The 144,179-nt window shown below is 39.8% G+C and overlaps 1 protein-coding gene across 2 annotated transcripts; it reads left to right on the plus strand.

Moving 5' to 3' along the window:
- Positions 1-1,992: 1,992 nt before the first annotated feature.
- pcdh1a (protocadherin 1a) lies at positions 1,993-115,376 on the plus strand. Of its 2 annotated transcripts, none has more exons than XM_049591090.1 (5): positions 1,993-2,532; positions 11,376-12,190; positions 13,163-15,349; positions 92,471-92,690; positions 113,143-115,376. In XM_049591090.1, exons 2-5 carry the CDS (start codon positions 11,396-11,398, stop codon positions 113,511-113,513), a joined length of 3,573 nt encoding a protein of 1,190 aa, XP_049447047.1. In that variant the 5' UTR covers positions 1,993-2,532; positions 11,376-11,395; the 3' UTR covers positions 113,514-115,376. The 2 variants fall into 2 exon arrangements, with proteins under 2 accessions (XP_049447047.1, XP_049447048.1); XM_049591091.1 differs by lacking the exon at positions 1,993-2,532 and adding an exon at positions 3,211-3,264.
- Positions 115,377-144,179: the final 28,803 nt, after the last annotated feature.

Raw genomic sequence — 144,179 nt, forward strand, 5'->3', positions numbered from 1 at the left:
AGATGGGTCTCATGAACATATTTTTTGAGGAATAACTTGCCAAAGGCTTAATTGATGCATGTTGAATGTGTTAAATCGACTCAGAGTATGAGGCTGTAATATTCAGGACACTGGCCACAGACAATGTACTGGCCAGATACTGCGTGGTCGGCAGACTCTTTTGGGGAATTTGGGAGAGTTTGAGGGCATTCTGTGCCTTTGTTCTGATGCACCGATTACCCTCGCCTTGTCCTCGTTTTACCTCTCTCACATTCAAATATGGCCACGAGGAAAAGGTGAGTGGGAATCAAACAGGCCTGTGCTCTTTAAACTGACTGGTGAAGACATCAAATGAAGCAGTTTTTCAGCCCACACTCAGTTACTACTTGAAACGGACAACACACTGTTGAAACGTGGCCTCAGTCTGTCTCTGCTGTTTGGTTCAAGAAATGCATGAATCTCAATAAGTGGATTCTGTGACTGCCACACACCTTTAACATCAGCAAGATGAGAATGCTTTTGGTTTTAGTTGAAGTGTACTTATCTGTAAACACAGCCTTAAATCCCCCCTTTTATGGTTAATTACAAAAAACAGCTTGAGAGAAAAAAATTAAATGGCAAAAGATCATTAAACTAAATTTCTGTTGATAGAGCAGAAACATGAATTTAAATAGTTTGCAATAACCTGATTGATGACTGGTCACTCACCATTGAAACCTTAACTCTAACTTTTCTACTGACATGTTTTTTTTTCTTTTATTCATAGAAATGTTAACTTCTGTTCCACTAACATTGTTTCCCCTGTCTTCCTATCAGCTCTCTTCTCAGGCGACTTATGGGCCACCTGTGAAAATACTTAAACGTTATTAGTATGGCTGGTGAAGAACAGCATAGCAGTGGCAGTGCGTGGGCGGGAGCTCTAATATGATTGGCTCAGGGACACTGTAAGCCTGAGTGGCAGCCCCTAATGGGAGCCCTGGAGAGGTAACCCAACAGCTGTGTGTTTGCAGCTAATGAGAGATGGGGGAGGAGTAAAGGATCACAGACTGGAAACACTCTGATAAACTCTTGCCTCAGAATGGCTGGGGAAGATAGGAAATCAAGTTTTCTCCGGAGGACATTGCTTAAGGCTTTTCCTTTGTCACCTAACTCCTCGTTTGACTCATTGCTCCTGGTCCATTGCTTATGTTTAAGCAGTTATGATCACGGGCATCAGTGTTGTGGAAGAAAGGAGGAGAATAACTGTGGCGTGGGATGGATTTCGCTCCCTGCTGAGCCATGCTGATTTATAGCCCACAGCAAGAGCATTGTTTTTTGTTTTTTTTTAATTACACTGCTGCAGTTTTAACAGATGATGTCAGACATAACTAGTGTATTCCAATGTACACCAATTTTCATTATCTTCACTGGCAGAAAAAAGGGAAAAAAGCATAATGTGCATTACTCCCAACATCAAGAGATGTTAACATTCAATTCCCTTAATTTCCCCAGCTGATGTAGAGGACTGTATTACTTCCCCTCCTTATTATAACCGCCTGAGGGTGGCGCCAAATGAATAAATAGTGGCCAGAGCAGCTTCTATTTTAGGCCATTCGTTTTGCTACATGGAATGCATATCAACAAGTAAACTGTCAGCGCAGGCTACCTGTTACATCAAATTTAGACAATTTGTACAATCAGAGCATTTTGTGTCGACAGAAGCAGCGGCCGTTTTGCAGCAGGAGCGCAACACATGCAGTGTGTGCTGCAGGAGGCGCACATTCTATAAGGTACATTTCCCCCCGTTTGAGGTGACCCAGTTTGATGAGATCTTCTTAAACTGTAGGAATCACACAATTTCCTGGTAGGCAGCCCGGGCATAATGTGATGTTGAGTGTGAAGTTGCTGTGTGCTGCGGTGGATGGGAGCCCCACCTCCTCCCACGCTCTGATGAGTAGAGAGAGGAAGAGAGAGGGAGAGAGAGGGGAGCAACTAACCTACCCACAGCATCTCACCACTTGCTCTCTGGAAATGCTTCAGATGGGCTTCTTGTTTAGGACCGGTTAGCTATTCCGTTTAACGTTGCAAAAATGACAATGATGTTGCAGTCGCTTGGACATCCAGTGCGTCCTTAGAGTGCGTTCCAGGCTACTTCCATCACGGGAAAGCGCTCGAGAAACTTGGACCAAAGGGATGCGCCAACGAGTGCATATCTTGGCAGGGATCAGTTATTGAGGACTGGAAATGGCACACAGTGGGCTATCCCTATGGAATGAGACTCTTCATTTTCCTGCTCTGTCATAAAAGAATCAAACAGCTCATAACTTCTGATATTTCCCCGGACTGAAATCTGCTCGAGACTGCCGGACGACGGAAGGCATCCAATCCTGCATTTTGATGCGGAAAGTTGCAAATGCTGTGAATGGATTTTGTGGCTGCTGAAGTTATTTTCATGTCAGCACTGTGACGGAGGTTTGAGGGTTAGACACCTGCCTCTGGGATCACCGGTGGACATATCAGCTGCGGACGGATTTGTCGACGCGATAAGCGCTCATAGAGAAGTCTCTGGCACAGGTACTGAAATTGCCGCAGAATTAACCGAGAAAGTTGTTTAGATCGGTTGATCTTGTTGGAGATTTGTGTTGCTGAAGTTTGAAAAGATTTCTGACTTAAAGTGGTGTCTAATAGCTCAGGGCCGAGCTCCAAAATAGACTGTTTATAGCCTACAACAAGTTGTCCGCGGTGCACTTAACAGAGAAGCCGATAGAGCTTGCTCGGCTCGGTGTTACAGGTTGATAGGACACAGTGATAGAAAGGTAACAGTGCAGATATGTCACCCGCGATAATGACGCGCTGCGTGATTGATAAGACGATGCATCGCAATTAAGACACATCCGAGTCGAGAGAGTGATGGCATTAAGTCGTTAAGTGTGCATATCAGTGCACTTCACCTACAATATAAGAGCATTCGCTTCAATGTGATGTATACTGACGATCGGCTAATTGCATCTTATTATACCATTATGATTCTGTGAAGCAGAAAATGTGATCCATTTGCATCATCCCTTCCTCGTCATTTCTTTTATACTAGCTGCAAACATCATACTAATTGCCTTCATTAGTGTATCTTTATTTAGAGCCTTTACTCACCATTTTTCTTTTCTTTTTTTTTTTTTTTTGTTGTTGCGCAAATAATTCTGACGTATAGCCTGCCATGTTCATAACTAATCGTCAGTTTTCCTGTGAGGAGATTTCGCGCATATAATTGGACGGAGGAAAAAATCTTTGATCAGCGCATCCGCACGGGTAATCTCCTCTGCTCTCAAGCGAGAGTCTGGGGTGTTGTTTCTCGCCACTCCACCGACCACCAGGCACATTTTAATAGTCTGCTTCACGTAGTGATGTCGGTCTAAGTTCCCACACATACTGTAGGCTACCAGGCCGTCAAAACACAGCACATCAAAACAGGCCTATAACCCATTTCTTCCCATATCTGACAAACTGTTTAGAAGACATAAAGCTGATGATTGTGTATCTATCTGTCTGTCTGTCTATTGAAGATGATGAATAAGGGGCAAAAGGGCAGGCTGTCAGTTCAGTTATTTTCATTCATTTGCCATGAAAAGAGGTATATTTGATCAATGGTGAACTTTACACATGCCCCCCACTCCCCTCTGAATGCTGTACAATAACATGCATTGTGTCATGTGATGGTGTTGCTGAAGGAAGGCTACCTGTTTGCCATTTGCTAAACATATCAAATCTTCAAACACTGGAGTGTGAGCCTGTGCAAAATAATACTTAATCTGGTTTTAGTTCCACATACAGACCAACAAGGAGTATAAAGTATATGACCTGTTTGTTCATATCTCCCCGTCTGAATGCAGCCTCTTTGATCTCAGTGGTATTTTTTTGTAATAGGAGTGACCCGCCGTCAGTGTTTTCGTGTGGATCAGACTGGAATAGCTAAACACTCCTGCCCCTAGCAAGTGTTTCTAACCAAAGGCCACTGTTCTCTCATCACCAGTGACCAGGGTTTACTGTCTGTAGAAGTGCAACATTTTGCAGTAAATTCTATTGGATGAGCTGTAAGGAGACCTTAGCTGTGATACTACCCATCATAAATCATGCTGGTGGGAGGGTAATGGGTTTTACCTGTTATACTAGCTAAAGGCGCAGAGTCAGCCAATATATCACATCACCTCAGTTGAGAAAATCATTAAATCAGCCGTTATCTTTCCCCACTCGAGCAAAGCAGGGAAGATCACATCTTATAGACGTTCATGAGCCTGATTTGTACCAAGTAACAGGTGAAAAATCTGCTTCTGCAGAGGAACAAGAGGACTGGTGGTGGTGCTGGATCCTGATCTTCATTCCTACACTCTAATGATCTTTTCTCCTCCCCAGACACAAAACTAACCCTCTGACATATTATTAATTTACAATTATGCCTCAGTTGGTTCTGGGCGTGAGTCATTTCTGCCGGACCTGTGGAGCGGCCAACTTAAAGAGCAAGTGTCACCCAGTCAGTCACTGAGTTGACTCAGTCAGTAGATAGTCTGTCTCTATGGTAACCAGGACATGCCCACATGCTCTGCAACACAATTATATTGTTCTTTTTTGACATACCTTTTCTTTAATTAAATATGACAACGCTTATGTATGAAGACACACTTATACTTCTTCTACTTAAAACCAAATATCTCATACATATTTCTTGACAAGCACCAGTTTTGATATCTTTCAGAACCTTTTAAAATAATAATTGCTAATTATCTTCCTTTACAAACAACTGGTGGATGGCCATGTCGTATACAGGAAGTAGATAATGATAGATTGATTGTTTGCTGGTCTTTATCGAAAGATATATATGTGATGGTAATTACATATTTTACACACTGTTACTATCTTTTATACTGCTATTGTTCTTTTCATATCTTTTTCAACTGTATCTCTTACACAGAATTTCTATTCAATGAAACTCAACCCTGTTATTTCTGTATTTTCCTCCCTTTTATAATTATTAACGTTACAAATTAGTATGATATCAAAATAGGATCTACTGGCCCAGACTTAAATGGCATGGTAACCGCACAGCCATTAAGATTCAATTAATATGGATGTGTTGTGCCCAACAAGTTGTTGTCTTCAAAATGAAAATCACAACACCTAGCTTAGACTGCACCAGTTAACCTTTTATTTTTCTTTCCTCCCAACTATGAAATGTCAACATTCCTGAAGACAGTTTGACAACTCCCTGTGGCGCAAAAGGTTTTTGGCAAAACACATGCAGAGCAGTTTTAGGATGATGGTTTCGAAGTCGGAGCGAATGAAAATGATCCTACCATAGGTGTGCATTTTCCACTGACCAGTATACAAACAAACTACAGGTGGTGGAGGTTTTCCGTGTTTGTAAGCAAATGTGGTAGCAGATTTTTTCAGAGGTCATTGTTATGGCCGGGTTCAGCACCCCTGGCCTCATTAAGGCAGAGAACTGCATCCCTCTTGGGAATGAGACCAACTGTGTAGGGTCAGTGATTGTAGACATGTAGGCGGTGAAATGTTCTCGTCAACTGTGGGGTCAGCTGGGTGGCACACCGTGTGAGGGCTCCAGGTGAGACTCAATCAGACCTCGCAGTTTGACTGATGTTTAGCTGCCAGAGAAGTCTTTCACCTTCTCCTTTGTGAGGAGCAGAGCAGCAGCACTGGGCGCTGAGTCTCTAGGGAGAGGTGGAGGGATAGAGGATTGTAGGCAGTCGCCAGGAGGAATTTGGGAGTTCGCTGCTGTCATTCAAAATGGCAATGGAGGAAATGGGTAGATCCATGAGGCGAGGGAGAGATCATAAGGAAGGGAGGCACAATGTGAACAGACATCCCCTTATGTCTGCATCCACTGGAGGGATTCAAGTTTTCTCTCTGTTCCTTTTGAAGTTGTTGCAGCTATTCCAATATTCTGATTGAGAATGCTTTTTGCTCCTTGCTTTGTCCTCTTTTGTATATTTAGTTTCTTAACAAAACAAATCCTCTTTGCTTTCATTATTAAAAGGCTACAGTTGCACAAACAAAAAAAATATTTATCCCTGCCCTTTTTTTAAATCATATTTTATAAGTGTTTGACTGTTTTCAGAACTTACATTTCACACAATATCATCTACATATACTTGTCTCTTTTTATTGACAATACCATCTCATGAACATATTTTATTTGCCTTTCGGTAGAACAGTCATGCAGGCATATGTCAAACACAACACCTCTATATTTCAGTGTAACTTCAACAGAGATGACAACAGACTCCCAGGTGACACAGTGGGCAGGAGTGAGAATCACTTCTCCTGCTCTCTTAGAGCTACTCTTATCTATAGAGGTCATTGGCTGGTGAAGGGGTATGCTTGGGTGACTTTCTCCTGCAGCTTGTGAGTCTGAGGGGCGATGGCCATGCTGAGAATGAGTCATGAAACACTGACTCTCTAGTCCAGTCTTGTACTTAGACTTGGCACCCCCGATGGTCTTAATAAGCTGGGTTTTGGCCAGGAAGTGTTCTTGCCGCGTAGCAGGTCGACTCTGTGATGTTCCTAGGGGTCTTAAACTCCATCGCTGAGCAGTTTTGCTTTGACTGCATTCTTGGTTGAAAAGTTTAACATCTTCACAGGAGATATAGCAAATTGCAGACCCGTCAGGCAGTTTGAGAGTGTCTTTGAAGGTCCACCTCCATACTGTGGTACAGGCTGCCTTCAGTTTTTCTCTATGCTGGAACCATCTGGACCATTGCATGATCACAGCATGAGGCAGTGTGCTGAATGCTGCTTCGCTGGTAGAGTTAAAGTTCTTTCCTCAGTAAGACAGTGGATGCCTTGATTGTATTTGGAGAGATATTTCTTCAGAATATTTGTCGCTCTTCCATGAGTGTCTGGCTCAGTGTGTTTGTTGGTTTGTCTATTTGTGCAGGATGCTTTTTGCAGCATACAGTGCTTGAGGAAATTATAGTATGAGCCCTTAAGGCTGTGCAGAGCCCTAATAGCTCTGTGTTAAGGAAGTACAGTGTGCACTACACCCATATAAGTTGTAGTACAGTAGGGGTCACCCAACCATTAGTCAGGTCTAAGTTGCCTGTGGTGTAGCTACCACAAAGTAGCTGCGGTTTTCTAGTTATAATGGGTAGTCAGTGCGCGAATGAAGCACATTTCCACAGTGGTGTCAGTTAGACACCACTGTGCTGCCACAGCTCTCGGGTTTTCGTCGGGTAAGTTTTAAAAGACAAAAGGATTTTGCTTTCTCAGCCTGTTGCACTTTCAGAAGATTTCAATGTTGCAATGCCTGATCCAGTTCTAGTATCTGCCCCAAACAATGCAATCCTTACAGAAGCAGTGGTTAGAGTGGTCGGCCAGGATGACAAACACATTTGAACACACTGGAAGAACTAACTTCTTGTTCCTTCCTTTGATTTTATGCTGAGTTATGTATCGCTATCTGCCTGAATCAGCTTGTAGTCTTGTGGGTCTACCACACCATCTGGGATGGCAGATGATAACCAAGTTTTTCACAGGCAAAAGCGCTGAGATGCAGGAAATGTCACTCCTAGTTGTGTTCAGCAGTTCTAATTCATCCATTTTGCTGCTCAGGTACTGAACATTGGTGAGACGTGCAGTAGTCCAGTGGTAAGAAATCTCAGCACAAGTTCCCTTTTCGCCACCACCTCAGAGAGCTTTGAGATGACAGGGAAAAGAAAAAAAAAACTGCATGCTGTCAGGCATTTGATAAAATATTTGTGAGATAGCTGAGAAATGTGAGATAGAAGCCCAAAGGCATGGTGTCAATAATATTCAACCGATAAGAGATTCTCACTGAGTGATGGCAAAACGCATATTTCACAAACAACACAAATTTTAATGTCAATGTAAACAAAGAAAAAAGAACACCAATTCGCTGTGGCTGCCAGGCACGGTGCCATCTGGAAGACAGGCATGAGGCCAACTGGAAGACATTAAGTCATGAGTGTCATCAACCATAACAATCATGTCACTATCAAAGCACGCCTATTCATTCTAGAAGTGGCTGTAATAGCAGGGGGACAGTTACAGCTAAACAGAACATTGTGACATTAATTACGGTTTTCATTTTGAAATGGCCATTTTGTAAATAAAAAAATTTAAAAAAAAATCTGCAAACTTTAATTCAATGGTAAATGTTAAGGAGAGAAAAAGTAAAGATGATCTAAGTGTCAAGAAGACTAAAGCATCATGTGATAAACATTCTGTGTGTCATATAAGGAGTCATTTTGAAAAGTATGAATAGGTTATTCAAATGACAATGCAAAAAAAAAAAAATAATAATTTCTTTATTTAACCTTTTCCCAAGCTAATGTGTTTAATGTAAGCAGAGACAGAAATATGAAACATTTAAAATTAGATTCAGAATGACCTTTACTCCATAATTATTTCACAAATTATGTTGTTTGGATGTTAACTGTCAGTTGTAGGTATATGAACTGTTCTGTATCCGCTGATTATGTTTTTACTCCTGCCTGCCTTTTATTCTCTGTACACATGAACACACTGAATGCACACTCACCGTTCACGCCACATTGACTAGAGGCTCCCCCTGCAAATGTAAAAAGGGACACGTCGATAACTGAGCAATTAGTGCATCAATAACCTGCACTTCCAATTTTAATGTATTCAAAAGGAATTGGATTTCTTCATTGGATTTCTGTATATTTGTGTTTTGCCGTCTCGCTTAATACACATTTGCTTTGCTCCTCTCTGGAAAATTGTTTCATGGGAGAAGATGCAGAATGCACTGTCTTTGACCATATTCATTTATATTTTTCATCCAAGGCTGTAGCCATTGAGTCAGCATAGGGGAGGGGGGAGGTTAACTGACGAGCGGTCTGGGGTAGAGCCCTGTGCGTACCTCCCTTCCTAATTCCACTCCCGCTGGATTTCTGACCATGTCCGATCACACCCGCCCTTTACAACAGGGTGTGTGTCAGCTCCTGCCTGCACCTGCAAACATTCTGACCATACATGTTTGCATAATTGATTGATTATCAGTAGATTGATTATCAATTGATTGTGCTATTTTACTGTGGTATTTAAAAAAAAAAGAAAAAAAAGAAGAAGTTGTGATGCTGATGTCTCTGGGATTTAGTGTTATTATTATTATCTCTAATATTCCCAAAAATTCCTCAAATGTCCAACTTGATCTCCAGGACCACCACGTTTTTTTGGTTGTTTTTTATTTGTTTGTTTGTTTCTTACCACCTGCTCCCACCAGCAGCAAAGATAAAACCATCCATTTCCATGAGATTTGTGTTGGGTCAAAACGCTTTCGATGCAGTCCTCTGGTCTGGGGGTCGTCTCTCACAGCCGCCACCACCTCCAAATCCCACCCCTAAAAAAATCCAATTTTTAAAAGTATTAGACTATATTACACCTATGATAAGCAAGTGCACTGATATGAACAACATGCTATATGAGAATGCAATAAATGACAGCTACTACTGCCTACATACATTACACCTGCAGCACAACATTAATGACTGACACTTTGCTCAGACATTACATGGGCTATCTGAAAGCTTTAACCCAATAAGACATTACTGTGAGTTGAAAATGTCTATGAGCACCATTGTTCAAGTTTCAAGCCTTTTATTTGCCATTTGCTTAAGGGCATCTGCAGAAGGGCATTGGCATTCTTGTGCGCATTGTTGGCTGCTGGGTGATTGTGTGGCTAATTAACTGCAGGTAATTAAGCAATGATAGCCGACAATAGTGATGGTTGATTGATTACTACTTGCAAATTGGACTGTTTTTGCCAAAAATGGGCAAACCACATACAGAACTACAGTATACCATAACAGTAGAACCAATAGTAATAATAATGCCAATATATTAGGTTTATTTGTGATTCTGATCACACTTGCTAATGATTATTTTTCAAAGGTGTGTGCAGTTACCTGTTGTAGTATAGCATTTTTTTTAAATTATATTTTTATCATTATATTGACATTTTAAGTGTATTTCAATATATCATTATGACTGCCTTGTTTCTGTCTTTCTCACAGCCACTCAAACTAAGGCTGCACTGATCTCACTTATCTCACCAATATTAAATCCAGTACCTGTACCCTTTTGTTTCTATTTAAGTTCTTTCATGCTTCAACTATGCATCACTTCTTAACTAAAGGTGGTGAAGCAGACACTCACAGATGCACCACACATACAAAACTGGCAAAATGTTGCCTTTAATAAGTTTTCCAGTGCACTGGACCTTGATATTTAGCTTCAACGTCTGTTCTTATTTCAATTACCAATCGCACTCCACACACACACACACACACACACACACACACACACACAGAGACGAAATAATTATAGTCTTAAATCATTGTAGCATGAAAAAAGCCAGAATTCTTTAGCTAGAGGGAATACAGATCAAAGAAGACACTAAAATAATGGGTCGTAATTACAGAGTTGAAAGGTTCAAAATCAAACACAATGATTACAGTGTTTGAGCTAGCCAGTAGCAATGGAGCGTGGATGGAAATTTCTGCATTCTGCATTGTTTCGAGCTGCATGTGATAATATCGGCCAAATTGCATAATGTGCACGAGAAGAAATGTCTTCATTGCCTCCGTAACCCTTAGTGTGCAAGCGCTTAATAGAAGCCTCTCTGGTAATGATATCGATCTGTTAGACATTGTCAATTGACACTATCTTGGCAGGTTCGTGAGGGTTTATGTTTGAGGGCATTTTTTTTTTTACTGCAGGTTACTTTTGAGCTACAATGCTTCACCACTCACTGTCTAGTAGTGTAATACCAACATAATGAGTCTCTTAGGCAATCTGATTTTGTATTACAGTTTTATTTGATTACGCAGCTGAAACAATCCAATCCACACTGGCCCTCAAGTTTGTTCTGTGTGTAAGCTCAAAAGATACAATTTCTTGTTCCTACATTAATTTCTACATGAAATTTGTAAAGCCAAGACATCCATAGAAGATATTGAAGCTCTGGGACAGAAAGGAAACCAAGCCAGGAAATAGTTATGATTGCACTTTTAAAATATGCCCCTTTTCCCTTTGTTGTTATTGTTGTCTAATTATATTTTGTGCTTCTAGGCTTGTTGTAGATTTTGGTACTACTTATTGACAGAAATAATTCATTTCACAGCGGTGGTGTTATAGCAGAACAATACACTGAAGACAGCTTTTTTCACTTGCTGCTGACTGCATGTATCACTCTGGTGTTAATGACTTTTTGATGTGAGTTCTGTGTTTTCACTTTATAATAAGAGTTAAGTAATTATTGCCTATGGGGGCTTGTACAGCTACCAGGCGTTTTATAGCTAAATCTTTAAACATGATTTCCAAAAGGAAACACAGTTTTGACATAAATACTCTCTGTCATTTTGCAGGCAGATCTTCTGATGATCTAATGGAACTGAATTTACGAGTAGTGCTGTTCTGGGTCCTGGTGCTGCACTGTGGCTCTGCTGAAGGCAGTATCCTGTACCGGGTCCAGGAGGAGCAGCCTCCCAACACTCTCATTGGTAGCCTGGCAGCAGACCAGGGTCTGCCGGACTCAGGTCATCTCTACAAGCTGGAGGTGGGTGCCCCTTACCTACGTGTGGATGGAAAGACGGGAGACATTTTCACCACAGAGATTCCCATAGACAGAGAGACCCTGAGGGACTGTCGATCCCTGGCTAAGGGTAAGCCCTGCTACCTGGAATTTGAAGTATCAGTGACCGATCTGATACAAAACCAGAGCCCACGACTCATTGAAGGACGCATTGAGGTACAGGACATCAATGACAACACTCCACAATTCCCCTCTTCTGTGCTCACCATCTCTGTCCCAGAGAACACGATCATGGGGGCTCTGTTCTCCATACCACTAGCTACAGACAGAGACTCAGACAGGAATGGAGTGGCGGATTATGCTCTGACTGCAGGGCCAGACGCGGCAACCCTATTTGGTTTACAGGTGGCTGACGACAGGGGAGGGAAGCTCCCACAGCTTATTGTCCTGGGCAACCTAGATCGCGAGTTAAAGGATTCCTATGACCTCACCATCAAGGCAGTGGATGGAGGAAACCCACAGCGCTACAGCAGTGCTCTGCTGAGAGTGGTAGTCACTGATGCCAATGACAACTCCCCCAAGTTTGAGAGGTCCACGTATGAGGCAGAAGTGTCAGAAAATAGTCCAGTGGGGCACTCCGTGTTGCAGGTAAGATTGTGATGCAAATATACTTGCTTCTAAGAACATACTTTAAATCAAATTGCAGTCTGAAGTGAATAGTTATAGTAAATTGCAGTGAAAATTGTTTGTGCTGCTTGATGTACTGTTTTGAATTTTATCTTCAACAGCTGAGAAACAAAGACTTAAAAAACCCCTCATCCAATTTATCAAGATGTTTTTGAAAAATGAGTGTGCGTCATGTTTTTGCAGTACTTATTCCTCAGATACAGCGTAATGTGTAAAACCAAATCAAAGGTGGATATTTTTACTCTGCTGTGTTAAAAATTTAACCTCTAATGCAGAACTCTTGGGAAACCAAGGCCACATTTGCTTTTTGTCAACTCACATATCTTCATCATAGTTAAGTTTTTAAACATTAATCATTTGTAACTTCACTCCTATTACTCTAATGTCCATGTTCAAGTAATACTATAGGTTCAAGAGCATTATGATATTATGCTTGTACAGGTAATTAAGCTGCTTATTGGTTTTGTTGTGCTATTATACTTGAAGAAATAGAATTAGAGATACACAATGTCAGAGTGTAGGAGTAAGATACTCTGCGTAGGATTTTCTCTGCATACTGCTATGAAATTGTACCGACTGTCGTATAAATAAATAAATAAATAAATAGCAGCTCTAATATTTTGTACATATGTTTTCATGTGAACCTTTTCTCTAGCTCATTTTGTGGAATAACAGAAAAGGGAGTGGGAGGGGGAAAAGAAAAAAAGGCTAGTGACATAACCATCAAAAGCAGAGAGGATGGCAATAATGAAATATGCCTAAATAAAGCTGTTCACTTGCTGTGCTTTGAAGTGATCAGACATCCGTTGATTAATTTATTCATTCATTCACTGACCAATGATAAGTAGAGAAAATCCTACACTGGCTTCCTTTATTTCTTACCTCAAGTCATTGTGCAAAAATCACACCTTTAACCAATTCCTTTCATTGTAGGTTAAAGCAAATGACTCTGACATGGGCCCTAATGGAGAAATTGAGTACACCCTTCACCAAGCTGTAGACCCAGTGCCGAAACTCTTACGGATTGATCGCTCCACAGGCATTATCTATGTCAAAGGACCCCTGGACAGGGAGGAAATCAGCAGCTTGTCCTTCTATGTGGTGGCGAGGGATAAGGGTCCTCAACCTAAAAGCTCCAAGACATTTGTAACCATTGAGGTGACTGATCAAAATGACAATGCTCCAGCCGTGGAGATTCGTGGAATTGGTCTTGTGACACACAGTGAAGGAGTGGCTAACATATCAGAGGACATGCCAGTTGGAACAGCTGTTGCTTTGGTGCAAGTGTCCGACAAGGATGAGGGAGAGAATGCTGTGGTTACTTGCGTGGTCGCAGGAGACGTACCCTTCCAGCTACGGCCTGCCAGCGACTCATCCAGTGACAACAAGAGGAAATACTTCCTACAGACCACCACTCCCCTCGACTACGAAAGGATTAGGGATTACCGAGTAGAGATTGTGGCTGTGGATTCTGGAAATCCAGCACTCTCTAGTACAAATTCTCTGAAGGTGCAGGTGACTGATGTGAACGACAACTCTCCAATATTCTCCCCAACCTTGTTTGAGGTAGATTTTGCCGAAGAAAACCAACCAGGGGAGAAAGTTTTGGATGTTACTGCTTCAGATGCTGACAGTGGCACTAATGCAGAACTCCTCTATAATATTGTGGCAGACTCATCCATCAAAGGTCTGTTTGAGATTGACCCAAATACTGGTGAAGTAAGAGCCCGAAGCCCACTTGACCGTGAGCATAAAGAACACTACGAGTTCCGGGTCACTGCAGCGGATAAAGGGTCACCTGTTCATAAAGGAACAGCAACTGTTGTAATAAAAGTCCTTGACCGCAATGACAACGACCCCAAGTTCATGCTTAGTGGCTACAGCTTTTCAGTTTTGGAAAATATGCCTCCCCTAAGTCCAGTTGGCATGGTGACAGTCCTGGATGTGGACAAAGGTGAGAACGCTCGTGTCCACCTCTCTGTAGAGCCTGATGGAGGGAAGTTTGTTGTCCAAAATGGAACAGGCACCATTCTGTCAAGCATCTCATTTGACAGGGAGAAAGAAAGCAGCTATACTTTCCGTCTCAAAGCAGTGGATGGAGGAGACCCACCTCGGTCTTCATATGTGGGCGTTACCATCAATGTCCTGGATGAAAATGACAACGACCCTGTGGTCACCAAGCCCTCCAATTCCTCCTTTAGGCTCTTATCACCTCTAGCCTCCCCAGATAGCCACGTTGAGGTAGTGGAAGCTGAAGACCTGGATAGTGGGCCTAACGCAGAGCTGGTCTTCAGTATTGCTGGTGGAAACCCTTACCAGTTATTTCGCATTTCCCCCTCCAGTGGGGAGATCACTCTAGCAAAAGAGATGACCCGTAAACATGGCGGACTGCATCGCCTAGTGGTGCGAGTGAGTGACAGGGGGAAGCCTGCACGTCATGCCACTGCCCTGGTCCACATCTATGTCAATGAAACCATTTCAAATGTCAGCTTAGTGGAAGCTCTAGTAGGACATAGTCTTTACACTCCACTGGACAGGGACATTGCTGGTGATCCTGACAATGGCTTTGCTGCGCAGCGTAGTAACATTTTGTTTGGAAGCCTTGCTGGTGTGGCAGGTGTTGTCATGTTGATCCTAGTGGTGGTATTTATTCGACACCGCATCCAGAGAGAGACTAAGAGTGGGTATCAGGCTGGCAAGAAGGAAACAAAGGACTTATACGCACCCAAACAGGCACCAAAGAATGCCAAAGGGAAACGTGGGAGAAAAGGGAAACCCCAGAAGTCCCCAAAACCACTCGGAGAAGACGAGGAAGTCAGCCTTCAAAAGAGTCTCAAGTTCAACCTTGATGGAGTCAATGATAGCCCCAGGATACACCTGCCCTTAACATATTCACCAGGAAGCCCTGATATAGGCAGACACTACCGCTCCAACTCCCCCTTACCCTCCATCCAGCTGCAGGCCCAGTCCCCTTCAGCCTCGCAGAAGCATCAGGCTGTCCAGGACCTTCCTGCCGCCAACACCTTTGTAGGAACGGGAGGAGATGACAACTCTACCGGCTCAGACCAGTACTCAGATTACAGCTACAAGACCAGCCAAATGAAGTACAGCAACAAACAGGTAAGGTCATGTCTTAAAAATCAAACTGCTGCGTAAATGGTCTGTTAGAGGAGTGGATGGTTGGTGTGTTGCATTGTTTGAGGGTATTGAAGAGGCATAAATCACTTTTTGGACTCATATGTATTATTCTTATTGTGTGCAACAGTTTTAAAACATCTGATAGAATGAACAACTCTTGTAGGAATATGTTGTCTACTTAAAAGACAATTCAATATAACATTTGAATAATTTGAATGGCTTTTATGATCATTGTGCCATCACTCTGAATTTTAAAAATGTTCAAATATAGGTATATATTGCAGATTTGTTAATGTCATTTCTCTCTTATTCAGAATTTAATTTTTTTAATGTTTGAGACAGCAGATTAAAGAGAGAAAAAATATCTTCTTCTGTTTGAAAAGCATATAACTTGCTTGGAATTGAATGACATGGTATTACCCTAAATTTGTTTTACCATTATAAAGTTTCTTTAGTTGCACGGACAATATTAATGTACTTTGGGGATAATGTAATTGTGATATTTACAGATTACAATTATTTCTGTAATTAAGTTTAAAGATATGCTGTATTACTATTTTATTTTGCTCCCATGCAACTTCCTTGGAGGGTGAAATTAAATACACAAAGAGTGTTCCTGCTAAAAACCCCAAGTTGTCTTTTTACCTCCAAGTGTATGATCAGACATGGCACTACTAAAAAAACTTAGACGGCCCATCATATTTTGTTTTTTTCCTGGGGTTGGCAGTGGAGTTGAACAGGGAAGGTCCATCTCGCAGTGACTTACTTCTGCTCTTCTGCCTGACCTCTAGTGCTCTGATCTCCGCAGGTCACTTGCTCTTATCTCCCTGCTCCTTATGCTCTTATCTCCTCTTATCTGTACAACATTTGGCAAGGCTCGAATCGCCATGGAAACAGAAATATTAATAGACTCAGAGGAGATTACGAAAGGGAAAAAATGTAGAGTCTGGGGATAGAAAGCTATTGTGTCTCTAGGTTTCTGTGTCATCTGCAAGTGTGTGAATGAATGTGTGTCTTGGACTCGACAGGCGTAGACATGTACTGTATTTGTGTGTGTGTGTATGCATGTGTTCAAAGGGGGAAAAGGCAGACTGCTATGAACATTAAATAATATAACATTCTTTATAGTACAGCAAAATATCCACATGTCAAGATCCCATCAGTGTATTAGGATCGCTATACACAGACTATTGAAATGTTTTTTCCAGTAATTGCCAGAGGTGTGGATTCGAATCACAAATGTGATGACTTAAGACTTAACTTGACAAAATAATATCAAACAGGCTAGCAAATCTACTTGGACTTTAGCACCAATGACTCTTTATTTGACTTGGACTTGACCGTTTGACTTGGAAGTACTTGATACCTTCCCTCAAGCCCACAGAATAAAAATAATGTTTTTTTTTTTTTTTTTAAAGTGTGTCATGAATCCGTTCGTTTTCCTTAATTTTTGCTAAATGTGCAGGTCAGAAATTATGGACAGAGAGGCAGCAACTTACAAAAAACCTGTTTAAACAGATTAGTACAAATTACAAAGAATATTCAAGATTATTGTAGATTTAATATATTGTTGCTCTGTTGTAAAAATGGCTTTACATTTGGTGAAGAGCGCAATGTGACTTGTTCAGGACTTGAAAGTCAAAGTTTAGGACTTGGGTGCAAAGTCTTAAGTCTTGCGTGTGACTTTCAAAATAATGATTTGGTCCCATCTCTGGTAAATACTGTACTAATCTTTCATTGTGTGAAGAAAATATCATCCAGAAGGTAGATACAGTATCACATAACTTCAAAGAGCACCCAAATCCAAAGACCACCCACGACAGGGGCATTCCTACTTAAACAAACGCAGTGCAACTGTGATCTGCAACCTAACATGAATGATAGTTCTCATCACATCTGAGTTGTAACTGATATATTTGTAAATCACACAGTAATGTCTAGTTCCAACAATGCATAATTCATGTTGCTACGCTGGTATTCAGAATCATTTTTTTTTATCAAAAACATTTGACATTGATGTAAGTAATTTATTTAGATCCAGGACAAGTTGACATCTGCTTTCAAGATGCTTCCATATATCAAATCACAGTATTATACATACAAACAGTGTGACATTCTCCAAGGCTTTGCAAAAGTTTGACACATGAAAATTAGCAAAAATAGAAGAGGAAAATATGCCGCTGAGTTCTGAACATGTGTAGGTGACACATTTTCAGTGGAGATATCTTCAGAGCCACTATCACAGTTGGCTGGTCGGTAGTTTCAGCAGATGCCAGCTGACAGCTTAGGTGATCACAAGCCTTTGTGGGTGGAGTCAGTTTAGAGAACAGTCACCACTGTCTCCTTGATGGACAGCATAAGGGACCAAAATGACTGCAAGCCACAGGGTGTGTCTGGGTATTTGTGTGTAGTGCCAATCTCTGTGTTTGTGTGTGGATTTGCTGCTCAGTGAAAGAGTGTTAATTGTAACTGTGGCACAGATGTAAGCTCACAGCACTTGACAGTGTTTGTGGTTTCTCAATGTGATAACATAAATGCGTATGAGACATGACTCAAGTGATTGACAGGCTGTGTAAAAACATGGACAGATGTTGAAGCTCATGTGACATACCTCAGCAGATGTTGTCTCATGTATGGCATCCCCTCTCACATCAGGAAGAACAGATTGACCAAAATATATAATTAAAGTAACTGCCAAGTGATGTGACAGATGCAGAGTGGTGGTGCCCTTGCTTTAATTAACTGTGCTACACTCGACAATGGCTTTTCACTGGGAATGTGGTCAGGTGTCTATGTTTGTACTAAACTTCCTGATGTCATGTCTGAAAGTTACAGCTTGCATGTTTACAAATTATGAGCACACAGAATATAATAAGCATTTTTAGATTTTTTTATTTATTTATTTTTTTACATTTCTGTTAGAGTTTTGCTCTGCAACCATCTGCTGCATTGTCATTCTTTTTCACCAATTTCCTAAACACCAATCTATCATTGAGCTAAATCTGAGTGAATGTTCAACAACATAAAGCAGTCTGATCTGGAAACTGTGAAAAAAGTGGGTGTACCTCTTGTGCTTATGTCTTTGTGAGCACTAGTTTGAATCTAAAGTCCCCATCAAATGAAAAAATACATTTTCCCAGTTTTAATCCTGTGTCCCTGTATTAATTGATCATCGATCTCTTATATGCCAAATATATGTCAAAAAAATCACTATCAAAGTATTTTTACATCAAAATCCCTGTCTTTTCTCATCCTGTAAAACCAGGGAAAATGGTTTCAAATGTTGGATGACACATCCTGCCCTCAGGGGCATTTACAAAAGTTCATCCAGCCAAATGAGATTTTGGGTGACTAGCTAGCCACACCAGTCATAAAAAAAACCTTTCACATTTTGTGGGTTGTAGTAGCTAGCACAGCAATATGGAGAGAGATAGGAAGAGATGTGTGTTTGGATATCAGTGGACCGAGCAATTGTTTTCATTTCCAAACAATGTAGCGGAGCTCTAACTCATTCCTGTCTCTTATCCTCGTTGTGATCTAACGCGAGGGAGGTGTATGTGGAACCAACAGTCCGTTCAGCAGCTGTCTCTGCTGAAGCTCTGGATGGAGAGAAACTCTAAGCCCATCTACCTTTTAGTGGTCCAATCCAATGCAGAGGATTTGATTTAAGTTCCTCTTCTTACTGTACATTACTCAAATATTGTTGTACTAGGAAATACAGCTTGGTACAGATCATCTTTTTGTCCCGTCTGCTATTACTTATCTTAACAGGCATTGACCCTTAAAGTCCATGATTTACCCCTGACAGTTTGTACTGTCTGTTTTGTTATGCTCATGACCACTGTCTGTATCTCAGATTGCCCCTCAGACATTAAAAGTTTTACCTTACCTCACCTTACATGTCACAATACAGAAGCTTAAGACACTCTAACCTCTGTTGTTTAAATCAAGAGGCATCCTCTGAGGCTGAAAAATAAAGCCAATGCATAAATGCCAAAAACTGCAGTTCCTCTGCTAGCCACTTGAGGCTGGCTCCAAGAGCGAGTCAGTCCCCATAGATCCCCATGTTAAATGTCTGACTGTACAGCCAAAAAAATGGTTTTAATCTCTGAAGCTAATTGTACGGGGGGTTAAATTTTATATAAGTCACCCATTTACATTTTAGTATCCAAGATAACCAAGATGTCAGAGGCTGAAATGCCAAACTCAAGGCTTCAGAGCAGCAGTCCACAAACCAATGGGTGACGTCATTGTAGATATGTCCATTATTTTATACAGCCTATGGTTCAAGCATGAGGATATTTTGCCCTGTCGAAACTTCTTTAAAGGATTTCATTCTTAGGGTTTAGGTTAGAATTAGATTAGCTTCAGGGTAAGGGTTGGATGTAGACGTGAAGCAAACTCAGAACCCATTGGCCCTCATCTAACAATAGAGCCTCTGGGGGTGAGGTCCACTATTCTAACACCCTCTTCCATGCACCAGTCATTTCGGCTGATCTTTATAAGCAGATATTTGCATACGAATGCAGATAAATTTAAGAAAAGGTAATATAAAGCTAACTCCTCTTTAGATGTCTCCTCTTTAGCCAATGTGTTTCACCTCTCCACATGGACATTTTATCAGCTATTCAGACGTGATTGGTCATATGCATATATACATATACAGAATCTGTTTATAGATATTAGACAGGAAGTCATCAGGGCTCAGGATAGGATTTAGCACACACAGACACAAAAATATTTTTGTTAATGTATGCATGTGCATAAGTGGAAGATTTGGTAGGTTAGTATACATAGAAGGATAATACATACAAGTATTAGACCTACTGTACTGGGTGGGTGTATCATTGCCCTCATTTTTATTTAGATTTTCTATGTAGCCTTGTTTGCTGCATAGCAGAATATTTAAATAATGAATACTCAAGAATGGCTTGTTGAGGGTGTGAAAACCCAAACAGATGTTTCAGATGGCCTAATTTCATCACAGCATTATCTAAGTATGTACCAGCTATATGTGCAAAGCAATATTTGTTTTGTTTCCTGCACTATGAGCGAGTACTGCTATCAATTTAGAAACATTTTGATCTTCTCCCAAGACTCTGTAGAGATTTTTTCAGCCCTCTAATTGCTTTAGATTAACCCACTTTGGCACAGAATTCCTGAAATGCAGTTTCCGGGATATAGTATATTACAACAGACGCACTGCCTCTAAATGCAGTTGGGCAAAAAATAACTATTGCCTCACAGCAAATTCAAAATAAATCCTTTTTTCTTAAATGCTTAAAAGAAAAAAAGAAAAGCGAACCAGTAAATGTCAGGAATAGACGCAGACATCCAAAACCCTTAACCACAGCTGCAACCAACGGTTGTCATGTACTGTGTGTGTCTAGATCCAATGAAATTCAGAACCTTGGACAGTGTTTTTTGCTTCCAAGTGTTTTAAAGCCTTTGTGCAGATGGATTACCATAGCATCATGAGTGGAGAAAAAGATAACAGGCCCGTGTGAGGTTGATATAGAGAGACTCCTGTCATCAGTGGTCCTTTGTCAACACTTTTTAGAATTATACTGAACACTAATTAAATGTTTGAAATGCTAAAAAAGTGCAGTATTTTAACATAATTGGTGAAAGTCCACCAACACCCCAAAAATAAAAAAAAGACCTGAGCCATTTTCTTGACTTCGTTTGATAAGAAAACCCTTTTTTTTTTTTTGGCAGGAACAAGCCTTAAGAAGTGCAAATATACCAACAAACAAACCCAAAGTGTTTCTATACTAGATATAAACAAATAAGATGAGCTCTCTGCATGAATGCTGTAGCTTCACTGTGCTGAACAGAGGTCTTTACAATTGCTTTCATACTGCTTGCACCTGTTCGGGTAATATTATAATTAAAGTGGGGACGTTGGGAATTTTCCTCAGGGTCTTGGCAAGTTAAACCACTCTCAGGTGTATGTCACGCTTTTGTTATTGAGCCTGGGTGGGCATTTACATAGGGTTGGGTGATGAAAGGATCTTGATAGGGGATCGCGGTTAAATTTATGTCAACAACAATGATAAGCTTTGGGCATTTTTTTCTCAGTATGGATAGATCTAACACCCTGTCATAAGGGCAGTGGGACTTGAGTTTGTGGTCAGTATCAAATCTGATCGAAAGACCAGTTCTTTTGTCTTGAAGTCTTGAACTTGTTTTGGTCTTGTGCCTTGTTGGACTTGGAATTGTTTTTTGTGATTCAAAATCAGTTGTAAAGAATGTTTCCTGATTCAGAAAAAATTCTGTTCCCTCTGCCTCTTGCTTCCTAGCATTGCACCAGTTTTGCAAGCAACGTTGACTCTGAGTTCATCACCTCTAGCTAAAGTGAGCTAACAGTAACATCACTTGTGGCTAGTCACTAGCTAGCTCCCTCAGCTAACATTAAATGGCAAAATTGTGTGAAAATTTTACCATAACCCAATTTGGTTTCTTGAACAGGACTCGATTTGCTCTAAACTCGGTGTTGACTTGGTCTCCTCTGCCTTTGGACTTGGTCTTGACTTAAACTGGACTGGACCTGGTCTTGGGTTTGACTTGGACTCAGTTAAGTTTGTCTTGATGACAGCCCTGCCTGTCACACAGCAGGAATACACGCAACAACAGCCAGTCAATGCGCTGCCTCTCTTCTCTGCCTCTGCTCTGTGTCGCTGCCTGTTTGCAGGAGGGCGGGGCTATGCTACAGCCCACAGCGGAGGGAATAAAGCACACTTTAGGACATATTTTACTGGAGTCAGCGACGACAATGCTCATTATCCATAAGTGCAACAAAAGGAGGACGTTAATGATCAATTTATCAAACACCTGTTGAACAAGCAGAATACAAACTTGCAGAAATGTGATGTCTCGGCTACTCTCCTTTTAATTCACACTTGGTTTGTTTTACACAGTCACGGAGCTCATTATGCTAAAATGCTGAGAGTGAACTTGCATTATCCTCCAAAGCTGAGGGAAAAGTTAACAAAAAAGTAGGCATCAATTATATGGAAATCGTTGGATATTTCAAAAACAACAAAGCCCAGATTAAGAAAATACACCGTCAGTCGACACCGACCAAGAGCGGAAACACAACAGATCTTTTCCATCGCCTAAAAAGGTACCATCCCAGCGACTACACCATTATTTTAATAAGTTACAAGGCGATTTAACTTGTATTAATTTGTTGGGGCTGGTAAGACATGTTTAGTTAAATATTTACATTTAGATGTTTTAAGTATATTAGGGCTGCACCTAATGATTATTTTTGTAATGATTAATCTTATGATTATTATTTCAATTAGTCGACTAATTGCATGACTAATTATTCTCAAGATTATTTTTTATTACTCAGCTTGTTATTTGTCATTATTTTGTTTAATTATCTTTTCTTATCCAATGACAATAGCCGCATATTTTAAGATTAGTCTAATTTCGATGTCACTGTTGTGTTATGGTAATATTGATAGTAATAATAGGCCCTATGTGTCAGATACCTGAACAGAAAGTACTGGACCTCATATTTAAAAAAAACATTGCTGTAAAACATACATTTTTTTTTAAATCACTGTATGTCATAGCAATCCTTTCCTGAACTAGAATATCAGTATTTTTTCTGAAGTTCTTGACTTAAAACTTAAAATGGTTATGACTTGGATTTATTTTCATCACTTGAGTAATATGCAGTTAAGATAATTACTGGTAAATGTATGAACTTCTTGCTTGTGCATTCCCCTTAAAGTAAACAGAAAATACAAAACGGCGTATAACGTTAGATGACGCATGCGGTATCAGTAGTAGCACAGCAGAAAGTTTAATTGACTACTGCTAACAGAAACACGTTCTGTGTGTTGATAATCCTAATATATCATGCTTATGTGGGGACAAAAAGTAAACAGGATGATGCTTTCTGCTGCTGTCTTAAAACGTGCTCCGGGATGCTTTCACTTCGAGTGTCTGTGCGCTTTCACCAGGCGCAGCCTATGTAATTGCAACAAGCAACACGTTTTGCAAATTGACGTATTTTCGCAATCAATGGCGTCAATTACGTCGATGAACCACCCCAGCTCTACAGTGTTTTCCTTATCCTAAGAACTGTAATAAACTAAGCCACGTTTACACATTTCAATGTTTAGGTTATTCAATCTCATATATTAATAAACTATATTCTAACAATTACAGAACAAACTCTGTTGTTTCTTTAGATATCTATCACTATAAGGATACTCTTCAAACTGGCAGCATTATCAAATTTACTCATTCAAATCTGCTGTTACTTAAGTTTTAGGAGTTATTGTAGAAAAGCACTTTTCAATCTGTGTGAGTTTTATTCAATTATATTCATATGATGTCATGTTAAATCAAATTTACAGTCCTAATCATCATGGTAGATTAATGTCTCACCTACTGCTGCTGCACAGTTGTCTCCAGAAAAGATATGCTAAGCTTTACATTTCCCATAACAAGAGAGCTGGAGGTTTGTGCGCCTTCACAAAAACTATCTTTGTAGTTGTTAGTTCCCCCCTTCGTCACCTTTGAATGTGTGATATTGCATGATGGTTGCTGGAGAAACCAGTGACTCACATTAGCCATTAGAGCTGATAATTAGCCCTTTTGGGTCCAAGAGCTGGCACCTTTTTTCACACTTCACTTAATGAGAATACTGCATTTGAACAAAACACAATGTGAGTGGTATGGAACACTGAGAATTCAGTGTTAAGCAGCAATCAGGGCTGTCTGAGAAGCTGTAAATTCACCCTTTATATACATTCACACAATTAGAATGCTTTATTTATCAAAAATAGATGAGTGTTGTGCCCCAGCGGGATACTCGTTCATCTCCATCTCCTGTCTGCAGTACCGTAAAGCCTAGTGGATTCTGAGAGCAGGGAAGGGGCTAAAGTGAGTCACTGTGAGTCTTAATTAACCTGCTTCTTTGTTGAGCAGGGCCCACACTTTGTGAACTTTAGGCATCCCTTTGAGCTGGGATTAGCCCAATTTAGCCCAATACTGCTGTTTGAACTCAGCAGAGGTGTATTACAGACGAGGCCCAAGGCAAAATTTGCAATTGTTCTATAAGATTGTGACACATTATTCTCTCTTACCTGTACTCAGGACTAGTGAAACCTGGAAATCATCGGAAATATGTCATCTGCATTTCAGTGAATAGTTGGGAAAGCAAGGAGTACGGCTGACTTATTTTCCCTATGTTTTCCTATCTCGGTTTCCAATCTGCCTTCCAGTATTTTTTTTAAACCAGCACGACTCACAGATATATATACGTACATACACACACACAGACACACACACACACACGCACACACACACACACACACACACAGCTCTTTGTGCACCACATATTTGCCCTGGCTGATTACCCAGAAAAGGAAGGCTAGAAGGAAAGTGAGGTAAAAAGCATTGTAGATGCTGGAATAATTTACCCTGCACGTACTGCATGCTTTGCTTACTGTTTTACAGCTTAAAAGCGTCATTCAGTACATTGTGTTACACACTGCATTGTACGTATAAAGCACTGTGTGTTTTTTATACACCAATAGTGCCAACATTTCACATCTTAACACTGTTTCAAAATATTTGCCCACACTGTGGTATGTCTGATGGGTTGCCAGACCTACTTCAATAAAGACTAGTTGCCTTAGTCGTTCATAGAATATACTTCAGTGTATTTTTATCATTACAATATATTACTTCTGAGAAATGCTGCTAGCACAGTTATATAACTGGGCTTACTAGAAACCAGTGTTGCTGTTTTTTATGTGTGTATGTATATATATATATATATATATATATATATACACTGTTGTCTATTTCTCAAAAAAAAAGATTGCAATAACCCTAACCCTAATCTTATATATTTTATAGGGCTGAACGTATTTTTTGATTTTGATTTTAACTGAACATCCTTTAAAGTGAAAAAACAATCAAACAAACACACAAACATATAAAGCCAGGCTTCTCAACCATTTTAAATAAATAATAATAATAACGACAACAACAATAAACTTTAACACAGTGACAAAGTTATTTACAAAAAATGATATTGTACTATGCGCTGTCAAGATAAAAACAACAAAACATCAATAAAATCAAAGAACATGAGACCAGATAAAACAGTGTGTAATAAAAGTAATAAAAGTAGGATAGAACATACACAAACAACAGATTTACTGTAAAATAAATAAAGCCTTCCTGTAGACAAGGGTTTTGAGGAGGGATTTAAAATAAAGTGCTGAGTTTGCTTACACAAGTTCCTCAGGTGGGGAGCTCCACAGCTGTGGGGCTCCATTGGAAAAGTCTCCTTTTGTAACAAGATGGGCTGAGGGAACAGTTAGGAGGGCCCTCCTGAAGAGCGCAGGCAGCAGCTAGGCTCACAGGACTTGAGTTAATCTATAATTATGGAGCAAGACCATGTAGGGCTTTAAATGTAATTAGTAAAAGTTTAAAATCAAGTCTATTCATAACAGCTAGCCAGTGTAGCATTGGAAGGATGGGAGTGATGTGGTTTTGTCTCTTAAAATTTGTTAAAAATCTGGCAGCCGAGTTTTGAACAAGCAGGAGACAGGAAATAGCCTTTTGGCACAGCCCTGAATACAGGGAATTAGAATAATCAGGACATGACTAGTTAAAAGACACATGGTGTCATATCTTTCAATATGAATTATTCTAATTCTTGCTTAACACTGTTTGCATTTTTTGAGGTTGACGTGGCCTGTTTTTACAGAGTCTTTTTATTGTTGGGTGCCCAGCAGTCTCTTTTGGTGCTGCTGGACCCAATATTTACGATTGTCCGGCTAATGGAAATTCACCGCAATCGACTTATTGTGAGTGTTTTCATCATGATCTGTGATAAAGTTATCATCCCATCCCTGAACAGTACCATAACTAGTTTTAAAACACCAACCAAAAAGCTTGTTGGAAGAAGATTATTATTTTTGGCTTTGATAAGGGGAACTTTCTGACATGGAAACAAACACTGAGAGGCTGTTTTAGGAGCAGAAGCCAGTAATGAATGTATAGTACTTTGATCCATACTTGATGGAGCCAAGGCATTGCTGGATCAAACATAGTCATAAAGATGACAGGAGCAGATTCTCAGGAGGATGCTTTCATAGGTTTGAGTACATTTTAATTGGGGGATCTTGCACTATTGGAAAAGGCACATAACACAGGGGGTGCAAAATAATGCACATACTGGACTTGTTTATCATGGCGCTTCATATATTTCCCCTTTTACCCACATTCCTTAGTTAATACTGCTAGGTCCATAGTTTGGCCAGATCATACTGTCACATAAAGCTGGACTCAAATGCAGACAGCAATGCACAGCAGAGTGGTTAAAGGGCAATTTACAAGCCTGCAACAGTAGAATTGGCAGATAGACAGGATATCCACAACTGGAAGTCAGGCATTCAGCTAACAAGAGAAATAGCTGGACTGAGAGGTAACGTAACCTGGCAGTGAGCAGCCCTCTACAAATACTGGGACTAATTGCTGATGAGGAGCAGCTCGGTAGACAGGTGATAGGGTCAGGCAATCTACAGTGGAGGGAAACTGTGGGCCGGGGGAGGACTGACAGGAAAAAGAAAAAGTCCTCAATACACTGAGACAGGAGAGAGATAGTCAGAGGCTTTGTCTGAATATGAACCTGAAAGAAAGGAAAGAGAGGGAGATGATGCAGGGAGCAACAGGACACTTGGTAAATGTAGTACCGTGTGTGTATGAGCTGAGCTCAAACTGCAGTCAGCACTCAAAATTAGATAAAAGCAGGGCAAGTGTGAATGAGAGAGAACTGGTCTGTATGAGAGATAAATATTTTAAAAAAAAAATGTTTGTGGAATGTTTGTGGACTCAGTTGCTGGTGAAGGACACAGTCACAGGTCATACAATAGAGGAGCCAAATACAAACCAGAACATAATGTACGATTGACTGAACAAAGTCTCAGTGCTTAGATTGTCAGTGCAACACTGGGCTGAGTGTCATCAACAAGTTGTCCGTGAGAAAACATAAAATGTTAAATGCCCTGCAGTACACTGTTGAATTACACTGGCACAAGCCCACTTCTGGATTGTTAGTGTTTGAGCTGCTACCATCAAGACTTTCCTCCCCATTAGAAATGAAGCCAAAGACTCCAGAGACTTTTCAGCATTTTCTGCTGAAGCATCGCCTTTAAATACTGTGTGCATCTCATTTCATTTTGTTTAGGATGGATGAACACAAAGACTGAAGTGGCAGCTTGCCCTTGGGACAATAATTAAGTTAAAGCATAATAAAATATTCTTTGCACATCTTGAAATGAAGTGGACTATTTTGCAGACAGATAGACATATTCACATCAACTTTTACACTAGATAAATTAATTGATTTTAAAAGCTGTATATAAAAAAACGTATTTTTATTGGTATTGTTTACCATGGCATGAAATTGCTACTACATTGTGGGCATACACAGGCTCGAAATACCTTGTTCATTTATACAGTGGTGCATGTAAAATTTGAGCTGTGCACAAGCAGAAACCTCCAAGGCTGAAGGAATGACGCCAGTGTGGAATGGCCAAAAACTGCAGTTCATCAAATGGCCACTTGAGGCTGGTTCTAAAACAGGGTAAATAACCATAGACCCCCATGTTAAAATGCCCATCTTCACAGCAGAAATGAACATGTTTACAACCTAGTACAAAGAACAGTTCTGGTCTCTATATCTAATTTCAACATTTACAACTGCACAAGGGTGATTTTCTGTATAACCCAACCGTTTACTTTTTATTAAGGCTTAAAGTTACACATATTTAAGGGCGGGGTTGTTTGATTGACAGGCTGTCTGCAAGGTGTTGCTACCTGTTGCTGCAGTCTGTGACTCAGGTCCATCCTTTGCTCATCCACAGCACCAGCCTCTCATCCAAATATGGTCACTTCTGGCTCTAAAAAATCAAAATGGCGACGGACAAAATGCCGAACTCTGGTCTTTAAGAGAGCCATCCACAAAGCAATGGGTGACATCACGACAGCTACGTCCACTATTTATACAGTATGGCTGTGCAAGAAATGATCAGTTCTACACGCACCAGTGTATGTGACTTGGTATAGAAAATATGTAGCGCAGGACTGCCATGCTTTTCACTAACTCTCACAATGAGAAAAAAAAATCGTTGCTGCACAAAGTAAGGCCACCAACAGTGCACAGAGAGACGAGACAGAGCAGCAACAGCAGCACTGTGTAAAACCTGGTCAAGCCAGCTGGCGCTTGTATTCTAATGGGCATCTATCCATCCTGTTACAGTACCGTTACTTGGAGCGACCTAAAAGGACAAAGAAAGACTCGCGTTATAGCAATATTTTATTACACTTCATAACTTAAACAAGTCTTATTAAATATGAAACATCACTGAAAATGTTCTGATATGATGAAAAAAGGTTTCCATGATCGATGTGCTAAGAAGCACAATTGATTTCTGCTCAAAATGTTCCTATGACAGCATACATTTTTAAGTAGTTTAACTGCGTATTGCTGTTCAAGGACAGTCAGCTCAAATAATATTATATATAACACACTGAAAATGTCTTACCTCTAAACTCTCATAAATTAAACGGTTAAATGTTTTCCTGGGTTGCTGAAATTTTCAGTGCACTTCTGTTCATGACCCTGACTCTGACCATGTAAAATTTGGAGTTATTTTACTGAAAAGTTTTTGGTAAAAATAAGATTATTTTACATTATAACACATTATTCATATTTGAACTGTCAGAAAAAAAGGAAATGGCACAGTCGTGGATGTTGGATTTCTTTTGAAAAAGGACAAAGACATTAAATGGTGCAGGTAAAAAAATAGTGCACATCATGTTAAAAGTTACATGCACCAGTGCATTTACACAAAAAAAAAGTATTTCAAACCTTGTAGGCAGTTTGCAAGCATTCCAGCTTGCACAATTATGGATCTGTCCTTTAGTCAGCTGAGTCCCCTCAACTTACAAAGAAAGCCTTCATAACCATGCAGCACCATTTTGTTTACATACCTGATGAAATTCCTTTCGTGAATGGACAGTATGCAATTTAGAGTAGGTGCTGCAGGTCACCAGAGATGGAAGGACATTGATTAACATGCAGTCGGCTGGCTTGATACCTGTTTGAAGCTGGTGACAATCTGCCAGTATCCACTAATTCACCAGAGTGTTAACAACAAGAAGAAGAGTGAGAGAGAGAAACCCTGAAAGTTAGCTGGGTAATAGACTGATGTCAAGTTTTTTTCAGTTGTTGCCTCAGGCTGTCACCTTGGCAGACATCCATCTGAGTTGTGTATAGATGCTTTTTGTAATTTAAATTACAGAATAAGAGAAAGTGTATCTGCTACATCTTTATGGCAGTGATCTGCAGATAAGGCTTTGGGTTAGTTACGCAGATGTCTCTGAAACATCCTTCAATCTCATATTGCTCATTAGCCAAGTTAGTAAGCCATAGTCATTAATTTACACTAATCTACAACAACATGACTTAAGAATGTCAAATACATTTCTGTTGTTTATTTTCAAAGGTTTTGTCACTGACCTGCTTGTTGGAACTGCTGCCATAGCTCCAGCAGCTGAGCTTGTGAAGCTGCATCACAGACAAGCAGGCATCGTTTGCAGACATTTAACTCATTGACAGAAATAGCAAACCTACACGAAACCAATCCAAAACCAAGATGTATTAATATTTTGCACACACACACCACTACATCTCGGAAAGAAACTATCCCTTGAAATGAACAAGCAGGGGCATAGCACCAAATTGTGTGCTATATGCATAAGAACTCTTCCTCTCTTGATCCATGTCTCTCTAACACACCTTTTGAAATTGTTTTTACAATGTCAGTTTGCTTTCTTTCCCTTTCTTGGGGAACGGCATAATAGTGTATGTTGGTGCTCCAGCAGTTCTGGCTCTAGCTGCGTCTAGAGACAAATCCTATTGCAGAGGCGGATTAAACATTTTGCACCTTTAAGGGGTGAGATGGGCCTCAGAGAGCTTTCAGTATGTTTTGAACAAATTTAAGTCTCTCAATTTATGCAGTCATTTTAAATTTAGTTATGGCACTAACTTAGAAATAAAAAAAACAACAACAAATTTTTCATTCCAGGCTTTTTGCCCCCCTCCCATTGGGGTTCTGGGTAATCAGCCCCACTTTTCCTGCCGCTATGACACTGTCCACCTTGTGAAAAAGGAGAGTAAAGTGTAAAGAACCATCGACACGAAAAGATGAACAATAACAATGATGACAAATGATGAGGGCCTGGCAGTCCTGGGAGGTGTACCCTTAACTGAATGCATAGCATATTTAAACTGCATTCGTTAAAAAAAGGCTTTAGAATAGAATAGGATATATCTTAATTGTCTACCATGGGTGGAAATTTGTCTTCAGCTCACCAAACAGAAAAGACAACATTGTAAAAAGCAGACAAATAGTCAGTGAGACGAGCATATAAAGTCATTACAAAACACTTAAACAAACTAATTCAGCTCATTATCTGTCTGTGGTTTAAATCTCATTAGTCACTTTGTTGAGTTAAGCATACTGATGGCACTTGAGATGAAGGACTCCTTAAATACATTTTTAGTTGCTAGAGGATCTCTATAGTGCCTCCTGGAGCTCAAGAGCTCAAACTGTCTAAAGAGAGGATGGGCGCTATCTGCCAAGATACTGTTTTTGCTTTAATAATCAACAACATTTAAAACTATTGGTTTATTAATTTAGTAATGCATGACCCTATTTCATCCTCAGACTTTCTATCCCATCAATTATTGTCATAATTAAAATATTTCACCATAAAAACCAATTGTCCCAGTCCCAGTTTAAGGTGAAGTATGAGAATGTCTATATTGACCTGTTTTGTTTTCCATTGTTTTTATTGAATCTGCCTGTAATGATGACTACTTCCACCAATTTTTAGTGCCATGAAATTATTATTTGGCCTATTATTATTAATAACAGGATACATTAAAGATTCTAACACCAGGCAGGTGTTAGGATGACGTATCTAACTGAGCTGGGAGATATTACAGTCAGTGCCTTCAGGAGAGAGCGGCATCAGAGACCGACATGTCAAAACATGTTAGCTCATTAGCTCATTGGCTGTTTCCAACTGCCCTCACTTTCACACTGATGGTCTGACACTGGTGTGTTAGGGCCTTAATATGTGCATAGAAAGAAACTTCATTGCTTTCTCCAGGATAGACCTCTGGGAAAACAAATTTCTTTATATAGAGAAGAGGGGGCATGGCAGTATGATACAGATAGTGGTCATGTGCCTGTCAATTTAGAATGATTCTGATTCATAAACATATGCACGGTGTTAAGAACAAAATCAGCTGGTGGGCACATGTCATGAATCTAACATTGTTTTTTGCATGCGCACTTATTTTATATGCATGTATTAGTGAATAATGCCAGATATGAGCATCGATGCACCCCAACAGCTCACCCAGCAGAGCAAGTGCCCTTTGGCCAAGGCTGAGTCCTTAAGGTGTTAGCATTTTTCATAGTGTTTTTTGTAAGCTGAAAAGCAGCGTCAGGGTTTTGTTTCCATGACATCAATATCTTGACCTTAACGTTAGCTAGATAGCTAAAGTAATGCTACATTAACAGAGGCTTAACTACACAGTTAACAACAAGCTTACAACGGCACAGTGATTAAATACACTCAACAGCAACATTCAGTGTCCGCAGGCCGATCCACTCACACAAACAGACTCTTCTGGCTTTGTTGTAACAGCAGCCTAGCTAAAGAAGCGGCAGTGATGTCACAGAGATCTTCAACTAGAATAACTCAGAGCCGCCACAAAAAATGTCTGAACACTCTGAAAAAAGATGGAGCGTGCAGCACTTTTTCTTTAGATGGGTGCCTATGACTTTCTCCTCATTGGGAACAACTGGAAAAAGACACTGGCGCTGAGAATGAAACGCTTTGTGAAAATAGGCCCTTACTGTAGCAGCCCAGGTTCAATTCCAACCTTGGCCCTCTGTCGTTCCTTCCCGATGCTCCTTTCTCCTGCCTTTCCTGTCACTCTTCTTCTGTACTATCAATAAAGGCATAATGGCCTTTATCTATAATCTTAAGATACAAAAAGAAAAGAAAAACCATGATGGTGAACTTTCTGCACACTCCAGCTGTGCTGGCAGCTAAGAAAAAAGTGTCGCTGCTGTTCATCATATTGCTCTGAAAGTAATCCCACCGATAATATTCAACACTGTCAGGTTGTGTTATGGACTCTGTCATCCACTTGAGTTAAAACGATTTTTTAAATTATGTATCTATAGTTGTTGTTACAGTTATTGTTTTTGATGTGGATGGACCTCAAGGGTGTATTTGGACTCTGGAAGCCAGGCAAGACTAGGTGTACAATATGAAATGATCTCTATCATTCGTTCTGCGTAATATACACACATCAACACTACAACAGATGAGAAAGGATGGACGTCTATGTCAGTGACCAAATTCAGACTAATACAAGGAATATAGCCACAACAAAATGATCTGCCTTAAAATTACTTTAATTTTACTGCTCTAGTAATTCCACTGCATAAGTCTAGTGGGCTAGAGCCTCAAATCCTTAAACTCCACCCCTTCATATCTTCTTTGGTGTGTCTGCTCATTGCTATTAAAAACTGCGCTAGGCAGGTGGAGATTGAGGCCAAAAATATTCACATAACATCCCCAGACATCCTTTGAAGTATCTTGCCAGGGTAGAGAGGGTGTGTGTTACCTTGAGTTACAGTAGACGGAGACGGATGTCAGCTGTGCGATCTGGCTCCACGCAATATAAAAGATGGCACAGCTCAATAATCAAGGCTTATGCGGAAACGCTGGGTGCTGACTGCTATACTCAGCACATTTACAATTTCTTGGCACCCTCAATGTACCTCTCTGATACTGTCTTGTTTCATGTTCGCTTAAAGACCGGAGCGCCTAAATGTCAGGATACATCCCAATTATTCAGAGGCCGATCAGCTGTCCAAACTTGATTGCGACAACGTTTTCTTTAAGTTCTTGTGACTTAACAAGTCGAAGCCTATTTGATGCATGTGACGCTCATTAGCATGCAGATTTCTGGTTTTACACCAGCAGAGCCATGGGAGTGCCAGACTTATTGGTGGGTTCCAGGTAGTTGAGGAGAGAAGATTAAAAATTGACTTAACTCAAAGTCAGAATCCATGGATCATGATGTGAAGTTGGACACGCTGGGGTATACATATTCGGCACCTCAAGTGCACATCTGGCAGTGACTCACTGCTTAAAAGAGTAAATTGAGGTTATACAAAAAAAATGTGTCTAATTAATACAGAAATTAAAACGACTGAGATAATGAAATTAAGTAGGAATAACATTTTATGTCCCTGCTTGACAAGATGTACAGTACTGGGAAGGATTGTGTGTATATATGCTGCATATAGTACTATTGTTAAGTGTAGTCATTTAAATATACAGTACCTCATTCCCCATCACCAGGTGTCTCATAATCTGTTAACTCTGTTGAAGGCATGAAGGCTGGGAGTTAATGGTTGGATTTCCAGACATCAGGTCGCATTAGTAGCAGACTACTGTAGTAATAGAACAGTACTTGTAGTAGTTGTAGCAGAATACAGTAAATCTCCCATCTAGTGTCAGATTTTTTTTTTCTCCTGCCTGCCTGTCTCTTATTTAATTTAATTAAATTTATTTATGTAGAAATTGCGATTTATTTGAACTAAAGTTACTAAAATAACACAAATTGGAAAACCTGTTTATCATCAGAAAAAAAGTTAGAGATGTGAAATGATCTGTGTGAGCAGATAATATATAGAGACTTCCCACCACTTTGATAAAACAGAGGAGGTATCGATTGAGAATGCTCCCAATAAAAAAAAAAAAATTAAAAAAAAAGCAAGAAAAGCCTCTAACTAGAGGGATGATCAACATGGTGGGGGCAAGCGAGACAGCAGAGAGGCAAATGACTTCAATTAACAGGTTTGCACTAATGAGAGAACCATCCTTTGAACTGGGACAGAAGGATTGATTCCATTTGCACCTCACTCTTAGATTGAATGATTAGAATTGGCCCTCTGAGATTGGCTGGTCCTGCCTGAGTGTGGCAGTCTGACAGGTGTAGATAACAGGCTTAGACCATGCACAGGAGGGAGTAGTATACTTTTTAGTATATAAAGCGTAATTGACGTACACGTCTATTGCTATCTGGAGAGTCTTTTTGCTCAGGTAGCTGCAAAACAGCTGAGATCTGTAACTTCCACACATTTTTCTTTGTGGTGGCAAGATGTGATTTTCCTTCTTTAAAAAAAAAAAAAATACAAAAATGTGCCAATGAAGTGTGATACCCCTGGGCTTGCTTGTTGATTTTGTTGCATGAAAATAGTAACAGTGTGGAACTTGTTACTTCCAGTTCTCCTGTTTTTTTTAACAGATTTTATTTGTGTTGTGCGTCAGAGGTGTTGCACTATGGCAAGGTGATTAACATTTCAATAGCAGGGTATAGAGTGTGTCTCCAACCACGCATTTTATCAAATTCAGCATGAAATCTTTCAAATACCAGATCTAATCTCACTGTTCAGCCTATGTAGTTTGCAAGTAATAGATAACTACAACTCAAAGATTCATTGCAGATCTATGATCATGGGCAAGAAGAATGAAATTCTACACAAGCTAGCCTAATTAATTTTGAAGACCTATAGCACCAACCTGAAAAAGAGATGAGCAGATTAGAATATGAAATGTTGATTGTTTCACAAAGTACTGGGCCTGATTATAAACTATAAGGTTAGCTATATAACTTAAGGTTACAAGTTTTTACTGGTGGTTCCACAACCTACAGATACAGTCTGAAAAAGAGACGAGCAGCTGAAGATATGAACTGTCTCACGAACTGCTAGGTGTGATTCAGAACTATAAGGTAGCTATATAACTATGAGGTTGAGGTCATAATTTTTAGTGGTGGCTACGAAATGAATCAACATTAACATCCATTTAGCCCGCTAATCAATTTTCACAACCTGTAGCTACAATCTGAAAAAGAGATGAGCAGCTTAAGATATGAAATGTCGATTACTGTTTCACAAACAACTAGCCTTCAAAACTACAAGGTTAGCTGTATGACTATAAGGTAAAGGTTAACAGTTTTTAGTGGTGGCTACTAAATGAATTGATTAAGCTAGCCTTATTAAGCTAGCCTTATTAATCTTCTCAACCTGTAGCTGCGACCTAAAAAAGGGATGAGCAGCCGAAAAACTTTAAGGTTAGTTATTTAACTATACGGTTAAGGTTATAAGTTTTTAGTGGTGGCGACTAAATTAATCAACATTAGCATAAATTAAGCTAGCCTTATTACTTTCTATGATATTTACATACAATCTTAAAGGAAATGAGCAGCCGATGATATGAAATGTTGATTATTGTTTCACGAACTACTAAGCTTGATTCAGAACTATAAGGTTGAGGTAATAAGTTTTTAGTCGTGGCTACTAAATAAATGAACAATAACATAAATTAAACTAGCCTATTCAGTTTTCATGACCTGTAGCCACAACCTGAAAAAGAGATGGGCAGCTGAAAATATGAAATGTTGATTATTGTTTCACAAACCACTAGGCCTGATTCAGAACTATAAGGTTAACAAGGTCAATATACTGTATACAAAGTGAATAAAAGTTTACCTGGCACTCCTGTTTTTGAAGTGCTGTGAATCACCTCTGTGTTGAACTACAAAAACACAATTCACTTTTGGTCCAAGAGTGATATTACAGATTATTTGTGTTTTTTTGCTCATCAACAATCCTCGGCAGAGCACAGTCAGCCCAGGGAGGGAGCTCATTAATGAACAGACAAAGGCAACAGTCAGCACTGGCTATAAATGAAAAGTCTGCTAACGATACCTGCACGTTTTTCAACATTGTTCTTAGCTAATAAAAAATAACAAGATTAAAAAGATTAAAGGTGTGCTTTGAGATTTGTTAGCATCGGAGCTTAACATAGTTGGGTATTTTGCCGGCCAGTTTTATGTCTAATGACGCTCCAATGTACAAAACATTCTGAATATTTACTAAAAGAGAATTCCTCGTAGATATGAGGCTCTAGTGGTAGATTTTAACAGTTAATGACACTTGTCATGAATACTGTTTCATGCATCATGTCTGCTTTATTGCAGCAATTATGCATTAAACATTTTTGAATAATGTAACAATGTATTGATTTAACAGCAAAAGCACCCTTGACAAAAGTCTTCCTGATGAATGGCAACTGTAAGTGAACTTTCTGTGCAGCTCGCCCTGACTGCCAACCATGAGCCCTCTTGATGTCATCAAAATGCTCGGCAATGCTGACTGGCTCTTTGATGTAGAGGGTAAATAATGAAAGTGATGCTAGTGATCTATATACGTATTAAAAAGTGATGGTCTCTCCCTATCGATCAAGTCTGATGAAAGGCCAGTGGTTCACAGTGATCTGCTCTCGTTTTTTTCTCAGGCACAGAAGCTTTCTGCGAGTGGCACACGGTCAGATCCCGTCTTTTATGTAAAAAAATAAAATAAAATGAGTAACTCCTTTAGGTAAAGCTGTGTGGAGGCTCAGCTCCCTGATGGCATTGCCTTTAGCTGAGATATTATATCACCACACATCCCAGCCTCCTTACCTTCTGCCAGGCAGATTAGTGCTTTTATCAATAAGCAGCTTAGCACCAAAGTGTCCCTCAATAATATGCCATGCTATTTTTTTCTCCCTGTGCTTTAACTCCTGGGCTTCTCTTTTTTTGTGTCTTTCGCGTTTGCACATCCTCATAACCTAACATTTCCCTGTTTTCACCCCCCAAATATTCTCCACTTTCCTTAACTCTGGGTATTAACCTCTGACTTAGAGAGACAGTGATACATTATGTATTCTTCTCTTCAGGTCACATTAGGAACCTAGACAGGGCCCAGGAGGACCAGAGTGCAGCATCCCCATCAGACATACTACCCCATTAGAAGCCTGCAGTGCACCATAAAACCCATTAAGGTCCATTAGGGAAGTGCTCTGGCCCACAGACACCTTAAGGCCAGTCAGCCACAAAGGTGCACAGTTACAAATGGTGTAAAACTTATTTGATTTGTCATTTTGAGCCATGTGTCACATATTGTTACACAAAAAGCATTGGTTCATATGTCAGATATTTCTGCTGCATGGACATAGTGTCAAAATTTAATTGCAATTGTCACATGTCTGTGTTAATCACCGTCAAATTCAGTGATGTTTGGTGACAGCTGCTTTAACTATATAGTTATCGCATTGTTTTTCTTGTTAGCACACCAGCCTATAATGCAAATGAAAATATGAATTAGCATAAGCGTTATTGAGCTAAAACAGATCCCAGCTGAGATTTCACTCAGTCTTTTGTAGCTGCCTGAACACGCTCTTCAGCAAATGGCAGCTCTTTCACCCTCCTTCGATTGGAACAATCGCATACAGCTGAGAGGTTTCAGCATACTGCCTCGCATGTGATCAGAGCACTGCTTATTACGTTTGATGAGCCTGACCCAAATCTTCCAGTGGCAGACACATTTTCCACAGCGAGTTTGAAATTCTAAATCCTAGATCAAGCCAAAGGTGAATCCCTGACTCGGCCATAAATTTGCTATTTTTGGAGCATTTCTGTGGGACTGTTACATCCCATCAACCATTTGAACACTTTCATGACATTTAATAAACGCCGTCAACAGCTCCAAATGTGTATAGCAGGTTTTAAAGCAATACAATGTGTCACAACCGCACACTCCCGTCACACCAAAAGTTTGCCACACAGAGTTTGGGAGCACTGCCTAATGAATGGTTTTTAATTAGCTTTGGGGAAACATTTCTCCTTGTGACAAACTGTCGTGGGGTTATGATTAATTTCATGTGTTTCATGCTTTTTACTTAGTTAACAGCAGCATGTGGGGAACACATATTAATTTTCTCTACAGCCTCACTCACAAGTTAATGTTTTTTTGGTCTGTTTTTGTATTGCTTTAACCTAATTGCTTAAAAAGAGCAGCTGATGGATGAACACATGAAAATGAAATACATTCTTTCATTGTATTCATATATAACTGGTAATAACTATATAATTGGTGATTGCACAACGTACATGTGATGCACTTCTATGGATTGCATGGCAAAACAATTGTTCATAATCCCATATACTGTATATATAATATATATTTTGGTATTAATTTCAACATTTTAATTTCAAAAACAATGTGAGAAATCTTAGGTGGGCTAACATGGATCCTAATACTCCACTAATAATCAATATAGTACCCCGATCAGAATAAAATGCCACATGTGACGACCTCAGTCACAACAAAGTCACCCAGTCCAGCCCAGTCAGAAGGAATTTTGAATTGGGTTTGGGGTGTGTAGAGTAAACCTTTGATAATCCATTCAATAGGAAAATATTAGTGCCTGACAACAATTAAAATGCTTAATCCAATAATTTGTTTCTGGTTACAATAAATATATTCTTTCTGCGCATGTTTGCCCCACATGGGGGAAACATTTGGTGGAGTAGCTTGTGCATATGCTGCACACAATGTGCTGCAACAGCTGTATCCTCACACCTCCCTCTGCTGAATTTCACAGAAATCTTTTATAAATTCAAAAAAAAAAAAAAATAGCAGTCTGTTAGTGCTCCATTCTTATGTGAGTGCTCTAATTAAAAAAGTTATTCTTTGATTTTGAACCAGTAGCCTTATGTAACCTTGTTGCTGCAGGTTGAATTGTGGAGTCGTTGGACATAACAATCGTCTATCATTACCAGTGGCAGTAGCCTGAATGTTAGACATTAAGGGAACACTGGTAAATTGTATCATTTACTGATAATCTGAATGTGAGGTGTTTAGGGGACATCTGTAATTTGTAGCTGTGCAAAATTACATGGGTTACACCTAACATTACTTACTACTATATCGTATTAAAGGACAGAACCACCTATTCTCCTTCTATAATTTATGTATTGAATGAATTGAATTTTCTCAGTAAGGTTGGGAAAAAAAATCTTCTGTTATAATTCCAGCATATTAGATTCTTCACTGCATGCAGCTCTTTGTGCGAGTCATAAAAGATTTATTCTGATTAAATGCTTTGGGTCACGTAAACACACATCTTATCAGATCACTTTATTTAGTGGCCATGTAGACAGTTCAATTGGAATGTCTAATCAGAGTGATTTCAATTGGATTGAACAAATATTGGTGATGTAACTACAGCTACTGAGATAAACCTCCCTACGAATAGAAGCTACTTACCTGCCTGAAGTGTTCCAAGGTACAAATTCCTTTTTTTCACATTACAAGTGGGTTTGCTCTTTTTATTTCTCTGGTATTTTGATTTCTTTATCACTTTTTCCTCTTCACACCCATAATGTCTCTTACAATGTCATTTGCAGATGAATATCTCACAATATATCACTTTGACTATATCACTTGTGAACCTTTTTATTGCTTGAATACGACACTTAAAAAGAAATTATGTAAACTTAAATTATTATGAATCTGCAACATTGCCTTTCTAACATACACAAAGGCCTTTTAAAGTATGTATCTTGTGACTTGCAATACATAATTGGCCATGAGATCTCTGAGTTTGTGAGCTAAAATTCACCAATGACGTGGTCCTAGACCCATTGTGTTTGCCTTGGCAATTAAAGTAGGAAGTTAGAATAATGAGGAATGGTTTTATGAAAAGAGTGTTGACAGGTTTGACTATACTAACTTCCAATTGAAAAAGATGAGTACTTAGGTGTTATAATATTTCAATGCATTGTAAGCTATTAAAAGCTAAATGAATGGGGCTAAGACAACATTAATGTGTCCATGCCATTTACATTTTGCTGATTAGAGACCTCACTGCTCTGATGCTTTTTAACAGAAAGAAAAAAGACAGAGGATGAAAAGAAAACTTGTCAAAAGGAAATAATCTCATTAAGTTTGATGTGTTCAACATTTTAACTGTGAGTCAAAAGGTTGCATCAAAAATTTCTCACAAAGATTTTACTTTATTAGCAGAACAGCCAACATTTCTGACATTGTAAGACAATTACAATTATGTCGAATATTCATTTAACAGGAGAACATTTTGACACATGCAACGCTTAGGACAGCTATTAAGCAATTAGACTCAGTTCATTTTGAATTGAGATACAATTTTAAGTAGCTCCAATCTCCTTGAGTAAATTGTTATCACATTTTAACAGCCTCTGTGAACACGCAAACAAGCTACAGCTTCTCACCTGTAAAAAGACAAGTGTCACTTCCGTGCGTTTCTAACACAGGAAGTGTTATGATGTGTCACCCTAGCTTAACGCAACTATTGGGCATGGAAAACAGCCCATAGCTCCAAAGGCTGTTATATGTTTGTATTTTAATACATGTAGAAATAGAAAATTGTGGTTTTTGGAGCAGTAAGCTCTGGGTTGGCTTTGATTGGATAGTCTTTAATGTCCTCAAGGGGCAATTTGATTCATAAACAGTAACCAACACAACAAACAGGTATCATACAATGTATAAATAAAAATATAAATACAAACAACATACAGTAGATGTCATTGTAATGAAATTGCAATGAGCTATAAAAGCATTAAGAGGCCATCATTCCTTGTTGAATTCTTGTGTGCAATAGCTACTCAGCCTATAGCTTGTTTAAAAGTGCAACAGATGAAGGAATAAATGATTTCAGATATGTCTGATTTTGCCTTCTTAGGGAATGTGTACCCTTCCCAGATGGCATGGAGTCAAAATTTTTGCATGAAGAGGTTGTTGAAGGTCCACTAGAATGCCCTGTGCCCTCTGAGTGGCTCTAACTTGATAAACATTGCCAAGATTGTTCGAGTTATTGCCAGTGGTGATTTGGCAAAGTTTTACAATCATCCACAGCTTATTTTTATTGACCATGTTGAGGTTGCCAAACCAATAAATTATTGCAAAAGTTAAAACTGACTCAATAAAAAATAATTAAAACTTTTTCATGAGTGATCTGGCAACATGATAACCCCTTAACTTTCCCTAAGAAATTGGGTTTTTTGCACATGGAGTAGTAGTTGGCATCAAAAGACATTTTGTCATCCAGGATGGTGCTTAGAGCCTTTTATTGGCTTACTGTTTCCAGAACTATGCCATATATCAAAGTTGGTGCCATGGCAGGAGGGCTTCAGCAAAAGCTGATAAGTATCTCTTTTGTCTTAGAGACATTGAGCTGCAAGTAACAGTCATCACACCATTTGATAAAATTCTCCGAGGCTGGACCATGGCCCACCTCATGGTCCCGCAGGAATCAGACAATCACCAAATCATCTGCAAACTTGATTGTGAACCTTGACTCAAACATGCTCTGGAAGTCCTTGGTGTAGAGCACAAATAATAAAGGCGAGAAAACTCAGCCCTGGGGTGGTCCTGTAGAACACATCTGGGCCTCACACAAAGTCATTAACACTGGTTCTCTGTGACCTCATCGTCAGGAAGTCAACCAGCCAACACAGAGTGCCAAAGTCAATGCCAGATATTCCAGAAAGGCTGTGAGCTATGATATGAAGATGTATGCAGTTGAAAGCTGACAAGAAATCAACAAAGCAGACGCATATATGCATCTTCCTGTCCTTCAAGTGCCCAACAACAAAATCCAGTAATGTTGCCGTTGCATCCTCTACCCCTTTCCTTGCTTGGTACACAAATTGAAGTGGTTCAGTTATGCCCTCTGTCATGGTCAGTAGGCTTCAATAGTTCAAAATCTTTCATAACTAATGAGGTAAGCACTACAGGGCGACAATCATTGAACACTTTTGGTGATGGAACCTTGGCAGTTGGAACAACCACAGATTCTTTCAATAACATTGAAACTTAATTCAGTGATTGGGATTTTTGCTCACATTTGCCTGTTAAAGAGTTTTCCAGATGTCCATTTCATCAATAATAAATCTGACTGCCCTCTGAAGCAACTGTACATTCAGTCCGTTCTACACTAAAGTCATGGTAATCAAATGTCAAGTAAAACTGGTTCAACAACTTTGCTAGGATGGAGTCAGACTTATCCCCTTATTCCCACCAGAGATTTGATTTCCATCCAGGCAGACCGAGAATTGCCATTCTTATGTTCATCCTCTGTCTTGTCTTCAAACCGCATTTTGGCCAACTTTATTTCTCTTTTCACCGACTTTTGAGCGTGTCTTTGTTGGTGAATGTCACCCTGGTTTTTCTGATTCAGAGTATTCTTGGGGGAATTACTGACCCAGGACTTATTATTTGGGTACAATTGAAATTAGTAACTGTCTTCCTGGGAATAATCCCGTTTCTTACAGAAGGTAGCTTGATTTAGTGGAAATCAGTTCATCCATATTAGCACAAGACTCTAAAAACATTCCAGTTGGTACTGTCAATACAGCTTGTCACTTCATAAATAGCACCTTCTGTTCACATAGCAACCTCTTTGTGCTCAACTTTCCCTCTCTTGGGGGACGTTTGGTAGACTTGGGCTCGAAGGATGCAGTTATGATCAGAAGTAACAAGTGCTACCCTTTTGTAAGATTTGAAGGCAGCCTTTATGGTTCTGGCAGAAATGACCAAGGGCTTTCCTTTGACAAGTGTTAAAGCTTGAGTGGGGAACTTTTGTCTCCCTCTTCTGGCAGTAAGACTAATTAGATAAACGCTGCTGACGTGTGCTTATGAGGTATGTCTGCGGCTGAGCTTATTTCAGTGAATACAATGACACAAGTGTTTGTGTACACCGGTTTGCACTTTCTGCACTTTAGTGAGGATAATAGAGGGAAGAGGGAAGAGGCAAGCGGCGTCTCCAGAGTCTGCATAGCCTCTATCGTACTCCTTTCCGGCCATGCTTCCTCACTCATACTGCTGTCAAACGTCTTGAATGACCAGCTGGGTGTTTACAAATAGCTGTCAGAATACCATCATGTTAAATCCTAGCAACTCAATTGACACATCAAATGACAAAGTTATGATTGTTTTGGAGTCTGTGAGGCTTGTTGCTTTGTTGAAAGTTCATAGCACTCCAAAGAGCAACCATGTTAATAAACAAAGCACTCATTACATAGATGATGTCACCATGTATTTAAAAGGTCGTTAGACAAAACACCATTCCTAGAAAAGAGGAGTTAAAACATGACAGTCGAGTTAAAAAAAAAAAAAATCCATGTTAAAGGACAAAACAGCAAACACAACTACTGCTGCTTGTGACCACAACAAGTGCAGCACCATTTTGTACACCAATGAACTACATATGTATTGCATCAAATGTAGTATACATGACATGGACAACGTTATCCCAACATTGATCACGTGACGAATACAGTTATATTAATTCACCATCTAACTCTTGGTAACTTAGCAAATGTCTCAAAATGTTGCCTAGGCCATTCTTTTAAATACTCATTTCAGGCATCAACTTATTATTGCAAATATGTAATTAGAACAGTGATTTGGTCTTTTCAAGATTGTTATTATATACAGACAGCTGTACTGTTTGGGTGGAAAATAAAAAATGAAGATTAAAATGAAGAGAAATAAATGAATCAACAATCATTCAGTAGCTATCAATGAAACTGTGGGTGAAAAAAAAAACCCAAAGTAACAAGTAAAGGAAATGGTCAGATAATATGCAGCAGGAAACAAAAGAATGAACAACCCGGCTGTCATAAGGCAGAAAGAGCCGGAAGGAAATAGTCACTGTAAAAGAAAAGAAAGATTGTATCCTTATGGAGAGACTCATGACCATTCTTATCGTTTGGCAACTGAATTGCTTGTCAGATAACTGCATGAGCAGCAGAAACATCTCACATTTAGGTGCAGTAATTGCAGACTTACCTACACACCACAGACAATTCAGGTTAATTACACCTGGTGACGGATGCGTAGACACATTACCCACCGGGGACTGAACATGCAATGTGATTGCCAACTATGCCGCGCTTCCTGAGCCAAAGAAAGTGTTTTTTAACCTCCAACTGAGCGATTTTTACTGAGGAAGCACCGCCACAGTACTCATTACAGGGCTCAGGTTGAGGTAGACACTCAGCCAATAAAAGTTTGTCGAATTCTGCCTGTGATGCATCCAGGAGTGCTATATCAGCATGCTGCCTCCACTTCTTTGCAGGAGGTACATATAGAGAAGAAAGAGGGGCCATGGTCAAACTGAGCTGTAAGCAGCTGTTCTGTTTCTGTATGATACTCCGGCTAAATCAAACATTCATCTTCTATTTAGAATGTGAGCTATGTAAAAGACTACAATGGCATGGATATGACTTATTAATTTAGCTTCGAAAGGAAAATGCTAATAGCATTCCTACATGCCTTTGGATAGATGGTTTTACTCCAGGCTATAGGTTGCTGCTGTTACTGGGACATACATTCAATTAAGCTCAGTGAGCATGTCCATGCAGGCAGACAAAATTGTGTGTGTACGCAGTGCACTGTAGCATGGGTTGTATCCTCATCTCCAGCGATTGGAGAGAGGGCAGGTGCTGGCAGAGGTTGGAGGATAGATGGTGATGGGTGGTTGGCTTAAGAACGGGGAGGATCGGGGGCCAGATCTCGTCCTTGCAGTTATGAAGGAGAAACAAACTGATCTGACAGTGACAAATGAACCATCTCCTCTTCCCCAACTGCCAGTTTTGTTCCTCTCAGACTCCTCTCTCACCCTCAGTCTCTTCCCCGTTCCCCCACCATTTTCTTTTCGAGCGCCCTCAACCCCTATCTTCTTCATTTTCACCTACCAAGCTCTTTTTCAGTCTCACTTTCCTCTGTCCTACATTTTTTACTTTTCTTTTGTTCTCCCTGTGATGCTCTCTCACTTCTCTGCCTTCTACTGTTACCTTTCCCTATTCTCTTTCTTGCTCCGTCGCTTGAGAAGTATTTTCTGGAGGGGTCCTGCTCCACTGTATTATGTAGTCATTTTAGTGTATTATTTAGTCTGTTTAAATAAGTATTTCACTGCTGGAAAGATGGTCTTTCATAAAACTGGGCTGTCTATGCAGGAGAAAGATGCAAATACTTGGTGCATACTTGGTACTGGAATTGGTGCTATATGACCAGAGAAATAAAGAAAAAGTGTTATGGCATTCACTTTTGTTCAAAAGGTAGAACACCTACAACTGTCAGAATGTATTACACTGCACCAGACCAATAAATGCTCAAGCTGGTGGGTAATTCAAATTGCCCCTCTGAAAACAGTATGGCAGCTGTAAGCTAAAACAGTGAGCTGAAATATGTTTTGGAAAACGTTTGAGTTGAGAAATCAGCAATGCAGTAACAGAATCTTCATTCAAATTTGATCAGCCCTGTCTAGTTTCATCTCAGTTTTTTCAGCCTCCACTTCTTCAATACAGGGAACAGTATGGCCCCCACTTCCTGTTCTCAGACTCTGGTTTACAGCTAAACAGTGCACTAAAACATTTACAGTGAGAAATAGGCATTATAGTAGCAGAATCTCAGTTTATATTTAATCAGCACCGCCTAGTTTTACAGTTTGAGTTAGGTCTGAGTCTGAGGCAGAGAGAGGGGATCCAGTCTGTTTCTTGATCCACTTCAGTAGTCTTTGCATCCGTGGTGGCGGGCATAAAAAAATCAAAATGGAGACACGCTCTTTGACCCCATGGGAGCTATGGGGTATGACAAACACGCTGTGTAACTGAAGTTGCGATGATGCTCTTTTTAGCCTCCTCAGATGCGCTGGACCTGACAGAAGTTTTTGGGTATGCTCAAATGGATGGTACAATCTGCAATAGAACATTTTTATATAGAAAGCATTTGTTTTTGATCTTTTGTTAAGGATCTTTTCAGTAATGAGAGAGTTGTAAATCATATCTTTCTAGATATATTTCAGACTGCAGACCCCTCAGTGACACAAATCAATCATCCTCATATTATATGATAGTGCGCCAGCTATTGAGCCTTTCAGAAAGTGCAGACCAGATTTTACTGCACATGTGTTGTACCCAAATGATCTGATGCCGTGACTTCTCTTTCCAAGCTCCTTGACAAAAATGAGAGAGTACAATCTGTAGTTTGAGAAACACCCTAAGAGCCAGCAAAACTCTGCTTTTTGCTGGCAAATGAGCCGATCTGGCTGCTGGCGAGATGGAGGGAAGTTTACCACAATCAAAGCTGGTTGGAAATTGGCAAAGTAACCCTTTCCAGCACACAATAATTACTTCTCCACTTCTGTTTCATGTCATAGATGCGACTAACATGGCATTTAAATGCTATAAATTGCCTGGCATGTATCAAAATTTTATTGCTTTTTGAGTGGTATTGTCATAGGCGGGTGCCATTTAAGCAGGAGACACTGAAGTAGCACGAAGGATGAAGGCATAGCTCAGCAGTGATTATTGTTGAGGTTTAATGACTGTCTTGCTCCTGTAATAGACCTTCTGGGGTGCTGAAATGAGATGCCAAGCAGAGAAGACAATTAATTGCTTGGCTTCCTTTGTCCCCGCCCCCATCCCCCTGTGTATTGGACTGAAACTTGATAAGATAAAGGCTTAGGGGCCACCCTAATACCTTAAGAGACTCGCGTGACTATCGTGCATTTATTGTGGGTGCATTGTGTGAGTGAAGTTGCCTTGTGTTGGTATTTGAGTTGAACTTTCAGGTGCTTTCCACTGCTAACAAGCAGAAAATTGCAAAAAGAAAAATGCATTGAACAGTGACTGTATACTTTCATGTGGAGGTGTAATTTACACAATCCTGATTTCTAACATAATTTATTGAGCTACAATGCCATTTGCTGTAAAAAATATTCTGTAATAAATTTGTGCTTTTGCTGCTTTTCTCTTCAGTGCCCAACATAAATTCTTTAGTGATTATTAATGTATGATGCACACAAATTGATAGCTGGATGAATGTATCATGCATGCTCTGTCCTTCATTGTGCAATCTTTAGAAATGTACTGCAGTGACAGGTTATTAATATATGGATAACCAAATGACAAGCATAGCACCCCTTATGAGGCCAATCTGTCTACATCTAAAAAAATGCTCAAATGCAGTGTCGCAGTGTGCATCATTTCCCTGACTTCTGTATAAAATTAGTCAAGAGTATCTGACATGTTGTGTGTGCCCCCCCATCCCCCCTTTTAGCTAATCAGTGTAATTTTAAAAATGCTAAAAAAAAAAAAAAAAATCCCACACATTTTTTCAAAAGCAGATCTGTTTCAAACCATCAGGACTTCAAAACTATGATAAGGGACACACTATTAATTAGAAATTTCTCTTAAAGGCAAGCTTACCTCCAGATCACATTTGCTCCAAAGCTCTGACCAAAGTCAGTCGAATTTTAATGCTGCAACTCACCTTTGAGGCGCCTCAAATTCTAGTTAAATATCTGTCTTTGTGTTTCAGCTAAGACACATTTTCATCATGATTAGTCTCGTACAAAAGCAAGAGCAATTTCATACCAAGGAGTTGCTACAAATGTCACGACCGTACACACAGTTAAATGGTGGAGTAAACATATTCTGTGAAAAAAAAAAAAAAAAGCCACAGTACACACTCTTGTTTATGAGCATTAAAAATGCATTGGTGTTCTAAATCATTATAATGCAAATTCTGAGTCTGTAAAGCAGCAGTACACTGCGCACATTAGATGAGTGCAAATCCATCAGGCAGAGCTAAAAAATACTGTGTACCGAATGTAATTGGAATAACAAATAGTGGGCTATATTATTCAACATATGGTCAATACCGTACAGATTGGAGTCGAGAGTGAAATAAAAGCAAAATGTGCATGTTTGCCACACAATTTCCTTTGGGCAGGCACATTGTGCAGTGCCATTAAGAGAACCGCTCGCCACTGGTAATGGAAAGTGTGATGAATTATACAACCTCAAATAAATACTGTCAATCAGTTAGAGGTAAAGATTAATAGCAAACAAGGCTGCTCTTAATGCCTTTATACAATTTCTGTATTTTGTTTACATATTTATATAATATTTGCATATTCGACTCAAGAAAATCCTGCAAACAGCATTGATTGAAAATCTGATTTCTGTCTCCTCTTCCTCTCTACTAAGTGTCAGTACAAACAAAGCACTTAGAGTGAGGACTAAAGCATTGCAGTGTGGAATTTCAGCTCTCAACATAATGACTCTCAGAGGCTGCAGTAGCTCATACAGGGACGGATTGTTTCTGGTTTGCAGTCATATGAAATGTCATCTGGAATTTGACAAGATATGAAGAAGCAATCCCCTTTGAGAGCTCCACTGAACCGCACATTTTCTTATATTGTTCTCTTGTTATAATCAAGCCCTTACGGGTGACCCGTGTCATTGTGTGATAAAACTAATTATTTGCCACAAGAATTATTGTGGGCTCTGCTGTCTCGAGGTCAGAATAACTGGCAGCCTTCTTATACTATTAAACTGATTATACTGTGTCACTGGCCAAGAATTCGCGCTGTTGTAACAGAGTTGATATCACATAGCCAAGCAGATGCCATGCTTGTTTTGTTTTTTTCTTTGCATTGTCATTGTAAAACATAAAGACTAACCTTTTTATGTGTATTTGTAAAAGTCTCCTCTGTTGAGTTAATTAATGGACATTGGCAAAAAAGGCAATAGAGTAACGTAATTTGTTCTTTTAACCTATGAAGATGTCAGAATTCTTTGGGCAGACACTTCCTGTAACAAACCTGCAGTACAGTCATCGTGGCTCTGCACACATATTGCTCATGTTATGGATGTGGCCATTTTTATTGCACTACCATAGATGTGAATGTGACTGCAAAAAAAAAACCCACATATTGCCCAGTTAAAAGCTCTCTAGATTCCATCTTACATTAACCTAAGCTGCATTTTGCAGTTCTGAATCAGAACATATCTGAATCTGAATCTGAATATACCTTTTCAGAAGACAAAGGATCAGTAGCCTTTACATGTCCATTTATATTAATAACTATCATCCCATTATTACGGCAGGTGAACAGTAATTCAGTGTAATTAGTTATCTAGCTACCAGAATGGTGAAATGTTCCTTTTTCCCCAAAAAGTCTTGCTCAGTTGCACTTTACATTTGATCATGAGCTTGAGCCCTGATTACAGTGTCCTGATCCAGTCACCAGAAGAAAATGTTGCCACTGTACATTTCAGCAAACCATTAAAATGTTACATTGGCGTCATATCATAACATTTCCACAAGTGCCATAGTCAATGAGCTGACTGTCATCGGGAGTTGGAGGGGATGGTGGATGACGTCACTTCGGCAAGATGTCTGCAAAGCTGCAAAAACCACTGTTTGAGACCAACCAATTACAAGGCCTGCTGTGTTTTGGTGATTCATTGCTGTGTTTCCAGCAGCTTTCTAGACACCAAATGTGGATGTTTTGTTTTAACTCATTGCTGTTTTTCCAGCGGTGATAGTGCTACAAAAAGGGATTGTTTTTTTACTGAGACATTGATGCTTTTCTAGCGGGAATTGTGCCTCCATAACAGGGTATGTTATGCTAAAACGTGGTCATTTCTCAAATATAATCAAGTTTTTTTTGTGACAAAATTGTAACCACAGCACTGTTGAAAAGTTCTAAGATACCTGCTAAGTGATAAGGTGCAAATGTAACCTATCCATGGTTTGCAGAATGGTACAATACCAATTTTTTTCTGGCCATTGGGTTACCTGATCAGATCACAGCATTACTTTTATTTCTACAATGAATGCATCTGTGGCATTCTCTTCATAGTTCATAGACCAAAGATCAATAGTTTTCAGTGTTCAAAGTATGTATTTTCTTTGTTTGCTATGTTTTTTTTGATTTAATAATTTATAACACATGCGTTCACAAACTAGCCTGGCTCTGTTTGATGAAAGACTGTACTTCTACAGCAGCAGATCGGTAATAAAACAGGCCAGCCAGGGCTCTAATGTGGGGTTACAGCTGTTGAGAGGTTCAGTGGCACAGCTGGAGAGGGTTTGCATCTAAGGCTTCTTCTGCCCAGCACATTGATATTTCCATGGTTGCACAGTTTGAGCTCCAGGGCATCCTACAGTAGGACAATTGTCCAGCTCCCACTTTAGTTCAAACAATATGCATCCACTGCAGCTGCAGTCACTGTAGCGCACTGAAAGATACATTTGTGAATACTTCCGTTATAATCATAGAAATGTGCATCTCATATTGTCAAATTGAGATTCCACTCACATCTCAAGCCTTTGTGTTCACTGTGTACTTGTGTGCGTGTGTGTATCTGGCGAGTGGTCAACACAGTAAGCATACTGTTGCTGTTTTTAACTTCAGAAATAAAATATATCCAGACATCCTACATTTTCAAAATTCAGGTTAAATGGTGACTCACCAGGAGAAGAAATTCTACCACAAAACAGCTTGCTACATCAGCAGTTTTCCACTTTCTCCATGGTGTGATGCAAAAAATGTTGCTTTAAGCCTACACAAGTCATGAGGTGAACTGTACTGAAACCACATTTTAGTAAGTGTTTATGATATAGTATATACACAAAGTGTGAAACAAATATTCACCAAAATCAAGGATCAATTTGTTAACCGTCTTAAAACTGAGAGTACTTCTTGCACATTGTGTTCAGTTTATATGTTTAATACAGTATTTGCCAGCATAAGGAATGCATGATAAGTTGAATTTACTGTTCTTTGCCCTCCACTGCAGTGTATCTATGGGACTATCTCACCCTGAACTCAGCCTCTCAGGCAGCATTTACTTTCTGTTTTGCATACTGGGAGTAAGTGCTGCTTCAGAGACGGTCCCTTACCATCAAAGAAGCCCCAGAGCCCTTAAAGACAGAATAGATATCGGGAAAGATGAAGATAGCAACATTATTGATGGGCTTTTTATACTTAATATTCTTTAATCTTGACATACCAATATATGCATATATGCTTTTAATTAACTGTCCAATAAATGCTGTTGCAGTGCCGCTTCAGTTAAAAAAGTGCTCTGTCATTCTCAGGGGCATTGCAGTGGGGCAAGACCAAGTTACAATTTAATTAACTAACCCAATAATCAAAAGGAAAAGAAACAGGCATTAGCCTAACATACTATTTCCCCTTTTTGTAGGTGTCACATCAGCATGCGAAAGCTAAAGTAGGGTGATGCGGTCCCTTGACATGAAGGTGGAATTTGCCAATAAACTTTTATACCTACAGGCAGGGGCTGTGCTATGAAATACGATCTGAGACAAGTGAGCAAGGCATCGTGTAGAATAATTCACTTCATTTTGTCAACTCAAAACATGTTTCCATGGATCAAAAATGCAAAAACTAAAACCCAAACAAAACAAACAAACAAAAAATATGGTCTAGCTTATTTTAAATTCTTAGGTCCAAGCTTTATAGGTAGTTATCGAGATTATGGTCGCTAATTTTGTGAGTCAAGGCAGAGGATATGCTGTGTGCAGAGGGAGTGGTGACACAATTTTGGTATTTATGTGGCTTGTGGCACGCAGTGCTCCTGTGTACACATGGACGTAGGGTTGGATTTGGGTAAATCAATTTTAATACATAATAAGTGTGTGTGTGTGTGTGTGTGTGTGTGTGTGTGTGTGTGGGTTGTTCAGTGGCTGTAACAACTGTGGCCAATCACATTGGCTCCTATATCCCCTTTAAAGGCAGTTCTCTCCCACCATGGCACACTGACAGTTTGGCAATGGAGTGGAGAGTCGGAGGCACCTCACTTATTGTTCTCTCATAAAACAGTTCCAAGGGCACATACACAGCAGTCAGAATTTGCTACCAAGGGCAGATAATGTGTCTTTTTTAAGTTAAATTCACATTTGTGAGCATACTGAATGCTGGCAGTCACCAGTTTTTTTTTTTTCATGAGTAATGATGCACTTGTATGTGGGGTGACAGTAGTTCAGGTGGTAGAGCAGGCCAACACCTGGCATGGCAGCTCCAGCTCCATTGCATGAATGCTTTTGTGTGTGGGTGCATGTAATGTAAAGCAAAGCATTGTGGACCACTCTCTGGATAAAGGTACTACATATTTAAACACAGTCTGCATACTTTACCCTGTTGGCTTAAAATATCTAGCATATTTTGTTAAAATGATATATTAAAAAAATCCAGACATTTGATCAATTTAAACTTGATACCAATTCGGTGACCCACCACTGGACGGCCAGTGACACTAATGAAGCACATGATGGTCCTGTAAATTTCAAAAAGGTGCAGAAGGAAAACCCTCATTTTAATACACAAAGATATAGCCTTTTAACCCAAAATATTTGCAGAGATTGAACATGAGACCAGTCGTGCCCCCAAGAGGGGGCTATGGCCACCTTGATACAGTTGCTGCCCCCCACCCGCAAAAAATAATTGGATGATAGTACTGTCTTCAAGAGGCTGCGAGGCACTCATTTTTTAATCTAACACAAAGACAGTGAAATCTAATGAAACCAGTCAACCTAAGGTATCCATTGGTACCAACCATATTGCCATAGCTTTTTGGTAAGGGGGATAAATAATGCTCCAAAATAAGGCTAAATTTTGGCGAGGGAACAATTCTCTCACCTCATGACGTCTGTATAAAAATGTGTTTTACTGGTACCCATGAGCCTCACCTTAACTTGAGAAGGCTTGTACCCAGCAAATATTTTTCGTATGATTAATGTACTCCTTCAAATTAAAGAACAACCAGCCTTTCTGAAGAACAGTGCATTCTCTAACACATGCAGATGCACACCACTTGTTGTTGAACTCAAAAATGTTAATTATATAGCTATTAGTCTATGCTCATCAGATAATGAGTAATATTAACTGTAAAATGAGAAATCAAAATATGTCAGAATGTGATTCCTTAACACTCCATTTTGACATAGTTTTTCAACTAGCCTATACAGCATAATTGAACTTCTGAAATTCAGTTAAGGCTTTTGGTTTTGGTGACTCACCCCAAGATTTTCAATGGCCCCATCTGGCCACTCCTATGAAAACTTTATGGGGGCGCCACTGAGTTAGACATGCCATGCATGACTGCACCCAGACCAAGCAGTAGTTACACTGAAAGCTTGAAGGTATCATCAACAGTCATCAGGTGCTAAGTTACAGTACCCCACCAGGGGCAGTTTCAGTGCTTTGATGATTACAAAAACTTATTGAAAGGTTCCGCTACCTCTAGGAGAACACAGAAGCAGGTATTACTGTTCTCCCCAGCGGGGCTTGTTGCAGCCAGAAATGCTTGAAATGAAGTAAGTAATCTGCTTTTGGGCTAGTGGTGAATCAAAACAACAACAAAAACAGATCCATGATTACTTGATTTGCAGTGGTGATATACTCCATGTCAAGAATACACCCTCACCAAAGCATATTTGTTATCTGACGGAAGCTCCTTATATCCTCTCTCAGTTGTGTGCTTCCTTTGACTATTTCCACCTTGTTAACTGGGTAGCAGACAGTCTGCAGATATGGATAAGCTCCAATACAATATATCAGAAACCTGGACATTTCAGGGTGTGTTTGAGAAAGCCCCAACGCAAGAATATGGTAGAAAGAGTCCTTGCATTTAATGGTGTTTCTGTATGTGCTTGATAAGCATATGTCTTCAAATCAATGCGCTGCAAGTGTGTGATAAGCCTTACATTTGACTATAGCCCTGTATAAAGCCCATGCCTTTGATCTTGTGTTCTCTGTGCATTTAACACCATGTTTTTGATCCTAACTGTGTACAGTTCTTTAAGCTGATGGATTATTGTTTACAGCCTAGTATTATGGCTTTGCTTTGCACTGACAAGGGACATAGTTGTATTTTAGACAGTACAGCTGTGCACCCTGAACCTGTCCTCCCTGTGGCATAACATTGTATCTGACCAAAGGTTTTTTTAAAGCAGGTTAATACTGTACCCGTATGTACTCTGGGTGACACCCGCGATGCCTCAATGACGAGCCATCTCTAATTGAAGAAAGTTTTCCCATGGGAGCCGTGCCCTTGGCTCAGCATTGTAAACTGAATGTTTTATTCCCTCAAGAGAGAAGCTAAGGTTATGATAATAACTGTTCCTTTTTCATTCTTTGTGTGTTTATATCTGGTTAAGCCAAAATGTCAGCTTGCTCTACAGGTGTAAAAGATGTCTGGTTGAGATAATGGGGTCTGGATTATTTCATTTGGTTTATGGTTTTGATACAAAATAAAAAGAAAATCTGATAAAATCATTGAGATAGTTGGAGCTCAGCATGTTTTTAATACTGTCAGTGTATGCATTTGATTATAGCCATTTGCAACTCTGTGAATTTGTGCATGTATCTCTCCAGCTGGGAGCTTGTTTGTGTCTTTCAGCTTGTCTGCCTCACTGTCGGAAACAGTCATTGACTCAGAAACAATTACCCTTATGACTTGAATATAATTCAATTAATTTCCTTCATTTCACAAGTAATAACGCATAGCAGAGTTACTATGAAAGACATAAGGTTTTCACAAGAGAATACCATTGCCGTTGGCTTCTATTTTTCTGCTTTCTTGGAGACACAGTTCCATGAAAGTCCTTAATCTTCTCCACTCATTTGAGGTGATTTATGGGTTTGTAGTGAGACCTTACTTTGTTTATCAAAATGTCCAGTGAAGAGTGGGATGACAAAAGGAGCGCACACTGAATCTTTGCATGCGTTCGCCTTCCGCCTGTGTCTCCCTCTTTAAAGTGTTTTTCTCCTGCCAGTCACAATAGTGATGATTGAATAGGTTGGGAAAGAGAATGTGCCTCACACTTTCAGTTTAAATTTGACATGTATTTAATAATTTGCCACAACCCCATTGCAGACAACTTGACACCTCTAATCTACATCTTGATGACATTTTCTGTTACGTCAGGAATCCCATACCACCAGAATATTTTTGAAGAGTCGATACAACAGTGGGATTCAGGGCTTTGTGACAGTATTTGATGTAATGCAAAAATTCCATCTGCTTTGTCTCTCCCCTCCCTGAAATCAGCCGTTTCTTTTCATCAGAATGGTCCTTTGGTATGTCATTTTCTCCAGGATAAGATCAGAGCTTAGGTGATGTCAGCGTGATGCCCCCCGGTTTTAACAGTTTTGGTATTAAGTGTGTCCTTGTAAAGAATCCTACAGAGGATTCTGGTCTTAATTGTTCCCCTTCCTTGAGCATTTCAGGGCTGATTCCAGTACTTCCTTGGGCCAGGCTCTTTCTCTCATTATTAAGGGTTTCTGTAATGTTTTCAGCAGTTAGGTCAAAGCTTACAGTATACGGCACCCAGAGCTTCAGGAGATGTAGGGATCTCTCAGAAACATATGGTTCAAGAAAGAATTACCCGAAAGGTGATCCCCAATTTCTTTTTTTTCTGTTGGCTATAGGAAGGCATGTGGCAGTAACATATTAAACATGTTTGACATTTTGAAACACGTGTGACCCAGTCGGGGCTGGTGTGTACGTGACAGTCATTTCTGAGTGGCAGTATGCTGCTGCTGCTGCAACAATGTCTTATCAACTTTGCTCAAAGTAAAGGCTTTAAGCTTCAGAGTGATATTTTACCAATAAGGTTAGCAATTACCTCGCTGGCTTCGCTACATTTCAGTTGACACTAGAATTTAAGTAGTGAGCAAACACTAAGTATAGACCTACAGTTAGCTATCAAACAACGGCAGCTAAAGATAACGACATGCTGTGTTTTTGTTGTCTTTAGGATGATTTTTTTTTTCTTTTCTTGTTTGTTGTCTTTATTGGTCTGTCCTGACTCTGACTCAGTCTGGAAGTCTGGAGGAAGCGTCTCTTTCCTGGATTTGATGTCACTGCTTCCCATTGCTGAGCACTGAGTGCCTGCTGTATCAACAAGGAGATATAATCTGACTAAGCTTTTCTCTGAGTACCAATTAACTATATATTTGCATTATTGATCAAATCTAATGAAGTGCTTTTGGATTAAGATCGTCTCTTAAATCTATAATTAGTGTTTTAGTAATCTGTAATTAGTATAAGTATAATTAGACCTGTTGATGAAATCATACATTTACTTAAAATGTTCGAAACAGTTTCAAAAAGAACATATAGGCTATATTTTATATGAGGCAGGACAGAAATGTGAGTTTATAATGTGACAATTTTTCATTGTCTAACAGATTTTTGATATGTTAGAGCTGGAATACAATGCCATAGGTTAAGGCAACAACAAATTACATCAAAATAGAACTTGTTTATCCAAAAAACGTGTGAGGGCAGGGTCCTCCAGACCCCTGACAGAGGTTGGGGCTAAATCTTGAATGTCCTTAAACTCTAGAAAGCCCCGTGTGTACACCTGACCTGTACAGGGCTGCTCTGACTGGATTTTGCCTTTTGGCAAAGATGAGTGAGGACAGCGAACGTTGAAAAGTTGGAAACAGGCATTTCATTTATTATGTATAGGCTACTGATAAATATTATTAATGTTTGTTTATTATCTGGCCCCTGGCCTCCTGTCATTTTGTAAAAGCGGCCCCCAGGCAAAGCAGATCCAGTATGCCTGGATTAAAGCATTAAAACATCCTTTATGAAAGGACGGTTGCTACATGGCTGGTTATAGGTAGGTAGGGAAAATATTACATAATGCAGAGTATATTCAACATTTTAAGCATTTAATGTAATATTCAGACATATCGGCAGCAGAGTTGTCTTGAATGCCACTGTAAGTGATTAGTACCTTACAAAGCAAGAAGGAATTCATGGCGTTGAAGGCCACCAGTAAGACTTATGAGCAGTGATACACTGAAAGTATAATAAATCAATTATAATTAATCATTTAAACACATATTTTAGAGAAATAATCTATATAGCCATTGAACCTATTTAAATGATATGGAAATCCATTGACCATAGGGCGAGAAGGTCTCAACTGCCATTGAAACCTTTTAATCAAATGAATGGTCTGAACTCTTCAGGAAATCCTCTATAACTTTGCCCAGTACCCTCACCCTTTTATATACTGGTATTAGTTTTTCATTTTGAGTTTAATTTCCACAGAAAATGCTGTATATTCTACCTTGAACTCTTATTCAATCAGAGGGCAGATTACCCTGTAAACTATTATTTTTCATGAGTCTTTCATCTTCTGATTTAAAGACAGGATAGACATTTTTCTCAAGTATTTAAAGAAAGGAATGTATTTTAAAGCAGTAATGTCTGAGAGCAGTGCATGGCAGTGGAATACCAGCCTGCAGTACTGTACTGTACGTGTCAAAGTGTACACAACATATAAATGCAGAACTGTACAGTTTATGTATCGGGCACAGTTAGAGAAGAGGGAGAGAAAAGCAGAGGGGGCATTGAGGTTTGTGTTTATTATTTTATTTATGTGTCTCTGCAGAAAAAAGGCGCAACAATGAGTGGGTTGGGGTGAAGGTGAGGAAAAAGTCTAGTAGGAGATTGGAGGTAGCTGCTCACCTGGGGATTGGGTCAGGTGCAGGGAGCAGAGACAGAGGCCGGGGAGAGGTATGTGGGTTTGCCGAGTGGGAGGATGTGTGAATGTTAGTGTATCATTTGAAATGGAGGGGGTTGCTAGGATACGAGGGAAGAGATCAGATGCTCTTGGAGAGCGCACACAATTTCTCGACTGGATTTGGCATGAAGAAAATTAGAGCCAATGATCATTACTTGTTTAAGAGGAAACTGCTAAGCGTGGTTTTGCACAATTTTGTGATCACAAGGCCCGCTGAGAAATCAGCAGTTCACCACCCGAAAACTTGTACTGCATATTGCGAAGTGTTGCAAATTTGACCATCCTCGCACTTTTCACATGGAAAAAACCCTTCCGGGTGTTGACTACAGCTTTTAGGTCACAACGTTTGTTGACACTGGCTACAGATGTCCAACTGGGACCGTTAAATCCAAAACATGTAAATGAAATGTATAGCTTTCTCTCTCTCTTTTAAGAAGCAAGTCTGACACAGCAGAACACACTGCAACGTGTCAAAAGGAGAAATCACTACACACAACCTTATCAGCTCTGTGTATGCATAATTTAAAGGGGAGATGTTCAGTAATTGGCAAGGTTTAAATATCTTGAGCTATGGTAATTGAATAGTCTCCCCACTAATGGAAATGTGTCAGACATGCTCTTACACCCAGCAGACCGCAGACATTGAGTGACGGAGCACCAGGGCAAGAGAGTGAGACATAGGCAGAACAGGAAAGGAAATTCTGTCTTATTATTTGCTTGGCTGTAGAGAAGAAGATGTCATGATGAGAAAGAGTGGCTGGGTCATGTTGTTCGGCTGCCATCGAGCTGCATGGAATTATTCCATCTCTTTCTTCTAATATTTATCTTATGATAAACCCACTGTTAGCTCCAGGGCTATCCGAGTCCTGTTGGTTATGCTCTCATCATAACCCTCCTGGCTATTTAGTTGGGTCTGACTGCAGACTGAGGAAAAGCTGCTCTTTTTCTTTCCAGTGGGAGTTATCTCTCTAAAATGAAAAGTCATTTTTAAAGATACTTGGCTAATCTGACAGAGCCGCAGTAGCTACGTGTCAATCCATATCTGAGGCTGTGATTTGGGAACCGGAACACTGTATAATGTAGTGCTGTGCCTCGCAAACAAAGTCAAAAGCTTTGACTTGACCCCAACTGGAACTAAAAAATTTCTATGTAGTTAACGTCTGTAATGCATTATAGGGACATTCATATTGCTTTATAAATACATTGATAAACACATGCTTTCTAATGCACTAAATCAACAGTCATAACACTATTAATGTGGCTTATAACAAATTGAAACCTCAAGTTTCTTACAGATGATCTTGATTAGTTATATACTAGAGTTTGACTAATGGGGCTTAAAATACATAACTACCTTAAGACCAAATGTTTGTTTCAGGTAAAAAAAAATCCCTGCATCACATACATGAAATGAAACAGCACTGAGCAAATGCTGCCACAATTGGTTAGTTTTTAGCCACCTAAAAATATCAAAATTAGTTTAAGTTTATATTATACACTCTTTCATTGTTTTATATTGCCATCAGATAACCTTTTCCAACAGTAAGTTTACTAAGCAGAAGACAGGTAAGGTAAATGTGTAGGGTTAATTGGAGAAAATATTCTAAATATAGTATACACTTAAACTGATAATGGTTTTTAGGTGCCTAAAATATGTTTTGCTGTTGCTTACCTTCCATGCCTGTAACCCCCTAGCAAAGCAACACGATACACAACATTAACACAGCAAAGTTGTGAGATAGGTCAAACCATTGTGATGCACTATATAATCTTTAAAGTTTACAGTTATTGCTGAAAATGACAACAGGTATAAACAAATTTGCTGATTTCACATAGCTCCACAATTGAAATCACTTGCCAGTTTTTTACCCGGAAGTGATTACTGTTCTTACCGTGATGCCACAGTGATTGAGTCTAAGCTCACCTGTACACACTTCAACAATCAACTGTAGTAAGAACCGATAGTATGCTATAATTTACCATGCATTATCACAAGTTATCATTGTATGTGTCAAGAAAAATAATAATGCATTGTTCATCACAACATTTCAAAACATTTTGTCAAGCTTTATTTTCACTATGGGATAAAAGTAAAGTGTCGAGGTGTTCTAACTGAACATCAGCAACTCTATGCAGCCACTGCAATAGTTACACCCAGTACCCAGTACTCACATGCTGCAGGCATGTGTGCATGTGTGAGCATGATTATTTTGAATGCATAAAAATGCAATATACTTTTCTTACAACCAACAGTGAAACATTATAATGTAGCATCCATTTTACATCAATATGCACTTCACTTTTCACACACACATATAGTTATAACTTATTCCACATGGACTAAAGCATACTATACGTCCTTACTACAGTTGATTGTTGATGTGTGTGTATAGGTTGCATAGGTATTCATAATGCATTATAAGCCCCATCAGTCAATCTCTAGTTTATAACTAGTGAATCCATCCAGCACTTGAACTCATAATTCAGTATAAATCAAATCTACGTTGTTTTATGACTGTTGATATAGTGCATCAGAAAGCATTATGTATGTTTATGAGAGTCATAAAGATGTCACAAAGCATTATACTTGCATTATAATACACTAGGATTGCCCCTATAATGCACAATAAATGTGGTCTCTTTAGTAAGTGTTACCAAGACTTGTTTGGCATTGCCACTATCTGCTGCATCATAGCTACCACCCACCAGCCATAATAATCATATCTAATAAAAGAAATAAGTGCTTGGAAGTAACATTGTTTTCAGAGTTCTGTCTTATAATAGTCTACTCTGTGAGCAATATAACCCATGTACTTATTTATGATATAACAGTCCAGTCCATTTTCACAATGACAAAATAAAAACAGAGGAACATAATGCATTGTTTTGAGGGTTGTTAGCTCCAGCTTCCTGCAAGCCAGTATCTTATCTTGTAATATTAACAGTGCCAGAGAGGTGTATCCAAAAGCAAGGATACTTCATTTCATAACTGAGTTTTAAAGCCTTGTGTTGTGAAATATATATATATATATATATCACATTTTTAGCAATGTCAGAAATAATAATGTGAAGCAGAGGTGAACAACCTTGAACTGCCGGAGATAGACTCATGATATGTCATGCTCTTGAGTCAAAATAGCAAGACTTGACAATGATTGCTGAACTATGAGAGGACTATGAGAGAACAGATTATACCACAAAATGGGATTAGGATGTAAAGGATGTGCACAGATCTGCATCTGTTTTTCCACAGATCAAAGCCACACGGTGACACAGAATGAGTTTTTGTGGGTGTGTGTGTGTGGAGCCTCTCTGCAGTCATTTTGAACAACCCTTAGTAATTGCTAAGTTCAATACATCGTGTTCTTTATAAATCAAATTAACACATTGATCAGCCAGGAAGCTGTCTAATAACAACACTGAGAGGGCCACTAGAAAATAATGTCATCAGTCTTTAGAAGTCTGCAGCACTTTCTTCTTTTGTAGTTAAAGCAAATAAGATGGTGTCCCTTTAGAAACCTTTGTACTGGTAGATGTCATTGGTTGAGTCTAGCATACCTGTATTCATAGCTGTGACAAAATGCAGACCAAATTAATCATAAAGTTACACTTCTGTGTAGCACATTTACTTATGAATATACACATTAGTGAGCATTGAATAGACATACTGCTGTTAAAGGGGCTTTGTCTAAAATTCAGAGCATATGCGTTGTCTGCACTCATGTCTCAACATGGAAGTGGCTGAAAAGGTGGGCTTACTATGGCAACAGTGCCAACAGAGCTAATGGTGTAAACTGGGGGGAACCCAAGGATGGGCGCTATGCTTCCCCAGCGACACTCTCACAAAATCTCACAAGTAGGCTTCATTATAATTCGCAGCATTCACAAACAAAGCACTTGTCTTTTGCTGGACACATTTTCCCCACAAATACAACAAGTTAATGTTTTTAGCACAAGTCTGTGGCATTTTACATTATATAAATTAGCCTAGCAGCTAGCAAACTTTTCGTCTTCTCATATGAAACCAGGGACAACAGCAGCATTTAACAAGGGACTGTTGCAGAATACATCTCAATTATAACTCAGTGGGTTCACCAACAAAACAACTGTCTTACACTAAAGAGGTTTTCCAAACAAATATAACATGCTAAGATTTTCCACACAAGCCTATGGCATTTTACATTGTATAAATCAGCCTAGCGACGAGCGGAGATTTCCTCTGCTCACATGAAGCCAGGATAAATACCAAAGTATAAAACCCTGAAGGATAAATCACACACAAGACTTGACATGCTTTTTTGTGGGGTCTTCACGTTTTATTGTTTCTTATCTGTAAAATTTAAGTAAATAAAAGCTTTGTGTCCACTGAGGGAAATTTCAGCTTACAAAATAAACAGGAGGTCTGCGTCCCCGCAAAGTGTTGTTTCATTTCACGGGAGGTGCACCTCAGGCTACAGCATAGGTTATGGCGTAGGCTCTACATCGACGCAGAGCCTACACCATAGGTATGATGGCAGTTAGCCGCAGAAGTATAAATATCACCCTTGCAGTGTCAGCACGGCTGCAGTAGCAGTGCTAACATATTTAACAATGCTACAAGGGCTTTTATTTTCATTACTAACTTTTTCCAAAATGAAGGGGCTTCCTCACCAGGATGACCCGTGGCAAGACCAGAGGGTGGGTACAATCTCTCCCCAGCAACGTATTTCGCCACCTGGACAGCTTTACCAGCTGTAATTGTCAAATGAGCGGCACTGGTAGCTAGCTTATGTAACCTCCCTCCTGACCTGGGTGGTGTGCAGTGCATAGCAGCCAAGCAACCAGTGGAGACCAGAGGTTGGGCAGTGGGCATGTTTCCACGTGTTAACACAGCTGGCCTGCTGTTTGTCAGCAAAGCCAATCGAAAATAAAAGGCAAGATATTTACATCACAAAACCTCGATATGGATAGTGCTTTAAAATGCAAAAAATGGAGCATTGGACTAAAAGGAAGGGCCCTTGTATTTTACGTCTTCTTTTCTTTTTTAGAAGAACATATCAGTTAGTTATCGGTTAATGGGTGTCGGCCTATCCAAAACAAAATTAACCAAAACTGCCATCACTAAGTGGGACACACACATGCACAAACATGCATGCGCTGTCAGACCACAGCAAACCACAGAGAAATTTGGACAACACACACAAGGGTAGCTTGACTTTATTCTCTGATCAGGACGGCATTACTCCACTTTGCTGCTATATTAACAGAATGAACAGAACCCTAGTTGTTGTTATTTCTGAATATCACAAGTTGCCTAAGTATGAACCAAAGATAAAAGAATTTCAGCGAGAGGTCTTTGTTGAACAATTTGTCTTTGGTGAGGTGAAATGCAAAATGTCAGCAATCTCTCCTGTCAGACAGCAGGAGTTTGCTTCAGAATCAGTGTCGTGAGGACGGTTCAAACTATTTCCGTTGTGATTGACTGGCATGTCAGCAGCTGAGCAACCATCAACAGCTGCAGAAATAACCCCACATGGGGTTACGGCTGTTTGTTTTATGGTTTGATTTTTGTGGGTCAGGATGCAGAAGGAACATTACATAGAAAGGAATATTTAACAATCTGCCAAAACTGAATATCTGGGGACACATACTGTTGAAACCAGGACATATTCATCTATTTCAAAGATTCCTCTGGACACCTACTGTGTCACTGAAACTGGAGACACGGGCTACATTTTAAGTTAACTGTCTGACAGTTCCAACTGTGACAAGATGTGGCATGATTTCCGTCGTGTAAGCCAATTAAACAAGTGGGCATTTCTCATTTGATCACTGGGACAATGCAGTTTAGCCAGTGAGCAAGAAAATGCCCAGATCCCGCTATAGCCAAGACATAATTGAGCTTAGCTGCATTAGCGCCGCCAGATATTCTGTTTCATTCACTCTTTGAACCTTCGATTGCAGCACTCTGCAGAATAATAAGCCCACTGTTCTTTCTGCCCTAGTCCTCTATGCAAGTAATGAAACCCTATATGTGCTTAGAAAACAAGCTGGAATTTGACCGGTGGTGTCTAAATCATTACCACCAACAACAACATAATATATACTACAGTATATCATAGGGTTGCTCTATCGTAATATTCAGACCATTTGTCAGGCAGTGGACAAATAATTGTGCTTCACTCTATTAAACTAAGAAATGGGAAAGTCATTGTAGATAGAGAGCAAGGGAGAGATGGATTTGATGGGGGTTGGGAATAACAGTCTGACACGAAAGAAATTAATCCTCAATATCCACTGCTCCCAATGCACCTCCACAATTGCAGGCTCAGGCTGTCTAGTCCATTCATGAATCACTGGGCCTAGGAGACACGCAGGAGAAAACCACCAGCCCTCATAAATAAAGCAGGAACCTACTACTGTAGTGCCAATGAGTCATCCAGGTCTGTTCTCATTCAGTTTTGGAAAGGGGAAAAGCATGACAAACCACCTCCAACACTCGTGAAAACCTGCCATGACTGTATTTACTCTAAAACTTAACCTCCCTGCCACTGCTTCCATCAGCACAGGAGCAGCGTTAGCCACCAGCACAATGTGAAAAACACACTTTAGTTATGAGGGAAACGCTATGAAGATTAGATAAAGAACACACGTTTAATTTCCTCTTATTGATTCAGGGTGGTCATCTGGATTTTGGCTCCAGCGATCAATCTGATAGATGATACAAGGTGGTTATCAGGCGCAGAACATTTTTTATTTGAACATATATACAACATTTCTTTCCAACTCACCAGAGACGCTTCACATCAAAATGTCACTAAAATGCCACCAGGGAAATGGAGCTATTTTTTTCTCATATGCTTCTAATGTCTGAAGGAAGAAAACACAGCTGAATTCCTGGAGTGGTTGTTCATTATCTCCATCAAATAACACGGTTATCAACCCAGGCCTATCTGATGATCCACAGTGTTTGAATTTCAATGGCAGTAAATCAGTTTAGATTTAACTGAAAATGTAGCTTTACTGTCTAAGTAGCTGAAGTTTTCTGTAAGTAGCAGATATGTATACCATTGTGGTAGCCTCCATGATCTATAGCGAAATGATATGAAATCATTTCTAATACTTCACACCAAGAAAACTGTAGATAGACTTATTGCACTCCCCTGAGGATAATCTACATAGCAGATTTCTGTAAAGTAAAATATTAAGATGTTCAGAAACATGTAGAAATGGTGAACAAGGTTACAAGATAATTTAAAGGGACAGTTCACCCCAAAATCAAAATTACATATATTATTTCTTACCTGTAATGCTATTTCTTGAACTAGATTGTTTTGGTGTGAGTTGCATAGTGCTGGAGATATTGGCTATATCTTCTCTCCAGTATAATGGAACTAGATGGCACTCGGCTTGTGGTGCTCAAAGCGCCAAAAAATTACATTTAAAAGAGTCAACAGCAATGTCTGTTTTCAGAAATCATGACTCGGTTACTCAAGATAATCCACAGACCTTGTTCTGAGATGTTTCATGTAGGAACTATTTCCTGTCTGCCGAACTACACCCACCAAGTTTATCAGTGAGATGTAAACATCAATTGCGTCTTTCTTGACAGAGCTGTATCGTTAGCTCAGTGGTGCTAGGTGCATAGTAATAAGTTTGCTGGTGTAGTTTTGTAGAAGGAAAATAGTTCCTACTTGAAACTGCTCACAACAAGTTCTGTGGATTATCTTGAGTAAAAGGGTCATGATTTCTGGAAAGAGACATTGCTGTTGAGTTTTTCAAATATATTTTTTTTGGTGCTTTGAACACCACAAGCTGAGTGCCATCTAGTTCCATGATATTGGAGAGAGGGCAGACATCTTTACAGCCAATACCTCCAACAGTCTGCAACTTACACCAAAATAATCTAGTAAATATATCAGTAATAGCACCATAGGCAAGATAAAAAAATATGCAGTTTTGATTTTGGGGTAAACTGTCCCTTTAACAGTAGTTTTATGCAGTCAGTGATTTTCCTTGTGTTTAATTTGGTGTGCATGTTAATTGTTTCAAGCATCTTATATAATAATCAAGACTCTTAAGACAATCAGTGGTCAGCAGCTCTCCTACTATAAAGACTGCGGATGGCAAGCCAATAAGACCCCCATTAGTCCCCTGTACTCAAGACATTAAGAACGACACCTTCATTGACTTTGCAATGCTAAACTCACTGTATCTGCAAATGTTTATATAGTTGCTGTGTGTGCTCAGTGATATGGTGAAACCTCTCAGGGTTTCAGGCTCTGTTACTCTGGGAATTTTCTTTATTCAGCGGGTAAATACGTGGAACTCCCTACGACCAGGGAACAGGGACCATTTTATAGCTAATTTGAAACTGTTTCTGAAGCGTGATCAGAGAACTTTCCTTAGAACTGTATGTGCTATTCTGCTGCTTTCATTGTTTTTTTTTTTATATAGTTTTTTTTGCCTTTGTACTTTGAACAGTTAGATATGTGCTTTTCATAGCACTGCATATGCACTTCTTTTTATATTAAAGTCTACGAGGGACAAGTGTTACACACTACAGCCTATAAATGCTACAGTGTGTGACAATACTCCTCAGCAAATTTTCTATGCTGTGTTTCTGTCACATTAAAAAAAATAAATAAACATGAGATGTCAGCCCATGTATGATGTTTTCCCACCCAGTTTAATTATTTAATTCCCCCCTGACAAGCTGATGTGGATCTTTATGGTATGAACTTATAGAGATGCGGCTGTTAGAAGCTGTGTCCCTGCATACAGTATGTCATATGGAAAATTTTGTATGCCCTGAATTCAGGCCATATAATTTTATTTTGAAAATGCTTAATGTTATGGCATGCATCTTGCTGTTTTGTCCAAATCAGATCCATTATTGTGCATGGTAAATGGGTAGACAGACAGTTAGGAGCCAGTCTACAGTCGTCTTCCCATTAGATTGTGGGGACAATAAAATATTTCTAATCAATGAAACTTCAAGGCTGATAAAACACAAACCCACCCCTAAAAATCACTTCCATACCCATTAATTATATTCATTACAGCTTTGAGAGCATTTTCTCTCCAAGAAAACAGAACTATGAATTAATAAACAGCTGTACACTTTGAGCCCACTGTAGGGATAAATATCAATAAATATAAAATATTATCTCCTGCCAGATATTATTAAACTGCACGTTATTTTTTCTGTGCAAAGACACAGCTAATCTACACAGTCGGTTTCTCGTGTGTATTATTAACTTAAAAGCCTAGTGTGACACATTGGCCCAATAATGGTCACAGGTTTCATATTACCTCAGAAATGTCTTAGGAACAGATTGTGGGTTATTGGATTCAGCAATAACAATACGTCCATGGCTAGATGAGACGAGATCCATGCTCCTGCTGCCACTGGATTCCTGTAATCTTGTGAAGTTAATTCCTTTCAGGTAGCACAGAAAATGTCTAGCAGATGGTGATCAGTATTGACATTTAAGGTTGTTGTGGAACGTTATGAGGGAACAAATATGGCATGCTGGCTTTTAGGAAGCATATCGATCCCTGTGACGTACAGCAAATTTCATGAAGCACTCTGCATTTTTGGCTTTTTCCAACACAGGTCTGAGAGTGAAAATCAAGACCATGTTTTTCATTTACCAGATCAAATAAAAGGTCAAATAACAGAGCGAAATTCTGGAAAACTGAGGAGTCATAGCTGACTTGCCCCCTAGTTGTCCCCTGGGTCTCACAAACTGGTGCTGTTATTTCAAGTTATTGAAGTGTTGCCCTGCATCTCATAGTGACAGAGCCTGGTTTGTGACTCTATAGTGTAGAAGCCATGAGCCTTTCAATGTGCTGATGGACAGGGTCAAATACCATGATCTGTATTTATCTGCGGGATGCTGCTCCTGTGCTGTAAATGTGATTTTAAAGCCTCTTTATCCTCTTTTTGAGGATTTGCAGTATAGCAGACCACATGTGAGTCTCCCTGCACTTAAGCTACACTATCAGCAGCCCAGTAGGCTATCCATAACACACACAACCCCTTTTCATTTATTTTTTTCTATTTATCGAGGAGCTATACTCATTGGATACTATTCAGCATCATGAAGCAATCTGCTAAGTGCCCTAACGTTACTACTTAACACCAATGAAAGTATGGTGGAAAAATATCAGTGATGCATCTATCTTTGGTACCCAAGAAGCTCATGTGTAAATCACTTGTTCCCTCAAAACACAAAAGATTAGGTATCGTAGGATGCCACACCAGTTAACTGATAACAGCAAGGTGTTCTTCATAAGGTCAGTATTGGGCGTTAAAGGGACAGATCACCTTGAATTAAAAAACACATATGTTTCCTCTTACCTGTAGTGCTGTTTATCAGTCTAGATTGTTTTGGTATGAGCTGCAGAGTGTCAGAGATATCAGGCGATGTCTGCCTTCTCTCCAGCATAATGGAACTAGATAGCACTCGGCTTGTTGTGCTCTATGCCTATCAAGTGTTGGTATAGTTCATGGCAGAGGGAAGCATGCATCTGCTCCTAGTTCCCCTAGCATCACTGAGCTAGCTAACAACACGTGATACAGTTGGCGGGTGTAGTCTGATGGAAAGAAAATAGTTCCTACAAGGGGTGTAACAATTCTTCTTTCTTGATTGATATATCAGTTCAGTGATCAACAATCCAACATCATCAAAGTGCAAAGTGAAGACATCAATCCAAATCCTTATATTTATGCCCAGTTCAGACTAAAGATTGGCAATGAGACGAGTTCTAACAGGCAACTACTTGCAATGCTCTGTTCTGCAACTTTCTAAAAGCACATACAGCAAGCAGCAGCAGCAGCGACTGACCATCCCCATGGCACACTTTGAGGACAAAAACAGAGGGCTCGGCAGGGAAGGGGCAACTGCTGCACCAAGCAAACACACCGTTTGCAGTCTTTTTGACTTGACCAGAAGACTTCACTATAAGCTGATTGGCTGTTGAAACAGGTGATATGCTTTACATTCTGAAACCAGCTGCCAGCGATTTGACTAACTGAGTTGCAGCTGACACCATCAGCCGGCTTGAGTTGAGCTCAGACCAGCCAGTTCACACCGCTGCAACTTTTCTCCGCAACGTTCTAGAACGGTTTACCATGTCGCGAATCTTTGGTCTGAACTGGGCATTAGGATATGCCCCTATTTTGAAATTCTGTCACTGTCAAACATCGGCAGGCAGATAATGGCCAGCAGACAAGAAAAAGATTACGAGGATAAAATTATTGGCTCGGGAATATGTCATTAGTGTGGAAATATTTTGGAATTCGCAGATCTGAGAAACACGGGTCAATAGATTAGCACATGCCATATGCAAACAATGCTGTTATCAGGTAAAATACGCAGAAAACGTGACGTACACTCCAGTAATGTCTCACAATGGCAACATTAGCTGCTCTTTTTCAACAATGCTAGGCTAAAAAAAGGGACATGCAGGCTGTGCTGCATTTAACTGTGCTGTTTTCTTGAGAGAGAAAGAAAAAGTATAAATAGTACAATTTGTTAAGATATGAGTCAAGGAATAGTCCTCCAGCCATTAGGCTAATTTATGCACTGTAAAAATGCTTAAGCTAATAAAAGGTGACTAGCAAAAAAAAAACAATTGTTGTCTTTGTACCTTGAAAATTATTACTTAGCTTGCACCTTTGTTAAATGATCTTGTTGTTAATCCATGTTTTTACGGCTGTTGGGAGAAGTTTGTTTTCAAGGCCTTAAGCCCGATAGCCCTGAAGTTTTTGAAAAAAGATAATGGTTTGGGTTAAAATGAAAACATTTCTTCTGAGAAGGGCTCTTTAGCGAATCAAATTGAAGTCGTATTGTGGCAGACTTTGTGATATATGGTAATATATATATATGGAAATATGGTATTGTTGTACAAAAAATTGATGAAATATTGCATTGTGATGAAACTGGTAATTTACACATTGAGGTCCTACATGAAACTGCTCACAGCAAGGTCTGCAGATTATTTTAATTAACCTTGTTATGATTTCTGAAAATAGACATGTATTTTTCATGTATTTTTGGCCGCTTTGAACACGAGAAGTTGAGTGTCATCTAGTTCCATTATATTGGAGAGAAGGCAGACATCTTAACAAGTGATATCTCCAAAACTCAAAATGAATAGCACCAAACATAAGAGGGAAAATGTGTATTTTTTATAATGGGAAGAACTGCCCCTTTAAATTGCAAGGCTTTCAGAAATTTTAGGCCTGCTGTCGTGTTTGTGATAATACACAGTAAGTACACAGTGAAATGAAAACAGATGGAGATTGGAGGGAACAGCATGTTTATTCATTTGATGTTGAAAGCATCACAAAAACGGACGGTTTGTCGATAATGTTAGGGGAGATATACTACGACTGATACTTCCTTTGTGGTTGAGGTTCATTACAGGAAAGTCGAAGATTCTTGTTTACTAATTTATAGAAAGGCTACAGCTTGGATCTCTAAAATCAAGTCCTAATCAATATCCTGCTGAAAGCACCGTAAAATCAAATGGAGATCATATGCAGGACTGCATTGTAAGGATACAGGCCTCTCATGGTAATTACCAGGCACTTTATGCTAAAGATATACTAACGAGTGTCCATTTTATTAGACCTTGATCTAGTAGACCACCTCCTGCTCATTGATGTTACACTATGACTGGCCAACAAAATAAAACATATTTTAATTGTAAAGGTTAGATTTGAATGTATTTGATTGCCTGTTGGTTTTATGCTGATGCAGGACCCATTTTATTTCCATGAACCGGTGGTACAAAAGCAACCTTTGGATTCGTGTGGTTATAAATACCGGCTGATGTCAGAAGAATATGGAAATCTTATGAAATAAAGAGTTTGTTGATCAGGGCTCGCGGTTATTATTGTTACGTCTCCTCGAGCCTCTAAAGCTCCTCAGCAGTGTCATCTTATTGTGGAGATGGCTTTCTAACATGACATTATACAAGCTTACAAAAAGCAAAGGTAATATGTAAGTGAATCTATTTTGGCAGCATGTTCTGTAACCACCCAAACAGACTTCATAGGGAATAAAGAAAGTGGGGAAGCTGGAGGGGGAGGCAGCCAGTGAGGAATCATGGGCTGTCAGAACCGTGTCTGTCTAAGCTTCAGGAATCCAGGAAGCTAATGCTGTTTGATGTATTAACCATGATGGAGGGGGCAGTGTCTGTGTGTTCATGCGCAGTCCTGAAAGGATTTGGGTACATTCTGTCTGTGTGTGCATGGGGGTGCATGTGCGCTAGTTTGTCCGTATACTGCGTACGTGGGTGTGTATGTGCGTGTGAGTGCTCATTGACAAGTGGAAGAGAAAGGAGAATTGATGTTGTTTGATGTATTAATCATGCATATGCGGGATTGAGAGGCTCTGTGATGGGTCGCTTGGGCACTGATTCTATCTTCAATCAGAGGCTCATTTGGGTCCCTTTGTGTAAATGCTTAACATTGTTTAGCAGAAAATAAGCAGTCTGCTTATAAAACATTTGCATTTGTTTGTGTGTGTGTGTGTGTGTGTGTGTGTGTGTGTGTGTGTGATGTATGAGACAGAGGGGGGGGCACTTAGAAGAGGTAGCGAGAATGTTTGTTAGATTTTTTTATTTCGTTCATAGGGAAAGCATATTAGAAACATTGTTTCTCATGAACCCGTTTTTGCTGCGGTATTTATCAAACGGCTTTGAGCGGTCAAATCCAAACAGGAAATGTGTTTTCAAACAGCGGCTCTGCATATGAGTTAATCAATAATTCAGAGAACAAAAAAAAAAAAGGTATGACACTGATCTATATGCTATCATGATTTATCAGCCTCACGTCCACCCTTGTGATATTTCATGGATTCCAGTCGAAGGCGGATGAATAACGGCGTCCATTAAGACAGCCCATTTTAAAACGACACAGTTAATTAGTTGTGCTTATTTTGTGCTCATTCAGCCATCCATATTCAGGTGCAAGTCAGTGTTCTGAAAGTTATTAAGGTGCAGAAAATTGTTTGCCTTTTTCCAATTCACTTTGCCCACCTTAGCTATTGAAATCTTGTCCAAGAGGCACTCCTACTGTCTAAAATTTAATCCATGTTGCCTTTGGATTACAAATGTATTTCGTTTGACACTTAAATTCACTGCAGAGCTCTAGTCCTGTTGCCAGGCAACTCTGTTAAGGTGCACACAAAGGATCATTATAGATTTCTTGGGTGCAACTGTTAACTTGTACTTCTTTAAAAAAGATATTGTACCGTTCTGTATCCAGATAAGGCTCATGTTTGTTGTATTTTCCAATGCTTCCAGTATCTCTGCTCCTCATGCATCCTTTCAATATGAAGCTGTCATTTTTTTTTTATTGAGCTAAATAGGCCTTCTTTGCAAAAATCATTCCTGCCAGTAAATTCACCAAGTCTGGGCTCAAGCTTCTCTGCAGCACTATGAAAGAATCCAGTTGAGTGCCTCTTCTTATGCATCTATCAGACATATGTTGCTAACAGGAGATGACAGCATGGCCCACAGTATTTAAATGGTTCATGGTGCTTGTACTCTGATGGCTACGATATGACATGATGAGCCATAAATATGTCAGATATGACTCAAATGAGCTCTGAAAGGATATGGCAATAGAGTATTCATACTAGATATTCTGCTTTGGGGCTCTGTCTAAAGCCCATTGTGGAGCACTCCACCAAAAATTCCATCAGTAGATTAATCAAATCTGTCATCAATATCATACCATATCTGTATCAACTCTGTCTAGTGTACTCCCCCACAGTATCACCAAAGCTGCAGAGGGACTCTGACAAACATATCAAATCTGCACATATTTTGCAAGATTCCAAAATGAGAATTCCCCATGTTATTACAGTCAAGGCAGTTTGTTTTGATGTCTTAATATGTAGATGTAGGTGGGGGTTTTAACTGTGATAACAATGGAGCTTTGGTGATATGTAAGGCTAAGCGATAAAATGATGATAATAATTGTCACAATATAACTTTCCTCAGTAGAATTATAACAAATGTTTGATAAATGTTTAATATAATTTAACCATGAAAACACCAGAAGGGCTAATGCACCCTTAACGCTAGTTGGCGTCCCCAACAAATCAAACAGAAGAAGAAGGCGAGACCATCCTCCAAGGCCGGCCTTTTCCAAGCTATTGTATACGGTAACATCATAGCATTGCAACAACATTTAACACACTCATGAAGTTATTTAAGTAAGATTGTTCTGACCACGGATAACAGTGCTGGGCTACCCCAGCATTGAATTTGCCACATAAGGTTAGCTACAGTAGCTGTATGGGTAGTCAACAGTGGTGATTCTAGGATCAGAGGTTTAGGGGTGCTGAGCATCCAGAGAGCTGCCCGGCCAGGCAAGATAAATTTCACTGTTTTGTACATTTTAACTCAATTTCATTCCCACATTTGTGAAAGAAAAGCACAACACTAGTCTGTGACTAAACCATCAAATCTGATAAAGGTTATTTAAATGCTGAGCCACAGCAAAAGAGGAATGGATTGGAATCATAAAAGAAACATATCGTAATCCTAATTTCTGGGGGAGGACAACTCATTTTGATACGGCAGCTCCTCAACATACACATAAACAGTATGTATGTTTCTGGAGTAAACCAGCCCCCTACAGTGAGTACCAAAAATACCAAATATGGACCTTGGACTTATTTTTTGGACTTATATTTGGAATGCAATGCACAACATGTAACACATTAACACATTAACAGTAATTGACTTTTTCAATGTTTGTCTCTGCCTTTTTCCTTCTTGTCTGTATTATATAATACAAATACATAAATAAAAATACACTTCAAAAAAGAAAAATGCTTGAAATCTACAAAATAATAATAAATACACATAATAGCAGTTATAATGTTAATGGGCATCCAGTCAGTTAGCTAGTCAGTAGCACCTTGACTTTAATATTAACACATGCACATGACACAACAGCTAGCTTCTCTAATTCCAATTCAAACAGAGGACAGTGGTACTGACCACCTGTAATGTTTCCTAGCTAGAAAAAAACGTCAGCTAACTCCTACCTAACAACATAAACAGTGACCTACGATTAAATCCAGCAAAAATGAGGACTGGTAATGATAATAATGTGTTGGTATTGAGTGGTAGAAGTTAAGAAATGTGCCACATATCCTGGTTTCAGCCAGGTACTTACACCACTACTGAAACACTCTGGAAGGCGGCACATTGCTCTGTGCAGAGCGCTCAGAGCCCGGGTCAGGGAAAGGTGGGATGGATGGGGTGGATCAAACCATTTTTGAGGCAAGGGGGGTGCTGCTGTATTTTTGTTGTTAAAATATTACGTTCCAGCCAGGTACGGTATGGTTTTGACACTTTTCTAGCTTGTTAAAAAGGGACGTACAGTAAAAAAAAATTTTAGGGGTGCTGAGATTCAGCGCATCTCGGGTTGCGCTGCTCAAAACTAGCTCTGCGCAGGGTTCGCCACCCTGCGCCACCCTGCCCCACGCCGGGAAACTAGAGGCCCTGGTTTCTTCAACTTTCACTCAGGAGCAAAAACCAGCCTTTAAGGCAAGGCAAGGCAAATTCTTTTATATATCACATTTCACACCCAAAGGCAATCCAAAGTGCTTTCCAGATTAGTCAGGTCAAGTCAAAGTTCATTATATCCCAATCACAAAGCATCCCTCAAAGGCTTGTACCAATAATAACTTCAATTCAGTTTTAATTTTATCTATAAAGCCCAATATCACAATTCACAGTTTGCCTCAGGGGGCTTTACAGCATACAACATTCCCTGTCCCACTTCCCTCACAGTGGACCCTTTAAACTTGAAAGAAATAATTATTTGACATTTATCGTGATAATTATTGACATCAACTAATGATCATTTTTACAGTGATAACATTTCTGGGCATATCACCCAACCCAGGCAGACGCTAGATGACACATGGACAGAACAGCGCAGGAAAAACACACAAACAATCCAACAGAATGGCAGGACGGGAAAATGAAACATGAAAGATGATATGTCATGATGTTAACATGTTACATGTTAAATTAAATTATGTTAAATTAAATTATTTGTGTTTACTATTTTATGAAATTATTGTGTTGACGTCCAGTAATTGTCCAGATTGCACATTTTCTCATTGTGTGAGGAAACTACATAACATTCAGTTGTAAATTATCAGTAATGCTGTCCACCATAGCCGTAGTTTTACCATCTTGCTCTTGTCCACTAAAATGATTTGCATTTTGCTATATACTCTCTGCCTGATTCAGTTTGAACGCAGCATTAATTCTGTTGAACTTTTATGCGTCAATTTATGATAGGAATATAATTATTTTGTTAAAAGTTTTCTGCTACTTTAATGTTTTTATTGGTAGGAACAAATGCACATTCTAAATGTTTAGGGGGAAGTGTCCCCTATATACCCCCCAAAATCTGCACCTATGTATGTATGTAGAAAATATGTGAGCAGCCTTTAAAATGCAGATTGCTGTGTATTGGCTTCATCAGCAGGGCATCTATTTTTTTCCGGATGGAACTTGTAAGTCATCCTTTGTTTGAAGCCTGCAGGAAGATCATTGCTCAGTTGCAGACTGCTGTTGCAGAGAGAGAGAAGCAGGGTGGTGGGATGCAAAAGGAGAAGCAAGTGAAGGTAGGATCTGGGAACGAAAAAGGCAGGAGGATTACATGTGCATGTCTGGCAAATGGGAGATGAGACAGAGGGCAGGGACTTGATACTTGTGTGTGAGTTTGTTTGCACTATGATTGAGATGCAGTAGGTGGATTACAGAGCTCTTCTCACAAAAACACGCTAACTCCTAAAGGCCTCAACACACAAAGCAGCTCACTCAAACAGAGTAATCTCTTCATCTGATGATTTTTGATATGTTGTTTTTCTGCCTCGTTTCACTGCGCTGGGCTCTTCTCAATCCCCGGGTCTGCAGAAAGATCAATGTTGAGAACACATCCTGCCTCGGCAGCGACTGGGCGCTTGTAGCCAGAGATGAAAAAGGTCACTATGAATCTAATTAAGCATGATTTTTCAGTTCCTTGATAAGATGGAGGAGCATGAGGGCTCCCCATCCAGTTGCATCGAAAGGATTACTTTGAGTGCAAGAACGAGATGCAGACACACTTCCCAAATCATCCAGCTCTCGGAATGTATTGCCAATCGGGACATCTTGGATGCAGGGTAACAAATCAAGACAAGCGAGACCATGAGAGATGCTATTAATAGCAACGCATATATGTGCATGCACACGCACGCTGATGCTGAAACACCGCATCGCACACTCTCGTGAATGTATTAGAGGATAGCCAGAAAAAAAAAAGTTTTAAGTATGGTTGAAGGCTTTTTCATCCCTCTCCCCAATCCAATTATGTTCTAGTTCAAACCAATGGAAGTGTATGCATGCTTCTCAGCCAGATGCTACAGCAATAGAGATATTAACTCTGAAGATGGGAAGTTTGAGAGGCAATAAGGTACCCAGCAGGGAGTGGATATTGAGGATTAATTTTTCTCATGTCTGATTCTTTACTTCCCCCCATCAGCCCATCTTCTTCTCTGTCTGTATTTCCCTTCTGGTATTATTAACTCCTGATATGTCTTTCAGGCAGACAGTTTGGCATGGTAGATGCTTATTTTTACGGTACATTACTGGAAAAGGACAAAGAAGATGTATGAAACAAGGTTTGCTATGTGATCCTAGAAGTATTAGAACATTTAAGTGGCTACGTGATGTAAACATTGTTCAGTTGTGCTTACCACACCTTTGCTGACATGAGTACACTGACAAAGTGTATACTGGCCCACAGACAGCTATTAAGGTGTGGTGACTGTGCAACTTCTGCTCTGGGCTTAAAAACAGTAAATATTGATTGGTTTCACCTAACTTGAAGCAACTGCTTGCAGGCTAAAACAAATACAAAATGTATCGTAAACTGCAAATATCAGCCATAATCCATGTCAGACAAGGCTTCGAAAACAGCCCCACTTTCAGATAGAAAATGATAGTTATTTCAGAAGCATACAGCCAAACAGTCCAAATGATTGTTTCTTTGACCTCTTTCTCCTTACCATCAGCATGGTGGGAAGTCCATCTATTGACTTTACTCCTTCTGTCTGTTAAAGGTATTGCTTTTAAATTCTACTCGCCTTTAATTCAGTTTTGTTTAGGACCGCAGCTGTTGGAGATTAAATTGGAAACTTGCCCTGGGGACATTATTTAGATAGAAAATATAGTTGCAGTTGACCGTTGGAGGGCTCACAACCCATACAGGCCAAACACACACAGATATGGCAATTTGCAAAGCTGCCAAAGCGCCTGCTCACCAGCATTATAGAGCACGACCAGATGTGATCCGACAAACTTTAGGGCCAATTCCAGACATTTATGTAAAATTTGATTTCGCCTGCTTTTGGCACTGAAAATCAGGGACTCCAAGCTTCAAGCCCACGATGCTGGCTCGGGTTAGCAGTGTTAGATCACTTATGTTTGACCAAAATATTTTTACCTGCAATGCAGTAATAGGAGACGGATTAGGATAAATTACGTATTATAGTAGTGGTAAGAGCTGCCTGCTCTCATACCCAATGAAATCGGCCCATCACTCCTGTTGAAAGCAGTGAAACACCAGTGCAGCACTGACTGTTTCTCACCACAGGAGCTTGTGATGTTCTTGTTTCAGAGGTGCACAGTCACACGGTGCAAATATATGCCACCTAAAATATCCCGCTGGGGTCAGACAGAGTCAGGTTTTAAGTTGAAACCACATTTCTTAAAGTATTAAAATCACTGTCATGGTGTTTTTCTTGTGTCGTGATGTGAATCCATATTTATGGTGGGTGACAATTATTCTCACAACTACACAATACAAAGGTAACTTCTGCTATCTTTGCAGTATTGCCTTTGCACAGGCAGTCGGCAGATTGCTAGCTGATCATGAAGGTCATATCTTACACATTCTATTGTGTTTGCACAGTATATGAAAGTGAAGCAGTCGAATATAAAGGACGTTGTTGCCTGTGTTTTTCTACACAGAACTAAAGCCCAGCCCTCACCATAACACAGACAAAGTCTGTCTACTGTAAATAGTCCGGGGTTCTAATCACTGTCTATTTTCTAGAGTCCTTCCTGCATCTCACTTTCCCTGCACCCTGCTGGCCTGACTCCAAGGTACAATATAGTCACTCTAATTCGCAACAGTTCTCCTCCAAATGCAAGTGTTGTTATGGTTGCTTGAAATTAGGCTGCAAATATACTTTGGCCTCCAAGGGAGTGTTAATGTCTGGGTCTGAGGAGCAACTAAAATGAACAGAGTTTTATAGAGCTTAATCACTCAAAGAGAAACTGATGAAACTCTAAATCTGAATGAGTCGACCTGAACTTGAACTCCTTACATTGGGGAAATTAAGCAATATACTTTACTAATACAGCGCTTTGTACAGTATATTAGACAACAAGGACAACTGTTTAAAAATGTAAATTTGAGGCCACAATCCCACGACTCATCAATCAGGTAATTGTGAGAAAAATAGTAGAATGCAACAATATTTCAGTAAATACCAGTGAGATAGCTGTTTAAAGCCTGAAGGGGGATGGATGAACATGGTAAAATTTAATAGCCATTCAGTGTTTAAAACCCAACATTGATTTTTATAAAACTTTTGTACGTATTATTAAAACTGTTACATTCAAGGGTCAAAAGGTCTGACTCATAAAAGTGGAAAAATCATCTTCACTTGTTTGAGAGTGGCCAAAATTCTTATTTTATTTTTTTGTAGAATTTCACTCTCCTGCTGCAGTTATTTGTCCTGCTATCTCTGTAACATCTTCGTCTTTGGTAAAGTCTTTTGTAACTTCTGATCACCACTTTTTTTCTTCGGTTCAGTTCTTTTCTTTTTCTTTTTCATTGTGGTAGAGAATAGCTTCTGCAGCTCCCCTCCATCTTTACTGTATGTTTCTCTGACTCCCTTGTCTTCTTTTTCTCTACATTGTGTCCTCCAATTCTCCTATGTGCTTCTTGTTTCTCTGTGGGGAGCATTTATTCCTCTCCACAGTGTCTAGCAGCATGTCGCTTGAAAACCCCCAGCTCTACAAAACTGGGTTCTTTCTATAAGATTTCTTTTGACCCCATGAGCTCATATTAGCATATTTAGTCCTCACAATTTAAGACAATGAGAGTGTCGGTAGCAAGACATCAATATCTAAATCCTGAACCAATCAGAATTTTAATCCTTTGCCCTTCCCAATTAAGTTTCACCACTGATCCTTACTGTGCTTCCTCCAAAGCTCATCCCTCCCCTCCAAATCTCTCTCAACACCAAAGAATGTCACATTTGTGTTTTGCCATTTCATCATCTTATTTCATTATGCTGAAAAAAACACCAATTAACCAGAATATATTGTGTATTATTAATCAACTCTGACTCTGACTGTGTGTATTAACTTCTACATTACGCCCACACAAACATGAAGAAATGACAGTTGCTAATGGATCAGTGTGATTTAACACACAAAATGATAACTTGATAATTATATGTTGGGTGAAAACTGTGTCAAAAAGCAGCACACTGTTGTACTTAGAATTAGAGGTCAACTGATAGTGGATTTTTAAAGGCCAATATAATAATGATAGTTTGGAATGATAAAAGCCACCAGCCGATTAATTGGCCGATATCAACCAGCCCCCAACCGTGTCCAAAAGTGTTATAAATAAACAATCTTTGACTTTATTAGAGACTGGATACCTATGTCAAAGTAATAAATACCAAAATAAATATATAAATCTGGAACTGAACATCAAACTGACCATAAAAAATCTAGGTGGGAGCAATTTTAATTGTTTGAAGGATTAATTTTACCTCAAAGTCAAGATTCCCAGGTAAGCAGTGACATTGCCTTGACTTCATGCATGGAGTCCCCATGCAAAGTGATGATCAGAAATGGGCAGTCATTTTGATTATTTTGTAATTATTTTACGGGGCTGATATAAATCAAGTGTAATTTGAAAAAGATACTTCAAAGTGGAGTCATTTTGTGTTTTTAAAATAATCAAAATACTGTCTGCATGATGCGTTAAACATAAACAACAAGAGCAGGTCATATGGTTGGATTGTGTATGAAACACAAGTGGGCTTTTAATTTGAAATGGCTGCAGAGACACAGACTCAGACTTTCCAAGCTTGCCGCCAACATCATTACATGTTGATATTTGGTTGAATTTAAATTGTCATTGGGTGACCAGAAGTTAATGTCAGGATGTCAAATTCCAACATCAGTATGACATAGAATACTGATGACAGATTATGTTGATATTTTGTTGGTTTAGGTCATGTTGTTATGTGACCAAAATCCAACGTCTTTCTCTATCCCTAACCCTAACCCTTACCCTTGAGGTAGAATAACGATATTCAGTCATGAGGTGTAAAGAACGAAACCCAACATCTGTAAAGCATTGTAAGGTAAACACCCACATAACATGAAATTTTAACGCTGATAAATCTGTCAGCCCAATTTTCATTCCAACCAAAATTGAATGTCTGTCCAAATATAGGAGTCCAACGTCTTTCTGACGTCATGTTGACATCTGGTGCCAGCTGGCTTCACTTTAGTGTTTATAGGGCTACAATGCTGGACCCCCATAAATTTATGTCAATACATTTAAAAAAAAAAGAAAAATACACTGAAGGTCCCACAGCAAAAGGGACGCCTTTTCTCTGGAGCTGCACCCACTCATCAGCTCCTTTTTGCTCCCCTTAACGCAACCCTCCCCTCTTCAGCTCCGGTTGGTGATGTACAACCTTGCATGATTGGTGGAGGCTGCACAGCCATCGGCTACTAATGGAGCCAAGTCCGACAGATAACAATATTTTGTAAAAGGTCCTATTGGCGCCAATAAATAGGCCAAAACAATATATGGAATCAGTCGACCTCGACTGAGAATAACATGTATTTCATTTATTTTCTAAATTTCACATGTACTATCCACACATTTCATTATATTAGATAACACTGGCTTTGAAACAGCATTCAGAATTCCCCTAATTGGTCTTTATGTGTTTTTTTTTTCTTTCTGGTTTTGTTTGTGTACATGAGTGCCTTTACTATTAACTGTTAAACTGGCACTGAGCATCTGCCCATGGTCTGTGTGGACAGAGGTGACTAGAGTTCAACGATTTGTGCTGTGTAGACACAACTCCCACTCTAATACTCACACTTCTCTGTCAGAACAAAAGATGTCACGGCATTCCCCAAATCACCAAATGGATGCAGGCAGAGGGAACACTTTTGTTCACTCAAGTACCCATCTTTCACAATAACCACATTTTTCAAGAAGAGTTGCACAGTGCGAGAAAGATTACTTTTTGGACTTTGATTTGTTTTTGACATTGTGTGTCGGGAGCATTTTACACTCTCATCATACACTAAATGAGTAATTTAGTTCAAACCAGGTCAGTGATGGTGGGAGGTTTATGTGTGGTGGCTGTGGCAGTGGGACAGGATCATTGGCGGATGATGCCCCGCAGCTGACAGCAGCGAACCGACCAGAATCAGTTTCATACACTGACTTGAAATGTGTTCTATGGTGAGAGGTGTTCTTGTAATGGAAAAAAAGACATCCATAGCTCATTGTGGGACAGAGGGGCTGACGGAGAGCTTTTTGTCGAAGGGTGATGCATTCACACCAGCACTCCCACATCCTGTCATATGGAATGGCGCGAACAGTCAGATTTGTCATTAGATGTGGCAGCTATATTCACACATGGTGGGTCTTGCTGCAGTAATACTTGGTTTTACTGTGACAACATTATGGTATTTCAAGGCCAGTGCTCCCATTGAAATGAAATCCTCTGTGTAGGGGAAAAAAAAAAAGAAAAAAAGAAAAACTCCAGAATAGGCGGTGGCACAGACAGTGAAGAATGCGAATTCAGTCTTGCCTATCAAGACCATTAAGGTCTATGTGATTGTTTTTTAATGCATTCACTCCAGCCTTTTTTCTCTCCATTTACAGTATGCGAACAAAGGGACTTCTGGTCTTTATCCACCCCTCACCCTCACCCCTCCCCTGTCTGATCACTTCATCCTCCACCCAAACCCATGCTGACTCCTCTGCGCTCTTCCCCCCTCCCCGCCTCTCGCTTATGTTCCTCCCTCCCCCTCTCCAGCGTGTCCCCTAGTTTTCTGGTAGCTGTGTCTCTTTGATAATCCAAGACTCTTTGAAGACTCCAATTCCACGCTGCTTGCCTTGGAGCTATTGCACCTACAAAAACAACTGTGTGTGTGTGTGTGTGTGTGTGTGTGTGTGTGTGTGCCTGTAGAAAAAGAGGGAGAGAAGAGAGAGCGGTAGATGGGATGAGAATGGAGGACATAATGGTGGAATGGAAAATAAAAACAGTTCCATATGCATTTCCTTTGCAACTGCTTCAGTCTTTATGGTTTTATGCTTGCTGCATACACTGAGAGGTGCACTTCTTCATTGTCATATTTGTTGGTGCAGCTCATTTTTTCTCTGCCTTCAGAGGCAGCAGCTCATTGATTCCTGCATACACGCCCAAAATGCCAGAGCCAGGATGTACTCACAAACATTGTAACTAAATGGAAATTCTGGGTCTCACACTCGGGGAACTCTCCCAGGCTATCAAAGAGTTTACATGCACATTTTGTAACTAATGCTACAGTTAGAATAACAGAAAATGTATATACTGTAGGCTTACGATACACTACTAGATTGAACACAACTTCATAAAAAAGCAGTTTGTCCTGTTTTCTCTGCTTCTGTCAGAGGCTGCAGAGAGGCAATTAAAGAAAATTAGTTGGCTATACTTAAAATGCCACACTGATCAAAATGAATCGTTACTAAAACATTTTTCTCCCATCACATTCCCTCCACTTTGTATTGCTGTCTCCTCCTCTTACCTTTCAGCAAGTCTGGCTGCTCTCTGTGACTCCGTCTCTATTTCTCCATTGTTTCAGTCTCAATCTTTAGTCCCTCTTCTTCCATCTTAGTCTGTAGCCCTACCTTTTTGTCTCTGTCATTCTGCCTCTCTTTGGCAGAGGAGCTTGCCATTGGGATTTAGACGAAATTGAATTGAATTATGAAGGAATTTCTCTGCAGTACGATTGGCATCATTTCCTCCACACAACAGAACATCATTCTCATATCTCTCAATGTGGGGGAATGAAAATAGGCCGTGCACCATTCTTTCTCTCATCCTTTTAAATTGAATTTTTCATATCACAGGGGCACTGAGACATCAGCCGTTTCCTTTAACATGGGCAGAAAACCCATTTCATAATATCTGAGAGACACATAGCTGTGATTCAATAGGAAAAGTCTGCCTTCCAGCTCCAGTACACATACGATATACCTCAACTCCGGATTGATAAACAGGGCCACATAGGTTTCCTGCAGCTTGAAAAGTTGAGGGTATTTCAGCAGAGTATTGTACAGCTGTTCGGCTTCACAACCTGTTTAAAGCATTCTATTGGATTCCAAAAAAAATATTTCACCCACAAAAACATGCGGATATTAATTTGTCACCCTTTGTTACTTTGAATTTGTGAAGAAAACTTTCCTTTTTTTGCATGCCTCCACAGTGAACGAAGAATCCAAAAACAGCAAAAATTTTGATTTTGGTTTCTTGATGAATTACAGTAAAGGGGCTGCATTCGACAACAGCAAAAAAATATTAAAACCATTTACAAACTATCAAAGGACTTGCAAAGGAATCCCAGTCTCATTTACCTAGTATTCACATACATTTTCACCTAAACATTACTATATGAAACATTTCCCCATAAACAGTCTCATGCATGGATGAGCAGCACACCTGTGTAAGCATGTGAGCTCTGCTCAATGGAATGCTCAAGCACAGTTCAAACTAACGCTAACTAACATGCTAACTGTATTCAGAAATGTTTTAGGCCTACTCCATACAAACAGTTATTTTTGGAAATGTTTTTTTTTCCTTCATTCTCAAAAGAATTCTTGTCCACATGAGCACTGTTATAAAAAAGTCTCTGTCTAAATTAATCTGCATAATACAACTGAAGCGCTGTCAAGGGCATACCAAACCAACAGGTGGTATAACTGTAATCCTAAATCCAAGCAAAGAAGAAGAAGATGTCGGCCCATCAGAAGCCTGAAAAAAAGGCTATAACTGGAAAGCTACTGGGAGCAGTGACGCCCCTGTTTCTCAGTATAGTGTAAGAGTAACCGTACATCTATGTGTAAACTTGTAAAAAGCCCTCTTAACAATGTTAGAGGCATCAATATTTTGGTCACATCTACCATTGCACGAAATGTTGCATCATTTGTGACGCCTCACAAAAGTGATAATGGCACACACTCCGAAGTTAAAATCTAAAACACAGTTTACTTGTGGGCAAGAGGCCAAAGAGGAAAAGAAAAAAGTAAAGTTTTTAAAAAAATACCCATGCACGTCTGGATAAGTGGCATCTATAGACAGTAAAATTCATAACTATTCTTTCAATAGACCTGAAGAATCATTGTGTTTTTGTTAACCTTAGAATGAGCTGTTTGTCTACAAAAGAAGCATGTCCTCTTCCACAGAGTCCGCCATGTTGTTTTTCACAACAGTTGCCTAGAATGGACAAAACGTTTTTTCGCACTGGCCACCGTAGTTCTCTGCATATGGCACACTGTTGCAGTCTGTAACCTCACTGCTAGATGCAGCTAAATCCTACACACTAGACCTTTAAATAATAATCTTTTAGCGAAAATGTATGTATTTCAACGAACACATGTATTTTAGCATATAAATGATCATGTTGTGGGTGAAGAAACGATAATGAAACACAGTTTGTGCTCATAACCTTACAGATCCTTTTCTTAACATTTGTCTCTGTGTGAAACATACAGACAATCCTTAACCTCCAAAGCCTCCCATTTTATACCAGTTTACTTTTGTTACTAGAAAAGATACTGCACCGTAACTGTCCCGGCAGAAGCTGTATTTCACACTAACAAATTGTCCTCAAGTTCACAACATAGAAATGATTATGTTTAGATGGTTATTATCCCCATTAATGTGTCTTCTTCAAAGGTGTGAAACCCAGGCGCGTGTTGTACTTTGCTCCTCTAAATGAAATTCTGAATATTCAGCATGTTTCACTGGTCACAGTGACAAGGCTTAAACAATACCATTGTGTAATAAAACTTTGAATAAAAACATTTGGCAACAAACTAACTGTGACAAATACATCGTTACCCATTGGACATGGAAAGTAACAAGATATTTTATTTAAATAGAGCGTTGGTGTTAGTGCTGTGTTGTGGATTTCAGCATTTGGAAAAATTAGATTTTCTCTTCATAGCAATGAAATATAGAGGGGCGTATTTGGATTACTGCAAATGGCACATCTATTTCTTTTACTACACTACACCAATCTAGCACATGTTGTTGTTTGTCACTGGGAGAAAATAGATAACTGGATTGATTAAAAAAGATTAATTCATGAGAAATTATGCAATATTTGACTTTGATCCAGATATATTTTAGCAAGCTGTCAGAGCAGCATAAATGGAGATACAATCAAAGTGTTATCAACCACTTAGGCTCACAATTCAGAGGTTAATTCCTCAAAGATTAGATGCTTCCTGGAGCTTTAAATCTCAGGTTAGATATTAAAGGATGTACTGTTATTAAAATTCATATCAAATGGGGCTACTTTTGCAGAAGAACCACCAGGGTACTATTCTACTGTAATTATAATATCTTTTGAGTTATATTTATTAAATGTACTTTATTATTATGTTAATATTCTGCTATATCCTGCTGCCACTGCACTATATGGATTGCAGTCCCACCATATGTACCAACCATTAAGCTGCCACTTGCTGTGAAATACAGTGCACTGGGGAATCATTTCTACAAGGTAGTTAAAGTACAGACAATGCAGTTGCCAGCTTGATCACCAAATGTTCACATGCAGATCAGTCAAAACACAAATGCAAACTTGGAAGCAGGAAACAGAGATTCAAAACACAAAATCTAACTCACCTGCGACTCTGCTGGAAGTCTGCTCAAAAAAGTGGCAGAGACGATGGAAAAGCTTTCCCATCTGCATAAGTACCAGCAGCCCTGTGCACCGGCAATCAGTGAAGCTTGGCTGGATGACAGGGCACCTGACGGCAGAGTGGTGTCAGGTAGCTCCAGGGCATTCACACAAGGCCGGGAACTCGGTGCTATGGGAGAGCACAACAGCAGTGGGGTCTGCTGTCCCATCAGGGATCAGTGGTGCAAATCAGCAATGGCAATATTGATGCTCCACAGTCACCAAAATGCTATCCTTGTTGCTTAGGCACAGCCATTTGCCCCAGGAATCCCTTTTTATTCCTTCATTCAAGCTGCAGGCAAATGCATTATTTTTTATTTCCAATCCAATCTTTAGGACAGACTGTCCAGACTGTTATTTGCAAGTGATTAGATATAGCCATTAACAATAACCCATCTGCGTCAGTTGCTGTGGAAACGACATAGGCGTGAGTACATTCGCAAACTGGTGGTGCATTTTTTCGATACAGACACAAAACAGCAAGCTGCAGGCTGGGTGAATAATGGAGATGTATCCTCTCACTCTTCACACCATAGCAATATCTAGTCTCAGTGCAGAAGTCCTCCATCACACCAGACAACATTAGTGACAGAGGTGGTTGATGTATGTTTTTTTGCAGCAGCCGCAGCCAGCTAACAGGGCTGACAGCTCCCGGGACGTGACGTCACTGTTATGTGTCAAACAGCAGGTGATGTAAAGGGCACTTTGAAAGCCAATTTTTAAATCGGACATCAAACCACTCCCGAATGTGGTTGAGATCTGATTAGATAGATGAAATATTTATTTTGATTTATCTCAGCCAAAAATCTGATGTGGGCTGCCAGTCTCAACATAACTTAAAATGCCTTAAAGCCTCGAGCTCATGATTTAACTCACACAGATCATCATTTACCATTATCTGCTGCAGACACTGTCACTCCTTATCAATTTAACAATAAGCAGTTGTTGTTTAAAGCTAAGATATGTCATACTGTGTTGTGGCATCCCATTGTTTTAAGATCCGATATGTAGTCATCATCTGAGGCAACTCAGAGGTTGTAAAATGCACCAGTAACTCAAGTGTGGTCTTTATAATTCAACCCATTCGATATTTTTAACATACTTTATGTGGGCTTGTGCAAATCAATTGGAGGACGAGAAGGTCCACTGCTTATAAAGTCAAATGTCTTTTGGTAAAGACATTTTTATATTACATCAATAGTTGTGTTAATTAACACTGAGTACCCTCAGCTTACATAACAGCCGCAAATACAAGTACATCAAAAGGCTTTTACCTTTTCTCCTTGCTGTGCCTGACAGTGCCTAAAGAATGTTTATTTTCTGTGACAAGGCCTTTTAATCTGACATTTTGTCATCTGTAAAAGGCTCCCCCCTAGTTGCATGGCAATATCCAAGCCATTACATGTTGCATCGTCCACCTAAAAAAGGAACCATCAATCACAATCAACACATTGCCTGTTTTTTTGTAGATCAGTGATACTCAATTTGCAGCCCCAGATCTGGCCTGCGGGCAGGTGGGTGGCCCGCCTACTATTTTCTAATGCACAATGAAAATAAATTGATTCACACTGGGAATTTTCTTTTGTAATTTGAATTTAAATAAGGTGCCAGAGTGCATAAAAATTGTTAAAATAGGGCCTGTTTATCCAAAAAAAAGTACCGTGGGAAGAACCGAGGACCCCAACAGAGGCGTGGGTTTAGCCCCAAATGTACAGAAATCATAGAATTGCCCTGCTTATACCTGGCCTGTGCCAGACCGCTGCAACTGGACTTGCCTCATGGCAATTCATTTATCATATATATTGATCAAGTATATCATTTCTTATATATACTGATTAGTATTATTAATGTTTGTTAATTAACTGGCCCCTGGTCTCCTGTCATTTTGGAAAAGTAGGCAGTTGAGTATCTGTGGTTTGGAGTGTAACTTTCCACGTTTTCCAAAACTTTTTTAGAAAAATGTTTTTTCCTAGTCTCTAAGTCTAACTTGTATCAAGCTGATGGTGTGCAAAACACTCGCAAGTATGATTCATACAGAACCAGTTGTCATTCAAAGTTGACTTTAGCTCAGGTACTGACCTGTGTTTTTTAAAATACCACTCCATTATGTTATGTTATTATGTCCATTATGTTTAAGACAGTAAAGCAACACAGTTTCAGCTCTAAGGTGATGGGGAGATCTATGGTGCTGAATAGCATGAAGCTAATAGGCCGACATATGGCAGTTGCCATTCTCATTTTCTTTTTCCTATTTTTATGTAGTTAAGGACAGCTGATTTGCCATAGTATCAAAGAGAAGTTGACAAATGAGTCTAACAAACAGTGTGCATAATCACTTTTAATTTTGCACTTGACTGTGAAATACCTTGTCATGCATACATATCATGCATACAGTAATGAGCTGTAGAAATTAAGGACATATTTGCTTCATCCTTTTTGTGGCTTTTTGGCATATAACTGCATCAGTGGAAATATTCGGCTGTATCCATGTGTGGCTTGAGATTATTCTGAGGCAGTAGGTTGTATATAATATTTCTGGCAGCCTGACAGAAAAAAACGTGTCTCCAAAGGGCTGCAGGAGCTCTAGGTAGGGAGTGGATGATTGCTGTTTATTGGTTCTTTAAAATGTTTCTTGGTCCCCTTGTAAAGACAGAATCCCGCTGTATCTTTCCATCTGCGTTGGGATTGTAATATTAGGCGTATAAATGAGGCCATTTTAGCCCAATCTAAATCGGGGGTTATGAATTCAGATGTCATCGTAAATGTCCCCTCTTCCATTCTCAGCCTCATAGCTTCTTACTCCTACCACAATGCCCAAACAATCCCCCTCTCCCGCCTCCAGTCTCCCAGAATCTAATCCTTTTGCTTGTCCCCTCCAGCCAAAGCGCCGGCCGTGTCTGCCTGACCAACTCCCCACTCCTGCTCAGCCTCCCCTTCCATCCTTCCGTCTTGCCGCATCCCCGCAGCCCCCAAGGCCTGGCAAAGGATTTGTGCTCTGACTAAAAGGAGAATCTATTTCCCATCTCTGCAGCCTTAGCTAGTTATCATACCCAGGAAACATGCTGACTCTCTGGAGTGATGCCTCAAGGAGGAGTTTAAGCAAGAATCCATATTTAAACAACTAAATGCCCCCTAACATTTAAATAGTCCTGAAGACTCAGTGACCTCCAGTCATATTTTAAAAATGCACCATTGAAAGTTATCATGTCTGGTCCAGCCACATGAATCAATAGTAAATTTATTGAAGTATCACAGAAACAATAGTTAAATAACTTGTATGGTGCAGCAGAGGAGTTCCCTATTGAGACTTCCTGTTAAGTATAGTCTATTTTCCTACTCCATACTGTTTTATTATCACAACTGGGAGAAGTTTACCCTCAGGGCTTTCTGCCAGAAAGCCTTTTCTTGGTTAGGTTGGGGAAAAGATCATTGTTTGGGTTGAAATGAAAAGACTTCCTGAAGGCTGACTTCTCCCATGTGCTGTTTTATCAGAATTTGAATTAGATCAATTAATGTAATTGACATTCTGTGAATAATGATACAACAGTGCATTCTTTCTAACTCACTGTGTATAGATGCACCAGCTAAAGAGCATGTTTAACAGAAAGAAAACAAATGTCATATTTTTATCCCCCAAAATAACTCATTGCCCTCTTTTTCTCATTTGTGCACCAAGCATGTAAAATCACAAACAACGACACAAAGAGCTGTTGGGTTGTTGTGTTTCAAGAATCTTCTATATTTGTTAGAACATTTACATTAAATGTTACAGATAACAGACTATTCCAAGACAGCTTTCTTAGTGCATCGTCCGTATGATTTATTGATGCAGGGATGTAGTAGCACTGCTGGGAGAGGAAAAAATATGATGCACCCCAGATTTCAAATAATCATTATTAAGATGAAAGACCAAGAGATGCATCTGTGAAGTGAGGAAAGTGTGACTGGTTGAGATGATGGGGAGATGAACAGGTTTCTGGAAACATTTTTGAAGCCTGCTAACGGTATTAAGAACACAGTGCTGATAGCACTTACCTAAGCTCTAAAAGCATTTCTCAATATCTGGTGTGTATGTACTAAAAGGCTGATGGTTCGAATGATTTCTAGCATGGATTTGTTTGCCAGAAAAGTGGTTGAATGGTAGAAAGCACAGAGCCGTGGTATTGATCTGGGCTGACTCGTGCAGCAGCGGCAGGCCTGTTCTGCTGTATCAGTGCTTTCCTGACTTTTACGAGAGGCGCTCATGTGTGGGGGTGAGTGGGGGGAAAAGAAGTGTGATTGCGTGTGCACCGTAAGGAGTTATCTTTCTGTTGTGGATCGGTGGTAAGTAGCCATTAGTAAACTGATCTTTGGAAGAGGAAATTTAATGGTCTCCTAACTGTATTTACAAGCCATTGAATTTGATAAAGGGTGTGATGTTGAATGATTTATTATATACCGCCCTGCTCCTCTTCAAGCTATCAAATTCAGGATTGCATCAGTATTTTCATTCATTCATTCGTTTACTCTTTCATCAAATCTCATCAGTATCTAACAGTGAAAGCAGATCTAATGATATTGCCTATTCGAATGCTGGCAAAGTAGTGACTGTCACAAACTGTATTTTCAAAGCTCTGTTTAGTTCTTTGTGTTAGCCTTATTTAGATCTTCTTGGGGTTCCTTTTTTAGTTAAACTGCAGAAATATTGTCTAGCTTTCCACTCGCTTAAACATCAAAAGCCAGGGAAAAGGAAAATATTAAAATATGGAGATAGGAAGTAGCTCACTGGGGCTACTGATTAGTGTACCAATCATTGTCATCAGAATTAATTTGGCAGTGGAAGATTTAGAAAATGTGACTTTTGTCTGACTAATAATGATAACAGCAATAATAATACTTTTTCTCAACCTCTGTTACACCCTATAACTCTGTTTTATAATGTTTACTTTAACATCCAGTACGTACAGTGCAGTATATATATATGTCTCTATACAGAGTCTACAAGTATCCAAGTAAATGTTCTGAGTATGATTGTTAAAGTGGCATTATACACATGGCACTTGTGCATTGTTATTTTTCCTGTATATACTGTATGCCACCTCCATCTGGAGCTCTTGAAAAGATGGACAACAATGAATAGAAATGCACAGTTCTGAACATTCTGTACCTTGGATCTATACCTGCTGTTTCATTTTCTTAGATGAGGAATACAGAGTTTTTATGCATCTACACTATCAACAAGGCAGGATCCTTAAAGATACCATCGGTAACATTTATGAAAATAAATTCATCAGTCATGTTTGCTGAAACTGTTAATATATCCACACAGTAATACATGAGATCGATAATCTGTGAAAAAAAAAATCATGTTCCTCTGAAAACAAGTAATCAGAGCAGAGAAGTCTCTCAACGCAGCTGTCAATCATATCAACCAGTACGCTGATCAAATATGAATCAAACTTCTGAGACTGAATTGCCTGCTCCTCTCCTCACATGTTTTTAGAAACATGCTTTTTTAAATTTCTCATTTTACAGTTAAAAATAACTTAAACATGACACGTAAATCACACGTAAAATGAGGAAGTTTGCTCTGACCGGTGGGCGGTGATTCATTTTGGCTTGATTGTTTTCAACATGGTGGCTGGATCACAGCCTTTCTCATATTACGGCTAAACAGTACACTCAAAATATGTCTCTGAATACATGGGAGATGAGAAATAGGTAATGCAGTAACAGAATCATGATTAGTATTTAATCAACACTGCCTAGTTTGACAATTTGACTGCAGTTCACAAGCAGTGATATGACATGATTGACAGCTGTGTTAGAGACTCCTCAGCTCTGATTGGTTGTTTTCATTCAGTTGCGGTGGATTCTTGCAAATGCTATTAGGCGCACTACACTTTTTATTTATTTATTTTTTTACAGATTATCCGTGTCATGTGCTACTGTCAGGATATGGTGACAGTTTCAGCAAATATGACAAAAGTTAATTTTTATAAAAGTTACCAACTACAGCTTTAAAAAATATATTTGGTAGTGTAGACACACACATTAATTGAAGCACAGGTTCTTGAGCAGTGCATCCTCTCATTCATTATTTAAAGCATGCACATAGATTTTAATCATTCTTTACATATACAGGATAGTATCATACGGCATATTTAATCACATGCCCCATATTTAGGTATTTAAATATTGTGGTGTAGTATGGGATGTTTAATAGTGTTTGTATTTTCTGTCTCAATTTGTTCAATTTCCACTGCTGCTAATTTGCACACTCTCATTATTGAAGTCTGTAACCTCACTCTTTTCGTATATTTCTACCTTATATAATCTGCGGAATAATAACAGTGCAAAAGACTGTTTAATATTTAAGAGTGTTTAATATTTAATACTAGTTTCTGACTTTTGAAGAGTGAACTTTATAAGGCCAGCACATTTCAGACGGTAGCCTTAAAACATCGAGTTTTGAGCTGTAACTGTTACCATACAACTTCGTGGATGTCTCCTTGGAACCATCAAACAAAATGAAAAGTGTAGCCTGAAAAATGGTTTCCTTGTTTTGAGGATATTTATTTGTTGTCTCTCTGTTTTTCAGCATCCCCATCGGCGAGTGACCTTCTCCACCACCAACCCCGTGCAGGACCTGCAGGACGCCTCTCAGCACAGCTACTATGACAGCGGCTTGGAGGAATCGGAGACTCCCAGCAGCAAGTCATCGTCTGGTCCTCGCATCGGACCCCTGACCCTGCCTGAGGACCACTATGAGAGAACCACTCCAGATGGCAGCATTGGAGAGACCGAGCACCCTGAAAACGGTACGCTGACAATCCCCCCTCCATTCTGTTGTGTTCTCTATGAATATGTATTTAAATGTAAATGACTCTAATGGGCTCTTTTTGTGTGTGCGGTGTTGTTTGGCGATGGAGACATTTGTGGGAGATTTGTTTGTGCTCTGTGGCCGTTTTGGAGTGGAAATGTTGTGGCACCCGTGACGTTGACTCGCTGTGTTTGTCGATGACTGTGTGAAATGTTATTGGTTTTTAAGCAGATCTGTGCTCGTGCAGGAGTGGGTGTGTGCCCATATGTGTGTGCGTGGGATCAGGGCTGGAGTTAGCAGTGTCTCCATCCTCCTCATCAGCAGGTCCTCTGTCAGACATCCTTAATGACCCTCTCTCACAAGTGTGCTAATTAAAAAGCCCAACTAATGGAGCATTCGCCCTCTAAATAAATCTGAACCATGACATCTGTGCAGAAAACACTGTGTTTACTCTAAGCATTTCCTTGCCGCTAGCTGGACCAGAGTTACACTGCAGCTTAGGTGTGCAGGAGCAATAATTTGTAGACACACTCATCAATCCACAGGCTGAACAGTGATGGTCTCAGCATCGGTCCATATTAAAAGAAAATATAGCCAAAGCTGTAACTGCTATTCTGTGGACTGTGTATCATAATAATAATTTTGCCGCCTTAAGATGCCAAACATAATCCATTACCTGTCTTGTAACACACTATGATAAGTGATTCCCATGGTGCATTTCCAGTCATTATAGTATTTTGCATTGCACTGCTCTCAGGATTAGACATTTTTACATGGTGATAGTCCGCTGTTCACCAAGAACGTCTCACCCCTCTACTTATATTTGTATATCATTAGAGTGTTGCATTAATATATGGTTTTATCTCAAGAGCATGTGTGGCTTTGCTTTTTAGGCATATGGAAGCTTTTATTGCCCCGTACAAAATGGGGCACGCATCAGCAAGGACTTGATAGAGTTGTTGATGAGCATTGACAGACACTTTGTCACAGTGTCAGTGAAAAGACACAGATGTACCTTCTGTCAGTGGGGCTGCACATACTGAGTGCAGAGTGATTTCTGTTGTTTCTTTTTTTTTTTTTTTTTTAAGTGAGGAAAAGAAACTATTTCAATCTCAGACACTCTCAGTTGCAAAACGTCGCAGGATCAAAGGCTAAAATGTGTCACCGTCACGCCAAAGCAGCAGATAACACAGTTCTATTATTAGTATAGTAGCTTGCATTGACTCTTTACTAGACAATTGTGTTGGATCTCATTAGCTAGCTTATTCATCTGTATTGCAAATGTTGATTGTTTATTTATTTATGTCAATTAGTGACACCATTATTCAAGGATAGGAGGGGGTGGTGGGTGTGTAGGAGAGGATAAGTCCTGCCAATACTGCAGTTCCCTCTGGCTCTACAGAGGTCAGAGATTGCTTAACATCCCGTTTAATAGATAGATTTAGTCAGCCTATATACAGGCAGGCTGTTTACAGCCCACGGGCCAACAGTTGACTATTTCTGTTCGCTCTTTGCACTTAGGATGTGTAATATATGCATTTTCTTTTTCTTTTTTTTCTATTGTTGTAGCTGATTATTGCATTTCTCCCATCTGCAGCAAACAGGTTTTGTCAGACAGGGCGCTCTTTGTTGTCAGCAGCAGGAGAGCAAGATTGTGAGTGGAGATGGAGCAGTTAAAGAATGAAAAGATGGCACAAGATGGGGGAGATGTTAGATTGTGACAGGGAGCGGGGACTAAGAGTCTCTGACAAGGAAGCAAAGCCCATAGGATGAGTACATAGGACAGGGAGATGCAAGGATGAACTGCTAACCAAGGATAGACCTAATTAAAATGTGATTCCCACTTCAGGGAGATAACAAAGAGCCCACATAAAATGAAGGATTAGACAGAAAAATCAAAGGAGACAGAGGAATTCCTCCCCAGCTCCACCTGAATAGTGACGTGAAAATCTTTTTTAAAGCATCTGAGTGACAGAGTGACAGGTTGTACTGGTGCAGAGCTTTATTCATTGCAGTGGAGATGACTGACAGGCAAAAAATGGGGAGGTGAGCATGATGTGTCACTCCATTTAAGTTGGATAAAACACAATATATGAACCCCAGACTGTCAGCCTTTGCATCACTGAGCCCCGGAAATATCGACACGGATGTGTGTTTTGTTATACAAGTTGAACTCTGACAGTGGTGAATCTACATTGTGAGAGAGTGTCAGCGGCCTACAGTGGAGAATGATGTAGTTCATGGTGTTTTTTAGATCCACTTTAGAAATTATGGTGTCAGTCAGACCTTTACTGTGTGTGACTGGAATAAGCCTGAGCTTGGCGGGCATTCCACTGTGATTGCATCCCAGTCCAAGGAATTTCTTAATTGAAGATATATTAATATAAGGGATATTAATGCCAGAGTTCAGTTCTTAGCAAATGATAAATTATTGTTATTAGTTTATTTATGTCATCTGATAAATTTTATGTTGTTGACATAGATTGTATGAAATAATGGACCTAGCCACTGTGACGTCACCCACTGGTATAGGGAATCTTGTTTTGAAGCCTCGAGTTTGGCATATCGGCTCTCGCCATCTTGATTTTTTGCAGCCAGATTTATAAATATTTTGATGATAGGGTGAGCCAACCCCAAACGCTAGCTGCTAGCATGGTTAGCAGGGTAGATTTACAGCTATGGTTAACTGTGATAGTGCTGTTGCTAGCCAAAAAACAGGTTTAAAACCATTAAAACAAAACACAACATAACTAAATGGAAAATTCTGATTCCTTAGAGGGTTTTTCAGGACAACCAAAGAAGGTACTTTTTTTACACTTTGTTACAGCGACTTCTACAGCTATGCCAATACTCTGTGAATCTGGCATTTCACCATGGTAACAATTACTTAACCGACATTGTTGGGGAGGTAGCAACTTGTCAAGGAATGGCACCCACCTGTCACTTAAAGCGACCACGTCCTTAATTTTGTGTAACTTTAAGCCTTAATAACATTTAAATGAGTAAGTTATACGAAAATCCATCCCCCATGTAGTTGTCATGAATGGGAAAGTTAGCTATAGAGACCTAAACCGTTTTTTGTACCAGGCTGTTAAAATGTTTATTTGTGCTGTAAAGTTAACATGGGGGTCTGTGGGGATTGACTCCTTCTTGGAGCCGGACTCAAGTGGCCATTAGAGGAACTGCAGTTTTTGGCACGTCTCATTGGCTTCATTTTTCAGCCCTAGACGTTGCAGCTTGGTTGCTGATCTATTTTTGCTGCCTTTTTAAGATTTTTGCAGACTAAAGTAACTTGACCTTGGTTTACTGAACTTGGTGGCTGAGATGAAGGAGAGTGTGTGGTCTGTAACAGTGTCTGGTTCACTAAAGTAGACGTCACCATATTCTCTTTTGGTTCTTGGCTTTCGAATTAAGAGTGGATTCAAACTACAGTAATAAAATTCCTGATATATGACATTTATGCTGCCTGATCTGCAGCAGTTAATTTCTTGAGTTCCTTTTTTCGTATGCCTGAGCAGCTGCTCCCCTCTCCTATGATTTTTTTCTAATTCTTGTCTCCAGGCTGTGTTAGAGTGCACTCCATTTCAGTTTCCCCATGTGTATTTTTCCACTCTTATGTTCACGCGTGTGGCGTGCACATCGCTCAACTATTTGTTAATCTCATCAGAAATGTTTATCCATCGGTTACACATGGCGTGCGTGCATGTGTGTGCACCTGCATGCATGCGTGTATTTGTTTGCATTGGAGGGTGTTGCATCACACCCTGAATCTCTAAATCACTTTGATTACAGTGCTGTTAAATTAAATTAAATTGATTGCTTCAGACAGCATGAAAACTGCTTATCTTGTATGTCTGGTTGCTGTCGAGATGCATGATTTGTCATCCACATTGAAGTCAGAGGAAGACCGAGGACTGGTCTCTGTCTTTCACATCTGTCCATCCATCTATCTCAGCTGCTGCTGATCAGATTTTGATTAGTGGTATAATCAAAGTGATTCACAGTATTTATTACTGATTGGTTCACAGGGAGAATGCATCATTTTGATGGTTATGCCATTCTCATTACATGTATTACAAATCCCAAATATCAAAAACTATGAAATGTATAAAATAAATTACTCAGTATTTCATTACAGTAATTTAGCTGACACTGTTGACATATTTAACCCTTGAATTAACTTAGTATGATTTTGTTTCATTAGTTAATTTATTCCATCAACTATGTTTTAATAGAAATATAGAAAACTGACAGATTTTTAAAAAATAATTACAGTTAGTCTACATTAACCCAATAAATTGTGCATATTTTAAGCCCCAGTACACCAGGATTCACAACACATCACTGAAATCATCCTATTAACCTCCTGTTGCCCATGAGCCCTGGGCATGAGTCCTACGGGGACGGTGTTATGCCTCTTCTCTCTTCTTCGGACACAAGTTTGACCGGCAATCCCGTCGTGTCCAGTCCAACCTAGACAATAATCACTCTTCTGGGGATCAGTGGTTAGGCATCTTGGCTGTGATATGAGGGCTACCATCAACAGGACACAGGTGGATTGAAGACTGGTACCAGTGCACGCACACACCACACACACACACACACACACACACACACACATACACACACACAAAACTCAATTGACCACAGATGGAGGAATTTTGATGTGGCCGGTTGCCCAGCGTGAGGTCTCCCTGTGTCTTCCTCTGTGCGGACTCTCTGCCATATGGGCTATTGAGAAGGGTGAGATAAAATGGAATAAATGGCATTTGCATGATAATGAGGTTCTTTAGTAATGCTGTCTGATTTTTCCTGCCTTAGATCTCTCTGATGATGCATGTAGCGTCGTATATTTGTTCTTTTTGAACTCCTGTCAGGGATTTTCCTCTGCTTTCAATGCTTGCCATATCAGTATCATACAGGGTACCACAGTTTCAGCCATCACATCTTTAAGATCACAAGTTCCCTTTGAATATCTGGTTGGTGGCTTGTTTGTGTATAAAGCACAAGGAACATTTAAACAAATAAAGATGTGGAGAAAGATGCTGTGCAGACAGAGGCAGATCGTCTGCCTGATGGGGCTTGTTTGTCCCATGAGTGCCAGCTTGGGCCCCTGCCCGGGTGCCAGTATAGCGTGCTGATGCAGGGGTGTGGGTTTTCTCAGACAGATGTCATTGTGCTTTGTTAGAGTCCCTGCCTGTTAGTACTATTGAGCGGAGAAGACTATGCCAGCCTGAACCAGCACAGTGGCCTATGCCAGCCACCACTGGAACCGCCACCACCAGAGCAGGGACAGGTCATGGGACTGGCAGTTTTGTGGAAGCTTCAGTCGGGGGAAAAAAAGTCCTTACAAGTGGTCCCCTGAGGCAAGTTGTCATGAGTAATACGCTTATAATCCCGAGCTCATTCTAGCACGCGCATTATGCTCTGCTCACATCAGCTGCTGCTGTTTGTTACCCCCCAATTGTTTGTTATTTCATTTTGGTGCAAATAGGTCACTGAAAGAGCCGAACTGGAGCAGAATTAAACTCTGTAACCTGGATTAGGCTTTGACACCACTGACAATGGTTAACTATAGCCCTTTTACAAATGACTTTATGGGAGAATGAAGCTGAATCCAAAATGGAACTGATGATGTGTCAACACGTCACAGTTTTGAATGTGTCTAGATTTCCCTTCGCCCAATTTGAATCTGAAAATGTTCTTTCGCTTGCGTGATCACTAACAATGAGACCTACACACTCACCCCAAACTTTGGCCGCACACATTACAGTGTTTGTCAAATGACTGCGGACAGGCGGGACCTTTGAACAGGGCTATGTGAGAGGAAGGACATGGTTTCACAGCTCAGACCATTAACTGTATCAAAGTGTGTCATTGGCTTTGTATCTTTTCGAGTGAACTGACATATTATTGTTAGGCAGAGATTGCAGCCACATGTGAAATCTAGAACCAGAATAGAGGTCCCATTATTCCAATAAATCTACCCCCTTGCATTCAATTTCATATTACCTTCTTTTACACATAAAAGTGATTTCTCTGTAGTTTCATCATTGTGTTCAGCTGACTGGAAGACTTTGTGATAATAGCATGTTTTTGTCAGAACCTGAAACTTATTTGCGCTGTAGTTCTTACAGTTTGAAAATGTGTTGTAAGGGGTTTTTGTGTTGTGGTATATAATTCTTTTCAGCTTTTTTGTATTTGGGTATTGGTTATGTTGTAGGAAAAATGGGAGAAAGTACTGAAGAACTGAGAAATTGCTGTTTAAATAATGAAAAAAAAAATGTTTGAACAATAAAAAGAAGAAAGCACAAAATCATTAGTGATTTTGTAGAAGATTTCTGGAACATTTTCTAGGGACAGATTCCCAGTTCTCCTCATTTTAATTGAGATCCACACAAGCTACCCAGCTCTTATGCACATGTATATACAGTAATATGGATGAAAACCAGATGAGTGTTCTGAATTATGCGCAGAAAGAAAAGTACACACATATAAGCACACATTAGGTTCCATAAATAGTGCTTTTAACACCATGCTGCCACTGAAAATGTCCGGTTTTAGCACTAAGCTTGTAAAATGAATGAGTGAGCCAGTATGCCTAAGCCAGTATCCCTAAGCTTTAGATGTGCTCATGTATTACTCTAACAAAAGTGGATGGCTCTCTGTACTTAGGCAAAAATTGGATAGCACGCTGCCTGCTCTTGCCACGCCAGTGAGTCTGGGCAACAGCATGCTGAAGCAGCAGGTTTGGAGGTGGTAATGTGTGTGCAAATGCGGGCTTGAAAGTACAAGTTTATAAAGACACATGGAGAAAAATTTCTTAATTAGACGGGTGTAGCTGGTAGCTATAAGAGACGCTCCTTTTAGCTGAGTGTCCACTGGCAGGTCCATGGGACCCGGAGTTGAAACTTTAAGGATAATTATAGAGGCAGAAATAGAAAGTGGTGGTAGAGCTCTGTTGCTCTCAGTGGGTCTTACCCAGTCTCACCCCAGATGTGATTCGTAGAGCAGGTAGAGCACTGTGCATTGGGGAGGGGATGTTGGCTAGGGGCCAGATCCACTTCAACCTCAGTTGGTCGGGCAGCTCAAGCCGGCATCAGAGAAAGGCCCCGGGGGTCATCTCTCCATCATAGTGTGATGGGGACCGAGAGCCGCTGAACCTCCCTCTAACTAGTGTTCTGCCCTTCAATGATGGATGGCACTTGAGGGACTGGAATTGTACTGTATGGGTCTGACATGCATTTCCTTATTTCCAGTGAGTTACAGAGGAATGGAGCCGCTCTTGCTTTAAGGCTTTCTCACAGTCAGTTGAGGATATCTCAAACTTCACTGCCGTTCAAGGCCCTTACGAACCCAATGAGGACGACAAAAAGTGAAACAGAAAAAATCCCCTCTACCCTAAATGGCAAACAGCAGTACGGCTTTTTTTCCACAAATGGAAATATCCTCCTGGTGAAAGGATCAATTCTTAATTTGCAGTTTTGTGTTAACATGGTATATCATGCCGTCAATATTCTACATGCCTCAAGCTAAATAGAAATTACTTAGATTTGTCTTGCTCAACCTTGTAGCCAAGAATGTTACAGTGTAACACATTTATTATGACAGACCTAACATTTCACTGCCTTATTACTAGTGTTGTGCAGGTTACTAGTTACTTTTCTTAAAAGTAATTGAGCCTATTATTACATATTAAAGTAATACTCATTAGGGAAAATAACATTTGCAATTCTTTTAAATATCTGCATCAATCCCTTATTAATGCACACATAGCTACTGTATTATTTTAGTGTTGTTGTGGCACAGCGTGGAACAAGACAACTGCCAACTTTTTAGGGCTGGAAAGTAGGAAACATACATCTTCCCAAATTTTCAACTGTTCAGATATTTGTTCATTTGTTTGGTTGGTATTTGGTTTTTTGGTAGTCAGACATTTTACTTAATTGATTTATTTGTGACAGCCAACACAATATAAACACTGACCGTCAGTTTGGAGAGTTTACACACACACAGTGACACTGGTAACTGTTAGCATCACACAGCTAAAGTTAACTAATGGTCATTAACGAGTTAAATGACAGTTAAATGAATCGTGCCATTTCCGTGTCGAGAGCATCATATTTTGATGTTTAGGTCCACTGACAGATATTTGACGAGTAGGGATGAGAAGGCGTTGGCTTGGCAGGAGGAGAAGAACTCCAGAGACGGTCTTACAGTGCTGTGATTATCCTGTGTAATGCATGCATGTAATGCTGTGTCATGTGCAGCGTCCTATCTATGATTGTATCTGTTATCACTATGTGCCATGGCTCTAGTGTTTGTTTCCTGTTTCATTTTTTTTTACTCACTCCTTTTGTTGTTTTCAACTTCATTTCCTGCCTTTGTGTGCCTGTCTGCCACGCCCTGATTAGTTTCGCCTGTCCTTCATTAGCCTTGCTGTGACCTGTCCTCCGTTCACGACCTCCCTCCCTTGTGTATAGTGTGTGTGTGTTTATCCTGTTTCACTGTCATGTCACCTGCTTTTGTTCCCTGAGTCCAGCTTTCAGCCCATCGTTCACTATCTTCAAGTGTTTTTGTGTTCTTGGAGATTTTTGGATGTACTTTTGCTTCCTGCCTGTTTATGGACTCCCTGTTGTACTCTCTGTTAAATCTTTGAACTCATTCTGCCGCCTCCTCATCTGTTTTATCTGTGTTTGGGTCCTTCCCCTGCTAACTGCTCTCAAACATGACACTATGATGAAAATCAGCTTGGATTAGCTTTGTAGAAGGGTGTTGTTTTGCTCGGTATTTTATAAAATTAAAATTACTACTCTTTGATGTGGATAAAGTTCTCACATCTCCACATAGACTAAAACTCACTAGTATATTTTTGTCCTTGATGTCGAGAAGAGAAAAATAATGTCCATATTTACAGGACAGCGAGCTGAAATAGTTTGAACTGTCAACCACTGTGTGCAGTGACTGCTAATTGATTGATTTACGCCATGTATTGTGCCACCATAAGGTCGGGTGTTGTTAGATGATAACCTGGAAGGCAAACCCGGTGTTTATCTGCTGTAACAAAAGACAAATGTAATGAGTTATGAGCGCATTTAAATCTCACTAGTTGTAATTTTGTTATTTAATTGTAAAACAAAATTAGTTACATAACTGCCAAAAGTAGTGGAGTTACATTAACATGTTACTTTGTTAATCCCAACTCTGCCCATCACACAAAACCATTCGAATATTTTTAATAGATGTTCCGGCTTTCAAAACTCACTTTAAAACTCACTTTCTGTGTTGTGCTATCCCTAAAGAGCCCTTGTTCTCAAGCCCATAGTAGAGTCATTCTGACAGAGTTTTGCATGATGATGTATCCTGTTTTCATCATTCCCAGAAGCATACTTGACTTCACTGTAAAATTCTGACAGATTTTGGTTAGATCCAAACAACCGAGACATGTAGATCTTCCTGCAATTCCTTGGTCACCTCCAAAGGTCTGTTTTATTTTAAGCAATTATACAATTTTGTTCTCTTTCCCTTTGGCTAACCTCTCAGATGGCCATGTTGCAAGGTCCCAACACTTGTCACTCATCTTGATGAGCTGTCTACTTTGAAACAGTATCTAGCCTGGAGACGAGGTACCCATCAAACACGCAGCTACCACAGGCACTGAAAAACAGATGGCGAGTTCAGCCACTTTAATAAAAAAAAAAAGCGACAGCGCTGTTTACTCTTGTTGTGCATTTGCTGTATGTCTTTTTTTCTCCTTCTCGTCCTTTTCTGCTTTATTGTTGTTATTACTGTGGCTCACTTGCACTTGATAGCCCCAGTCTGGCTCACCACAAGTAACATTCACATGACACAAAGGCATAGTGGATGTGTCCAATGTTATTAAAAAAAAAATCTTTGAAAAGTCTCCACATTGCAGCCAAACATGGAGATATAGCCTTGAACATCCAGGGTCACAGACACACCCAGACTACTGCATTGTGTACATGACCCAATTTACCCATCGGTTCATTAAATTTTCATCTTATTATCTCATAATGTAGTGAATGTCCTGTCCATTTATGTTATTTTAATGTGGTAAAACATTTATATTGCTGCTTTAATGCCCCTTTAATACACAAGACAGCACTAAAGTGCAGGTGTGGTCTTCATTCAATTAACCAAAAATTCAGCCTCGCAGATATGCCCAAGTGTTCCTGTCTCTCTGCCACATTTACTCCCATATCTGAGCGAATATTAGGCCAACTGTGTTACTGTGATAGATTATTGTTTTTGTTGTAGGGGTTTCAAGAACATCAAAGGACATGATCATTGACCCATCTTCACCATGCCGAAGCTTGTAAAAGTCAATCAAACACAAGCAGCTGAAGGCAATGGATCAGTGAGGAACAACACTGGAGGGTGGAATCACGCTGGCTTTTAAAGCCGATATGATGACCCCCTGCTGCCTTCTGTGTTTTGGGCTTCTCTTTAAGTCCATATTTAAAGGCAGACATTTCTAGTTTCCTTTAATGATTATATATTCAATCATAATTCCATGTGATTTCCCCCCCCCCTTGCATCAATCAAAGCCTTGTCAAAACAGCTATCGGCAGCAGAGGGTACAGACGGGCAGAGCAGCATTGGGACATTGCTGCTGTTCTTTTCCTTTTGCTTCTGCAACACAAAAGGCAATTTTCACATTTCATCATGTTATAAATTTGAATTGTCCTGCTCCAAACACATAGTTGAATTGTTCATTGTGGGAATGGAGTTTTCCATCTGACTGCGTTAGTATTTTGACTTTCTCAGAGAATTGTCAGTCATGCAGCAACTCACTATCTATAGTAAATGGTCAAATAAAGCTTTGCCTCTCCAGGGTTGTTATTTAGCCGCCGCATGGACTGCTTACATTTTAAAGATCGGATTTTGTGAGATTACGTTGGTGTTTGTCCATACTTCCCATTAAAATGATGTGCCTGCTGTGACTGCCGTAATAATAAACACAGATTTAAATAATACGGTTATCTCTTTACATCACGTCTGCTGATACATGCATTTTAACTGGAATGCATCCAGACAACATAGTGCTCTGATAGCAACCTGAACCTGACCACTTGGTTTCTGGTTTGGGGATATGATGTATGATCAAATGATAAAAGTCGGCCTGGAACAACCATGGCCATAGGCAAGGCTATGTAGCCCACAAGGCATTGAAAAAATATCTCTACTGAGTAAAAACTCAGTTCTTTTTTCTTCATTTTTATTTTCTCTTAGCAGCTCATGTTAGCTCTCCCTGGTTAGCCATGTCTCACATTGCAGACTGTGGAAATCAAAGGCAGAATTAGCAGAGAGATAACATCTTGATCGAAAGGGGAAGGAAAACAACAAATGGATCATGGAAGACATCCCTTTTTACATGTCAATAAGATCAATGGGTGAAAGATAGTGAGCATGAAAGTGGTGCACAGGAATTAACTCCAGGGGAAAATCCTGTGAGGAAAATAATTCCCCCTTTGATAATCAGAGCTGTAGATCACATATAAGGAAGACTTTGATTTTCTTATTGCTGAAAGGAAATTTGCAGATGAGTTGCACCCACATTATGTGGTTTGATTTGAACAGAGAAACAGTTAAATCCAGTCAAAGTATCGGCTCCACCGTATATTGGGACATTTTCACCTCTCTCCTGGTCTGCATATAAAAGAAGAAGCATTTTCTACTGAAATCAAGAAAGTGAATTTGTAATGGGTTAAATGGAGGCTCTTAGAGACAGGTTAGTATGTGGGCGGCAAACAAAGCTAAAAGCACAACAGTAACATATTGCGACCCGAGAAGCAAAGCCCATTACAGTTAAGTGTTTCTAGGAAAATTTAGTTCAAGGAAATAAACAGCTTAAATGCAACAGACGTTTTACCAGCAAGACAGAATGTTTCCTTTTCTGCTGTCACAAAATAAAACATCTCCTACCTGCTAGTAAGAGGCCATGGACCGCTGCCACCGTGGTAGAAAGGGCCTTAGAGTGCAAATGTGAAAGCCTAAAGCAGGAAGAAAGCTTCAAAGGCAGGGACCAAGAAAGAGACATTCAGACATGAAGGAGAAAGAACGTTTGCGTGTGAGACAGGAATAGACAAGTGACTCTTCAAGTAAATGTCACACAGAAATCAGAGAGGGGTTGGGCGATAAAACAGTCTGTCTAATTATCCTGACAATGGTTTTCATTAAATCGTTAAATCAGTCATAAACTTCACCAAAGACATATTTTAGGTTGTTTTTTTTTTCTTTCTGACCTCCACCTTCACTTCCAACCTCAGCACTGTCACTGATTATTAAGCCAAATAAAGTCCTGCATTTAATAAATAAATAAATAAATAAATAAATAAAAATCAGCAGCTGATCTGCACCAGAAACAGACTCCAGCTGCTTGTCGACGTCCACTCACAGCAGAACTAAGCAAAATTGAGTCAATCAAGTTGTTGGGCAGGAAATGTATTCCTCACATTTTTTTAACAAAGTTTGGGTAAGCTTCTTTGACCTGTGCAGACTTTGTAATGGAGTTACACCTTGTGGCACAAAAAAAAGTAAAAAAAAAAAAAAAAAAAAATCATCAGCCTATTGAGTGTCCAGTCACAACCCCACACTGCAGGGATTTAGTCTACATTTCTCTGAGCTTTTCTAATTAAATTGCACAGAAAATGAATGGGAAATGTGCGGCTTCCTGTTTCAGGAGTGAGAGAAACGGGGAGGAGGAGGAGCAGAGTGGGCCTAAATGTAATCATGCAAGCAGTTTATCACATAAATATATGATTAGATCATAAACTTCTTTGAGCTTTTCCAAAAATAAATTTCCCAATAAACCTATGACAGCTAAAATGTCTGTAATTTTCTTTATTATTCAATCTTACATGCTGCCATAGTGTAACCTTACAAATGATTATTACATTTTCATACACCTAATGATTAATACTATGCACGTATATTATGTTCAATTGTATTACATTACACTGAACACATGTATAACGTGTGTCTGTATTTTAATCCTAATCAGCATCCCCACATCAACTGTGGCACAGCCTGCAATAAAGATTTAAATGAGCAGCATTAATAAAATACCTGTATTGGCCTAAAGAACAAATGCAAATTTCTAAATTTAGGCACTGATGTCGAACTAATGCCTTTCAAACTCGACATGCACATTCTACTCCCCCTGAAGCCCTCTCTGCATGAATATGAGATTGAATACAGCGTATAGAGTACTGCTGTTTATTATCCAAGCTGACTGCACTAATAAAAGATTTAGGCAAAACCATGTAGGCATCTTCTCAGGGCAACGTTAACTTGAGTAACAGTAGGTCTTCAGTCAAGAGGTACTGTACTGGAGGTTGCGTAATGTCTTAATGCAAATGAATGGGGAGATTATCTGGAGACGTGCTGTGTATTTATTTGTTGTAACCTTACAGTCCCACTCACTGACATGTCAAACAATATCAGTTTTCTTTCTGCAAGGCCAATCGAAGAGTACTCATGAAACTAGGAACTGGACTTATATGATAATCATGAACCTGAATCTCCTACAATTGTGATAAATAATTTGTTGTCGGGTTTTTTTTTGTTGTTGTTTTTTTTCTTTTTGCATTGGCAGCTGCCGCAGATCAATATTGTGTTGTCAAGGTTCAGAATGCAATTTCCAGTCAGTAATTGGCCAGCAAGCCAAACATATTGTTGTGGGCAGAGGCATGAAGCTGTTCTCCACACAAGCATTTTCACAAACACCTCTGTGCAACCAACAGAGAAACCATTATATTACTTACAAAAGCAACGACATCATCATTTAGAACTGTTTCCTTCCTCCGTCCCCCACCAATGTTTTGAATCTATTTTATCTGAAGATGCCTCGTGTGTGTCACAGTTTGACAAAGCCTTAGTATTGGTTGACATATCACACCGCATATCAACTTCTCAATTGGAGGAGCTGGTGCATAGCGTGATCTGTCAGCAGGTGCTAAGGCTTTGTCAAATGCAGTGATATAAAAGGCAGTCTTCAAATAAAGGAACTGTAAGACAAAATGGTGGATGGTGAGAGAACTGACAGGAGGTGTACCATCACCCACTGAACCATCTACAGCGGCTTTTCCTGACGTGCCTCTGGCCGACGTGTCCACTCATCAGCCTTTGTCAGCAAGACGCTCGTCTGCTCAGGAAGCCGAGAACTCAGATGAATCTGTAAAGGAGACATGTGCCTAAAACTTCAGTGCAAATTCTTCTCCTGGTATGACTTCCTGTGGACTGGAGAATTAATTAACCCTGAAGAAACAAAAGATTTACCATTTTTATTTAGAGGCCAAACAGACAGAAGTATCCCGATGGCTGTGTAGAGTGATGCATTCATGTGTTTTTGTAATAGTTAACCCTCTGAAAACCGACCTCAAAGTGGCGTTCGTGGGGGGTTGATGTTGTCATGATCCTTTTTAAAATCGTTGTTTTTTTTTTGTTTTGTTTTGGTTTTTTTTTACGTCTGGAACCTCTCATCTACAATGGGCTTGAGATGCGCTGTCGCTGAGGACTTTGTTCAGATTTCTTATCCTGAAGCCTCCTTAAGGAATCTGGTAAAGATTTTGATTCGACGGAGGAAACCTCTTGCAACCGCATGCCTTTGCTGACGAACCTTGGACATGGACCTTCTGCATGGAAGACGAGTGCTGTAGCCACTACACTAGGGAGGCCCCTAAGCCTGTTTAAAATCGATTTAATATTAAAAAAACAAACAATAATAGCTAGAGCATTCATTCTTTTTGCAACATATAGCTAATACTATTGTGTTTCACACCATCATGTTTTCAGTGTGCGATTATGTCAATACGTTATGCTACAAGTGGTCAAAAGACAAAGAAATGGCACAGTATTGTCATTGTCACGGCCGCAAAGACCGTGGTTTACATAATGCTGTTTAAAACTTATCTACAACAAAAACTATATTAGCTAGAGTGTTCATTTTGACTTGCAGCAGAAAGTGTAGACGTCTGTCTTTTGTGCCATCATGTTGTCCTGATGATGCAATGATGTCATCACATTATGCCACAAGTGGTCCAAAAACAGTTAAAACATGCAACGGTGCCAGAGAGACAGAGAAGCAAGTCTATTGTAATGTCTCTTGTATTTTCTTTAATATATGACACAATTTCAATACTTTTATCAATAATTATGGTTCATTGTCTGAAATAGCCATTTAGCTTTTTAGTTGTAGAGACTGTAGAGATGTGGGATACCAACAAATACCAATGTAGGCACTGGGGAAATACTTCTACTGCAGATGAAAATACTAAAACAATTTGCACTCTGCTTATAAAAATAAGCATTTCTCAAAAACTAAAAAATGTATATATAGTACAAAGCTAAGTAGTTGTTTTGATCACTTTTCTACATTTAGAAATCTTTTGGATCAATATGTGTTGTGTCTTAAGTTTTTTCTAATTCAATCAAAAAACATCCAGTTTTTGTAGTTTTTAAATTTATGACATATTTTCAATACTTTTATTGATTTTTATGGTTATTTGCATTTGCATAACCTTTTAGCTTAGGCTGTACAGATTTTAGTGATATTGCGCATTTGAAAATACTGCAAGAAATGACATCACAATAAGAAAAAATACCAACATACACACTGGCAGACTGTTTCTAGGGCAGAGTTCAAGGGTTTAAAAGAAATAAACTTTTCCAACAATACTGTCCACACAAGCAGGTGATAATGTGTATGTGAGCTGTTGTACACAAAGCATGCTGTAGAATGGATTCACACCCATTTTCTGCCCGACAACACCACAGTATTGTCACTAAACAGTTAACTGCAGCCTTATCTCACATGTCACTTTCTGTAGAGGTAAGGCACCAAAGCCTTCAAGCCTACACATTCTAATTTTGCTCGTGAGATGTGAAAGTGCATGTCTGGGGTTACAAGCTCCGCCGTTGTTCTTTTGTATTCCATTACAATGAGCAAGGAAAAATGTGCACGTCAACACTATGTTTGCGTGCTTGTAGCAAGTTTCCCTCTCTTAAAAATGCTCCCCTCTGGAGGGAAAAAAAAGGGACTGTTTTCGGTAGCTTCTGCTTACTGTGAGAAACTGTTCTGAACACTTGAATAACAAGACTTGACATGTCGTAGCTAAAGAAATACAAAACCCTGGTTTCTTGTTGTTTTTCTTCACGGAGTATGACAACCAGAGAATACATGCACACCCAGTTATTACACTGATAGCCAGCACCAGACACTAATGTCTGCTCAGATGTAGGACATTTCTTCTCCTCTGCTTTTGTTTCTTGGAACTTTTTAGTCATTTACCACATAAACTGTTTGCAGGGACCACAAATACACCATTAATATCACTCACGCGCTCCCAAACGATAGTAGCTGTTTTTTCCCCCGTTATCCCTCTATGAGCTGTGGGTCTCTCATATTTGTTCGCCATCGATCATAGCGGTGTGGCGCACACGCTGGAAAGCAGCCGGTGGGGAGAGGCAGCATTTGCAATCAAACAGAGAGGAGCAGTGTGAAATCTCAGGAAGAGGCAGCTTCCCCCATGCCCGTGGGCAGGGGATCAGACGATGAGGAAGCCTGCCTCAGACACTCAACACCTCCCACTGGCACCCTGATGCAAGCAGCATGCAAACCCACCCCTCACATGTATCTGTCAGCCGGGGGGTTAAGCTCTGTGTGTACCCCCACTTCGTAACTGCACTGTGGAGTGCATGTTATGCTACTGCAGTGGAGGTGCTTTTAGAAGCTTTGCTAAGGTTCACTGTGAGTCGTTGATGTGGTACTGAAGGTGGGAGAAGGTGGAAATTACTGTTTTTCTTTTTTTCATGATATTGCTTTAAGCAAGCAGATGGGGACTGACCCAATATTAAAGGAGGGAGCTACAGGTGCAATCTATCTCCAAGTCTAGAGGAAAAGAATTTTGCTGTGCAGAGAGTAAGAAATGTCATTGAGTCATTGCTCTTCAAAACCAAATCACAAGCTCTCTAAATCCAGTCAGCCTGTTCCAGCCACTGGCATAATAGTGCTGTGGTTTGCCCATCTGTCCTCCATTGTCCACCTTGGCTTCCCATCCATGACATACAAGACTATAAACTCTAAAGGGTTTGTTCCAGACTGTGAGCAGATTTATTTCAGGTATAGGTACAGGAGAAAACAGGCTTGAGTGGGTGAGAAAATACCAATTTTTCCCACCGCTCCTTTGGCTGCTCCTTTCACCCCCATGGTTGACTCATTTGCTTCATCATGTCCACCAAATATTCAAACAATGATCGTTTCAGCTGAGTGTGGGGGTGTGTTTTGATGTGCAGAGCAGACGGTATTCCGCCACACTGTAAGTGGGTACTACAGCTACAGATGGCTAATAGCCACAGCAAAAGGCAGACACAAAAGTATAATTATCAGTATTGAATTTTTGTAGATAGATTTGGAGTGCGATGGAAAGGTCAGTGCAAGCAAATGTAAAAAACTTGTGCTTTCACAAATGATACACCCTATCATATCATGCTGTGATAACCAATTCATTACTATCATTACATGTTTAAAATACTTGCGAGCTGACGTGTGTCACTGGAAATTATATGCACTATAGAACACTAATAACAGCATGCAGCAACAGTTACCTCAACACGACAGGTTGCAGTTGGATATGGAGCTCTCGTTTGTTAAATTGTCTATTAAGAATAGACAATATGTCAGAGCTACTTTATAAATAAAACCATATACAATTTTGATGGAACACCAACAGACAAGGTAATGGCCTACTAAAATAGCTGGCATTAGAGCATCTATGTTCTCTGTTGATGACGTGCGATATGTGCTTTGGCGCTGTTGGAAGAAAATGGCAGATTTTGGCAAGCCAGGCGGCGTATTTAGCTGTCATTGCTGATTTTCTGGCCCTTGATGATGATGAGCATGGCTCAGAATGTGCTTTAATTCCTGTCAGCGGTGCATGGCATCATTTTACATTGCATGTTTTCTTTTAGCTGGCATTTCATTACATTAAGTCCAAATTATATTTTCTAAAAACACAGTCGACCTAAAGTCAATTACCAACCTGACAGTCAGTGAGGATGTAGCAGTCTGTGTTAACCTTTATGTCTTTTATCCCTTCTTTTATGAGGCTGAATGAGTTAAAGGACAAATTATGGGACATTTCGGCATTTGTGTCTGGCTAAACGTGAGTTCCCTGTGCATGTATCCATACTACGCCCTTTCATATGCACACATTTCTTGCAATTTCTAATTCACAAAGGACAAAACACGCCCAATTGTTGCATGTGAAGTGTTTTAGAAAACCTGTGTAAATGTACCTTTTTCCCCCCCCTGCACACTGATTTTCAGAGCTACACAGAATTTTTACACAAGGGCGCTTGGTGTGGCATAAACCTCCTGGAAGCTGTGGAGAGGTTTTAATCAAGTGTGAAATCCTTTTGGAGTAGATGCCTACACGACTGTGCTTGTGCTCAGAAGCGTACTCCTCAACCCTCTCCCCAACTCTCTTCCCATGAACATCTTTTGTATCAAGAGTCCATTTCGCTGCAGTGATGCATACAGACAACGCTCTTAGCGGAGCCGAGAAAATGAAACTCCAATCATCATGCATGAGGCGGCACACACAGGCGCACTCTTGCCGTGGTCGCCTCGTCTTTTCTTAGAGCTCCAAATTCGGATTCTTCTTTCTTAATCAGGCATAAAAGCGTAGTTCATTCATTTGAAAAGAATCATTGACATTGGCCTTGTAAACAGAGAGAAGAATTTGCCACTTAAGCATAATGATATAATTAAGCATGAATACGGCAGAATGTTGCTCAATTGTAAAGTAAATGTATTAAATAGTCTAAACATCTAGCAATTTAGGATTATTGAAACAATGAGATTAGCGGCAACAATAGATGGAGCTATGCATTCTTTAATAAACAATGGGACAATTGTATATGGATTACCCATGACAAATGGATGTTGTACATAAAAGGGGGAAATGAGACAAGAAAAATACCTTCCACTACTTTTTACGAAGCGGTTTAAAATTTTAAGTCATGCCTTGCAAGCTGTCTCTCTCTGGCTTTTGATTGATTGAAGCCTTGGTGGGCCAGATGCAGTTTTTTCCAGCCTCAGAGGTCTGACATTTTGCAGGATAATTATCTTGCCACTGGTCATGAGTACAATGCTGATGGTGCGTCTCACAGGCATACTGTCAAGGTGGCATTTGCTCTATTAGCTGTGAACTCTCACTACAGCCTCTAATACGTCATCTCTTGTGGTTGCATCATTCGCATGCAGCAACATCTTTCTGCTGGTTGTGTGTGCAGCGCAGAGCCCTCCGCTTTCTCTACGAATACATTTACTCCCTTTCACACACTGTCCTGTGGCTGCGAAGCAAGACAGCGTGTTCCAGTGATGGACGTGTTCTTTCACTGCGTGGACAGCACTGAGGCATTACAGTAATGCATTTATCACGGCAATCAAAAGTTTACATGAGGGCGACGTCGTAGACTCACAGATCTCAGTCGTCTGCTCTTCTCTTCGCAGACATTGATCCGGCTGTCCCAGTCTGAGTCTGAAGGGATAACAAAGATAAATTGAGTGGTATTTCCATTAAATCTGGGCTGTGTGTTTAGCTTGTCAACAGGTGGGCTGCTTAACAAGTCTATTAGCTGCCAGCTGCACATTTCTGGTAAACAAATACACGGGTTCTTCTGTGCAGTTTTACTTTCAGAAAGCGTGTCGTACTCTTGAGTGATGGCTGAAGCAAACTTATTTTGGAGCTTTTCACAGCTTGTACATTTAAATGAGGTCACTGGGTCATGGACCCATTTATTTAATTAGGAACAGTTGAATAAAAAATGGATGATAATCAAGGGCAGGGAACTCATTTCAGCACTGTCAATCAATAACTCATTCAACAATGGTTTTGCCTAAAGGGATCCAGCCATTCCCTTTGTAACCAAACACTGTATGTCTACAGTATGTGTGTCTGCAGTATTTTGTGCATTCCTGCTCTCTTTTTTTTACACTAACACATATTTGAAGCACTGTTTACAGCATCCAACTAACACAGGAAAGAAATCAATACATTGCCATATTGAACATGTTAACAATACAGTGATATATCACAAACATACCAGACAAACTGCTGTTGGATACTACTAAATGACATAGACACAGCACGCCATCTCCTGAATGTATCACATCAGCGAGTGGACTACACACACAGTAGTGCTCATTACACAGTGCATAGCAACAGCTACATAGCAACTGCTGCTGACTGCTTAGCAACAGCTGCAAAGACATCAAGGAGGGGGGTGGGTTTCATGGGGTATTTCAGATGACACCATTTCTGTTCACAAATGCCTTTTTACAACTTTTTTTTTATGAATGTTCTGATGTGTATCACCATGAAGCCCTCTCTGATGGTGCTGTTTTCTCTTCCCCCTGCCCACAGATATTCGCTCCCTCCCTGACGTGGCAATGACCGGAAACTGCACAACTGAGTGCAGCGAATTGGGCCACTCAGACGCCTGCTGGATGCCCGGACATCCCTCCCCCGTACGCAAGACCAGGAACCCCCCGAAACTCTCCACCTTCGTGCCTTACCAGGAGAGAGGGAGCCTGGGACGCCTGGCCAACGGGAGCGCCAGGCTGGGTGGCGAGGAGCACCGGCCGCGCCTTCCGCCCTCCCGCAGTGCCTATTCCAACAGCGGTCACGACGCCAGTCAGGACTGCCCCTCAGAGGAGATGCCCCTGAGCGTCGCCTCTGAGTTCCCGCCCACCTCCCCTTCTGCCCACACTCCAAAAAGAGAAATTTACCTGTGAGGAATATCGTCATCTGATTGGTGCACAAACGAAGAAAAGATCCACCCACTTCAGAAGGAGAAACAGGCTGTCCACATGCTAAAGCCAATGCCCGTTTTGTAGGTAACAATAGGCTGTGACTCATCCAACCACTGGCATGAACACTTGTTTTTGTCATTTCCTCCTTAAATTATTAATTTATTAGCATATTTATTAAGAATTCCACAAAGTTAATTAATGCAGTCACTCATTTATTTATACAAGATCCTGAAGGATACAGATCTAACTGATCAAAAGGAAACGCAGATGGTAATTGCTACTCTCGTAGTAACTGAATATTGTTGTAGTTAGCCAAGTCCCATTCTGTGAAGTGATCTCTTGAATTTGAAAGTTGTGATCAGTGCTCTTGTGCCATTATTAGACATAATTTAATAGACAGCCAGTCAGGCCCGATCAGAAGGCATAACACTTTTGACTAACAATCAACTGAAACGGTCTATCTTAATGTACAGTGATGTATATACATTTGAATGGTGTGTTCTACATATATTTTTGTCTGGCATAAGCTGAAAAAAAATTGCCTCAGAATTTTAGCATATTTAAGCTTTTCTTTGCTGCTGCTGTTTAAACTTGATTGAAACCATCTCCAGAAAGTGGAGCTCGATATCGTGAAAGGCATTTATCCGCTCCACACAATCACATACACACACGCACACACACACCTTGGACCCCTAATCATAGTAGAATGGCCTTTACCTCTGCTCCCTGTAGAGCTCTGCCACTGGTGGAGAAAGCTGTGTGGCAACATTTAAACTGACATTATGTTCCACTGACTCTCAGCACTGTGACCTATCGTTCATCATGAAAACGGTTGACTTGGCCACAGCACCCCGCAGTCACAATGACCAAACGCAGAGTACTCACTGGACAAATTCTGATTGGCTTTTTCAAATGAAACCTTGTGACACACTCCGTTGATGAAATCATACCAGTGTATCAGTTAAAAGAAAAAAAAAAAACTCCTCTCTGTCGTGACAATCAGACGGACTCTCACAATCCTTTCCCCTCACGATCCATAAGAACTTCTGTAGATCTTATGAATTCAGAGTTATTTACATGAAAGGGCACTTGAGCGTGGATAACCACTGGAGAGCTCGAGCACTTACCGAAGTTAATAACACGCTGACGTACTACATGAGTGCTCTTTGATGAGAGTACTTTCTTTGTTTTATAAAGTATCAGTTCTCACTAGATACTTCTTCAGAGGTGAATTCAACACAGTGCACACTGAAAGACTAAATTTATGGACAATGTGGATCTTGAGTTGGTAAGTCCAATTAAGTATTTGGAGTAACTGTCAATACCATGAGGAATTTCTCAATAAATATTTGATTTTAAGGTATACTATGCAGGACTGTCAGTTGGGCTCGTCAACCCCAGGTTCAGTCTCGTTTGGTGTTTGGCCTTGCTATATTTGCATTATTTGGCACAGTGTCTCTTGGATGCCTGCTGCCCACGGTCTGGCACCTGGTCACTGTGGGGGTACATGCCTATAAACCTCCTGAACACAGAAAATTAGAAGAACATAGAGAAAGAGGGCAGAGTCTCTGCAGAAAAATACACCGCCACACACTTCTGCCTAAGTGATGATTGAGAGGGATTACTTCTGTATGAGTCTATACATTGTTTTTCAGGAACATCCTGCATAGTATATTTTAAATGTCGGTGATTAATCCCTGCAAATGCAGAGTGTTGTTGAGCTTGAACATAGGATTAGATAGTAGGAGTCAGGCTTGATTTACTGCAACTCTTGTTAATTATGATTTTCCCTGTATTGAGGACAACATGCTTAATAAATTATAAGGCATTTTTCCTCTGGCTATTGAACAGAGACTAAAAAATAGGGCATGCCCGTGGGCTTCATTTATCTTTACAAAGATTTTCCAAGTGAATCTGAAGGATATGTCTGAAGGACACTGCGTATTAGTCGGTAATTGGATGTTAATGATGACAACACTAGCCTGCCTTACAACATCGTAGAGCTAGCCGCTGTCTTTGATTTAAACATTGATTTGATTAGATTTGTAGATACCTTTCACCTCTGCAGAGTATTTCCATAGTGAGATTGTGCCTCTGAGTAAGGGTGGAAGAGCCTTGAATGGACATTTCCTAATTAGGGTGAGTAATGAGTCCTGAGCTAGGGCATGTGTGAGCACACCCCCAGGACAAGGCACCCACCAGATAATGCAAATCCACCCGCAGAGCCACAATCAGTTAAAAGGGGTATTTTTATCAGCACTTACCTCATCATGCTGCCATCGAAAGCTGCGTTTAGAATAATTAAACTGAAAACATATGGAAATTACTGGACATGGCCATGATTAAATAAGGTGGGCGATTATCCTGCCTTGAGGGGGAGAAAGCACATTATGCCGTTTTCAAAGCCATTTAGCGACTGAAATAAAAATTCAAACAACAGCCATGATACACTGTGATTAAACCCCCACGGCTCCCCCAAGCACCCCTCTCAGAGCTGTGGATAGCCGCTTCACGAACTCAAAGCAGTGGGTAAGATCACTGACCTGGAATTAATGATAAGTGAGAAAGATAGCAATGAGTGATAAAACCAATGTCACATAGCCTCAATCACAACTTTATCTATTTAAACACTTCGACTTGATTCAGATTCACAACCGCTTTGCATCCAGATTTATCTCCGGGGTTAAATCTTAACCCGATTCCAGCCTAAGTACACTTATCACTTTAGTGAATCTGGTATCTTCAGATTTGTCTCTTTGATCACCGATACGTGAAACAAATGGGGTAACTCTCAGGAGATAACTTGTAATCATCTGTTGTTGCTCCAAACAGAATGGCAGGAGTTTGATTTAAGTCCTCTGCAAAATAAAAAACAAGCCTGGGCCTATTTCCCCTCCTCTCTTAATGAGTTGGACTCTTTCACTCGAGCCGATAATGACCTCCTGCTACTCACCCCTGGAACAATATATCACCAGGTTTGACCTTTCTTTTGAACTCATGCTGAATGAACTGTGTTTACTTCTCTCTCAAACACAGAACGGTTCTCCTTGATCAAAGTGGGAGGACATCATGAAGCACCTAAATACACTCAAAAGTATGTTGAATAATGTTTAATTTGTACTTAACATTGATTTAATGTTGAATTCACTTGAGTATCTTTTGCCTCTCTGTAGTGTGTATTGTATGGTGATCATTTCTGTGGACAGATGGACAAATTACTGTACTGAAATTGGCAAGAGATTTTTTTTTTCTTACTGATCAAAGACTCTTAGAAAAGTGGTTGTGTGAAAAAATAAAGAAAATCTTTTGGTGGTGTAGTGTACATAGATCTCCACAACCCTATGTCTGTTGTCAGGCAGGCAACGATTTTAGCATGAATTCCAAAGATAATTGGTAGAAACTGTTTACTCTTTCTTTCTTTTATTTTACTTTCTGAAATGTCAGTGCTGGTTCATATTCAAAAGGCCCCTCTCCCAAAACGAACTGAAATTAACTGAACATTTCATCTTTTTCCACAGTTCATCTAGAACAAAGACAATTGCCTTGAAAAAAATGTCTTTGCAAGAGAGAATCTAGTTGTTATCCTAATTGTTGGTATATTTATATAGGATAAAATGCTTGTGATGCCATGTTTTTGTACAGTTTTATGTACATACAAGTGAAGCTTTCTAAAAGTTCTGAGAAAAGCCGATGGCATATAAAAATTGTAACATGTTTTCTTGAGATGTGCACATCTTGCCTTGGTTGGATTGACCTTTGCTGAGTCAGTGTGAATGTGGCCGTTCTATGCCTGCACTGTAGTCATTCACCGGCTCCCACCTCCTGAGGACTTAATCAGTTTTTATGTTTATCGTGAACAGTGGATTGTCTTATCTTACCAGTTTGTTAAACTCCTGTGTTCTGCTTTGTTCTGTTTTCGCATGTTGACAAATTCTCTTGTAATACTGTAAGTCCTCATGAACTTTGTAATAAAATCACTTCAGGGAAAAAATGAATGCTGTCAGTGTTTTCTTTGTTTTCTATTATTATTCATCGCTTTTGAGTGTTAAACAAGGATTTGGCTGTTACATTTTTATAAGAGCTTCTCGCAGCCTTGGAGCTACATTGTGTAAAATGTGTCTCACTCTAGGACCCAGGCTCATTAAGAAGAACTAGTATTCTTGTCATGTGGGGACCAGCGCCTCATTTCTAAGTCAGGAAGCCCCAGAATGTTGAGAGGGAAGCATTCCAGGGCTTGAAGTAGGAGAGTCCCAGGACCTGTGTTCACTACTTCAACTAGAAAACAATGTGCTAGAAGTACACAGCCCCTGTCATGCACTTAGCTTAATTCGGAACATTTCTTTAAAGCATTGATGACTTGCCCATTGCTACACATTTAGTGCAAGGCTTACAAGAGTGCTGTCTTGTGATGTTAATTTTGATATGTCTGTGCCTTTTTTTTAAAGGGAGAAGAGTTTTTTTTTGTCATGGACAATGAGCTCCGGTTGAAAGCATTCACTGAAAGGGGAACTCTTTCTGTGTCTGATGTTAACGCTCTATGCATTTCTACTGTGTTTGATCATGAGCACATAAGCTATGAACTTAATTGACTTAATCGTCGTTGCACGGATACCATATTATTTAATAATGTGTGAACCGCAGTAATGCAACATGAGCGATTAAGCAATTTCAGGGCCTCTTTTGCAAACAGTATCCAAGTCTTGAGTCACTCTTCAGTAATGTAGTGCTACAGTATATTCTCTCTCACATGATCAGAGAGACGGCACTGTATGCCACTACGCCTTTTACTCCTCACTGCTTGCAGTTTCTGCGCTCAAGGAATTTTAAGACAGCACTCATTTTTTATTCACTCGGGGTATAAAAATGGCAAGAAAAACCTTGTCCTCTATTATAATTAAAATGGCATACAATGTTTCCTTAAGATGTATCAGTCAAGGTCAAGTCAGAGAGGTGGACGGTCCTCTGAGGAACTACATCTCATGGTCACTACCAAATTCCTGGGTGATAATGACAAGAGGCTGCGTTAAATGAGAGATCAATAACAGCAATAAGCTGCAAAGAGTCTCGAGCCATGCCTGTGACCTCATCAGACCATAATGCTCATTGTAAAGAACTAAAGTAGCAGTTCTGCTTTAGATCAAAGACACATTTTTGATCTCGGCTATTATATCTGACACAGTAAAAGTAGTAATTGGCCTAGTGGCACTCGCAAGGGGGGTCATGGCCCACCCTGATACAATTGTTCGACCCCCCATTGGCTTCCCCTGGTGAAAATAATTGGAAGCCCACATTACTGTCTTGAAGAGGCTGTAGCAAGGAAAAGGACAACCAGCCCATGTGAAGAATAATGACTCGCCTAGCACATGTAGATACATAACACATTAATACAGGATTTTTGTGGGACTCAAAATGTTAACTGTATAACCATCAGATCATTAGTAATATTAAGTGTGAAATAAGAAGCCAAAGTATATCAGTTGGCAGTTCCTTTACTCTCCATATTGACAGTTTTAAACTTAAATACATCAGCCAATATACTAGAATAGTGTAATCAAATTCCTATAATTCAGTCATCCCTTTTGGTTTTGGTGTGCAGTCCCAATATTTTCAGTGGCCCCCTCTGGCCACTCCTGTGAAAAATTTCTGGGGGCGCCACTTCTCAGGGTATTGTCACAATTAAGCTTTGTCAGCCTGTATCCGAGAAGTTTATCATGTTGTGGGCAGGAAAGTGTTCAGAGATGCACATGACAGTATGGGTTTATTTGTTCAGTGGAAGCTGAAAGGTTATCTTGTTAAGTCACTTGTGAGATTTAATATCAGATATAGAGTTAGGTGGGCAAAGATATATGAGGAAAGAGCAAGAGAGATTGAATAAATATAAGTCTTATTTTTAGTGTTTATCATATACAGTACAGGCCAAAAGTTTGGACACACCTTCTCATTCAATTCCTTTTTTTTTTATTTTCATGACTATTTACATTGTAGATTCTCACTGAAGGCATCAAAACTATGAATGAACACATGTGGAGTTATGTACTTAACAAAAAAAGGTGAAATAACTGAAAACATGTTTTATATTCTAGTTTCTTCAAAATAGCCACCCTTTGCTCTGATTACTGCTTTGCACACTCTTGGCATTCTCTCCATGAGCTTCAAGAGGTAGTCACCTGAAATGGTTTTCCAACAGTCTTGAAGGAGTTCCCAGAGGTGTTTAGCACTTGTTGGCCCATTTGCCTTCACTCTGCGGTCCAGCTCACCCCAAACCATCTCGACTGGGTTCAGGTCCGGTGACTGTGGAGGCCAGGTCATCTGCCGCAGCACTCCATCACTCTCCTTCTTGGTCAAATGGCCCTTACACAGCCTGGAGGTGTGTTTGGGGTCATTGTCCTGTTGAAAAATAAATGATCGTCCAACTAAACGCAAACCGGATGGGATGGCATGTCGCTGCAGGATGCTGTGGTAGCCATGCTGGTTCAGTGTGCCTTCAATTTTGAATAAATCCCCAACAGTGTCACCAGCAAATCACCCCCACACCATCACACCTCCTCCTCCATGCTTCACAGTGGGAACCAGGCATGTGGAATCCATCCGTTCACCTTTTCTGCGTCTCACAAAGACACGGCGGTTGGAACCAAAGATCTCAAATTTGGACTCATCAGACCAAAGCACAGATTTCCACTGGTCTAATGTCCATTCCTTGTGTTTCTTGGCCCAAACAAATCTCTTCTGCTTGTTGCCTCTCCTTAGCAGTGGTTTCCTAGCAGCTATTTGACCATGAAGGCCTGATTCGCGCAGTCTCCTCTTAACAGTTGTTCTAGAGATGGGTCTGCTGCTAGAACTCTGTGTGGCATTCATCTGGTCTCTGATCTGAGCTGCTGTTAACTTGCGATTTCTGAGGCTGGTGACTCGGATGAACTTATCCTCAGAAGCAGAGGTGACTCTTGGTCTTCCTTTCCTGGGTCGGTCCTCATGTGTGCCAGTTTCGTTGTAGCGCTTGATGGTTTTTGAGACTCCACTTGGGGACACATTTAAAGTTTTTGCAATTTTCCGGACTGACTGACCTTCATTTCTTAAAGTAATGATGGCCACTGGTTTTTCTTTAGTTAGCTGATTGGTTCTTGCCATAATATGAATTTTAACAGTTGTCCAATAGGGCTGTCGGCTGTGTATTAACCTGACTTCTGCACAACACAACTGATGGTCCCAACCCCATTGATAAAGCAAGAAATTCCACTAATTAACCCTGATAAGGCACACCTGTGAAGTGGAAACCATTTCAGGTGACTACCTCTTGAAGCTCATGGAGAGAATGCCAAGAGTGTGCAAAGCAGTAATCAGAGCAAAGGGTGGCTATTTTGAAGAAACTAGAATATAAAACATGTTTTCAGTTATTCAACCTTTTTTTAAGTACATAAATCCACATGTGTTCATTCATAGTTTTGATGCCTTCAGTGAGAATCTACAATGTAAATAGTCATGAAAATAAAGAAAACGCATTGAATGAGAAGGTGTGTCCAAACTTTTGGCCTGTACTGTATATCATATACATGTTATACTGGTTGTCATTTCTGTAACATCAGCGTTTTAACACTGGTCAAATCCCAAAGTATCACTTATAAAAAGGGGTGCACCATATAATACTGTTCACAATAATACTGGTGTAATTTTTAATATTATGTGAAAAACTCATATAATGATATTTGCAATATTTTGCTTTGATGACATATTGACGTCATACTGTTACCCACAGCAACAATAAGCATGGCTGAAAACAAAACTATCAGCGGTGGTTCCAAAAACAGGAGCGGCTTCAGTAGTGTGGAATAAACTGCGACGTCCTGAGTGTTTTACTTAGACTCTTTTAGCAACTTACCGCTCAGAGGGAACTCATTCAGCGGCTCCCCTGGCAGCAGCACAGCGTCTCTCCCTCTCCACTCTCACCATGCTCACATGTGAGTCAGTGTCATCTGGTAATTTATTACCTTTTTTTCAACCCAAAATATTTCCCCAAAGGAAAACTTTAGTAACATCTGTTTTATCTAAAAAGATCTCGCTTCAGTCATTTATACTGCAGCAACATGTATCTAATGGACTAAAAAAGGAATTGATTTTATTTTTCTAGTAGGCTACCTAAAGTATAATTTGTATTTGTAATACTGATAATTCATTCATTCATTCATTCATTCATCTAACCGCTTCATCCTCTTGAGGGTCGCGGTGGGGCTGGAGCCTATCCCAGCTGACATCGGGTGAGAGGCAGGGTACACCCTGGACAGGTCGCCAGACTATCGCAGGGCTGACACATAGAGACAGACAACCATTCACGCTCACATTCACACCTACAGACAATTTAGAGTTATCAATTAACCTAGTCCCCAATCTGCATGTCTTTGGACTGTGGGAGGAAGCCGGAGTGCCCGGAGAGAACCCACGCTGACACGGGGAGAACATGCAAACTCCGCACAGAAGGGCTCCCACGCCCGGGATCGAACTGGCAACCCTCTTGCTGTGAGGTGAGAGTGCTAACCACCACACCACCGTGCCACCCCTGATAATTCATGAAATAAAATTAAAAAAAAAGATATTTGGCTTCTATGTGACGAGATGATATTGCCACACAAAAATAGTGCGATATTACTACATTGTACCAATTTTTTTCCCCACTCCTAGGGGATCGCCAAGGTTCACAAAGATAGTAGATATCTTCAAGAAATTGCGTAGTAATCCTGCCGATATTTTTTGAGACATTCACTTTAAAATACAAATGTCAACCTGCTGGTGGTGCTAAAGAAAAAGTCAGTAGGATTCATCCTCTGGCCTTCATGAATATATGCACAAAATGTCATGGCAATCCATCCAATAGTTGTTGCAATGTTTCAGTTTGGAACAACAAGCCCATCGCCAGAAAAAAATCATTACAGCTTTACATTTGCATGTTAGCATGTAGCTGATATGTTGAAACTTAATGTCTAAACAACCTTGTGGTAAACATGCGGTAAAGTTTAGGCACAAAAAAGCACCTTGGTTATGGTTAGGAAAGATCATGGTATGGCTTAAAATGCCCCCTGCTGGTCGCAGTATTCCAGCTGGAAAGGCAGTAATGTCTCTGTAAAATACAACCAAGTTTCGTGGGGAAAAAAAGGGAAAGGGAAACCAGTTTTGTTGTTTGTTGGTCTCAAACAGTGATTTGCAGCTTAATAGGCATTTCACCTAAGTGTCAGGCCATCCAGCATCCCCTCCACCTTCAGATGACAGTCAGCTCATATAATATGTCATTTTAGAAATGTTGATATGATACATATGAAACATACAAATATAATGTATTCATGGTCTGCAGAAACACACAATTGCCCTTGGCGATTGGGCTGAGAACAAAGTGGTGGATAGACCTACTGACACTGCTATCCCTACAGCCATGCAGCTAGCAAGGCTAAAAGAAGATAATTCAGCAGTGTTGGATATTCAGCACTAAGGCCCTTGAAATTGCCTTTCACTGTCCTGTAACAGTGGACCTATATAATATTTACTTCAAAAATGAAACCTGAAGACAACTGAGACAGCTGAGCAACTGCACTGTCCAACAGAGCTGTTAACAGAGTTAGCAATATTATTTCTCCTGGAAACAGATAAAGGCAACAATCTCCCTAGTATAAGCCTGTTAATCTGCACTCATTAAGCACATCGTCCTCAGTCATAGCTGCCAGTGAATATTATGGCTTAGACTCCAGTCAATGTATGGCTTTGTTACATAAAGGTTTCTGTGTAGTCAATAATTGTGTGCTTGCTTTTCACATATTATCTCAGTGAGCAGCGGCAAAAAGTGACATTCAGTATAAAATGGTTACACAAAAATGGCTCATCACAGTTAATTGGATCTTGCAGGTGTTAAGGATCACTGATGTTTCTACATAAAATGAATATATCCCAAATACAATGTGACATTCAGTTCAACAGTAGATGCAGTCATGTTTAAATGTGAGGATATAGTCCAGTAAAACATAAACAACATATTCACTATATAGCAATGGGAAGACTAATGGAGAAGAGCTCATAGGTCTCTCTAACCAGAGTTCAAAATAGACCCCCACACACCCAGCATACACACTAGAGGCAGGGTGCCGACCACGAGCTCCTCCACACAGGCCTGTGAAATGCCCTCGCCGCCAGCCCATCTGACAGCACGACAGACAACAGAGCTGCTGTGCGTCGTAGTGCACCTGTTCGTTTCACATAACATGCTTGGCAAGCACAGGGCATAATTGTGATCCATGTTTTTTCTTCCTGTGAGATGGAGGATGAAAAGGATGGGTTCTGCCTCAGCATGGCACAGCTCCGGTCCAGTCTGATGAGTTTGTGACTTGAGTTTGCAAGGGAGCAACTTAACTGATGCTAGCAGGAGGCATCTTAATAGTCAGCAGCCACTGCAAAGGGAGGCATCTCTAAACACCAACGCAAATGTCACATATGTTATAATACATTATATAACAGAATATTTTGACATACAAAATTAGCAGTGGTGGAGTCACCCAGCAATTTTAGTATACTGCCACTGATTACAGCCAGAAAATTAGTAAAAGCAACACCTCTCAGACAAAGTGTGTGTGACATATATTAGAATGCATTAGATTGCACAGGTGCACCAAAAAGACTGTTGCCTCATATGTCTGTTGCATTATTTTCAGTGCAAATTTAACCTGAAAAGTCAAAGCAACTATAACACAACCCTAAAACTTAGGTTCAGCTCAACAGATAAATCTTAACAGGACATGGTAGTAATGCAATTGACAGGCTCAGATTGTTATAAGAAGTGTTTGACAACATTGTGGAAATTCCCTACAGAGAAGTGGGACTTTCCGTAATGTCCCCATAGGGAAATTCGTCTTGGACACGGGAGCTGCACAAGTATTGTTGGCTTACAATAATACACTTCACTTAAAGAGAAGTCTCTTTCTGAAATCTCACAAGAGATGACCTGCTGCAGGAAAAACAACAGTGGGAGTAAATTGAGAGGAGTGCTAGGAAGAGTTGGTGAACAGAAAGCATAGTTTAATGTTATTTGAAAAGATTTCAACAATGTGCAAAAGTCTGAGATTTCAGAATGAGACTTCTCCTTCAATGAGATTTGGTTACACACCAACTAACAGAATGGATCAGACAAAAGTTAAAAAAAAAAGAAAAAAAAAAGGTTCATTTGTCTGTACAGTCTTTTATGTAATGTTGTCAGACACTTCTTATAATAATCTGAGCCTGTCAGTAACAAAAACAAACACTTTTAGTGGATGTAGATTGACAGTGCATAATTGCCCGTAAGGATTATATTGGAACCTGTTTGGAGGCTGGCGCTCTTTCAAAACAGGACCAATTGCAGAAATCATTGTCTCCATTAGTCATTTAAACACAAAAATGTGGAAAAAAAATAGGGTCCAGGTAAAATACAGGAGTTTCCCTTTAAGCATTTCAGCAAAGCAATATGCCATCAACACGTTTTATGCATACTCAGAGGTTGCCTGACTGGAAGCATACGATAGAAACATGCAATTTATAAATGACCCAAATCAAAGTCAGTGTCCTTACATCTGTTAACAATGAGCTAGATTTGCTTGCCACAAAACGAAACAAAAGACCTCTTCTGATACCTTGATATCCAGGGTGGCCCCCCTGCTACTGAAAATGTGTTCCTGCATGCAGGTCATTTTCCATTGCTTGACACTCTGACCTATTGTTGCCAAGCTCAAACATTTCAGACACAGGGAACTGATTAAAAACAAAGAAAAGGAACAAAAAAGTACAAAATAAAGTCTTAATGACCAGTTTCTACTGGTCAATGCAACCTTCTATACTCCATCATGAAAAACACAGATGAAACCAAAAACATGCAAAGTTGATGGTGGACAAATTATACAGCTGAGTGACAGCTTTAACATGACCCCAATACCACAGCCTGGCTCTAACACATTACATTACGCCTACCCATCAGTGACTGTAGTAACATGATTTGAACCGTCCCTCCCGCCCTTCCCTCTCAAATACATGCAAATGACAGACTCTTTCCCCCACTGGTCTCTTACATGAACAGCCACCCCTCAAACTCATCTTGACTCTGTTCATGCTTGTTTACTGTATATGTTTGTTTTTTATTTGTACTCTGTCTGTTGCTGTCAATTGCTACTATGATAACTGGTGACAGCAAGACTTTTCAAACTTCACACACACATACACATTTATACATCTACACACACAAGCTTGCATAATCAGACACAAACACACATTACTCATGGCAAGTACTCACCAGGACGCGTCATCCCAAAAACCCTCAATCATTGCCCCACTTAAATTCCTGAGATGGAACATATGCAGGATTGGCTCCCATGCTAAAAGGGATAAAATATGTATTTATTGAAATAAATTTTACCATAATATGTATGCGTACTTATAGAGACTTACACTTAAAGCCCTAACAATCATTCAAAATTCAGTCTGTACTTACAACAATTAAAGGCAAAGCAGTGTTAGTCAACAATTACTAACCAAGACGGCAGATTCATTATCTTTAACACATCAACCAACAACACAGATCTTATTACTGGAAATATTGATGGTCCCATTTTATCTTATTTCACAGATTCTAAAATTATTATTGGAGGAGATTTTAACACAGTTCTCAGTCCAACTGTATACTGATCAACAAAAACTCGCAGGACATGGCAATCCATGGAGGCAATAAAACAGTATATAGAGGAGTTAGGACTTGGCGACAGTTGGCGTATAAATAACCCAACAGTAAATGAATATTCATTTTTCTTCACTGCCACATCACTCACTCTCCAGCATTGACTCAGTTACACAGGACATAACTGATACATCAATCCCTTCAATTGTAATAAGTGACCGTGCCCCTATCTCTTTAGTTCTCCACAGTAAGCAATTTTACAAACAGCCTTCCAGATGGCGCTTTAATGTTTCACTCCTCAGAGATCCAGGCTTTGACAGGTTCTTCAGGAGAGTGGGCATCCTTCATGGACACAAATGACTTTCTCCAACAGCTCACCAACATTACTCTGCAAACTGTGAAACAGTAATACAGGGGGAAAACAATCTCATACTCCTACAAGAAGAAGAAAAAAAGTATGTAGGGATATGAAAACCTGGAGCTGGAAACTATTCAGAAAATACTTTTGCAAAAACCTATCACAGTGGAAAATATTAATAAAGTGAGTAGATATAAATTAGATTCGACTGATATATGAAATTAAAAAAAAGAATTTTTATTCAGCAACTATGACTCACACTTTGAAAAGATGAATAATAAAGGAATAATAAATAAAGAACTTTGCTTGCAAAACAAATTCAACAAAAGAGAGAAAAAAATATCTAAACTATTAAAACTAATTGGGACCCCAGAGTTTTTGGCAAACCATCACTATTTTCAAAAGCAGCAATGCAAGCAATGAAGCAGTCTGTCTGAAACAGTAGTGGCTTCCTTAGATACAGAAAAAAAAAACTTTTGATCAAGTTCATTGGACATTTTTTTCAAGTTAACAAAATGGGTTTGGGGAGTTATTAATTAGTTGGTTTAAAATACCCACAACTCACCTAGAACTATAGTTACCACTAACATTAAACGTTGTATGATGGAAGGATGCCTACTCTCTGTAAAACCCGTTGCAGCAGTTGTCTGTCAGAGCTACACAATACAGCACACAAATTGTACCAGTGTAAACAATAAAATGAGTCTTAACACAGACGACTTCTAACTTTACTTACAGAACCCAACAGTCATATGACAAGAATATATTTACTAAAAGGGGCAGCCTTTTGCGTGCAGACTGTTGACAGGTTTAGGCAACAAAAATACTTTGTTAGGGGTTACAAAAAGATTGTGGTTAATGTCAGTAACGCCAGACAACTTACAACTCTTGTGACAACAACTGACGTGAAAAATAACTCAACTCACTGACTTTCAGTTTCACTTGGGACACAACTGCTAGTCTCTTGGGTCAAAGTCATGTGCTTGTTTGACCCATCCAGCTCACCTCCCACCCCTTAAGCAGACTTTCTTGCCCTTTTCTTGCTCTTTATAATATATTACTCTGTCTAATAATGATGTGGATGGATTTACGGTAGAGTTGGTTGAAAGCTTGGTGCGTCTCTACCTGCTTTACTTCTTGCAACATGATCGAATTTATAGCATAAATGAAAAAAATTAGGGGCGGCACGGTGGTGTGGTGGTTAGCACTGTCGCCTCACAGCAAGAGGGTTGCCGGTTCGATCCCGGGCGTGGGAGCCCTTCTGTGCGGAGTTTGCATGTTCTCCCCGTGTCAGCGTGGGTTTTCTCCGGGCACTCCGGCTTCCTCCCACAGTCCAAAGACATGCAGATTGGGGACTTGGTTAATTGATAACTCTAAATTGTCCATAGGTGTGAATGTGAGCGTGAATGGTTGTTTGTCTCTATGTGTCAGCCCTGCGATAGTCTGGCGACCTGTCCAGGGTGTACCCTGCCTCTCGCCCGATGTCAGCTGGGATAGGCTCCAGCCCCCCCGCGACCCTCAAGAGGATGAAGTGGTTAGAAGATGAATGAATGAATGAATGAAAAAAATTAACAAAACTTGAGGAGTTTTCTGTGACCAGGAGAGCCAAATGGATATGCTTTTGATTTTACACTATAGATCTGACTGAAATAATTTTTGTTGCAATTCTTCCTACAGTTGTTCCCACAACTTGTACCCCTGTAAAATCTTTCTAATACCTGAATTAATGTTTTTTTCTTGACTAAGGAAACCTTTTAAGGGATTCTCTGCATTCTGTGTCCCTCAGCTAAGGAGAAATTATGCCTTAAAGGGAAATTTCGGTTTATTTCAACCTGTCTCCTATCATCCTAAATTTGTTTCAAGTGACTAATGACAAAAAATAATAGTTAGCATGTTAGCTGTTAGCCTAGATACAGCCGGGGCGCATAGTAGCGTTAGACCTGCATTAGACATGCAGCTGTTGCTGCTTGTTCAGGCACGCTATGAGATCGCCGCTTGTTCTCGCGATATTTCGGCTGCGCTTTGGAAAGCAGAGCTAGATGATAAACAAACATGGCAGCACACTGGTAAGGTAAGACAACACGCTTACATGTTGTTTTCTATATGTTCTCTGACATTTATCCTAACGATATGAGGCGGTCTTTGTGGAGAAAAAGCTTGTTTAGTGGACTAACTTTGCACTTGAAGGTTGCCCGTTCACTTACGTTTTAACAGGTCCAACGCTACTAATGCGCCCCGGCTGTATCTAGGCTAACGGCTAACATGCTAACTATTATTTTTCATCACTAGTCACTTGAAACAAATTTAGGACGATAGGAGACAGGTTGAAATAAACCGAAATTCCCCTTTAAAGCTACTCTTACCTTTCTTGCATTTCACACAGCACTTAGAAAAAATTTGAACATCCACAACTCTCGCCTCCCTCCAAAGTCCCATCCCCACCTCCTGCAACTCCACCTCCCTCCAAAGGCCTACTCCCCCCTCCTCCATTATGTCCTCATTACGTCTATGATAGACGTAGGTGTTGGCAAGGTAACGTTAGATACAGGAAGAGATGTTACGCGAGCGGTTACGTCAGTCGGAGGCCTCCACATGAGGAAGACAGACCAATCATTGAATGCAATGATTGGCTGAGCATCCTGTCTGAGTTTTCTTCGAACCATATGAGAATGGTATAATTATGAGTTTTTATCTCTGGTGGAATTCACTTACATTTTAGTGTGCCATCAACTTATTAATAGCATTTTAACCTAAACAAAGAAAAACGTAAAATTTCCAGAAAGGTAAGTGTTACTTTAAGTGTCATTCTTTAAGGAGAAAACTTACAGTGTTTTCTACAACTGGTCCGAAGTACTTAATGTATTGCCTTACCTTTCAATTCATACAGAGAATATTTATCCTGGGACAACAACAAAAAATACAATACAGAAAAAGTTTTCACTGTTGCGGTGTTTTTTTTTTAATTGCTCTGCACCAACACAATAAAAATGCTAACACACATTGCACAAGTAATGGTTTGTGATACTTTTTTTAAACAGACAAAACCTAAGCTGCATTTCATGACAGATAGTAGCATACCGACAGCATCAAATGTTGACAGTGTATGTTGCATAGCATTGAGTGCGCCCCCATGCATGGATGGCACAGCAGGAACAGACAGCACTGGTTTATTAAACAGAACTTTATACACACACACACACACACACACACACACACATATATGTTAGTACGTGTGTGTGTACGTGCTCTAATACGAGGTTTTCTGGGGGCCTCATGTCTCTTTCAGGTTCCTTTTCCTTGAGCTGCCCCACATTTTGGACCCTGGAACTCCGTCTACTGCAGTGATATAAACAGAAAACTAAAAAAAAGTAAAGTTTTTGACACTGCATGCTGAACTACAGCATGGTGACTGGTAGACCAGGGATACTGTTCTATAATTTCTACAACCCCAGAATGCCCAATATTGAACTAACGAGAGGTGAAGCCAACAGTAACTGTAGTATGTTGCTGTGTGTTGGAATATTAACTGTTACCATACTCATGTTTTAGAGGCTTTTGGCAGGAGGGAGCTTTTTGTGTTATTCCCAGATATTTTGTGATCTCGGTAACACTGGTTAAATTGTTACTGAGGTATTACAGCATTTCTACTCTCTGGTGAATTTTAACTCAGGGTAAGGGGCTCCATTTTCTAATTTATTAGTCTATTAGACTTGCTCGGCATTTCACTTCACTGTTGTAGTGAAAGATGACATAACTGGCACCTTCAAGACCTATTTGCTGCTGGAAATTTCTCCTGTGGCAGGCACTGGGCTTCTCAGAATGGCTGTGTAGGGCTGGCTTTCTATCTATCAATTATTAATGTGTCTATGTTCTGCTGGAGACCCTCTTACTTGAGGGATGTGCTGTCTCAGTATTATGGTTATTATCTGCTTTTTGACTCATGGAAGTGTTTTGCTATTCAGGGGAGTCACCTAGAATTGGGCAAGAGAGACCCGAGACCATGTGGTAATTGACAACACAATAAAGATGAAGCCAGGAAGATGATAAATTGAAGATGTTAAATTGAATCAATAACTCCATACATATCTCATGAGCAGCCTGACTTATAATTCAGTTTTACAGATCATATTGCTTTTACAGCGTAGTAGGTTGGCATCAACTGGGGTAACGTTAGAGCTTGTTTTAAAGTTTTAAAAAGTGTGAATATCAAACTGAATTTCAATAAATCTACCTATCTACTACCACGTCTCCCCAGTCATCAGAAAAATGCTTGCACTGTACGTTTTGCAAACCAAGGACATATTCTATTTGTATGTTGTGACGTAGGTGATATTTTGAAATGTTATATTACTTTAAGTTTTAAAACATCATGTTAAAAGTGTGATTAGGTTTAAGCACAAAAACTACTTGGTTTTGGTTAGGAAAAGATTATAGTTTAGCATAAAATACCCTGTTTTGGGGGCACAATGTCTGCTAGAGGCACAGCAAAGTCTCAAACAAACAAACAAACAAAAAAAAAAACAGCTGCTCTTTGTGACACTATCTCTGGTGGAAAAAACACAACCGGATTTGTTGTTTGTCGGTCTCCAGTGGTCTATAGTGATCTGCAGTGGCCACCTTGATGACACACCATCCACCATCCCCTACTTCACCCGGTGACAAAGTAAGCTTATATATCATGCAACATTAGAAACGTTGAGGATACATGTGAAACGTACAAATATAACACATTAAAGTCCAATATTGCATAATAATAAACCACCTGTTTTCTCTCATCGCTTAGGTCCACCTCAAGTGAAGAAAATTAACAGCCAATGTTTATGTTGAGGGGCATAAAGAAGCCCTGCTGGTAGCACTGGGCAAAGTGTGAGGGTGTCAGGGTGGTGAAGGTGAAAACAAAGGGCTTCATTCATTATTCCCAAAAATTCATCAAATGCTATAGTGGCCTAAGCTTTAACAAGTACTTGCCATGAACACGCTCTTTAAGACAACCAAACTTTGCTGCAGTGTTAATTCTGTCTTAAAACTTATGACAAAATACATGCTGAAATATATTTATGCATACCATTTTTTAGGCTGAAAATGATGCCTGCTAAACAAAAAACAAGTCAGTGACTAAAAACAAATGTAATACCATTTTAATGCAGTAGCCTTAGTCCTGTTGAATAACCTGCATGCATCTGTGCAATCTCTTATTTGGAGCTGATAGCCACTTGACCTATTGCACTACTGGAGCTGCTACTGGTGCCTGCTCTTTAATAGTAAGCAGCATACAGGGTTTGCTTGACTTTAAGTGCATTTTGATATGGTTAATAATGCACGGTACCGAGCCCAGCCACAAGTGAATTAGGATGTAGCGCTATGGTTTAATAAGTAGGCTAAGAAGAGTAACAAGAGTATAACGATATGGTTATGTTCCTCTGATATGTTGCATAATAAGGGCATAATTTAAACACTGTATGTTATATGAGTTTATGTAGGGTACCACTAAGGCTACACTTCATCATTTAATAGACTTAATATGGTTTATTGAAGTTATGCTGTGATGTTTGTGTTATATAGGTGATTCGCCATACACTATAAATGTGTTGGCCTGATATGCTGCCCATTGCCCAGCTTTAGGGGCATACATTGTGAGTACACACATAGATGCATTTCTTGTACTGCTTTCTTTTTTTTTTTTTTTTACTTTTTTTTTTAGCTCTTTACACCCACATCTCACAGGCTGGTCAACCCATTTTTAACCGTGACCTTGTGCCTTGTGTCTGCTACTGAAGGAAGCTTTAAAAATGTTCTGTCTACAGATTTATGGATACATTTTACAGCATTCTACTGAGAATAAGACAGGAGATGGCAACAAAATTAGACAAAAGGTCTTAGTTTAGACTAGGACTTAGACCAAATAAAATCAGGAGCTAAATTTAACATTACCTAAAGCCAGATATACACTGCTGTCCCAGATGAAAAGATGGGTATTGAGAAAGAAACATGGCCATATCTTTGGTCATGGCTCTAAAACTGTGGTCCTATGTCACACAGTGAGAGAGCCTCTAGGATGGTCGTTGTCATGGTCTTGCAATCAAAGACAGCCTGGGATTAACTTCTGACAGTGTCAGAAATTTGGGATGACCATCTCACAGTGTGACTGCTGTTATAACATATGTCTCCTAAGCAACCAAAAAAAGTGGAGCATAAAATGACACACTGACACTAAACCCAAACAAACAGACAGATAGCAGCTCGCTATGGAGGCAGAACGGGCTAAAAGAAAAGTATGGGATTCCAGCCTTGTGGAGTTGTGGCAGCAGAAGCCTTGCCTGTATGATGTGGCCTCCAGTTCTTACCATGATTGTGTGAAGAGGGACAAAGCATGGAGGGAAATAGCAGCAGAGTTGCAGCTGTCAGGTGAGAAACCTAGCAGCTAACAAACACACACACACACACACACACACACACACACACACACACACACACTGCAGTATATAGTGCCCACAAAACTTTAGGTTATTTAATAATGTGACCCTCCCTGTTGTACTTCACAGGTAGAGAAGTAATAACCCATGCAGCATCCTTGCGCACTCAGTATGGGAAGCTATTGCATTGTACGTCGTAGCTTGCGTTTCAGTAAGCGTTGTCATCGTACAGTCTGCAAACACCAGACTTAATGTCATACCCAAATTTATTAGATTCATGTCGCACAGTGTAGCTTGCATTAATTTTTGTAAGAAAAAATAAGAAAAATCTCAGTCTGTAGGAGGCTTAACTGTACCTTATACATACTGTAGCTGTAGCAGAATTGTATGGAATGCACTGATGAACTACCAGTTGTGATTTAGGTTTGACAACTTGTTCATCTATATCAAGCTCAATATCGCCTTTCCCCAATACTGACTAGACCCTGGCTTGTAAATTTTTGAGCATCTTTCACAGCTGATCTCAACAATTCTGTGCACACTCCTAATCGTGGATCATGCAAGGTCAGAATCTTCCTACAGTGAAAAACCCTTCTCCCAATCATTAGGGATTTTGAGACACTCCCTTTAGCAACTTTTTGCTTTATTTCATCCATTACTGACCGTTAGGCGAATGCAACACATCGGCTACGCTCTGCCTCTCTTCCCCTTTTCCTGCTGGGCATAGTGTGTCCTACTTGGAACACATGACACACATAGATGCAGACCATTGGCGAAAAAAGAAAGAGAGAGCAATTTCTTTTTAAATGATATTTGAAAATAACCAAACCTGAACACGACCTGAGGCTGGAGCTCACCAAAAATACAAACAAACAAGGAAACAAACACCAAACCCGATACTTGCCATTGGGTCAGTGTGCAGAGCTGTACTGCAGGGGTAATGATGATCCATTGTGAGAATCTGTGGTAAAAGTAGTGCAAATTGACACCCTCTGGATTCCAAACAACTTGCATTGATGCTGATATGTATCTGTAAGACAAGCAGAGTAAAGAAATGACAAGCCCGTTTCTTTGTTCAAATCTTTGCACAGAAAGCTTTCAAAGCTCTTTCCCTGCAGAATCACTTTTAAGAGGGTGTGCTATTGGAGTGGTGGCCTACACAAGTCTAATCCCAGAAAATTGTTCCTCTGGAGAGGCCCTACTCCACAGGTTTGCGTACATTTTTCAGCCCTGCAACATTTCCACGGATATATCTATTATCGTATAGATGTTCATTATAGAGCTGCAAGAAGCACTGCAGGGAAACACTGCTCTCCTGTAGCCCTTTCCTCAAGATGAAAACACTACTCGGCTACCGCTGCTGTTGCCGTGGAAACCTGGTCACTCTCACTCTTTTACCCACACTCTTCACCACTCGCTTCATTAAGTGCGTTGCTGCTGGCAATTAGAATAAAACCAGCGGCAGGGATGGCTGTCTAGAAATGCAGTCTCCAATTAAATACTTTCAAATAGCAATGTTTCTTCAAACTACATCTGCTCTCTATATAATAAACCATGCACCTGGGAGCTATGCTTCTAAAAGCCTGCACTATGGTTGCTATACCGATGAATGACTTCAAAATCCATGTCTTTTAGTAGCGTGAATACAAATGTAACATGGATCAGACGCTGCCTTGTTATTCTGATGCTTTTTCAAGCTTGCTCTGTGCTATAAAAACAGCAAAACAATGTTCTAGACATTGTCACGGTTATTTCACAGGAGGAGAAAAATGCCTGAGTGATCAATTCAAATCTGCATCCTTGTGTGTGCACTATTATTTCAATAAGGCCTACTGGAGAGAGAGTATTTTTTTTACTTAAGGCAATTTCTAGATAAATGATTGATATCAGAAATATAAGTGGAACCAGTGACGGCTACAACTCTTTAAGTCTGATCACACTCAGCCATTTATATTACTGCCCGGCATTTTTACTTTGATTAACTGACGATGTTATTACAGCATTAAAATTGATGAAGTAAATTTAAGTGAATCATCAGGACGTTTGCTTTAAGTGAATAAGTACTCTTGAGAAGTGCACTTGGTATGTTTCATGTGCAACATCATCATTAATTTAATCTTGCCCGTCAGTTGCTCTCACACATACTAAAAAGTGAGAAAAAAGGAACATAGTATGCGTATGAGCCGGCACTGAAAGCAGGCAGTGCAACCTCTCCCTTCTCAGCTGAGTCTGTGGAGCTTTGCATCACTCATTTAACACTCTATTACCTCCCACCTGAGCACACTCTCAGTCATTACTGAATTACCTACAAGCTATCCATTTGCATTGACAGACCTTTTGTAATCGAGCGACAAGCTCTCAGACAGACTCGGGTCAAATGCAATCGCTGATTTCAGAACAATTCAGGGTGCATACAGTCTTAAAAGCTGGAACTGACGATACAGTCTCACTGTATTAGAACATCTATCTTAAAGATAATTCATTTCGTCTTTTGGTTATTCTTATCATTTGAAGACTGTAGCTATAGATTAACTATTCAATCTATTATATTCCAGAATACTGATTAACATAATGGCAAATCTACCCTACAAACCTTCAACTAGATTGCAGAATCCTCAAATACAGCTGTCACTCTCAGTACCTCGACAAAAATATCAGAAAATAAATTTCAGAGTTAACATCTTCACTTGAGTAAATCTTTATCTAAATAGAGCCAGTGGCTGAGAGTGTTTCAAAATTAATTCAAACAATGAGGCACACTGCCACGGAGATTGAGGGGTTGTTATGATGCGACAACACTGAGCGAGATTGAATTTTATTTTGTTGTAATGATTAGTTTTACAGGGAAAACGACAGAATGACTGTGAGGTGAAAGGACAGAGGGTTTGCTTTAATCACTGATATCAATATAAAAACACAACTCTTCAGTGCACAGAGACTACATTTAATTATGTCTACAGTAATTGGTCAGATAACAAGTCAGAAATCTTCTCGTGCAGTTATTCAGCTGTGAAAGCCCAAGCGTGTTGCTTTTGAAAGAATTCTGATGAGAATTAATCTTTGACTTCTGCTCTATGTAACTTGAAGGTGGTATGTAATATGTGACTGCTCATCTGGAAGATTTTCTCCTCACAGAATAATACTATCAACAATAAAGACTTTAGACCTTGATAACAACGCTAACGCTTTTCTGATAAAGCATCTATTTCCTGATGAACGGAAATCCTTATTTGGATAGCTGTGTTCAATCTCTTATTCTTGTGATAAAAAATGATCTGAAGTCCAATCCTGAGATTGTTCTGTTCTGGTTTTCTAATAAATAATAAATATAGCAACTTCTTATCAACCCACATCAATTTCAGGCTTAAAAAAACAACTTGCCATTAGGTGTCACCCTTTGGGTTTATTCTCCAGCCAATCTGTGTATGATACGGATACATAATTTAGTTGGATATGGATAATAGTGTACTCACTCATCCCTAAAACCTATATCTGTATCTTTCTATTTCTTCTTTATTTTTATCATAGACTGTATAAAATAATGGACATAGCTACCGTGACATCATCCATTGGTTTTTGTGACTTCAAAGCCTTGAGTTTGTCATTTTGGCCGTGTCCTTTTGTTTTTTTTTGGAGCCAGGAGTGACCATATTTGGATAAGAGGGTGGAGCAGTGGAGGAGCAAGGGGCGGATCTGCATCACTGAGTAGTTTACATGCACACTAATATTCCACCATTATAATGAATATAACAATATTCTGAATTAGATGCCGGTCATGGAAATGGCATGTTCCCTTTCGCCTACAGCGTAGGTTCTATGGCGACGCAGGCTACGGCTAAAACCTACGCGTAGCCTGATGTGCACCTCCCCAGAAATGGAACTACACGCTGTGGTGACGCAGACCTCCTTTTTGTTTTTGTAATCTGAAACCATTTCCCTCAGTGGACACAAAGCTTTTATTTACTTTAACTTAACAGATAAAAAACAATATATTATGTCAATAATAAAGCCTCCACAAAATTAGCATTTTTAGTCCTGTGTGTGATTTATCCTTCGAGGATTTATACTTCAGGATTTACCCTGGCTTCAAATGAGCAGAGAAAATCTCCGCTAATCGCTAGGCTAATTTATATAATGTAAAATGCAATAGGCTTGTGCTAATAATGTTAGCATGTTATATTTGTTTGGAAATGTGTTTAGTATAAGTCAGTTGTCTTGTCGGCGAACCTTGCGTGTTGTAATGGAACCTCATTTCTGTAACGTTACCATTGTTAAATATTGCTGTTGTCCCTGGTTTTAAGAGGAAAAGATCACAAGCTGCTAGGCTAGTTTATACAATGTAAAAATATCATAGACTTGTGTTACTAACATTAGCATGTTGTATTTGTGGGGAAAATGTGTCCAGATAAGGACAAGTGTTTGTCTGTGAATGCTGCGAGTTATAGTGAAGCCAATTTGTGTACTTGTGTTTGAAATTGTCTCTACTACGACATTTTTAATGTGTGTTTTGGGTGTGTTTTGAATCAACTAAACTTTACAGCACTGCAGACTAGTGTTTTGGAGTTGTAACTGCAGAGTGACACAGACGCACCACCCCACAAGTATAAATGCTCACAATGGCGTAGGCAACAAGCATTGGCCACAGTGTAGGGTCTGCTGCACAAGTATAAATTCCGCTTAAGACATGTGATATGTTGGTATTATCCAGGCTTTAGAAGCATGCTTTGGACATGTATGGAGAATATGCGCCTCATATGGTCGTCTCTGTTTGTTGTCCATGGATACATTGTACACAAACCAACTACCCGTACAGTTTGCAAGGCAGAATAGAGAGGCATGCCCAAAAGAAAATCCCACATTTCTGGTCTGGAGGAGAAACATACTTACTTTTAAACACTGTAAAAGACTTGGATATCAACAGGTTTTTGGTTATGTGTAAATATTTTGACACTGAAGAGGTGGCTGAAGAGATGAAAGAGGGCGGCTGTGTTTGCATGGTCCAACAAGTCTGGTAAGGAACTGAAAAATCCCATATTGATGCAAAGAAGCAAAATAACAAGCGGCTTAAGCTGTCTCACTTTTACATATTTTGGCATGATAAACGACATGTTAGAGCGCGTTAATCAAAATATGCATGGCTGCATGTGAAAGAGAGTGTAAGTGGAATATTGATTTTAATTGGACATGTACACACATGGCAGCACGGTGGTACAGTGGTTAGCACTGTCGCCTCACGGCAAGAGCATACCTGGTTCAAGCCCCTCTGTGCAGAGTTTGTATGTTCTCTGCGGTTTTCTCAGGGTACTCCGGCATCCTCCCACAATCTAAATACATGCAGGTTAGGGTAATTGGTGACTCTAAATTGCGTGAATAGTTGTCTGTCTCTATATGTTAGCCCAGGGACTTGTCCCCGCCTCTTTCCCAATGACAGCCAATGACTTGCCTTGTGACCACCAACAGGATACGCGTTTATGGAAAATGAATGAACAAATGAACAGCTTGGTAGGAATAATTTCTTTTCCAGAATAAGGGCAAAAACCAGACTATTCAGTGCATGTACAAATAGCCAGTGACTGTAGTGATGCCTTATAAACAGCCTGTCACTCAGTTCGGCCCTGCCCTTAAAGATATGTAAATTTAAGCCTTAACAAAATGTAAACAGGTGAGTTATATAAATATCCTGCCCCCATACAGTTGTCATAAATGTTGAAATTAGCTATAGCAACCAAAACTGATTTTTGTACCACGCTGTAAACATGTATATTTTTGTTGTAAAAACGAGTCAGTGCCCATAGACACAAGGGTCTGTGGGGATTGACTAGCTTCTGGAGCCAGCCTCAAATGGCCATTTGAAGAACTGCAGTTTTTGGCACTTTAATGTTAGCTTCATTTTTTAACCTTGGAGGTTTTAGCTTGATCGATCTGTATTTGTTTTACTGACAGGATGAAAGTTGTCAAATCAGTGGAAGGTAAAAATCTAACTGAACTGTATTATATAGGGTTATTATTACACCATAAGATGTAATTTTTTATTACATGAATAGGAAATATATAGGAAATTAAAGTGCATTCAGAACATGCATCAGCTGTATATATAAGCAAGGTTCGACTGTTATTGTACAACTCATTCATTCAGCAGTAGGTACCTGTAGCTCCATTATTCACTGGAACCCTGCAATTTCCACATAAAGGGAAGAAAAAGCTTTACAACAGTAAATGAATAAAACAACTTTTATTTCCTTTGACATGAGCCAAGCCATGTCCACAGGTACCAGCAGAGCCCCCTGTACCTCTCCCTCATGCACCTGCTGGCTTTCAGGGTCAGGGCTGACGAGTTAATGCGGCTCAGGTGTTGTAATTGAAGATTGCCACCAGCTGGTTGTGGTGTAGCTTGGCAGGGCAGAGCAGAGCGGAGTTGGCTGTCAGGCTGAACAGGTGAGCGGTGCTTCAGTGCTGCTGGCCTCTGTTCACAACGAGCCCCTTGTTCGTGGAGAGGCACTTGTATCTCCAGGCACCGCGCACGCATAATGGCTCTAACAGCGAAATAAAAAAGAAGGGAACGAGCGCTTCATTGAATATTAATTTGAATCTGAAGATACTCTAAAATTAAAACCAACTAACCTCATTAGCATCATCTCGTTGAACATTTGAAGTAGAAAGAGAATGGAGGCACAATATCAAACAGTATTTCATTGTCCAAATACTTTCCAGGCTGACTGTAGCACCAAATATTCACTTACTTTAATGTAAACCACCCACACACTCAAAAGGCATGTGGGCCAGTAGTGATCCGTATTAGATTAAATCAGCCACAAAGTCTGTTCCAAACTCTGCTAGCCAGGGAGTGCTGGCTCAGTACCTCTTTTGCAGCCTTAAAGGATACATTTAATACTTTCCATTTACATCTTAAAACCTGACAAACATGACATTTAAGCAGTAATCTAATAAGCCACAACTACAGGTCCAAATGGAATTAACACAGTTTGCATTCGCCTAAGATGTATTCAGCATATACATAGATGTCTTCAGATGTCTAAAGTACATTAGCAGTTTCTCCCTTCTCTCATACTCATTTCCATTTGCAGCTTAAGCTGTGCATTTACAATATCTACTACTCTCTGCAATAACCAATAAAGGCTCTTGACACTGGAGGTTGTGACGGGATTTTCCCTTTTTTCCTCAAGTACCCACTTGAATTTCAGTTAGATACACTGTTAGAACTGCAGCCAAATCTATTACAAACATGCATAATGTCATGAAATTCATGATCTTTCATTAAGACTGTTTCCTTGAATGTGAATAAGTGAAAACTATCTGAAAACAATATTAAGCAAATCAATATGCAACTAGACTAATCTGGAGTAGGCAGGCACACAAGAGCACATACTGTACATGCCTGCACACTCAAATTCCTATTTTCTTCATCTTTTCATGAGACCTTTTTTAGCTGCCACTGCCAGAGGGACAAAGAACATGTGAGCAAAGCATCTCGCTCATTGAAAAGCTGCAGGGAAAGAAGCTCGGATTCTGTAGTTATGGGACAGTTTGTGTAACCGCTGGCGTTCCCTGCAGCTCTCGACAAATTTGAAATCGATCATTACATTTACACACTGTGGCACCTGGGTGGGGATGGGTGCAAGCCAGCACCTTATGCCTCTCAAACGACTACAGTGGCACTGCACCATGAGGAGCAGCAGCACTCTGTAGAGAGACAAGTCAATAAACAGTTACTTGGGCCAGCGGGTTGTTTGTCAAGTGCAATTACAGGAAAAAAACATTTTTGAGACTGATGTTACCCAGTTCAAGCCAGGTAGAGATTGGAATGGAAAGCAAACTTAAATGATTGGAGGATGGATTGGAAGAGGTGTGTGGTACTTAATACTCTGAGTAATACAAGCTGCTGTAAAGAACCACAAAAAGAGCCAGAATAGAAGCCTCACAAAAGCACGAGGTAAATGAAGGCTGGGGCAGACAGAGGCCATGAAATATGCATGTTTGTCCTGAAGTAGAAGAGATATTAAAAAAGGTATAAACAAGACAGCAATAAAGACTGAAAAATGGGGAAATAAATAGTAATTATCCATATAATATGCTAAAGATTTGAAAGCATGATTGCTTATTGCTCAGGAGAAAAAAGGACATAAATAGGTCACAGTATCTGAGCGTGTTCACTCATTAAGATTCAAGAGTTACAGTTAGTGAAATAGCATGACACATCCAAAGTCATCTGTAAGAACAGAAGAAATCTCGCGGCAAATGAAATGTTAAACAAGAGCTATGTGTAGAACACTGTAATGCCTGAGGGCATTACAGTCTGTTGTTGGAAGATAGTCTTGGCTTATTATAATTTACAGGCCGTGAATTGTAATTAAATATTAAGTCTAATTAGCAGAATCTGCCTTGGTGAGTAACTCATGGCATCAGAGTAACCTTCAGTAACTTCAAATGCTAGTTTTGTTGTCAATCTAATGTACGAATATCTAATTTAATGGTTGAGTGTGTAAGATTTAGGGGGATACGGAGGCATCTAGGGGTGAGGAATGCAGATTGCAACCAGCTGAAACATCTCCTGGTTAGAATTCCTCCAGTGTTCATTTATCCACAGAGTTCTCTTACACTCCAAAACAAGCGGATCAGTTGAAACAGCTAAAACTAGTAAAAACATTGAATAAAGAATTTCACTTTCCAAATCAATGTTTTGCTGATGCTGTTTGATATGTTGGAAACAGGCAGTGCCCACCACATGCTATTTGTACTCACCATTTTTCTCTGATAACTTAAATGAAGTCTGTGGGAGGAGCATTTTGAAATGGAATAGATTTAAGAGGAGGGAGAAGGAGAGAATAAGAGGGAAATAGAGAATACATATCCTTACAGAGCAGAACATTTTGACATTTGAATGGTTTCTGTCAGTGGCCTATAGTAATTAGGATGGGCCCCAGCACGTGTTATTATGATGGGCCCTTTTTTGTCTAAACTAGCTACGACTTCACATTGGACAACATCAACATACATTAACCCAGCAATCATCAACGCAGATATGTACATGACAAGAATACTGAATATTTAATATTATTCTAATATTTTTTTAACTCTTGATATCTGGCAATCCGTGTTTTCACTGTTATGAGATAGGGGGTGTTGTTACACATCTTGTGAAATAGAACAGCTCTGCCGTGCCAAAAAAAAAAAAAAAAAAAAAAAAAGGAAGAAGATGATCTGCTGGAAAGATGTTGCAGCTTGTAAACTGCATGAAAATGCCAAGATGTTGATGGACTCAGACTATGATAATTCCTGTTTTGATCAACATTCTGAATCTGATTTGGATAAAGAAGCAAATGAGTTTGGTGGCATGAAAAGAGGTCTCCATGACCGTGACACTGACACACGGACAAGACGACCAAAGAGGAGACAGAGACAACAGAACACTGAATGATAACTGTCCGTGGCAACATGTTCTGCGAAACCTTAAAGAGAATATTATTTTCATGATTCTTCTTCTTCTTCTTCTTCTTCTTATTATTATTTTCATTTATACAATTCAAACTCAGGAGAATGATTTTTTTTTTTTAAATTAAAAGTCAAATTGATAAATGACTGTGACAAAAATGCATTTTTCTTAGCTTTTTGTCCAAAATGGTTTTTTTTTGTTTTTTTTAATCAAAATGCACAAATTCAAGTGTTGATTAAAAGGAATGGCATAAGATAGAATAAAATGCTTTTTTGTGTTTAAAATCATACGGTCTCTTTTATAGTTTCATGTATATACTGTTTACATATTAATAGCACAAATTATTCTGTGGGTCTGTGAGATTACTGAAAATGATCAAAAATGCTGGCGGTGGCCGGCAACTTACCTCGCAGGGAAAGTGTTAATAGTTTATTTGTTGTTTTGTAGTTTATGTATATAATTTTATTGTAGAATAGATTGCTACTGACTCTTTCATCAATTTAAATAATTAAAAAGAAACCATAATGGAGATGGGTTTGCCTTTACGAGGTCATATATAGTAGTTGCCCCCACTTTTTAATTTAACAGGAGTTCTTTATACATGACTGCATATCTGAGGTGGCAATCTGAAACAGTTACAAGAGCCTGTTCTCTCTACATACCCCCCCATCCCATGAGCCCCTGTGCAACCCCACTGCCTGCACTGTATATATTTACGCCCCTGGTTTCTGTAGCTGAAGGTATGCAGGAGGGACGCTTGACTGAAAAACGTAGAGAATCAGAAAAATAACTAGCAAATGCATTTTATGGAGAAAATTGGTGTGAACTTTGAAAGCTGAAGTTAGTTGCAAAGCACTGATGAAAATCCAGACATAGGATATAAATTGCCTGAAAAAAAGCCCATATGCATTGCTCTGCACTGCTAAGAAGCCTGGAAACTGAAATGTAAAACTGGCAGAGCTGGTAGCTGAACTGCATTACCCAAAGAGAGCTGAAAGACATTGCTAGAAAAGCAATAAGCTAAACTGTGATACTGCCAAAGGTGGAAATTGAAATGAATTAACTAAAAGGCTGAACGAAGAAATGCTTTGTATTTATTATGCATGAAATGTATATAAAAGTTGAAAACAAGCCTTTTATGTGTGCTTACCTTTTTTCTGATCCAGACGTGCAGGAAGTTTTTACTGGGAGCCGAATAAACCACAGAGGTCGCTTCCTCTCCAAAACAAACAGACCTAAGTACTATTTGGACGGAATTAGTTTTACATAGGGATGTGGACTAATGTCAGTTTACCATAGGATGTCTGTAATATAAATGTCTGATTTGCACGGGACAAGAATTCTACCAGAGATGGGAGTGGTAACTCGGTTTGCGCCCTGGCCTCACCTCCCTGTTGGCATGTGCGTGCTACCTTGCTTCCTGTATGTGTTACGTTTATATGAAATATTGCCCATGATCAGGATTGTGTGTACACAACGATTAGCAATATGGATTTATATTAGGCCTACCTAACACAACAACTTGTGGCTCTGAAAACTGCTTTCTTCTCGACCTTTTTGATTGGTCTCCCATGTAGGGCTATGCAATCATTAGAAGAATGTCCACTATCATGACTGCCGACAACACCGAATGTTTCTTCAAGCGCCTCCATCATCGAAAAAACGCGGAAAACCAGTTGTAAATGCGGCAAAATGGTTGTAAACAGGACCTGACGAAATATTTACATAAGTTCGCACGGGATTAATATTACCCGAG

The sequence above is a fragment of the Epinephelus fuscoguttatus genome, linkage group LG12, assembly GCF_011397635.1.
Source record: "Epinephelus fuscoguttatus linkage group LG12, E.fuscoguttatus.final_Chr_v1".
Lineage (NCBI taxonomy): Eukaryota > Metazoa > Chordata > Actinopteri > Perciformes > Serranidae > Epinephelus > Epinephelus fuscoguttatus.

Excerpts from the sequence above, each read along its gene's own strand:
- pcdh1a (XM_049591090.1), top strand. The coding sequence starts at position 11,396 with ATGGAACTGAATTTACGAGTAGTGCTGTTCTGGGTCCTGGTGCTGCAC. Across the intron at positions 12,191-13,162 it reads TGGGGCACTCCGTGTTGCAG|GTTAAAGCAAATGACTCTGA; the intron begins GTAAGATTGTGA and ends CTTTCATTGTAG. Across the intron at positions 92,691-113,142 it reads GACCGAGCACCCTGAAAACG|ATATTCGCTCCCTCCCTGAC; the intron begins GTACGCTGACAA and ends CCCTGCCCACAG.